Source organism: Pseudochaenichthys georgianus, chromosome 6, assembly GCF_902827115.2.
Source record: "Pseudochaenichthys georgianus chromosome 6, fPseGeo1.2, whole genome shotgun sequence".
Lineage (NCBI taxonomy): Eukaryota > Metazoa > Chordata > Actinopteri > Perciformes > Channichthyidae > Pseudochaenichthys > Pseudochaenichthys georgianus.
Window position 1 is genome coordinate 32,351,045 of NC_047508.1, and position 144,179 is coordinate 32,495,223.

At 41.2% G+C, this 144,179-nt stretch overlaps 2 protein-coding genes, 2 long non-coding RNA genes and 1 pseudogene across 5 annotated transcripts; 2 read left to right on the forward strand and 3 right to left on the reverse strand.

Annotated features, from left to right (window-relative positions):
* Positions 1 to 3,870: 3,870 nt before the first annotated feature.
* LOC117448206 (CD82 antigen-like) lies at positions 3,871 to 26,909 on the reverse strand. Its single transcript, XM_034085390.2, has 9 exons — positions 26,799 to 26,909; positions 21,590 to 21,665; positions 19,501 to 19,573; positions 13,095 to 13,219; positions 11,633 to 11,707; positions 9,710 to 9,808; positions 8,385 to 8,558; positions 6,064 to 6,147; positions 3,871 to 5,614 (listed from the first exon to the last, which is right to left on the reverse strand). Exons 2-9 carry the CDS (start codon positions 21,650 to 21,652, stop codon positions 5,537 to 5,539), a joined length of 771 nt encoding a protein of 256 aa, XP_033941281.1. The 5' UTR covers positions 21,653 to 21,665; positions 26,799 to 26,909; the 3' UTR covers positions 3,871 to 5,536.
* Positions 26,910 to 28,756: 1,847 nt separating this feature from the next.
* Positions 28,757 to 78,546, reverse strand: LOC117448270 (tumor protein p53-inducible protein 11-like). Of its 2 annotated transcripts, XM_034085480.2 has the most exons (8): positions 78,432 to 78,546; positions 73,873 to 73,982; positions 41,748 to 41,887; positions 35,816 to 35,874; positions 35,639 to 35,687; positions 34,791 to 34,887; positions 32,257 to 32,358; positions 28,757 to 31,313 (listed from the first exon to the last, which is right to left on the reverse strand). In XM_034085480.2, the coding sequence occupies exons 3-8, from the start codon at positions 41,874 to 41,876 to the stop codon at positions 31,180 to 31,182; spliced, it is 570 nt and encodes a 189-aa protein (XP_033941371.1). In that variant the 5' UTR covers positions 41,877 to 41,887; positions 73,873 to 73,982; positions 78,432 to 78,546; the 3' UTR covers positions 28,757 to 31,179. The 2 variants fall into 2 exon arrangements, with proteins under 2 accessions (XP_033941371.1, XP_033941372.1); XM_034085481.2 differs by lacking the exon at positions 73,873 to 73,982.
* A 9,449-nt stretch (positions 78,547 to 87,995) lies between these two features.
* On the reverse strand, positions 87,996 to 89,135 carry LOC117447584 (uncharacterized). Its single transcript, XR_004552246.2, has 3 exons — positions 88,841 to 89,135; positions 88,373 to 88,520; positions 87,996 to 88,266 (listed from the first exon to the last, which is right to left on the reverse strand). It is a non-coding gene; the product is annotated as an uncharacterized lncRNA (long non-coding RNA).
* Positions 89,136 to 94,254: 5,119 nt separating this feature from the next.
* Positions 94,255 to 115,271, forward strand: LOC117447502 (uncharacterized). Its single transcript, XR_004552235.2, has 3 exons — positions 94,255 to 94,312; positions 94,638 to 94,694; positions 99,802 to 115,271. It is a non-coding gene; the product is annotated as an uncharacterized lncRNA (long non-coding RNA).
* Positions 115,272 to 135,456: 20,185 nt separating this feature from the next.
* The window catches only part of LOC117448498 (alpha-2-macroglobulin-P-like), a 16,784-nt pseudogene continuing 8,061 nt past the window's right edge, over positions 135,457 to 144,179 (forward strand).

Consider the following 144,179-nt stretch of genomic DNA (forward strand, 5'->3'; position numbering starts at 1 on the left):
GTATTCTCTTTTTTCGGAGTTGCACTTTGCAGACGGTCCCTGAGCACTCGTTTCTTCTCCGGCTGCGAATAGAGAGCAATGTAATGTGTCCAGCTCGGAGGACGGCGCGTATTGACTTTTTTTGATCAAAATTTGATTGTAGTTCGTTGTCAACCTTACCACGGTACTTAGGAGACGTCATTTGTGTCTGAATAACGTTTTGTTCATGAGTTATTGATCTGTGAAATCAGAATCTCCCAATATCGTTCCAACTTTACTGAACTAAGCCAGAAGACCGTCTCATTTCGTAGACCGCTCGGTTTGCTGTTCCTTCACTTTATTTTTATATACATTTATTTTGGACGAAAACTTAGCGTGAGGAAAGGCAAGTGTGGCGTGAGTGCGTGAGATATGGGTTAATTGCGTGACTCTCACGCTCAATGCGTGAGTCTTGGCAGCCCTGTATAAAAATAGCCTCCACAAGTGGAAACTGTGTTTTCTCATATACTCATATTGCTGATGTTCAACAGAGTTTGGCAGTGAGGCTGCAGCAGAGTGATTTCAGAGATCTTTACTTTCCGCAGGCTAAAGAGGCCACATGGTGAGGAGAGCTTGCTCTTATCAGACTGGATTAGCCCACAAGAGGGAAGAAAGTTATAACGAGGAAGCGAGAGAGAGGAAGGTGACTGAGTGTGAGTCAGGGTTCTTCTCCGGTGCTGCAGCCTACAAGCCGCTGGTCAGGAAATGAGGCGGAGGACACCCACTGACCTGCAGCCAATTGCTGCCTCTCCGCCTATCACAGAAACAATTTAACCAGCTAATGGAACTAGGCTGATCGACTTTCCATTTCTGCAGGGGCACTGTGACTCACGGCTCATTTCTGATTAGAGCTCCTCAGGATTAAAAGTAATCTGCACCAGACAGGGGATAGACCAGGCAGTGGTGATGTTATTGAACATTTCTATCAGGCGGATATGTGTGCCCACAGTTTGTTTATGTATGATCCCAGAGAGGGATTTAAAAACAGGAAAGCCAGTGTGGGTCTGTGCAGGAGGAAGGGACCAGGCAGAGGGGGTAATCTGCAGGTGGAGGTGGGGTCCATTGTGGGGTGGCTGGGAGGCATGTGGGGGTGCTGCCTCAACATGTTTATGACACAATGTGAACAGGATGCTGTGAGGAAGAGAGCAGCGGGCAGTGGGACAGCACCAGACCCCCACCATCATCTGTGTTGGCTGAGCACCAATGGAGCGGAGCGTTAACAAGAAAAACACACATTGATAGAGAGACAAATACTTACAGAGGCAAAACATGGCAAACATACATCTCATTTGAATGCATGAGCTCTATGTGGTGTATATTGCATGTATGCTCCATATTGAGAAAATACAATACTTTAGCTGCCCATCACACATTCTCAGGAGACATGTTTTTCGAATCAGCATATTGTTTTCACTCTGGGGTCACTTGGTGGACCTGACATCTTCCATTATTCATCCTCTTATTTCATTCGGTCTCAGAGGGATCATCATCCGTCCCACACTTCCTCTGCCCTGCGCCCACTGACTGACAATCATGTGGAAAAAACAGATGAAGCCTTCCTTCCAGCAGCAGCACACTATCCTTCCTGTTACAAGGCCCACTTAGTTCAGAGCCTGCATACAAAGATATCATGTGCATTATCAATATAGCTGCCAATTTATTTTCTGTCAATGGAACAATCGCTGCTGCTATAATTGATACAAAAAACCCAAGTCACAATTTCACAGAGCCCAGGGTAATTACCCTAACATGCCACAGACAAAAACTAATAAAGCCTTATTTTCAAGGAACTGGAAGAAGCAAATAGTCAACATATTTACTTGGTAAATTCCTAAATGATCTATTGAATATCTTATGGTGAAACAATAATGCAGGAAGACAATAGTTACCTCATGGAGAAACAGTAAGATATTAGCTATATTGAACATAAACTATATAACTGGATATTTAACCATGCTTTTACCATCATATCTCCTCTAAATAACAATAGTATTTACAATAATTTACTGTAACCTTCTTGCAGACATTTCATTCTTTCATATTGTAAGTGTGCCTTAGGGACCCACCGTGACACGGGTGTCACATGAACTTTAAATGTTCTGGAAAGTTCCTTATGCAGCTTTAGCCTTTATTTTATCTCATGAAGTCGCTAAGTGACACACCCTGAACAGTGGTGGGTCATGGTCCAGGACATGTGATTTTGTGTTCCCATAACAATATGTCCATGTGCCAGAATAACACATGTGACAGAACTAGCTGCATTTCAAAAGCTTTTTTGTTTGTTGCTAAAGGTAAAATTCAAGGCATTTAAGAATTAAAATACTTGCATTACATTTAACCTGTTGTGGAAACATTTCTGGATCAAATCGATATGAAACAAATGAGACAAACATCGCTGTGACACTGGTGTCACATCGGGACTTTAACCCTAAACTTTCACAGTAAACCCAAAGTGACATATATGCACAATTAGAAATATTATTATGATCTGCTTAGTTAATTTAGCTGATTCAATTATATGTAGTCAATACATTCTTTATTCTTCAATTCAAAGAATGTTCAAACTAATTTAAACCAAAACAATCATCCTCATTAGTGAAGTTATACATAAGTTATTTTACATTTCAGATATTTGACACTAGGGGCCGGGGGGAAGAGGGGGTTGCTTGTCAGAAATGTGTTGGTCTATTTAGTCTAAATTATGTTCCCCTTAATTTCCCCAAAAGTAGAAATGGGTCCGGGTTCTTATGGGTTAATTTTGGCGTGACCTTTATATCAACAGGATATATTATTATTATATCAACTCTGTTTGCTGTTTACTTAAACCTTGTGTTTTTTCATGTTATCTATTGAGCCTGATACAAATCCTTTTTTAGTTCAAATCATTTTGAAAAATGTAACTACATTTGTTTTACTCGAATCCACTTCCTTTTGAAATGAAAGTGTGATGTTTGGTTCTTGCAGCACTCGGCATTGACACAGCTCCTTGATGAAATGTGGCTCTGTAACTTGAAAAGAGTCCAGAGAGAACACTGTATTCATTATACTGAGGTTAAGAATCTTACACAACATTAGATTGGAGCAGCCAGGTCGGTGCCATGATTTTTTGCTTCAAAAACAGTGCTCTTGAGTCAGTGGTGAGGTATTAGTTTCTGACATGACATCATGAGGCTCCCTTGCCTTGATAAGATTCATTGCACTTAAATCATAAGGGAGGAGCTCTTATTGTAAAAATACTGTTATTGTGAGAAAATGAATAGATGTGGAGCCTTTTGTTCTGTTCAGCCACAGGGTAGTCAACTAACTCATCAAGAAAATACAACACGATTAAATTAAAAATAAATAAATTAGCTGTGAGGTATAGCAACATGATAGATGGTCAAATATGGAGTTACTTTAAAACCTGTTTGAAGGCTATTATAACACCTGCAACTTCTACAAATCAACAATTTGAAACATAATCAATTCATTGATGAATAATCTTTCTTTTTAAACTTCAACACCATAACATACTGTATTCATTTTGCTCATCATGTCCAAGTGCATTTCTGACTGAATCTGCAACACTGTGAATATATACTGCCATCTACTGGATGGACTATGTACAACACCTGACAAATGACCAAGGAAAAGATACATTAGTAACCTGCTTGACAAAATCAGTCTTCATATCAAGTTTTGCTGCATTTTGAGACACACAAAATGAAAGAAATAATCAATGGAGTCAGATTTATTAATAAGTCTCAATAATAAAAAGAAACTTTTTTAACATGGCTTACTGTATTTTTTCTACTAAACAAAACAATGAATGTTTGTAAAAGTGTAAACATATTTTAAACACAAACAAAAAGCCTTCGTAGATAAATTAATGTTTTAATTGGGCAGGTCATAACAAATAACTGACAGTAATTCTGACGGATACAACTATTTTTTAGTTTTTTTTAAATTACACTTTTTGCCCCTCTTGTACACACTGATGAACATGATTTGAAATAACTGGATACAAGTGCAATCTATCCACTACATTAACCATTAATTCAGCAATAATAGTGATTTGAAATTAAGAGGAATAACTGAGATATGGAATCAAGATACTTAAAGCAGCATTATTGTAGAAATATTTTTTTAGCAAAGATAGCATGAGTTGATGAACATGTTCTGTTCATAGCGGCCTATGTAACATGCAATCACTGCACGTTTTAGTTCTGCTCTTGTTACGATAATATAAAAACAGGCCAAACGAAAACAGCAAATCATCCAGGGAAAGCAAAATACTTTCTGGTCGCTGTGTTCTTTTGTTACTACTATGATGTTAAAAATATGATTTTTTTTAAATGACAGCAGGGAGGAGCTTAAATAAAGATGTTCAGGGCAGGCGATATGACAGGATGTCTGTTCACTAACTCATGATATGTTAAAGTAATAAAAACATGGCTTTAAGAGTGATGACAGACTCACTGTAAGGGTTCCAATTTCTCTGATCTAGACCAACATAGTGCTGACGGGCTGCTGTGGCCGCCACATTCTGTACATCATAAACAATAGAGAGGAAACCAAGAACAATAGGACTCTTAAAACAAGAGCATGTGGGTGACAACATTCCCATATAAACCGCTGACCAAGCACTGACGTGCCATAAACCCTTAACACTCATATATATACAGTTGTAAAAAAAACAGAGATGACATGAGAATATAAAATAAGAAATACAAATACTCACTCAACACATCATACAAACGCTTACTTCATGCAAAACTAGCCATTTTGGAAAGCTACTGGTTACCAGTCAGACACACCCGAGAGGAGGCCAGAGGCGTGATTTTGAGACGCTCACAGATGATGGATAGCAGGAGGGAGAAGGAGGCGGTGGCGCTGGATGTAAACGGAGGTTAATATCAGGGCTCATGAGAGAAACTGAAAGCTCCACCACAGCAGCCCTGCCCTGGGCCTCTCCTCCACCCTCCGCACCAAAAATACCAACTGCATGATCACAAAGTGGCATTAATCCTTGAGAGCGTCGACCACGCACCCCCCCACACCCTCCCTCTCATCTCCATGCCCCACAGTCACGGGCCCACTGCTCACCAAGTGTCACTAAAGTGCTCTCTCTACTAACTATGTTAAGCTCTTCACTGAGGTCAGCGAAGAAAAATAAAAACAACACATAGATGAATCTCTGCATAGTATCAAACATGCACAATTCTCAGGCTTCCACCAGAAAAACGTCTCCTTAAAAAACACAAAATAATAAGACAACAATGGTAACTTGTAGACTTCTGTCCAACAAGTGTGTCAAAAATTGATTGAAAGGTGGGTGTGTGTTTGTGGGACATATGGGGCGTGATAAATTTGAACAGCTGTGAAGGCAGGAGAGGCTCAAGTGGTGGAGACAGCTGTCTTAATTTGTGTGTGTGTGTGTGTGTGTGTTCATAAGAAAGTGAGACAAGGAAAGAGAGAGAGAAAGAGTGAGAGGAAGAGAGTCCATGCATCTGCGTGTGAAGCTGGCTCCGACTTCAGATCAGTACTTCGGTACTTTGGTATAATCCTCCTGGACGACACTCTGACACAGACACATGGATAGGATCATCCCGAGGAGCTGGAGAAAAAGGAAGTTGTCGACTTAGTTATCAGAGTTGAAACTGAACAATGGAGCCCTCATTTAAAAATAAAGACAAGAGTTGACAGTTTTCCATCCAAACCTAGGGGAACCATTTAACTGAATTTCAGGCTGGCTCATATTTAACAGAACGACATCAGAGTGGTAAAATCCACATATCTACTTCAACTCTTGGCAAGAAAATCAACACCTGGATTTCCAAAAATTGTATAACTCATTTAGCTTTTAAACAAACATTTCGTGTTTTGGATTGACTATTATCTTTAACAATGTAGTTGCATCAGAGAGGGATTGATTCAGTGCCAGTATGAACGGGGGGAATACTTATAGTGACACTTAGAAAGTATAAAAGATAGAGTACACATGGCATTTGAGTATAGATATTAAGATAGTTTGAAAAATATCTGTTAGGGGAGAAAAATGGATACCTGTATGACTGCCACACCGACACAGATACCCAGAATAACTCCACAGTTGTCAAGCAGCCATTTCTCCACGCTGGCAGCACAGCCCTGAAGGAGAGAACAAGAGAGGGAGAGGTTTAGAAAGACATGGAAAGAGGGGGGTTTCAGGGCGATGAGTGGAGAAGAGATGAATGGCAACGTGATCCCTGCCGGACATGAACAGAGCCTTTTCAAAACACAACTGTTGTCTTTGGACTGGGTCAGTGAGTGGAAGAATAACACGGCTTAGCAGAGTGGAGGAAAGCGGTATGAACAGGGGGAGAAACGTTTTTGAAACACGCAGACCAAACAAGAATAATAGAGCTTTCCTGGTGTTTCCACAACACAAATAACACGCCTCAGCTGTGGGTGTTCACTCTGCTAATTCAGTACGACCATAGTGACACAACACCAGTCACACCGACCTGTGTAATATGTAAAGGAGGATGGTCTATTAGAACGAGGCAGGCTTGCTTTAGCTGGGTTTAGACTGTTAGAATTCACTTTGAAAATGTTTCCATTTATATGAACCAGTAGGCCAGGGTAGCAAACACAGGTTGCCAACCCTTTCATAAAGATTCATCATCAAGGGGAAATGTTAAAGGGGCCCTATTATTCCTTAGCTATCCACTGCCTGTAGTGTGTAATGTATGTTTTGTGCATGTAAATGGTCTGCAAAGGCAAACATCCAAAAGTTCGCCTCCATTGTAGTCCTATATATAAACGTATGCCATAGTGACACCACTACATTCGGCTTCTATTGGCTAGCGTTCCAACACATTCTACGTGATAGACTTAGGGGTGGGACATCTCTAAAAGGTCGACCAATCACAACAGAGCCGTCCAGCTAACCAATCAGAGCAGACCGGGCTCTGGTTTCAGACAGAGGGTGAAAAGAGGTGCTGCAGCACAGGCAGGATGAGAAAAATAAAAAGACCTTTTCGAACATTAAAACATATAAACAAGTCACAGTAGTGGCACACAATACAAATATGTACCAGAAAATGAGCATAACAGTGACCCTTTAAACTAACAAAACAAAGAAACACATTTTAAAATAATCGTATGTTCGCCCTTTGTGGAGATATTGTGAATGAAAGCAAAACATACTAAATTAAGTAATATCTAACACATCCGTATAGTGATTCTACATGATCAACCAACATTTAAACAATGCAAACACAGTAAAACTTTCAGCATGGTGAAGCAGACGGCAGGCTGGAGCTGCAGCTGCTCAACACAGCAGTTTCACACGCTGCCTGAGTGAGAGAGTCCTCTACTTCAGGGGTTCCCAACCTTTTTTCCCAAGAGCCCCCCCAAATGACTCCTGTTGGAAGTTGCGTCAGCGGTAATTAAAGTTTAAAAGTCTCAAAAATGCTACAACTACTGTCACAAACTGGATGAATGTGAAGTATTTTGTTAAAGGAGGATGAAAGCGTAATTAAGGAGCACTATTGGAGTGACTTTGATGGTTGTTGGACTCAGGATTCATTAATTTGGATTCCCGATGAATGAAGAAATTAGAGGACGGCGCGCAAGTGGAAACAATTCACAAAGGGATTAAACTGTTTAAAACACAATACTCAAAGTAAGTCGGATTTTGCCGATGTGTTTATGTGGATTCAAAAGTCGTTAATAATCTACAAAATGGAGGAAACCGTTCTGATGGGAGCAACTGTGACAAATAATTCAACTGAAACCAGCATGGACAATGACTATGTTTTAAACATGCGCTTATCCAGACAAGCCTGGTTTGGACACTTTACGCGCAGAAGAAACATTTCTATTAAAGAAAGAATTATACATTTCTGTCTTTTTATGCCTTTACTAGCTACTAACTTGAATTTTTATTCAAATTTATTAATCAATTATTTTTTATATTTTATTGTAACTTAGAGACAAGGCTTTTAGTGACAATCATGTATTGCGTTACAATTATGTGTGTAAAAAAAAAAATATATAAATATAAATATGATATTTGGCCTCAAATCATCTGAGGCCTGGCCTCATTGTTCACCTGACATTCATGCCAATAAATCATATTGAATTGAATTGAGTGACCCCAGACTTATGAACCGAGACGGCACAGTTGGAAAGATTTAATAACCGATCCCAGAGTTAGTCTACTCCATCACAACAATGTATTCACAAATACTGCCAGAGCAATTATTTCCTGACAGCGTTGATACTTGATACTGAACTGAGACGGGACAATTGGGAAAACAGCTGTTGGCTTCATCAGTAAACTCAAAATGATTTTCAACATTAGAGAAACAGACCAGCGCTGCAGTTTATGGGTTATGTACCGTTTGATAGATGGGTGTTTCTGAGGACAGGTGCTCACACATCCCGACGTCCCTAATTTCGGTGCCAGGCAGGGACTCATTGCGACAGGAACACGGGTAGAGGTTCTCGGAGTTGTCCTTGATCAAAACGTTCTCAGACCAGTTGCCTGGACTAGTCCATCCACAGCACTTCATCTGGGGACATAAAAGAGAGGGAGGATGTGAGTGAAAGATATGGAGATAAAGAAGAGGATTGAATGAAAAGGCACAAAAACAAATAGCAAGCTAAAAAGATGAGAGACGGAAATGATTAGTTAAGTAAATTACATGAAAGCAAAACTAGAAATGGATTGGATCAGTAAAGGAAAATCTCTTTTATGGTGTTTGAGCCTAATCTGTTCTTGGCTGCTGTTTTCAGAAAGATGTGGGCCTTGGCAGGAAAGGGAGTGAAAGAAGGAGGAAGGAGATAGGGAAGAAAATGAATAAACTTTATCAGAGCATAGAACAATCAGCTGACCTGTTTTTATTTGCCATGTACTGATTAGTTAAATGAGTCATTTTATCCCAAGTAAAAAGAAAAGAAATACCCTTTAAGTGTTTGATTGTACAAATAGTTTCAGTTGTATGTGCTGAGATCCTGAGATATCCATTCCTAAATCTTACACTCCCAGCTCGAAACAATACAAAGCAAGTGAAAGGAATTTACTTTGAAACCCACAGAGATCGCAGTAGAAAATAGATTCAGTTAAAAGGGTTCACTTTGAGGTCGGTGGGTTTCAAAGTGAGGGAAAAGGCAATGTGTAGCTGTTGTTCTTGTTGCAGTTGTTACCTGTATGTTTCCAAGGTTTTGAGCACTCTTAACAAAAATCAAATCACCTATAACATATTGTAGTGGAGAACCTTTTTTAAAAGGGTAATTCATAAGTTGGTGCAAAACGTGACACTGGCAGTGACATCTAAATACAATTCTGTACTAAAACTAATACTTGAATAACTTAAATAAAATAGGCAATGCATGGCTTGTTTGTAATTGGTTTTGTTTGTAAAGTATTGCACCAAAACGTAGCTAACTAAGGCCATTTAAATGATGTGGTTTATCATGCAGACAGGTTCCAGTGTAAAGGGACGCTTTCCTTTCATTTCCTTCCGTTATACCTCCCTGCTGCTTTACATGGATCTGTGTGGCATTTATTCTTATAACAGTCATTTGTATGGTCATTGGCTAGGGGTATTGATGGTACAATCTGAACTGTACTACAATATATTTGTCTGATGCATTTAGTTAATTTCTTCTATATTAAGGGTTTCGGTGTTTCGTGTACAATCCAGGCTAGGAGTTAACTCACCGTACTCTGAACGTAGTCCCAGGTGTGCTCTGTGGTCCTGTTCTCGCCGGTATAGTTGATTATCATGTCCTTTAGGATTTTGGCCATCTCATATTTCAACTGGAAATAAACAAGAACAAATACTGGTCACTTGATTATACTCGACACATTTATAGCTGTAGATGAATAGTTTGTGTGTCAGAAGAGTAAACAGATTGTCTACATGGAAATCTATTTGGTGAATGGTAGAGACACAGTGTTAAAGAAAAGAAAACAACACACCCACGCTGAATCTTGTTTCTAAAATGTACTAGCAACATCTGAACTTAATGTTTCTTAGGGCTACACCTCGGGTGGTATTGCCCTGTGAAGTCCTGTGATGGGTTTAGTAGGCGCAGCTCCACTCTGTGTTTATGTGTGTAAGACCACAGAGGGGTGGCAGCGATGCACCTTCAGAGCTACAGGAGACGAGTGAGAGCCTCTCCCTATTCTGGGAAATGGCACCACCCTGTCCTGTGGTAAGCCTTAAACACAGGGAGCGCGTCTCAGGCTGCACACACAAACGCTGAGCGATACACACAAACACACATGGGTGCACATACTGTACATGAGGCTAAAAGCTGAAACTGCCTCTGCCCTCCCAGAGTCCTACAGGTCAGGTGTGAGGCTTATCAAAGCAAAAGCTTTTTTGTCCTGGGAGAGAATGACCAGCTTCAGAGCATGAAACCAGTCCGAGAGGTTGAGTGTTCAAACACAACACTCCCTTCACACAGTGCAAACACACTGCCTGTATTATTTAGGCTGGAGCTATTATTGATTTGATCCCTTGTTTAACAGAGTTCTGTGTAATGGTCACCCACATTTTATGCTGTATTTGGTAACTTAAAAGTGTTTTAATGAACACATGTTTTATATTGTCGCCGTTGATGTGAAATCTCCTTTAGTTTCCGCTTTCAGATTATCTGTTTTGTTTTGCTTTTAAAGATAATCCAGTTGGTTTTTAAATGATTTATCTTAAGAAGTGGAACGTTAAGAACACTTCCGCCGTCTGTTTACATGAAAATTCAAAATTCTTTCATTTTTGGAAGTGAGGTTATCGGGTTTGTCGTGACCCGTTTTCTAATTTTGCTTTTACTTAGTGTTAAACACTAAAGTGTGTCCTGGGATTATTATATATCTATCTGTTTATCAATGTCTGTTTACATTTTGATGGACTTTATTTTTTTCTAAATAGGCTCTCACTCAACTCACGGTGTATTGATTCAACTCTGGTGAGTTGATCATCTCGCCTGTAGGCGGTGCTGTTCCCTCAAAGACTTCAGTTGAAAGTGGTTTCTGGTGCCGGGGTGATAATTACTGTTTTAGGTGAGGCAGCGTTTGACATACCAATTTTATATGTCATCATATGACAGCAGCTTTGTCAACACACACACATTCACCATGAACGTGTTTATCTTCCCCATACAACAGAAGAAACAAAAACACCCAGCAGGGGAACCAAGAAAGACGACGATGGAAAAAATATTCAGTGCAAAGGTCTGTTGATAAGTTCTCTATCATTGTCACGCATGTGCTTCAGTCCAACTGATTTATCTCACTTTCCACCTACATCCAACTTCACATCAGTCACAAACTGACAACACGTCAATTTCCATTGGTTAGGGTACAAACCTGTGTTCCATCAAAGGAAACAGGGGGTGCACAAACAGGTTTGCCTCAGCCCATCCCAGCTGTGTAGGGTGAATACCGATGTGTCACCATGTGTTAGGAAGGGTATTGGGAGGGGGACGGTATGAGAAGTAGGTGTTAACGATCAGAATAGTATCAAATGAGGACAGAGACTGAAATGGGGAAGAAATTAGGAAGACTAAAAGTGGATACTGTAAAGAGAAGGAGAAATTAGAAGTGAAATTGAGAATAGGGGAAGCAAGTAAAGAGTCTTACCGGTTCTCTTTGGAGGTAAATTGAAACTCCAGCAGTGACCTGGGCGATGAGGATGAGCAGGAGGCAGGTGAAGTACTGAGGAGGATAAAGAAAAACCATAAGAACAACTTAAAAAAAGACTGACAATACTGCAAGATATCAGTTATGGAATACTCAATAGAGAAACAACATTTTTTAAGCAGCTATAACAGACTTTATGATTTGCCAATTTCACAAGATGTAATAATGACAAAGGGGTAGCATGTAGTCTTGAACCTACAGACATTCATGGCCCTTCTGCTTAACAGAGCTTTATAGGGAGTTTCAGCTCATCGGCCTTCACCTTTAAGCTTTAGGTTTAATCTCACTGCTCTTATTGTGTTGTTTTAGGCCAAAGCAGGCATCTGTTTTTATTGACAAAGCCCCAAAAACCCATTGCCTAGAAGGAGTCCTTTCCCGTTTTACGTTCATCAGGTGGCCAAAAACTCCAAATTGACAATACTCTTGCTGCGTAACTGCTGAATGTTTGAATAAGCAACTGTTGGCTAATACATTTCCCAAATGTCACAGCCTTCGAGCCAAAAAAAACCAGTCTTACAGGTTTCAGTCTTACGTTATACTGGAAAATAAACAGGCAGTAAAGAAAGCTCCTGGCAGATACCTTACATTTTAAAGTGTTGTTAATCTGTGTAGCATTACTAATCTCTAGAGTCTAAAGCCTTATTTATGAATAAAGACATTACAGATCCTTTAACAGCTTCGTGTGTGTGTGTGTGTGTGTGTGTGTGTGTGTGTGTGTGTGTGTGTGTGTGTGTGTGTGTGTGTGTGTGTGTGTGTGTGTGTGTGTTGCCAGCTGGTCACTATCACTCGGAGAAATAGGTCACAGCAGTTCTTCAGTTAACCCCAAGCAGGGTTAACACTGAAGAGTGCACCCATCCCCACTCATGTTGTACCCCCTGGCTTTATCCCTGTCACCCCCCCCTCCCCTCTGTAAACCCACGCATGCTGCGAGCCCCCAGCCCACACATAAGCACAAGTGCAAAAGGGCTTTACTGTCAGCAGGAATCTGTCATGTGTTCTTAGCCAAGCCTGAGGTCTTAAGCAGGTGCATTTAGGTGAATGTTTCCAAACTCTCTGCAGGATTAGAGGGCCACACACACTACTGGGAGTTTTTAAGTTTTATGGATTTATTTAGATACTTAATTTGGAGAAGAGATAACAGGATACGAGGGGAGACAGAGAGAGATGAGGAAGGACTCCCCTGCCAGAGTTATATAATTTAATATTAAAACAAATTTATTTTCTGTGTCAAAAAACAGGACATGTAGTTCCTGTGTGACAATGACTCATATGTTAGATCTTACATACGTTAAATGGCCTTATCTCGTGGTGGTGGGGGTGTTCACCCTGTTCCTGCTTCTAAGAAAGAAGACCAATCTGAAGCATGTTAGCATTGGAGCTTAAAGTGAATATCATTCCTCACCAAACCCAGCAGACAACGGATTTCGTAGATGGCTCCTATGCAGCCGAAGAAGCCCATGGCCATGGACAAGGAGCCGACAGCGATGAGGATGTAGGACGCCACTTTCACCGTGTCTGATGATTCCTCTGAAGAAACAGGTGTGAACAGACAGGAGGAAGAGGTCAACTTACACAAAACCACTGAAAACGATATATGTGTGCTGCAAACTGAACACCTGCACTACCACAGTGAAGTGTGTAGTTATGTTGAGTTAGCAAAAACAATGAACTACACATTTTGTTCCATGATAGAATAACTGCAGCAGACCTTTGCTCTTGTTTTTCTACTTTGGCCTGCAAACAAATGCAACCGAGAGGAAGGCATGCAAAACCATTGTGATGCTTACAGGAAGCCAACAAATGATTCACTGTGCAACCCTTCTTCTTCTTCTCTCAAGAAGGTTTTTAGTTTTTCTCCCACAAAGATCATTTTAATAGGCCACCAGAGAGAGCTGGACCAATGTGCGGTGAGATTAATTGATTTCCCTCTTTGGTATGTAGAGTGGGAGGGCTTCAGGAGGAGGAGGAGGGGGCACGACTGAAATGGAAGATTGGAGGGCTGGAGAGCAGATAAACTGGAGCCATTATGTGGCTGTGTGTTATCTCCGCTTGAGGAGCTCCAGAGAGTCAGAGCGTCTGCAGATGAAGCCAGAATCGGAGCTCTGTGAAATGGCTCCAGCTCCAAAAGATTCCTGGGCCGAGCACAGCAGTCAGAGCTATCAGATAACTCAGCCCCATCTATTTAGTGAAGAAGCTGACAGACGCAATGACTGTTATGCAATGATGCTTCCCTTATCATCCCATTGGCTGCTGATGCTACATGCAGCAATCATCATGTACAGTATGGCCTATGTACAACGAATATGTATTGTTCCAAAGACTGGGAAAACAACTTACTGTAAATGAACCAAAAGAAAGTCCTGCTTCATGCTCAGGCACCACCTTACTTTGCAGACATGCTCAGTCTTTATAATCCATCACGTACACTCATTATCACAGGATGCAAGCTGTTATTCTTCCAAAGATAAATAAGCAATCTGTTGGGCGGCAGTTCATTTGAAAGCTTTACACTTGACAGCAGACATAAATCAATGAAAACTTATTTATTCTCTGAAACATCTATAGGTGAATATATATTTGCTGCCTTTAGCAGCTCGCCTCATTACCGGATATGTGTTATTCCATAGGTATTTTCTTTTGTATTATGCATTATGTACATCAATTTTGACAGCTTTAATTGAAGCAAGGACAATACAAGTATATTTAAATAAACTCTGTCAAAAGGACACCCACTTATTTACGTTAGCAAGAGTTGAAACTATTTCAATCAGTCCACAAAGAGAATTTCATCAAAAACAACCCTCTACTTCCAACTTCTGTAAAGTGACGACAATGGATTTTCTGGAAATCAGCTGTTTTTGGACTTTAGGTTGGACAACATCTGAGTAGTCATCTTGGGCTTAATTATGATTCTGTTATTATAAATGGTTGGTTGCATATGTTGTACATAGATGGTGTAATGTACTGAGACACTTTAAATAAACATGCTAATTTAAAATTCAGACAAAATATAGATACCGTTACAAAGACGTTATTACATGCATTTACGTCGTTGACATATGTTAACGGAGCAACACATGTTGTGGCGGTACGAGAATAATTGAAAGCTCGAAGAACGTCGGTGAACATACGCAGAGAGTGTATGTGGCTACAGGGTAGCATTTAAAGGGAGGCAGACAAGCACAGAGTATGTTCTATATCCAGCACTCTGTTGAAGCATGTTATTTTAATCTTTCCCATCAAAACATACACAAGCACATGCACACATGCGAGCCCACACACACACACACACACACACACACACACACACACACACACACACACACACACACACACACACACACACACACACACACACACACACACACACACACACACACACACACACACACACACACACACACACACACACACACACACACACACACACACACACACACACACACACACACACACAATATCTAAAGCAGAGATAGGCAAATTAAACATTATAGAGGTGTCACCAGTGGAACTTCATTATATATTTTCACAAGTAGATCACAAGTTATTTAATAAGGGTGATGAACAGTTTGAACTATAAGTGAGAAAGATGTTTTTTGTGTGGTTTCCCTGCAGCCATATGATTAAACAAACACTTTAGTCAAAACATACTCCCTGGAGAAGGAGGAAACGTTGTTCAATTCTAATGCAGTCTCAAACAGTTCTCAGCTGTGACTACTTTCAGTAGACTTTCTTGGCATGTTATGGGAATACATCTAATCTGTGGACCATCTCCTCCCACATCATGTAGAATCAGTAGCTACCGGCTGGCCATGGTAAAAGGTGAGAGCTGTCACATAGCCAGGGTGTGAAAACATGATGAACAGACATGTTTACACCTCATAGGATATGTAACAGACATGATACAAAATATATATTATTTACTCTAACTCAACCCTTTCTGTTTCAATTTTAAAAAGCCCTGTAGTGTTTCTCTGTAGACAGAATGTTCCTATTTTGTATTACATGGCTATTATTCTTGAATATGGACAGGGCAGTTTTGTGGAAAAGGCAAACTTGCACAGCTGCAGCTTTATTTTTATATCTTTATTTTAAAATGAAAAAAATGTTTCCTGTTAGAGCCTCTGTCAAGTACATCAGAGTTGAAGAGCAACAGAGGGTGTACTTTACAACCTTCCTACTGTGCATCTGTGCTTTGTGGTTAGTACACATGCACTTGTTCTAAAGTCAGCATGTATTCCCCTGGTTACTGTGCTGTTCTGCCATTTACCATGGCACATTTCCATGTAGGTCGCTGCTAGTTATTCTGAAATAGTTCCTCTGGTGGTTTCCACAGACCTTTCCATTTAAAGAAGAAACAACGATGGTGCCCTTTAAGAAAGCTGCTGAGGCAGGAAGAGGAGGAGGAGGAGGAGGAGGGACTGTTTGGTATTGCAGGTCCTTCTGTAAACATGACCAGAGCCACACATTCAATTTGTATAAAGCCGAAAAAAGGTAACGGTTGACATTTTGCACAGATAAAAAAAAATGTAAACGTCAGCAGACCAGCTTTGTGCATCATTTCTAGAGTTTAAGTGTCCCAAATAAAGATACTTTTTACAACCAGGTTCTTTGTTCATGACTTTGGAAAGTTTCAGAATGAATCTGCAGCATATTTCCAAACTGCTCTGGCTCCCAGACCTCCTTTCCAGAGCTGACTTTTGTTTAAACATAAGGCAAGCTGTGTTTTGGCAAGTGACAGAAAGATAAACGGAAGGCATCATGTCAATGAGGTAAACTAATAACATCACTGTATTTATATGAAGGGGTGAACACTGAGGGGAAGATGCCCTTTTAACTGAGAAATGGGGGTCCTGAAACCAAAACATTCCCAAAGTTCCCCTCCCTGAAGTCTTTGAGACAGCTGCAGAGTCCTCTATTAATATAATTCATAAAGAATGGAAACTGAAAACACAGAGATCCTGTTTATGGTCAGGCAATGGTAAAACTTCTGAGGGGAACACACAGAGTCAATAAACAGAGATGCCTGCAGCTTTTTTTTTTCCTTTACAGAGTGGTAAGAGATTTCCAGTGAGGTTACAAATTCAAGGATGCAGTTAAGACTTGAAGTTGACCCCCCTGCGGATTTCCACAACAATAATAAATGGAGAAGAGGCTCCATCAAGCCTCACATAGGAAGGGATATCCTCAGGGTATCGGTGAAGCAGGATCTCTGCTATCTCAGGAGGAACAGCTGGATTCTCACAACAATAGGACTGGGGCGGGCAGGAATGATGGATACTGTACAGCCTTTACACTAGTCTGGAGATAAGTAGACTCAGCTCAGTAATAACTCTGGAGTGAGAAGTAAACTCAGGGGCTGAAACATGAGCCAGCTGAAAGCAAGACTCAGTACGACTAGTTTAGGGCACAAGGTCAGTTCTGGTTGGTCTTCGTAATAACTTCAGCCTCTTCACAACTCATCAGTCAAAGCAGCGCAGATTTCCAGACTAAATATAGATTCCTCCACTTCTGCTCAGCCCTCAGAGTTTGGCCTTTATCAGAATAAGACCTCCCAAAGTTATGGATTGTAAACAGAAACTAAAAAAAAGCGACTTCTACTTACAATATAGTAAAGCAGCAAATCCTCACATTTGGCATCTTAAAGATGACAATTAGACAACCGTCAATAATCAAAATAGTTTCTCCTTAATTCAATCAAATCAATCCAGTGTTTTACTCAAATATACAGTGAAAGACCAGGAAGTCTCATAAGTCTTTCAGATTGGCACAGTAGAGATGTTATAAACACATCTGGGGGTTGATCTGAATGGGTTAACACTTATCGTCAGACGTAGTTCTGCGACCCGCGTCATATGCCCATCTCCTATACGAGAAGGGTATCACAGTTTTATTGAAATAAACGCTATATTTGACTTCCAACACATATTAAGTTGCCAGATAATAAATTGAAAGGAATTCTTTTTTATAGACTGATGTTGGGAGAAAAACCTCACTGCTGCTCTCGGCAAAGCTCCATCTGGGATGAATACACTGAAAGCATTTATAACCAGATTTATGGCAACTAAGAGTTTCCATCCGTGGTTCCTTGTTCTTTTTCAGCCTCAACTTTCATTATTTTTTCTCTGGTGTCTTCCTAGCAGATAACTTATTGTTTTCTATGACAAAGCTGACAACTTTGTCTCTTAGCTGAGTGCCGTTCGGAGGCTTGGCTTGTTCTTCACCATGCAGACTTTACCATTACATCTGTGCCAACATCTGTGAAGGTGGGAGAATCTGTGCACTGCTGCCACCTGGGGAGCTGAGAGACTTGGCAAGTTCAAAGTACAACTCTGTGGAAACTGTGGGGGAAATAAAGCTGCTTTTTACTGACATAAGATACATTGACATGTGAGCCATCACCTCCCCTGGATCTTCACATAATGTGTCCATCACTGTGAGTCTACAGAGAAGCCTTTGAATCACTGAAGAAGTCATAAAGTTGCATCTGTCAGTCATATTTGTGGTTTGTTCCGAAAAAATCCCTTCGTGGTTCCTTGGGAACGATTCCTATGGGATAAAATCCACATAAGCTCAGCAGAGCAGGCTCGAGTTTATAGCATTTGACAAGCACATTCTCCAATATCTATCTACCAGCTGAAGTGCTATGGGTCAAAAGTGCTGAATGTTATCACTAAAGGGAGTGGCAGCCTGTGTGTGTGTGTGTGTGTGTGTGTGTGTGTGTGTGTGTGTGTGTGTGTGTGTGTGTGTGTGTGTGTGTGTGTGTGTGTGTTAGGGCTGCTCGATTATGGCAAAAATCTGAATCTCGATTATTTGGGTCAGTAATTGATACCACGATTATTAAAAACGATTATCCATTTACTTTGAAAACTAGAGCCGGGACTCGATTAAAAAAATGTATCTAATTAATTAGAGGCTTTGTAATTAATTAATCGAAATTAATCGCATTTTTAATCAAATATACATATTTGACCTGAGAACAGTGAGAAGCAATTTTCACATGGATTTTACTCCAAGTGGTCTACAGTCGAGTGCAATCCAGTGAGCCAGGGAGTTGGTTATTTTCTCAGACGTGGACTGACTTATCCTGGCCCTGAAACCAGTCATCTGGTTGAGTGTGGGTTGGGTCAGGGTGTGGTTCCTTGCACTCGGAGTCGGGCTAACGTCCACGCTAGCTGCTACATGCTTTGCATTTAGGTGATACTTTAGGCTTGATGTGCTGCGGTGATATGCAAATTCTTTTTTGCATAATTTGCACACAACCGTGCTCTTGTCGACGCTTCCTTCCGTCCGTTTTTTAAAACAAAATGTCCCATCCACGGGGCCGACCAAAGCGGTCTCATCAGCTTGTTCGTTGATGTTTGACTATTGTTCACCGTGGTTTGTTGTTGTTTGAAGTCCCATGCTGAAGTCATGAACGTTAGTTGGTGCTCCAGTATAATCGGTACGCCTGAAACTCATCCAGTGAGAAACGTTCCGCTGTGCAAAAATAAGTGCGATTAAAGTGCGATTAAAATGCGTTAATTTTTTTAACGCGTTAACTTTTGTGTAATTAATTAATCTTAATTAACGCGTTAAAGTCCCGGCCCTATTGAAAACATCAATTTAATTATTATATTTTTATTGACCAGTATGTTTTTAACAGTTGATTACCCTGAACTTTAAGCATAATTCAACTGAAAAACCAATACAAATAAATACATTTATAAAAAAAAAAATCGTTTTATTTAGATAAGCCAAAATCGTAATTGCGATTAAAATACGATTAATTGAGCAGCCCTAGCGTGTGTGTGTGTTACTTCACTTACGTAGAACAGCAATGAAGCTCTGGTTATCAAAGAGGACCCACAGGCCAAAGCCCATGATCAATGCTCCGAAGATCTGTGGAGGGGAAACAGAAAAGAGTCAGGCACCAAAAGTCATCTGAAAGTGAAACACAGAATCTGTGCTAGGGTGTGTTAAACAGAGGGCCATACTTATGCTCCCTCAGTCTGTCACATCTGGAAATAATCAGATCCTAACTCTTCACTTTGCCTTAATGTCTGCTTATCTGTGTTTCTCTAAGCAACATGCAGAGAGGATGTTGAGAGGATCAAGAAACCCACTCTGCTAGTTTTCTCACAATTACCAACCAGCCAGCCACAGATCTACAAATCACCCATATCCTTCTCAGAACAGCAAACGGAACAGAGTTGAGTAAGGATAAAGGGGTCAAGATGATAGGAAAAGAGTAGAGAAGTCCCGATCCGATCACGTGATCGGGGATCGGAGCCGATCACGTGATTTTTAAAAGATCGGAATCGGGAGAAAAAAATCGGGGATCGGGAATTTTTTATTATTATTTTTTAATTATTTTATTTAATGTTACAAAACAAAAATGACCATGTTCATGTCTTAAAGTCATCCTGAGGCCTTAGTTTGGGTTTAAAATTACACAACATCATGTATGTGTTGCTTCTTTTGGGCTTGTTTTCATAGACCTGGTTGCTTATTTCTCTCAAAGCTGGCAACAGAGTGGGCGCAGTGTCTAATAGTAGCAGTAAGCTAACGAGAGGCTACGTTCAGCTGGTGACTCGGGAGTCGGGACAGAGAAAATGTCAGGAGTTTGGAAGTATTATAAAATTGAAAGCGAAGGCAGTGTAACAGCCAGATGCAATGTTTGCAAGGTGGAGGTTCCGCGTGGTGGAAAGAACAGAGCTACGTTCAACACAACCAATCTAATACGCTACCTGAGAAACAAACACCAACAACAACACGACGAGTACACAGCGGCCACTCAGGTAACGGCACTGAAACAACCGACACTTTCAGAGACTTTTAAAAGGTAAGAGAAACTGCCCCAGAACAGTGAAAAGGCCAACACAATAACAGCCAAGATAGCTGAATTCATCGCATTGGATGACCAGCCGTTATCTGTTACCTTTTTTTCTCTTATGCATTGCATAAAGATCGGATCGGGAAAAATCGGTATTGGCAGATTGTCAAAATCAAATGATCGGAATCGGATCGGGAGCAAAAAAAGGTGATCGGGACATCCCTAGAAAAGAGTATAAATATCAGCTCTGGACTTGAGAGTTTTGTCCCTGGCGTCGGAAAGCCTCGGAAAATGTCCCATTATGTAGCCATGTAAGGAGGAAATGAAGTTCTATGTAATTAAGAAGGCCCTTGTTTAGAGGTGGCGGGGCTCTGTACTGGGGGCTAAATGCATAGATGAGAGGTTCTGTTAATTCAGCCACTCCCGCTCCTCCACAACACAACAACAGTCATTAGAGCACTGGTTAGGAGCTGTTCATTTGAGGGACTGTTGAGCTCCCGGCAGTCATCATTAGCCCACCACTTCCTGGCTTCACTAGTCTGATCTGTCCACATGGACAAACACTGACACAAACACACACGCTTCCTATTAGACACCGGTTGAGTGTTCCCATCAAAAGGTCTGCGTCAGGTTTATAGCCGCGGTCTCATTGGAAAGGTCTGGACATCCTCGCAGTTTTAAGAGTCTGGGGTTTTATCTAGCCCTGGACTTAAGTGTGAGAGAGGAGGGAACAAACAGAAACCATCTGCTGTTGTTTAGACCTGGCTGTACTAAAGGTACTCTGTATAGTCTTTCCCTCAAGGCATAGTTTCAGCAACATTTCCCTATGTATCTCTCTCTATTGTTATCTGAACAAGGAGGCTTATTCAAATAACAACTCATTCTGAAAGGCATGAAACTGCTCTGAATGCGTCATGAGTGTTTGATTCAGCTGAAGGAGCATAGCACACCTATCCTTCTATCTTAGGTAAATAAAGCGGATAAAGTGGAAGTCGTGCAACATGTTTCTGAGCGCGCATGCTATGCTTTGCAGTTATTGCAGCACTGCCACAGAACACTGATAAAGACATGTCATGACTTACAAAGAAGAGGAGGTTGAAGAGGAATAGAAAGTACTTGATGACTGTGATGCATCCTTTCCCCATGGTGGCACTCCTTCTGGAAGACAGAAATAGATGGAAAGTATGCGTTAATTTAAACATCAGAGGGTTACATCGCTGTGTAGTGGGGGAAAAGAGAAGCCAGACACAAGATAAAGAAGTATACAATAACAAAACAAAGCTAGCTAGCCTTGAGAAAGTGTCTGAAGCTACAACACAAGGAGTGGACACAGGAAAATCTGCACAGTGGGGTGACTGATTAAACAGCTTTAATCTTCAAAGCCCAATTCATTCAACAGCCCTGTTGACTATTAGCCAGTATTAAACAACCCCACCTGCTCTAGTGTTAAAGACAATTAGCCCATTGTCTGTAAACATTGTAAGAGTATAGTATGCTTTTGAAGGCCAATTTGTTAACATAGTTATAACAAACAAGAGGAACCACCTGGATGAGACAGATTTGAGGAGAAACCACAACAAAGTGGAGAGAGGTGAAGTCATGATGACTGTGTGTATAGAAAAGACTGTATATGGTAAAAACCATGACAGCATGTGGTTAGACAGTCTATTGTCATCACAGGCAGAAGGGAACCAGGCCCATCTACAGCTTTGTTTGCCAGCAGTCAAAAGCCTGGTTACAACCACAAGTTAACACATAATTTTGCAATCACTTTCATTCACTATTTTGAGCCAAATCAGTAGCCTATAAAACCATATCCAGTCATATTTAAAAAGGTCTGACTGATGTCATGCAACCACATGACAAACAACATTTTAATGTTGTGAATCAGACACTTAAAGCAAGTTCAGAACTGTAGCTATCTGACGTTTTAGTTTTGGGCATGTTACACTGAGGTCTGCAGTGTTGTCCTATCAGTTTTCCTCTCATTCGTCCATGTACATGTTTGTTCAGATGTATACGCGATTGCACAAGCCAACACATATGACTGCATTTAGTCACTTCTGTGGGTAACATTTTCCTTAACGCCTGTAGGCCAGCAACATAAACACAGCACAGTAGGGACATGCTATGAAACGCTCTCTCTCCACAAGTAAAATAAAAATATTTACCACAACCAGAGCTTCTCCTTCACTGGGAGCACTGGAAGTATAACCAGCCATTGTGGTTATTTGAGCAGTCTGAAAATAACCTATAGAGACAACTCCCAAGATGACAAGCTGTTCTCTTCTCCATCAAAACCGTAGGTTCTTCTCAATGCCCGGGCCTATAATACTGTGTATTTAGTTCTATTTTGAACAATGTAATGTATACTACTTTTGGAAGCAAAAACCTGATGTTTATAGTGTTTTATTTCTGAATATAGGGTAAAAGAATACTGCTACTCAGCACTGTTTTCCTTTACTAAAGACAAAAAAGTCACTCCAAATGATGGCAAGTGTAGAAAGTGGCTGGAGAAAGGGATTTTGGCATCATGAAACATTGCCATTTTTACTTCACTTATATGTTATATTACCAGTTCAATTATTTTGAGTTACTTTGCATATTCTCTTTGGTGGCATTTAATCACATATGACTGCTTTACTTGTTGTCCTTCAGTTGGTTAGTGTTGTAACTGTTGAAACATGCAAGTGGAAAGGGAAGCAATGATATCCCTGTCACCATTTTCTTTCAACATATGCATCACAACACATTATAAATACACACCTAGAAATGTTACCATAGTGTTTACTTCTGTATTTTAAAACTATAGCCTGCTGATTAAAACCAGTTTTTGTATCACATTTCTACAATTTTACTAACAGAATTACTCATCTAATCTAATCTTCTTAAATAGAGTCATGGGTCAGTACCAGTAGGATGGATACAACACTGAAAGAAATACCATTTGAGATGTTGTTTATCATCAAAAGAGCAGTTTTCTTGTTACTTTAGTTTTGTTATAAAAGTAACCAAAAGCTACATGGGTAAATACAAACTGTATATATTTTTGAATGCACCATGCTTGGCTGGAAAACACAATCTGTACAGCAGGACTGTCAAAAGACAACTGAGGTTAATGGTATTATTACTATTACCACGAATACTAGGCTTTTTAATGTACTCGATAACCTAAATACCAACACAATTCATGTTTACAAAACTAAACAGGGCTCAATGCAAAGCAGATACCCCTGCAAAGTAGATAATCCGTAAAGGAGATTGCTGGTCTTTGTGTCTAGATGGTATGCAGCAATGGGGGTCAAAACTAAAGGCTTAGTTATTGTATGACAAACAAATGTTTGTTGACTGAGCTCCCTCCATCTGAAAACAACTCTAAAGAAATTCCTCAATGCTACTTATTATTTTTCCAACAACAAATTCACAAATAAAAAGGAAAGCATATTTTTTTCTGAAGCAGCCAACTGAACATATTGAGGTTTGCTCCAAAGCCAAACAAAACCACAAACCTATACTTTTACTTCCATGCATGCTTACACATTTAGCAGGTACTGCAGCTGCGGTGCCATTTTATACGTTTATTTTTTGCTGAACCTACCTAGACAAACCCAATCACACTGGACTCCCTCAAAGAGAATGACAAATCTGTTCCAGGGTAAAAAATAAAGCCTGGAAAATGCAATGGAAATTCAAAGCAGAGCCAAACGGCTGTTCCAAGAAACAGTAACCTTGTATAACAGCAAGTATTCCTCACACTCAATTAAAAAGACAATGTGAGAGGAGAAGAAGATGAGTAAGCTGAGGCTTAGTAGTACAAAAACAATATGCAGAAAATAATTGATTCTTTAAGAAAGCTGCAAATGAGTCACCAGAACGTTCCAAACTCTGTGACCCCATGCAGTCATTTTTTCTCCCCTTTGTAGCCCCCATTCTTCTCCATGGGGGTGCACTACATTAATAGGCCAGTACACAAGCATGGTGTAGTGATATGATTATGAAGGCAGCATTAGTGGCAGATGGCATCAACAGTGTCTATAATGGACCCAGCATGGATCAACTACAGACCTGGTGTACACACAAAGCAAGGCAATGTGCCAACCTTCGTCTACCACCTCCTCCCTTTATATTCATATATGACCCATTTAAACATCTGTGAGGCCATCACGCTACATACACTAGTATGATACTAAATCCTTAATACCATGCCAGAATCCTGTTTTAACATCTGCAACAATGTTGTAAGTCCCTGTGTTCAGACAGGATGTAGCTCATTATCTCAGTGCGTTTTCCCGTGACTCAAACATTTGCATTTATGTTTGAGAATAGGAAACAGCTTTGGCACATATAGTACATTTCTGGAAGTTGTCTACTTTCAGTTAAGTGTTTTGTATCTCAGCTTGCAAAAACGTGGATAGAGGCTACAAGTAGTGATCATTTTTATTATCAAAGTATTTGTAGGTCTGTAAAGGTTTTCATTAATCTTTTTTTACGAAATATTACCGATCATCTTTTTAATCACAACAGCCGATAATAAACCGGTGGCCATATGACTATAAACTGGCTTTAGTGATGGTCTTCAGTCCACTATTAACAACAGATTCCATGTTTTAAGTTGTAAAAAAGTAGTATGTTGTCACAAATAGCTGCAAATGATAATATTATCTTGAAATCCAATTTGTGCTGCAAATCAACAATGAGTCTTCTTTATCTAATCGCTTGGGGCTGTGTTGTTCAGCACATCATCAAACAACTCACCTCTATATGTGGCTTTCAAAGATACATGGTGTGGGTAGATGATCTGTTAAAGACTTACCAATCCCGCAGTATATTATAGTTTGTAAACGTGTCACTCAGCGGCTAAAGACATGGCTAACTAATGGGAAAGGTGGCCACAACCCAAAAGCTAACAAATGACCATTTCAAATATTGTCAGTTCATAATAGATTGATCTCAATCTACTTATAATGTCTCTAGTAAAAGTAAATGAAACATAAGACTAGTGGGTGGAACAATAATTTCCACTTCAGTAGGTGTGCCTGCTCAGATATTGATTTATGCTTGTAAACCACAATATTGCTAAAAAAGCTTGCACTAATGCAAGACAGCTGAAAGAGCACTGTTGCAACTGGAAATGTCCTCACAAGAAGTACGGAGGCATCCTTCTTTTCTTCTGTATAGCCAAAGTAAATAATTGTCTCAGAAAAGCTCACAAATGAAGAAGCATTCTTACAGACATACATATCATAAAATAATAACATTACATTGATATAATTATAGATCCATCCTTGAACCCTTCGTTGTAAAGTAATGGGTCTGAGAACAAACTCAAGAGGGATTTTGATTAGGAATGTAACAACAAAGCATCCAAAATAGGGGTTTGTTCATTTTTTTATACTTTGAGTATTTTATGCTACTGTATACTCCTACACCACTAAATTTTAGAGGCAATATTGTACTTTTTACTCTACTACATGTATTTACCACTCATAGTTACTATCTACTTGTAGGCTACTGTAAGTAGCTCTAGCTCCCTTCACTACCTATCATGTATTTGAGAAATTCTCTAAAATTGATTCCAGAATGACAAACCAGAAGATTAAAATGCTTGTACAAGTGATGAAAACAGGATAAAATAATAGGCTTTAAATATACTTTGAAAGAGCTTTTCTGCATAATTTTACTTTTGATACTTTAATTAAATTTGGCTCATAATAATACTGTATGTTACTGTAAGGGGCCATTGCACAGAATGAGTACTTTTACTTGTTGTTCTTTAATTTCATTTTAAGCTTAACGCGTTGTACTTTTACTTAAGTGACATTTTTAATTCACTATGTCTCCTTTAAGACCATACAGGATCTGTTTACTTTATCCACCTCTGGACTAAAATAATTACTTTTCACGATCACTCCATTAAGTGAAGCAAATCCTATAGGTTCCTCATATTCATTTTTGGACCACTTGACAACAGCTTTAACATAATCAGTTTACTTATGTTATGAGGTTCTTTAAAGACACTTCACATAGGCTACATAACACCGGCGTTAACATATGGCAAACAAAGTTGTTAACTGCATACACACACAATTGAGACATGACCACGGCAGGCAGGTTGCCAAGTTAAACGAGGCACCGCCATTTCATTAAGTCATATCAGGGACTTCATATCAGTTCAGGTTAACTCTACTTTCGCTTCACGTTTACGTCAATTATAAACTAACGTGCCTTTAGCGTAAACAGCGTCACTAGCTAAAACAGACACACTCAAACATGATGAACGCCAACACTTACTTTAACTTCTGTAGCAGATGGTTGAGGGTCGACCGTCTCCTTTCGTGCTTGCTTGGTGACTACTAAACTGTCTTTGCTGAGAAACAAGTCGTGTGTGCGTGTGTGTGTGTGTGTGTGTGTGTGTGTGGGAAAGTGTTCACACCCCTCACGCGGAAGACTGGGTTATTAACCCTCTCCTGCCGGTCAAGCAAAAATAACTGCACAGAAGCCTCACAGGTGCATTTTCTTTATAAACCAATAATTAATTTAAACAAGCCTTTACAAAGTTATATTATTATTTGAGTGTTTGACATAGTACATTGACGAAACTACAATATTTAGTTCAAATTATAATCCAATATGATCTACAATATGATTCTGAAATGTGCCATTCTCCATATTGCCGTATTGACTACTGTATGTATATATTGCTGCCTGTTAGTTTTGTAGGCTATACTTTTCATTTGATCATATAATGCAAATGATAACAGAAGATGATAACTGGTTATATTTAGGCTACATGTATGTATGTATGTATGTATGTATGTATGTATGTATGTATGTATGTATGTATCTATGTTGATAAGCTGTTGCAGTTAAACTGCCTTTAAAGGATGTGTAGGAGCCATTTTATGGGTGTTGTTGGTGTGTCAGTTTATTTAAGTTATATGTATAGTGCAATATTATTTTGAACACTTGGTGGCGGGGTTTAGCTGCACCGGGTGTATATAAGTGGTCATAGGTGACGGAAAGGAAAGAAGGAAGAAGGAAATAAACTTGACTCAATACATATTAGAAAGTGAAGTTCATAGATAGGGACACGTGGGAGCTTTTTGCCTAAATAACCTTAGCCACACACACATTTCCTGTGCCACACAACCCCCTTTTCACCCTTTGCCCACAGTGTTTGTAAAGAGAGAGCACGTGGTATGGGGAAGATTAGTTTCCCAGAAATATGTGTCCAACTAAACCAGGTAGATTCACTTAGATTCACTGAGAAGAGCTTCAAGCAGACCTGAGGACCATCATGTTATGACATGTTAAACAACCTCCAAACAGAAAACACTAAACAAAGGGTGAGATTACATACCAGATCTCTGGTGTTATTTGTTAAGACATGTTACTTAGAACCATGTTGTTCTCTCTGTTGTGTGGATTGATGTGTTTTGTTTAACTAGATAGTATATTTTGCTAGATGATCTCCTCTCTAAAGGTTACTGCAGGAAGTTGTAAAGTAACCCGTTTGAGGCTCCCAGCCAGCTATCAATTAGTGTGTGTTTACCCGTGCCAATAATGGGTTCTCAAAGAAAAGCACTCTAACTGCAGGGCATCAATGATGCAACAGGTTTAAAGCACACTCAGGCTCGTTGCAGAGGAAACATGAGTGGAGCACACAGCATGTTTTGATTGAGTGAAAGCTCTCAACATTATGGTTCCTCAGTGTGTAGGTATGTCTAGTATATCTGTATGGTAGATGATTTGTAAACCTTTTTATATTCAATTCAGTACCTTAAAAAAATAAATGAAGTAAAACAATTATAATTCAAGTAGACAACTGAGGTTCTATGTAGCTCAATAAGTAATAACACTTCTGTAAGAAATTAACACATCCTTTCATTGTAAATGAACAAATTACTCTATTTCTGTAATTTAAGTGATTCAAGTACATTTTCAAACAACAATGTTAGACAGTCTGTGCTCCAGCTTCTAAAATGTGAGGATTTAGGGTTTTCTTTGTTCATATACAAGACTAAACTAAATGTATTTGGACAAGAAAAACCATGCACGTTTAAGACACAATTGGGGTTATGTCAAATTCAGCTTTTTTCTGGAAGTGTTTGTCCAGCATTTAACGGGACAGAAAAGTGAGTAGTTGAGAAGACACTATGCAGATTAATCAATAATGAAAATAACTGTTTCTCAGGGCTATTTCTATGAAAAAGACAAGGAACAAAGATGAGTACATCACGTTTCAACTCTTCAAAATAAACAGTAGTGTCCTTTATTTCAAACTAAATAGTGAAAATCCATAACAATTCATTTCTGAGGTACAATATATCACATATATACATAGAAACACAATGCTACAACTTGAAACAATTTGACCTGGGATCCTATTCACAACAGTACATCATATGTTGGATCTACATCAGGGAATGAATAGCCCATTCATTATTCCTCTAAAATGTCAAGGACAAGGTTTAGCAATGCAATATTTGGACTAATTTACGTCAGAGAACCAGGAGGATGAAAGACCCGTTTCTTTGCCTCCCTTCTACTGCCTGTCCCCCCAAAAAACTGCCCATCTCTCCATAAATAACACCCATCACAGACTTTGAACATTTCACAGGGCTGATGATTTGAGGCCTGTAGTATCGACGGAAATGGAATGACATTTTCTGAACTCCATAATTACCATGCTAGTCAGGACGAAGCAGTAGGTTGGGGCACACAATATCACTTGGGAGAGCTACATCTAATTAAACAGTGGAAAAAAGGATAATTACAACTTTTCAGGAGGACGGGAGACCTCACCCATGTTTCATGTTTTGCCTATCTGAACTTGTTGCTCACCCAAGTAACAAATAACATCTGCCTTCATTGCTGGACTCGCAACTGCTAACCCACAATCACTGCAACCTCAGGACCACTCCCTTTGAGGGCAGGGCTGAACGTGGTCATTTGCAACAATATAGACCACCTTTGGAGGAGGCCGACTGTATGTTTCTTGTTTGACTCAAAATGAACGTAGTCAACTATTTGTAAGTGTCCTTTAGGCTCGCCTTTTTGAGTTGCAGAGATCAGAGTTGACAAATGATCAGTGCCGTCTCAGCTCTAAAACCCTGAGCTGGGATGTCGCGTGCCAAGAAGTGGGAGGTAAAAGTATAATTTCAACATTTTGGGTCAATTGATGGGTTAGATCTGTCTCATTTAGTTTACCTGCATCATGAATTAAATGTCTTTTTGAAGCTGTTTTCTGTATTTAACTAATGCATCTATTCACCACCATTAACATCTCTACTGTCTTCATTAATATTTGCGTTATATTTGCTACACAGCTTGAGCTATTTCTTTTGGTGGAATAAATCGCATGCATGTCAGAGAGACAAAAGTCACTTAAATAGGTACAAAATAAGACACACCAAGGGACCTTTGAAACCCATTTAATTAATACTGTTTCCTGTTGAGGTTCATAAGAACAAGAAATAATAGTAAATACTAGTATTTACATATTTAAAAGAAGTAGGGTGCAGTGATGATGACTGTTAAGTAGTTTTAAGGCTAAGGATAAGGTGTATGTAAAAAAAACGGCGCTACATTACTGAAGAGGAACCAGGTTTGTTTGCTCTGCACACATACATGCTGGGCTTGTGGCACTAGCGTTACAGTAAAGAAGAATGTTAAAATACTTTCTGTATATCACTCAGGCTAAAGTCCTGTCTACCAGCGCACAACAAGGAGAGAACTTCACTGCTTTTCTTCTACGAGTCACAAGTCCATCTCTTAACGCAACATGTATTAATCTCAGTAGTTTCAATATTCTGTACAGTTCCCATTTACTTTGGTAGAACTTCTTGACTAATAGCTCAAGGAATTAAAAACAAAACACTTTATCCCTGAAAACTGTTTAAATTCAGCATTTATTTTTGGGTAGTCTGAATCTGATTATGTGTTATAGGCATTCGTGAGAGTAACATAGGACCTTTAGGTAAGTTTCCTCAGTGTGATGAACAAGAAAACTGTCAAAGCATTGCCAATAATCCAGCATTAAGCTTAATTAACACGAATCCCAGTGGATGCTTTTCCCATTCAATGTGTTCAATGAAGAGGTATCAGAAAAGCATGCAAGAGCACAGGTATTCAGGCTTCACTTTAGAATTCAAACAGTATGAAGTAACATCAACAGCATCAAACTAATTAGCGCATGAACTCTTGGTCCTTGAGTGTGATTAAGAAGTCAAGATGTAACTTTAGATAACACAAAATACTGAATCTGGAAATCACGTGGCTGTATATGAACAACATAGTGAGATGTACTGTACAATTCAATCATATAACTAGGTGACACGATGCACTACAAACTGCTAGCTCCTTCCTTGTAATAACAACACTCAGAATGGCACAAAGCAGGAATGTGTGTCAAGAGGGGCTTGACCTCAAAACCCAGTGAAAGAGAAATGTACTTCCACCATGGGGTCTCTCGTTGTTTTGCAGAGTCTGGAATGTGAGACTGTGCTCATCTGTTAAATATTGGGGGTACAATAGGCGAGGTCCCGTGGAAGGGGGGCATTCACTGGCAAAGTAATGCTCCAAGCCCCAATCAAATAATATTCCAAACCTTCTGACCCCTTGTTTGTGATCGGTGCTCAGCTGTCCCCTGCCTGAAAGAATCACAGGGCGCTCAGGTCTTTTTCACCTTGCGGCCCAGGTGGTAGTAGTAACCCATGGTGACCACCAGGAAGAGCACCCGGCTGAGGAGAAGGAGCATGGCGCCGTCGGACAGGATGCCAAGCTCGATTAAAGTGATGGAAGTCACTGAAAACACAGAACAACATGTTGTGCTGTTATAGATTTGACTCTGTGAGCAAATGGTACAATTCAAATGATTTGTAAACATGATTAACTTCTGGAAATGTAATCATTAAGGAGGATTTGTTCATGTTTTGCTGTCTATTTTCGAACAACGTCGCCTGCATGTACATACAAAGAGTAGTTTGCTGTACCAATTGTCAGAGTGTGTTAGCTAAATTCAGTATCATTCAAAAGTAGTTTTTGGGGAAAATACTTCCCTTGACAGAGCGTTAATACACAAAGACAGACTTTAACTTTTGTAGAAACTAACTTGGTTTAATCCAACAGCTGAATCCTGACATTAGCCTTAGTTTCCCTTTAAGTACGAAAGGTGTCCCCTTTCACTCTCACTTCACTTTTACTTAGATTATTTTATTGTAAATAAGGGTTAGTGCACACTAATAAATACAAGTTGTAAACAAATGAAAATCCAGGATGAGGCAAAAATAGTTTTGTTAACAGCATGTTGTTCTGATCTGAAGGTGTCTGCTATAAGTACACCAAAGCAAAAAACTAATAAGGGCATGAAGTTTTAAAGGCTCCAAAATACATCTGATAAAAAACCAAAATAGGGCATCTTTTCACTGTAGCTGCCTAGAAAGAGGTCTCTTCAGGTCAAGCAGCACCAAGGGGAATGGTTTAGGAAACCAAAAACAGTTTGAATATACATATGGGCCTGTGAGTGCTGTTTTAAGATCAACTTGATAACATGTAAACATTCCCTTTTCAGTAATGCACGGCTGTGACTACGCCCTCTGAACACAAGAGGGCACTATCAACACAAAGTAAAACCAATTCTGAACTGCTGTCTTAAGTCACTATAACAGCCAGAAAGTTATTCTAATAATTTTGGAAAAAAGGATATAGCTCAGAAAATAACTGCACAATAATGGAGGAATGTAATCACCTAGAAACTGGACAGCAAAGTAGCACGCTTCACTGAGCAGAGTCCACTGGATGATGATCTTCTCTGCTGTGTAGAGACCATTCCACAAGATGAGGGCCAGGCCTGGAAAAAAGACGTGATAAAAAGGGAATTTATAGGTTGTGGGGCATTGGAAAGAAAACAAAAATAAAGCTCAGGAAAGAAGAAGACTCCTACACGTCCCAGAGCGATTCCATAAACAGAAGTACTATACTGTACATTATATATATCTACTCATCTAGTCCATGTATATACAAAGGCAAATCAATACATAATATGGATTTAAACATTTGTTTACATTCTTCCAGGTACAACCAGTGCTAGTCATCTCTTTTTTCAGAACGCAGCCGCCAGACTTCTCACCCACACTAAATCATGGCACCATATCACCCCGGTCCTCAAAGAACTACACTGGCTTCCCGTTACTCACCGCATCAACTACAAACTCCTGGTCCTTACCTATAAAGCCCTCCACCATCTGGCCCCCCCGTACCTCACTGACCTTCTCATCCCCTACCATCCTCCCCGGACCCTCAGATCCACCTCGGCCGGCCTGCTTTCCACCCCCACTGCCAATCTCCGGAGCTTTGGAGACAGAGCCTTCTCTGTGGCCGCCCCAAAACTCTGGAACTCCCTCCCCCAAGACCTCCGTGAGTCCGAGTCCCTCGGTCTGTTCCAGTCCCGCCTCAAAACCCATCTTTTCACCTCTCTCTATCCGTAAAAACACCCCCCACTCATTTTCGACCTCCTCCTGACTGCCACTGTGTTTTGTTTTGTCGTTTTTGTTGTTTTTTTCTTAGTATGTTGTCTACCTGCCCCAGTCTATCTACCCCCCCCCCCCCTCATATTGTAAAGCGTCTTTGGGTACTATAAAAGCGCTATATAAATCCAATTTATTATTATTATTCTCTACCTTCAGTTCTCCAGCTTTATTGTCTTTGCTCATAGCTAGCTAGTTATGTCAATTTCTGTGTAATTGAGATCTAGCAAAATTAAATACACAGTCAAATGCTCTGTATGTGTACACACACAGGCCAATAAAGATGATTCGGAATCTATGGGAACCGTTTTCTTGCAGCTGTAATCTGTGATGCCGCATGCACACAGTGATAATTGGCCTATTGATTTCTTTGAATGTTCCGACTCATTGACTGCGATAAACGCTTGTGCTCTATCATTTTAATCCCTGACATTCTTCCAGTTCATTTCCCTCTGTTTCAGTCCCACCCACCCACCCACACAAACATGGTGAGGCGATGGGAATGAGTAGGGGCGAGCAGAAAGGTGGGAGGGCTGATGGACCGTCTCCCCTCCCCGCCAGGTTCCATCTGTGTGGCAGATGAGACCCCATCCTTCTACCCTTTATACCGCTCCTCGTCTTGGAAGACATCATCCATTATCTTGGCTAATCCCCACCGCCCTGCTGACATTTAAACGAAGCAGCTCTTTGGCTGGCCTTGTTAGATTGAGAGCTGGTTCATTCATATCTTCCTCCACACAGTCATGTGTTCAAGGTGTTATCTCCTCAGGCAATGCAGTTATCATGCAGAGGATGTTTTCATTATTTGTTAGATTTCATATTGGTTCAGAAGATGTATGTATATATGTGTAACATGTGAGGGAGGAGGAGGAAACATATTAGATATAATCTATATTTTAATAGATATCCCTATAAAGGTGAAATGCTGAAGTTCTGACATATGTTATGGTAAATAAACTGGTTATCGAGTGGATGCTAAGCCTTTTGTCTCACCATTCTGTATTTCCCTGCTTACTTTCCCATTCAAAAACAACCTGTGTGCCTCTCTGCCACTGTCGCATTACGAACTTATCAATATCTGAGTGGCTGACTCACCGACTCGTCTCTAATCCTCCAGACTAAGGAGCCTATTTAAATAAATTGCAAAAAACTGTAATTGCCTGGCATATTTATTTCCACGGATTGACTTCTGTGGCACAGAAGAGCAACAAAAAAACCTCAAATTATTGCTTGATACAGAGAGTGAGCTGCAACAATGTATTGTGGATTAATACACTGCCTCTTCTCTTACTTTCCGGCCAATACGCACACACACATTCCTACAGAACATACACTGTCCTGCCAGCCCTCACTGTGCTCCCACCGGATTTAGATCTGATATATGAGGCCAGCGAGGCGACTGGAGCCCTTTCTGTGAGCATGCTTGAGAATTGGTCTCTGTCAAGTCGTTATTTAGTGAACAAAACATAGAAGGAACTGAATACAATTACATAGCCTTTGTTGTAGCCTTAAGGGATGCCTTGGCAGAAGAAAAAAGCTTTTTGTACTTCATCTGAATGTGCGTGTGTGAACTGTAATGAATGCATTATCACAAAGGACCATGTACAGATTAGCAGAGTACATTTTTGCGAACGTGTACTGTATGTTAAAAGGGTGTGTTAGCATCCTTGTAGCACAGTGAATGAACTCCCACATAAATAACTGTGGTTTAATCACTGTGCTGCAGAAGGGAGCATGAATAGGAGAGAAGACTTACTAAGCAGTGCTCCTCCATAAAGGCGGATGGAGAGGCAAGTTGTGGAGAGCTGCTCCTCAAAAACAACCTCATATAGCTGGTTAGGAAACACCAGGGCCTGTGTAGGAAAACAAAGCACAACACAGTCTGTCTTTTCAACTCAACAGAATTCTGTCTTCCACAAATGCCCCAAAAATGCATTGACAAAGTCTTCCTTTCTGTGAGTTAGACTCTCTTTATGATCCAAACACTGTGGGCATTTAGGTTCAACAAAGATGGAGCTGTTTCTCCAGATGTCCCTCCCTGATACATTGGGAAAGAATCTACAGTAACCCCCCTGCAGGGTTTGCATAATGTGATTTCTCTTATTTTGACAATGAGCTTTTTGTTCTGTAATTACTGTACAACGGGTTTTATTTTAGAAATGAAAGATTATTCACAAATGAGTGAAGATGTTTTGGTATTGAATGTGAAAGAATTCCTTCACTGTGATGATGATTACAGCATGAGGTTCTTCATTGTATTATACTTACGAGAGAGAGAAAGAGAGTATACTATATACTACTACGAATAATTTGATGCAGCATATATTTACTTTTCCCGATCAAAGGGAAATGTTTGAGAAAGATATAAGACATGAATTAAAAATGATAGGAAACACAAATGGCTAATTTTAAGTGTAATTCAATACATGTGAATCCAGCTTATATGTTCATGCAAATGATTAGATAAAAACATAATATATTAACTATTTCAGATTTCAGAAATTCATATATAAATCCTCTAAAAAAAACTATTTTAGATCATGATATTTTAAAATAAGTCAACATAGACACACTTTAAGAATCACAGATTTAAGCAACACTTACCATCAAAGCCATAACTGTGAACCCCACTGCTGAGATGAGGATCCACACCCTTAAAAGAAAGAGAGACATTACTGTCAGAGTTTACAAGATGTTGGACTTTACTGGAAGTGACACCCAGCTGACCTTCCACAGTCCGCTGGGTTAACTGAGAGCTGCTCTGAGCTTTTGAAATCTCACCTCAGGCCGATGGGCTCCCGCACCGCAAACTTCATCTCATTTCCCAGCATCTGACTGATCTGTGAGCGAACAAAGTCAGACAAAAGACAAAGGGAAATTAATCATGAGTAGGGAAATGTAAAAGCAATCATGACATCTCAACAGAAATCTATTATGAAAGCCTTCAACAAAGCACGGCGTAGCGAAGAATAAAGTGCTCAGTATGCAGGTGCTCTTCATGTTGCCAACACATCTACAGGAAGTTAAAGGGAAAAAAATGACTTTAACCAAAGTGATGGGGAGAAAGAAAAGAGGCTGAGTGTCAAGAAGGACATATTAGGATTTTAATTAAAGACTGGGAATGTCTACGTGTCCTTAATCATCCTCCGATGATTCAGAGGATATGTCATAACATCATATTGCAGTACATTCTGGATGAACACCCAAAACCGAGTACAAGCCAGAAGGAAAACGTAATTTGCTATAAATTAACTTATTCCTCACAACACGAACGCCACGCATTAGTCAATTCATAACTCCGAGGGCCTGAAGTAGGAAACTTTTTTGACAAATTAAAAGCAATTGTTTTTTTATGTGAATAGAAATAACTGTTATCTTTAATATTTAATTAAAACCCAAAAATACAGAATAATCAATCATGCAGCAATATTCAAATACTTAGCTAGGACAAGTATCTCACATCACTGATAAGATGCAAGCAGACGCTGGAATGCTGTTAAATGGTGACGTGTTCTCTGCTTCATCAGCCACTAATATATTCATACGAAGGTCTCTGGAAAGTGCAATATGAATGCAAGCACTCTCTGGCTCAATTTCTGTTAAGTCTGATATATTACCACACTTTCTCTTCTAAAACTATCTGATGGCATGATGCATGATGTTGTCATGAAACATTCACGTTATTAATTGATAGACAGAATATGTATCAATGACACGTTTGATAATCAATGAATAACCCATAACAAATCATTTATCAAACTTCCAGCTTCTAAGATTGAAGATCTTCTGATTTTGTGTTTTTTATCAACTTGAAAAAAATCTTCGCTTTTTTTCGATTGGGCTCCGTAAAATTCTCAAGGCAATTTCTCACATTTCTCTCACATTGTTTAGACTAAAAGCAGAAGGTTAGTCGATAATGACAATAATCTCTACATCTCAAGAAACAGAAAAATAAATCAGTGGGCTAAACCTTCATACAGCATGCCATGCACGCTGTATTTCTCTGCAAACTATATCAAGTGGAAAGAGACAATCTATGTGTATCTGTGTGTATATTAATATCAGTATATGAAGAGTAAAAAACACGGTGGCTTGCAGGTCATCATGAGCACTGATTTGTTTTGCATGAAAGGAGGAATTGTTGCTGACAAATTTAGATTTTCTATTTCTGTTTCTATTTATTATTATTTTTTGAGAAAGGGGCAGGTACAGTAATAAAAGATTATTTTCTTCTCCCTGCTCCTTTTCGGGTATGGTGTGTTTATAGAGAAATTTTTTGTAACTAATTGTTATACATTAAGTTGTGCATACCATGAATGGAACAAATAAAAATGAAATGAAATGTTGGTGTTAAATTACACAAGCAAGGGCAAGAAACAAGTCAACCCTGCTTTCCTCCTTTCTCAGAGAGAAAAAACATGGCTGGTTGGCTTTGAAGTTGTGTTCCTTCGACCAAAAATCCTGCAGGTCTTATCACTCCCCCCACATGAAAGAGTTCCCTTCACCATCCAACATCCCTTCCTTAAAACATTTGTTTGTGTTGTAGTGAGACATGGCATCACTGAAACTAAAAATACACCTAACCATGAAACCCATTAAATCTGAGAAGAGGAACCGTTTTCTCTCCAGCAGTGTTTAGAGGGGAGTCACTATGGGAACCTTTTCTTCTGCTTGGCTGTGAAATGAAGTGAATGAAACAACATTGTTTGTGTCTTATTCTAGAAAGATCAAGTCATGGGTTTTGCTTTCTATGATTCCCCACTGTGAACTGTAATTATTACTGAGCACTGCAACAGGAACACAACTGTATTCAATCAAATCACGAGAAATAACTTCATGAATTTAAGGCAGTTTAATGTCTGAAATATCAAATATTACAATGTTTAGGGGAGGGAAATATAACATATATTATAAAGTTGTTGTGATATAAGACTTTATATGGTCTATGTATTTTATTTGTATATTGCTAGACATTTTATTTATTGGGATAAACCCCTTGAGATGCACCATTTTGTTTTCAAGGGGGTCCCGAGCTTCCTGGAACTAACATTTCATGATGTCTAAAATAGAAGAGAGGAAGATATAAAAAGGTTTAATGTGTCTTAGAAGAAATGGAGTAAAAAGGATTCTCTGTGTTCCTGACTTTTTCTTATATAACTCCTTTCGCCCATAGCTGGTGCTGGATTTTCATACCATAGCAGAGCCCTTAAAAAATATATATCCTTGAAGTTAAACTCATAAAACATTGAGATAAAGAGTTGCAGATTACAGCCGTTGCCTCTCTTTTTGCACTGCAGCTGAAGTGTGTGTTCATGAATGTGTGTTCATGTATGTGTTGGTGCCAGCTGTGATCATGTGACCAGGTGAATCAGCCTTCCTGTGCCATGGTTTCAGGGGTGGTTTTTGACAGGAACACATAAATATTCATGACTGGCATGAGAAATACTCAAAGGGAAATGAGCATCGACTCACGGCACAGACTTTGCTTGCCGGGGGGGTTAGAGCGGAAAAGAGTTGGGGAGAGAATGGGGAAAAGGAAGAAATGCACAATGTTGTTGTTGTGATGAGAGACGCTTAATCCCAGCTGCTATGGCCTTGTCGTCAGTCACTCAGTCATTTATATATAAGCACACAAAGGGCAACTCGAGAGATCATGACAAATATTCAGGAGTAGTATAGGAATTATAATCTCTTATTCAACACACTACATGTAGTTTTCCTTCATCTGATGTATGCAGCAGTCACATTAAGTAGATAATATCAACATTTCATACGTCTCTGTGATAATCCTATGGGATAGAAAATAAATACACAAAACGCTGTGGTATGCCTTATCTGTGAAAGCCTGTGCTCAAGCCTGGTTGTTGTTTTTTGACCTGAACACTAAAGTAGTGTACCAGACAGTGCCCTAATACAGCCAAAGGGCAATATAGTTGTACTTTCACATACTCGAGCACAGAAGCCTCTCTCTCACCGAAGAATTCGAAATATGAATAGAATTTTTTCTCTAAGCTGTAAAAGAGGCAGGAAGACACACTCAGCCGACTACAGGAGTCCTTCCCTCCTTTGTTTACACGGACCACAGGGATAACGTGGACTATTTCCCCTCCAACTCCATGGGTCTCTGTACCACCAACACTTGTTGCAAGGACAAATAGAACAACTAAAGAGTAACTAGACAATGCAGCACATTTTAAAAGCAACTATTCTGTTTCTAAATTAGGGTCATTGCCATAGTTAGATAAGGAAGCCTACTACTTAAAACAACAATAGACTAAAAGTATTGTTTTGCTCTATTTAGCATAGACTGTTGCTTGATCACCAACTAATCATTACAGCCGTTATATGACTTTAATAATCCTTTTTAAATCAAATAAGCTTTATGGGCATTGATGTTGAGTCATTTACTGTAGTGTCTCCTTCTCCATCAGAACACTCGGTGAGAGGGATCCAAGTGGCAGATGCCCGGGTTTGCTAAAACATTGAGAGAGAAAACAAACACTCAGAAGGGCTGAGAAATGAGGGCATCTTCTCATCACAAGCTATCAGTCACCAACGTATGCCTGCTCCCTTCTGCTCTGTTCCCTTCGCCCACTTGCCTGATTCATATTTCAGCGAGGAACAGCTTTGCCTATGCTCACCCTAATGCAATCGTATACAAAAAGTAATCTTAGCGATCTTGGTGTAAAATCCCTCTGAAATGGAAGAAAACATCATTGTCAGAATGCGACTGAGTTTGCATGAATATATAGATGTGTTTTTCACGAACCAGCATGGGAGCCGTTGTGTTTTGGTATACACATCACTGTGCATATGAGTGGGTAAATACCAGTGGGGAACCGGCAGGGCCTTCAAGGTATTCAGAGAATACCCTGGAACACTCAGATAAAACAAACAAAAAATCGATTTAATTATATAAAATGAATAAATGAGAATCGTATTTGTGTTGTTGATCTGTAATATTACAGTGTTACGTTGATTTGTTTGTCCTTCTCGGACCATGCACTACGCATTTCAGTGGTTGTGTTGAAAGAAAGCAACCAATCAGATCTTGTAAGCTGCCTTGCCTTGCCTTGCCTTGCCTTGCCTTGCCTTGCCTTGCCTTGCCTTGCCTTGCCTTGCCTTGCCTTGCCTTGCCTTGCCTAGAATATCCTTCAACCAAGGTATTCTACACCCTTAATCGAATGCCCTGGCCGTTGCACTGAATGAGAGTGTACGTTTTGACTGACAGTTTGATCAACCAATCATATAATGATTTATAGTCAATGGGCGTATTCTTTCAGAGTTTCCCTCGGTTCCAGGGTGCTCTAGAAGGCCCGCTAGTTAACTGGCTCGAGACAGAGGATAGATGAATGCAACGAAGCAATTCATGCCGTTTTATTGTTTTTAACGTTGAAATGACAACAGGTGGGGGTGTGTGTCTACAGAAGGTCCAGTTGTGAGTGATAGACACGGTTCGCCACTGGTAAATACATGCGAGGCAGGAATATAATACATGAGATGCATAAGGCAATAAGGCTCTCAGGGGAGCCAGTCACATCTCAGTGGAGCTCATGGGATACGTGATCTAGATTCACTGAGGCATGAGGAGCAAATGCACACAATGGGACACTATGAGAGTGATCAGCCAATTCGCTGCCATTTGTGGTTTTAAAAAGGAATCCATAGCTCTACTCAGGGTTAATGAATGCATCTGTGATCGAGAGCTATTTCTGCAGCAATATCATCCATTCAACTGCAGATGGTTTAAACACATGTGCCTTTTTTTCTTTCAAAGTCAACGTTATTCAAGCCTTTATTTATCCAGGTGTATCCCTTGAGATCATTGATCTATTTTTCAAGGGAGACCTGCTCAAGTAGGTTCCACATGAAACATAAAAACATAAAACAACAAAAAGGACATTTTACAGCATCATTACAGGGATTACAATTTACAATAACTATCCACATGAACAGGTACCAACAGCATCCGATTGAGTAGCATCCAGCCGAGCTTTAAAAACATTTAGTGGCACCAGATTGCTCAGTTTCCATTTCAATTGCAGACTATTCCATGACAGTGGAGCTGCGGATCGAAAAGCTATCTTCCCTAAGACAGTCCTAGCAGTTGGCACATTTAATAAAACTACAGCATGCAATCTCAGGCAGTAGCCACTTACAATTTTCCGTGAGATCAGGGAGCAGATGTAGGATGGAAGTTTCCCTAACATGGCTTTGTATATAAAAATGTACCAGTGACTGAGCCTCCGTACAGTTAGCGAAGGCTAAGATTGACTATAGGTTATTGTCAATCTTCCAGTTTATATGTACAGACAGAGAGATTGAAATACTGTTTCCCACAATCCCGAATATAAAAACAAATGTGTATAAAATTAAAAAATATGTGTGCAACTATGTACCGGTATATATATATATATATATATATATATATATATATATATATATATACACACAGTCAAAGACACATTTGTAATCAATATATACAAAATAACAGTCACTTTAATATTTTGAGAATGTACATTAGTGCAGATTGTCCAGAGAATGTGCATTATTGCAATATTGTCCATAGCAGCTTAAAAAGTGTCTGGTGCTGGATTCAAGTATACCTAAGTTGTTTGTTATGATAATGGGTGCATATGTGCCATTGGTATCTACATTACCGCCCATATTGAATAAAATGACATGAACAAAAAATCCTGTAACTTAATCTGACCTTTGAGCGGTGCACTTCACCGTCATCGTCCTCGCCGCCAACTCCCAGGATCTTCCGACTCTTCAGACGGCTTATCAGGTCCGTCTGACTGTGCTTCTTCATCAGAGGAGGGTGAGGTTTGGACGACATGGTGCAAACACCTGAGCAGAGGGGAAAGAGAGGGTAGAAAGTTGGTGAAATTCAGAAGGCAAGCAGTGTGTGAGGCAGTACTGTGGGAGGAAATACATATTATAAACAAAGAGAGAAGATGCAAAAAATAGGAACATTTTAGGATATTCAACTTTGTCTCTCTGTTATTATTCATTCTTTTGAAGGAGATACCTCTTTACAGCACAGGCAGGAAGAGCTATCTACCAATATCCCCTTTGAGGACTCTACTTATAAAACCCAATTTCATAACACAGGTCTAGCAAATACAGGCAACCTCTTAAACCTTTCAGTCAGATTGGAGGCAGGAGGCAGACATCCTCTGTGACTGCTGGGAGGTCAGCAGTCACAGGTGCCTGCCTACACACGCGCACGCACACACACAGACACGCGCACACACACACACGCGCACGCACACACACACACACATAGTGTGTGTAGAGCTGGGCTTTCTGAGTGTCTCACTGTCAATATTGATCCAGCTCCACTGACAACGTGTGACATTTATGTCGCATTTGAAATGAATACTCCATGGGGTTTATTCCAACTATGATATCATCATCTATTTTCTTTCATTTTCTGTAGTTTGGCACAGCTCCCAGCTTTAAGCTCTCAGCATTACTTTTGTTATCCCCACATGCTGCTGTGATTACAAAACACCAAAGCTTGACTGTTGCACAGCAAGTCAGCTTTAATAGCTTTTTAATTAATATAACATTTGCTTCAGATAAAAACTCTGCTTATCCTTTATAACACAACAATTTTGCTACAGTCTGTAAACCTTACTCAATCAATAAAGCTTTGATTGTTGCAGCTATTTAGAAGTAACAGTTGTCCAGTATAACTTACTTCTTGGGTTTTTATAGGTTGAACGACTATCGCCCATTATTAACAACATTTAAAACATGTTTGATCTATGCATTCAGAGAATCATTTCTTGGATGCATAGAAATTAAACATTTCTGTAAATCACAATCATTAAAATAGATTTTTTTTTTCATGATCTGCCTGCGTCTGCTAACTGGAATATCACAATACACAGATGTGGTCCTACTGTATTGATCAACGTAAATGAATAGTGCATGTGGGTTTAATGGGGAAAAGCAAACATCAATCAAAAAGGTATTATCAACGACTCAATAGTGTAACCTCCACTATGGTTCAACTGGAGGCATAAGCCATGCATATACGTGTACACATGTAAACAATAGGATGGTAACAACTGATGGCTATTCCATGAACTAATTCTCTAGAGCAGGGATTCTCAAACCTTTTTCAATAATGTACCCCCTTTGAATTTTTTTTTGAGTCAAGTACCCCCTGATCAGTGCAAAAAAAAATTGTTAGGGAAAAAAAGCCTATATAGAGGTACAGTACCGCCTTGCGCCATCAGTGTCTGATTTATTAGCACAACAACCTTGTAACTGAGAAACACTTAAATGCTACATTTCCATCCATCCATCCATCCATCTTCTCCCGCTTATCCGTGGTCGGGTCGCGGGGGTAGCAGTTCCAGCAGAGAGCCCCAAACTTTCTTTTCCCTGGCGACATCAACCAGCTCTGACTGGGGGATCCCAAGGCGCTCCCAGGCCAGCGAAGAGATATAATCCCTCCACCTGGTCCTAGGTCTACCCCTTGGTCTCTTCCCAGCTGGACGTGCCTGGAACACCTCCCTAGGGAGGCGCCCAGGTGGCATCCTAACTAGGTGCCCGAACCACCTCAACTGGCTTCTTTCGACGCGAAGGAGGAGCGGCTCAACTCCGAGTCCCTCCCTGATGACCGAACTTCTCACCTTATCTCTAAGGGAGACACCAGCCACCCGGCGGAGGAAACCCATCTCGGCCGCTTGTATCCGCGATCTCGTTCTTTCGGTCATGACCCATCCTTCATGACCATAGGTGAGGGTAGGAACGAAAATGGCCCGGTAGACAGAGAGCTTTGCCTTCTGGCTCAGCTCCCTTTTCGTCACAACAGTGCGGTAAAGCGACTGCAGTACCGCTCCCGCTGCTCCGATTCTCCGGCCCATCTCACGCTCCATTGTTCCCTCACTCGAGAACAAGACCCCGAGATACTTGAACTCCTTCACTTGGGGTAAGGACTCATTCCCTACTTGGAGTGAACAGTCCATCGGTTTCCTGCTGAGAACCATGGCCTCAGATTTGGAGGTGCTGATCCTCATCCCAGCCGCTTCACACTCGGTTGCGAACCGATCCAGTGAGTGCTGAAGGTCGCAGACCGATGAAGCCATCAGAACCACATCATCTGCAAAAAGCAGTGGTGCAATCCTTAGTCCACCGAACTGCAGACCCCCCCCCCACGACTACGCCTCGAAATCCGATCCATGTATATTACAAACAGGATTGGTGACAAAGCGCAGCCCTGGCGGAGGCCAACCCTCACCGGAAATGGGTCCGACTTACTGCCGAGGACCCGGACACAGCTCTCGCTTTGGGAGTACAGATATTGGATGGCCCTGAGTAGAGACCCCCTCACCCCATACTCCCGCAGCACCTCCCACAGTAACTCCCTGGGAACCCGGTCATACGCCTTCTCCAAGTCTACAAAACACATGTAGACCGGATAAGCGTACTCCCAGGCCCCCTCCAGGATCCTTGCGAGAGTAAAAAGCTGATCCGTCGTTCCACGACCAGGACGGAATCCGCATTGTTCCTCCTCAATCTGAGGTTCGACAATCGGCCTGACCCTCCTTTCAAGTACCTTGGAGTAAACTTTCCCGGGGAGGCTGAGTAGTGTGATGCCTCTGTAATTGGCACACACCCTCTGATCCCCCTTTTTGAAAAGGGGGACCACCACCCCGGTCTGCCACTCCTTCGGTACTGTTTCCGACTTCCACGCAACGTTGATGAGACGTGTCAACCATGACAGTCCCTCAACACCCAGAGCCTTCAGCATTTCCGGGCGGATCTCATCCACCCCCGGGGCTTTGCCACTGTGGAGTTGTTTAACGACCTCAGTGACCTCCCACCGGGAGATTGGTGTTGATCCCCCGTCATACTCCAGCTCTGCCTCTAACATAGAGGGCGGAGTTGTCGGGTTCAGGAGTTCCTCAAAGTGTTCCTTCCAACGCTCCAACACTCCATCAGTTGAGGTCAACAACGTCCCATCCTTACTGTACACAGCTTGGATGGTTCCCTGCTTCCCCCTCCTGAGGTGTCGGACAGTTTTCCAGAACAACTTTGGTGCCGCCCGAAAGTCCTTCTCCATGTCTTCTCCAAACTTCTCCCACACCCGCTGCTTTGCCTCGGCCACGGATGAGGCTGCTGCCCTTCGGGCCTGTCGGTACCTTGCAACTGCCTCGGGAGTCCCCCGGGATAACAAATCCCTGAAGGCCTCCTTCTTCAGTCGGACGGCTTCCCTGACCACCGGTGTCCACCAGGAGGTTCGAGGGTTACCGCCCCTTGAGGCACCTAGGACCTTGAGACCACAGCTCCCCACCGTGGCTTCGGCAATAGAGGCTTTGAACACCGACCACTCTGGTTCAATGTCCCCAACCTCCACAGGAATGCCCGAAAAGCTCCGCCGGAGGTGCGAGTTGAAGGCCTCCTGAACTTGGGCCTCCTCCAGACGTTCCCAGTTCACCCGAACTACACGTTTGGGCTTACCAGGTCTATCCAGAGGCTTCCCCCGCCACTCGACCCAACTCACCACCAGATGGTGATCAGTTGACAACTCCGCCCCTCTCTTTACCCGAGTGTCCAAAACATACGGCCTCAGGTCCGATGATACGATAACGAAATCGATCATGGACCTTCTGCCTAGGGTGCTCTGGTACCACGTACACTTATGAGCATCCTTATGTTCGAACATGGTGTTTGTTATGGCCAATCCATGACTAGCACAGAAGTCCAGTAACAAACCACCACTCCGGTTCAGATCAGGGGGGCCGTTCCTCCCAATCACGCCCCTCCAAGTGTCTCCATCATTGCCCACATGTGCGTTGAAGTCTCCCAGCAAGACTAAGGAGTCCCCTTCAGGAGCCCCATACAGGACTCTTTCCAGGGTCTCCAAGAAGGCCGAATACTCTGAACTGCTGTTGGGTGCATAAGCACACACAACAGTCAGAGTTTTCCCCCCCATAACCCGCAGGCGTAGGGAGGCGACCCTCTCGTCCACTGGGGTAAACTCCAACAACGAAGCACCTAACCGGGGACTTGTGAGTATCCCCACACCCGCCCGGCGCCTCACACCTTGAGCAACTCCGGAGAAGAATAGAGTCCAACCCCTATCCAGAAGTAAGGTTCCAGAGCCGACGCTGTGCGTAGAGGTGAGCCCAACCAGATCCAACTGGTACCGCTCCACCTCCCGCACAAGCTCCGGCTCCTTCCCCCCCAGAGAGGTGACGTTCCACGTCCCCAAAGCCAGCTTCTGCCGCCCGGGTCTGGTCCGTCGAGACCCTCCGCTTTCACTGCCACCCTTCTGGCAGCGCACCCGACCCCATCGATGTTTCCCGTAGGTGGTGCTACATTTCCAATATTTACAATCCATCACTAAATGCATGGCCAACCAATTTTAACATCATGCAATAACACTAAGACGACATTAGTTGCATTTAACTGATCTTTTTAATAAGTTGTACTTACAATTTAGTGAGAAACATGGGCTTGTGCTTCACTGAGGATCTTTGTCATTCTGACAGGGAGGCAAGTGCAGTTATTACACTTCGTGTTTTGAAATATGTGTAACTCTAGTCTATTAATATAAAACCCACACTGCTCAAACTCTGTTACTTTTCCTAAAATTGGTATATTTATCTTTTTTTTGTGTGCCATTAACATAACATAAATCTCACGTACCCCCTGCAGTACTCCAATGTACCCCTAGGGGTCCGCGTACCCCCATTTGAGAACCACTGCTCTAGAGGTGTTATTTAAAGACTCAGGAGAAAGGAGAACTCACTGCAAACAGAGTGTTTTATCCCCAGGAAAGGAAAAAAACAAACAATCAGAGCTACCCAGGGGCGCCACCAGGGATTTTGGGCCCCATGAAAAGATATCACATTGGTTACTTAAACATCAGGAAGTGCCATCACAGTGAGAGCCATATAGTAGGCAACTAAGTATGGTTGGTTTATTTACTACACAGCTAGTTTTTAAATAAACAGGTTGAAGATATAAAATGCCAAAGCACTTCAATACAAGAATCCAGTGGCATATTTTTGGCATACTTTCCATTTTAGTGATAGCTCAGTCAGAGAGGAGTTGACAGAATATCAATTGTAATGTCTGAGGCTGCAAATTTAAGCTGAAACAATTAGTCAATTAAGTGAAAATGTTTTAATTGTTCCTATTTTTCCAAAACCATTAATGATTTAAAAAGCATTAGTTTACTACCCAGTAGTATATAAATATATTAAAAAAAGTATGTAAATATATTTAAAGTATCTTAAATGTGATGATTTGCTGTTTCTCTGTCTGTAAGTCAAATATAAGTAAGATTCATTCATAATGTAAATAAACACATGCTGCAGCCATACTTGAAGAGCATTACATTGTAAGGTCTTCCTGTAACTTTGTTCCCCCCCCCCACTTCCTTCTTCGTTACGGTTTTGCTGGAACAAACAGGTGGGAACTAGAAAGTGGGCTAATCCGACTTCATGTCTGTCTGTGATACAAATAGCAAGGCTCAACAACAAGCTTTTGTATTGGTAGTCGTACATAGAACAGGAGCGGTCAGTAAAGGTTACGCAGCATGTGTTCAGGCTGCTGTGTTCAAAGCTTCCTGTTAGTCTCCCACACAGGGCACGGGGCACACTTTCTCTTTACAGGCAATACTGAAGGAAAGAGCAAAGAAAAAAGAGAAACCTATTTCCACGTAATTTAAAAGTTTGCGGTGAAAATACACCAGACACTTGCTAGCTTGTTTTTTTTAAGGCTCACTGAATCGGTGCACTCTCAGACTGAGTACGATGAGTCATTATCAGATAAATAAGACTGTCATCCAATTCAGACACTCAAAAAGCCAACTCTTTGCTATTAGCTTAATTTATTTCATCTTTTTTAATGTGATGATTGCATTTGCATTTGCTATTAAGGATGATAGCCGACCCTTCTTAAGCACTCATTAACCATTAAAAGAAAAGATTAGTGCTTTGCATGCAGGGGACTGAGATCAAAATGCCTCACAAGCTGCAACAGACTGTTTTTATCCATCATTAATCGCCATCTGCGGTGTATGCGCACAACAGGAAACTGGGTCCCCGGTAGACCTGGCCAGGAAAGTTATCAGCCACGATGTTGCACGCATTGCCATGGACACAGGCAGCCACTTTCCCGGTATGTCTCAACCGGATTAATTAAAATAGCTGCTGGGTTGTCAGCTGTGGGCCTGCCTTGCATAACTTCATCCTGTTCCCGCAGGTGTATTGCAACATCACAGTTTATCTGCTGGTGAATAAATGCAACAACTCCTCATAACCCATGCCAAGCTCCCTGTGTCTCTCATGGCCACCTGATGATTAACGCGGAAGAGTCAACCCTGAAGTTTGCAACAGTCCTGGCTCAGGCTCATTAAGGTCGTTTAAGGTGGACAAGCTATTCAACTTAAGTGCCAAGCGCCTCCTCTGAGTTTTAGCCTCAATCGGTCAAATGGATAAGTGGCTGTTAAAGGATAATAATTGCTAATTGCTATACCAAGGATGAAAAATGTTCTTCAGCTCTTCTTCAATAATCTTTCCTTATACCATGCATATAAAAGCAGCTTCTGGTATTATACATCCACAGAGAAATAAACAGGCAAGTTGTTCTCCCAGCTTTCATAGCCACGTTTCAGGGTTTGTCTGATTCGCTAAGAAGAAGCATGCATTGCGTAACCTCACTCTAAATCACATGTGTCAAACTCAAGGCCCGGGGGCCAAATCAGGCCCATGGTGGATTTAATTTTGGCCTGCCGGATAATTTCGAATTACTATTAGATCTGGCCCGCCGGTATATTGCACGCACACCTTCACTCAATCCTGAGGATTTCCTCAGCTCAGAGCCTGACCCCAAACATTGATGAACTTGCACCCAAGTTGAGATGCCAAGTATCTGGCTTGAACTAGCATCACAGAGCAGCAAACTGAGTTTCAATGGATGTTTCCTTCTGCCCTTTTTTTCTTGCGACAACAGGGCAAGTTTGTTTTTTTCTTTGAGGGGAATTGTTTTTTTGCAGCTGTTGTTGGCCTGTGGAAAAATGTAATCATAAGAAATGAAGCTGCAGATAGAGCCATAAGAAATGAATGCAACTGATTATTTAATGTTTAATGTTGTTTTTATAGGCAATAATTTAAGCTTTGTTAGTTCCAGGTTTAATATGTGCAATAAGTTCATTTCAATACGTTTTGCAATAAACATTGAACTAGCCCTCGACTAGTACCCATTTTTTAATGTGTATTTGAGTTTGACACCCCTGTTCTAAATGATGCAAAATTAAAGCATTGGGATTGTGGCCCCCTGAATGTTTATCTGCTCCAACATAATCCGTTATTATGCTATAAATAAGACGGTGGGCAAATTACGCATTTCTCAACACATAAAAGAGCATTGCATGTCTCTCCATTGGAAATATACCACTGCTACGTGACTTGCCAGGGTAATGCTGATGCAGTTGCCTAGCAACGGCCAATGAACCAATTGCTTCCTAATTACCAAAAGCATCTTTCCCGATTGGAACCAATTTTGAGTATGGGGTCTCTGCTGAGAGCCACTAGTGACACCGATGTCATCCTCGCTGCTGTTGTGAGGATATTTTAGGAAAGATGAAGAGACTTTGATCTGTGTTCAGTCAACTAGAGAAGACATGATTTCCTAATTAGTGGCTTCTTGTCAGCATCGAATCTTAAACAGAGGAACAATCTAACCTGGATTATGAATGCAAAGTCAAAGCTGAAGATGAGAATAAGGCATGAAGTGTGTTAAATAATGAATTATTGAGTACGCGGATGAATACAGAGAAGCTGAATTCAAGAGCAGATCAACTGGGACAGCAGTCCATTTTTAGGCAACCCAGAGTTAAAATACAATATTCAAAGAAAAGGAATCAGGGTACTGTTAAAATTGAAAGATAGGTGTGAAAAGGTGGTCTAAATGTTTCTTTCTTTGATGCATTCAATATATCTACCTTGGAACTTAAACTATGTTTATTGTGGTCGGATGTACATTTTTAAAGTCCAAAAACATTGTTAAATTAAGCTGCATCCGTGTTATAGCGCCATGGAAGGGAAAACAGCTATCTACAATTGTGCTAATAGTACCCTCTGCATCTGTGGAACCATTCAACCATTAATTTGTTGCTAAAGAGAATAGAATAATGGCAATAATGGGAGTTGAAATCCTAATTTAAGATCTGCTAATTTGAAAAGTATATAGCAATTAAAACTTCTCCAGCATTCGAAAATACCTCCAGAACAATCTCAGCAAGACAAGAACTCCAACAATATTCAGTGCTAGGGGGTAATTGTATATGTATAATACAAGGGGTAATTTTGTAGAAGACACGGCTATTTCTGGAGTAATTGTTTAAAGAGGAATTGCTATTTATATACTTGGAATTCTAAATGTGAATTTCAATCACCCTGACTACAATCAGAAACGAAATACTATAACAAAAATATCAGAATGGTTTGGAAGACAGTCAAACACGTAAAGACAGTCAAACATGCCTATCACCATCTGGCAAAGGGACTATCGGTGAAAACTAGCCTTTTGGCTAATTCGAGTACATTTACATGTTTTTAATATGTTGATTAATGTACACTGTCCCTTGTTTTAAATAAATCAATTCAAAGAAGATACATTTGCAGATTTTTCAATGCAATGCATGTGTTATAATGACATGCACATAATATACTCAAGAAGCCTCAAGAGTAAAGTGTACTACCAGTGATATATGCTGGACACAAGGCCGGTCCTAGACATTTTGGAGCCCTAGGCGAGATTATGATTTGGTGCCCCCCCGGAAAGATTTGTTTTAACATTTTGAAGTAAAATGCTTCAATCTGGTGCACTTTGAGCAGAATTACTAGGGACTAGATCTAGGGGGTACAACTCTAAACACCCATATGAAAAAGAACGGTTTACATTTTAATAACCAAATAAGTATGTGAACATAACCAATAACCTACCATAACCAATAACAAATAAATGTAATGCATTTTATTTTTGTTGTTAATTTATATCTTATTTTACCAGTTAACATTTATTTATTTATGCATATCTTTTTATCCCTCCAGTTTTAAACAATATTTTTGGTTTACTGTCCTATAGTATACATTGGAATGATTTCAAACCTGTTGTTATTTATCCTAATAATTATAGAGGTGTGCCTTGGAAATATTTGTTTACATAAATGGTGACCAAACCGTTTGAGACCCACTGAGATAACTTAGACTAAAATGAACTATCTAAACACTCAAGAGTCCTTTACCTCACTGAGCTGTACATGTAGTTATCAGCCTCAATCCAACAACAATCCGCGGTACCGATGCGGGCCCTCTCTCTCTCCCTCTCTTGCTCACTCGGAGGCTCGCTCGCACTTTGGCTGTGAGCTGTGGGCGCCTTATAAGTCAACATCCCCCACTTTCATCACTTACAGCGCCGATCGTACAGGGCAAATGAAAAGTATAACCGGGGTGAAAAGGGTATTACCTTGACTTAATTATGAATGTTGTTACATTTGTTACAAAAATGTTTTTTTCCCTCCCAGAACTACCAGCGCAGCGCCCCCCAGATCAGGCGCCCTAGGCGACCGCCTATGTCGCCAGTGCTACGGGCCGGCCCTGGCTGGACAGCCTGCTATTGATTCAGTCTGCAGAGATCTGTGATTGTGCATGTATTTGCAGAATATCGATACATTGACTTCCAAGAGAGAGAGGGAACATCGTCTTAGCACCAAGAACATATCAATTGATCCATGCGAGTGTTGGAAGATATCAGATATGTCTATGTGGAGTTAAGAATGAACCAAAGCCAGCACAATATGAGCAGCCAACAGTATCCTTTTAGTTCCTTTGTCATGGTTTTGTGCCATGACAAAGGTCATGCTAAGCTGCTAAACATAGGAGGAAGATATTGTGGGAAAGGTGTGAACTCCCTGAGAGATTTCAACGAGAGAGATGTTCTGCAAAAAATGATTGTATCAGAAGAACAAAGCAGTGTGTGGGTGTGGAGGAGCAACTGTGAACAAATGTGTTACTCAAACTAAGAAAGCCGTTTCTTCAGCCTGCTCATCTCCTCCTCTTCTCCAAAAATAACGTTAGACACGGTTGCCCAGTAGCCTCTAAATCCCCTCACCGCCATGTTTCGGATATCTTAGCATCATATAGTGCCAGTAGATAGTGGAGTAGATACAAAAACAACAACACTTCTATTCAACAGTCTCCAAAAACAAGTGTGAGCATTTCATGCTCCATGAAACGTCTGTCTCATAAGCCCACTCAATATACTGACCTTTGTAAATGTGTTACTTCTCGTAGTTAGTGTGGTTAATGAAATGATTTCTCATTGCGCTCAGCAACAGTGGAGCTTCAGCACATAGCCTGTTACATTAGGCCTAGGACAGGAAGATCAAGAGTCCTGTGATCTGATTGAATAAAATCATGTCTTTTTGGATTCCGGATGTCATAACAGTGTAAAGAGTTTTTTGTTTGAATCAGAAATCAGAAACGGGTTTATTACCAGGTAGGTTCACACGTACGAGGAATTTGACTAGGTGTCGAAAATAAAAATATGTAAAAAAATAACACAGATAGCTATCTATATTAAGAACACTGTAATACAAATATAAGTGTCGTATACTGGTGCAACAGCAAGATTGGGAATAGCAATGTCCTTCTGTTTGGAAAGTCAGACCACCACTATGGTCGAGACTGAAATATATGTAAATCTACTCCATAGATTCCCATTCACGTGTATACAGATTGAAGGACACCGACTTGTGTGAAAACCTGACTTTTTATCTTGCACATTATCCGGAGTTGCTCAAGGTGTGAGGCGCCGGGCGGGTGTGGGGATACTCACAAGTCCCCGGTTAGGTGCCTCGTTGTTGGAGTTTACCCCAGTGGACGAGAGGGTCGCCTCCCTACACCTGCGGGTTATGGGGGGGAAAACTCTGACTGTTGTGTGTGCTTATGCACCCAACAACAGTTCAGAGTATACGGCCTTCTTGGAGACCCTGGAAAGAGTCCTGTATGGGGCTCCTGAAGGGGACTCTTTAATCTTGCAGTGAGACTTCAACGCACATGTGGGCAATGATGGAGACACTTGGAGGGGCGTGATTGGGAGGAACGGCCCCCCTGATCTGAACCGGAGTGGTGGCTTGTTACTGGACTTCTGTGCTAGTCATGGATTGGCCATAACAAACACCATGTTCAAACATAAGGATGCTCATACGTGTACGTGGTACCAGAGCACCCTAGGCAGAAGGTCCATGATCGATTTCGTTATCGTATCATCGGACCTGAGGCCGTATGTTTTGGACACTCGGGTAAAGAGAAGGGCGGAGTTGTCAACTGATCACCATCTGGTGGTGAGTTGGGTCGAGTGGCGGGGGAAGCCTCTGGATAGACCTGGTAAGCCCAAACGTGTAGTTCGGGTGAACTGGGAACATCTGGAGGAGGCCCAAGTTCAGGAGGCCTTCAACTCACACCTCCGGCGGAGCTTTTCGGGCATTCCTGTGGAGGTTGGGGACATTGAACCAGAGTGGTCGGTGTTCAAAGCCTCTATTGCTGAAGACGCGGCGGGGAGCTGTGGTCTCAAGGTCCTAGGTGCCTCAAGGGGCGGTAACCCTCGAACCTCGTGGTGGACACCGGTGGTCAGGGAAGCTGTCCGACTGAAGAAGGAGGCCTTCAGGGATTTGTTATCCCGGGGGACTCCCGAGGCAGTAGCAAGGTACCGACAGGCCTGAAGGGCAGCAGCCTTATCCGTGGCCGAGGCAAAGCAGCGGGTGTGGGAGAAGTTCGGAGAAGACATGGAGAAGGACTTTCGGGCGGCACCAAAGTTGTTCTGGAAAACTGTCCGACACCTCAGGAGGGGGAAGCAGGGAACCATCCAAGCTGTGTGCAGTAAGGATGGGACGTTGTTGACCTCAACTGATGGAGTGTTAGGGCGTTGGAAGGAACACTTTGAGGAACTCCTGAACCCGACAATTCCGCCCTCTATGTTAGAGGCAGAGCTGGAGTATGACGGGGGATCAACACCAATCTGGTTGACACGTCTCATCAACGTTGTGTGGAAGTCGGAAACAGTACCGAAGGAGTGGCAGACCGGGGTGGTGGTTCCCCTTTAAAAAGGGGGATCAGAGTGTGTGTGCCAATTACAGAGGCATCACACTACTCAGCCTCCCCGGGAAAGTTTACTCTAAGGTACTCGAAAGGAGGGTCAGGCCGATTGTCGAACCTCAGATTGAGGAGGAACAATGGGGATTCCGTCCTGGTCGTGGAACGACGGATCAGCTTTTTACTCCCGCAAGGATCCTGGAGGGGGCCTGGGAGTACGCTTATCCAGTCTACATGTGTTTTGTAGACTTGGGGAAGGCGTATGACCAAGTTCCCAGGGAGTTACTGTGGGAGGTGCTGCGGGAGTATGGGGTGAGGGGGTCTCTACTCAGGGCCATCCAATCTCTGTACTCCCAAAGCGAGAGCTGTGTCCGGGTCCTCGGCAGTAAGTCGGACCCATTTCCGGTGAGGGTTGGCCTCCGGCAGGGCTGCGCTTTGTCACCAATCCTGTTTGTAAAATACATGGATCGGATTTCGAGGCGTAGTCGTGGGGGGGGGGGTCTGCAGTTCGGTGGACTAAGGATTGCATCACTGTTTTTTGCAGATGATGTGGTTCTAATGCAGGGGTGCCCAACCAGTCGATCGCGATCGACCGGTCGATCGCAGCGAGATTCCCAGTCGATCGCGAGGTGTGTCTAAAAATAGAACAACAATATTCTGTTTTATCGTTAATGTCCAAAACATAATCTTCCCGTGCCAGAATAATGCACTTGAACGCACCAAAGCTTTGTGATTGGCCGGCGTGATCCCATGTGTGGGGGCGTAGCTGGTGGGCAGTGGGCACTATTTCGCTGACGTTCTCCGTGTCAACAGGAGTGACAGTCTGCACACAAACAAACCCGCAATTATGGCAGAAGCAAAAAAGCCCAAAATATATAATTTTCACTCTGAGTGGGAGGATGATCATTTTTGTATCTATTCCAATTCAAAGTCCATCTGTCTCATCTGCAATGCGAGCGTGGCTTTATCGAAGAAGGGTCTTTTAGGAGCGGCATTTCAAAACAGTGCACAAACGCTACGAGACGGAATTCCCTCCTAATTCTGCCCTACGCTCCAAAAGGGGAGGGGCCTGAGAGGACGGCTAAAGGGGAGGGGCCTGAGAGGACAGCTAAATGCACAGCAGTCCATTTTCACCAGGCCCAACAACAAGAGCGAGGCTGCTACCAGAGCATCTTAACGTGTCAGTCACGTTCTTGCGAAACACATGAAGTCTTTCAAAGACGGCGAAGTTGTGAAAGAAGCTTTCCTGGAGGCTGCCCACACGCTTTTTGGGGGACAGTAAAAATAACAGTAGCATTTCAACAGGTTTTTGATATAATAAAAACTCAAGTTAGATACCATTATTAATCAGCTGTAAGTTTTAATTTGTTTGAACTTATTCATTATAATTATTGTACCAAATGGTATAAGAATGCAAACTTAAATTGATTATAGTCTATTATCAATTCAGGTTAAGAAACTAGTGTTGATTGCATCCTATTAAAAAAGGCATTTCTTTTTATACTCTACTAAAATGCAACAAAACTAGGGTTTGATTCTATTAATTTTGTCTTTTTTATTGCACGTTGGCAGCAGATTCCTGTGTAGCTTCAGATCTGAGTTGTCTTATTAGTAAGCCTAATTTATACTTTTGTAGCAACACTATTTTTATATAATGGCAAAGAAAGGGTTCAGTCTTTTCTTTTTTCCCTGTGTCATATGTGGCAGCACTGTTCAATGTTTCTTAAACATTACCCACTGTAGTATGTGACGTGTGAATAAACTCCAACTCTGTATCAACAACACTGCTGTGTAACTTCAGTTAAATACTTGTATGTGTGTAGATTAGAAAGAGGTAAAATAAAGGATCTGCAGTATTTTATGGAGTATTAAAGGTCAGTTTTATACAAGTAGTGTGTATTTACCTGGCAGTAGGCTGTCAGTAATGGCTACGCCTCTCTATTTGGACTGGTAGATCTCGGCAGACTGGCAACTTTAAAAGTAGCTCTCGGTTCAAAAAAGGTTGGGCACCCCTGTTCTAATGGCTTCATCGGTCTGCGACCTTCAGCACTCACTGGATTGGTTCGCAACCGAGTGTGAAGCGGCTGGGATGAGGATCAGCACCTCCAAATCTGAGGCCATGGTTCTCAGCAAGAAACTGATGGACTGTCCACTCCAAGTAGGGAATGAGTCCTTACCCCAAGTGAAGGAGTTCAAGTATCTCGGGGTCTTGTTCTCGAGTGAGGGAACAATGGAGCGTGAGATGGGCCGGAGAATCGGAGCAGCGGGAGCGGTACTGCAGTCGCTTTACCGCACCGTTGTGACGAAAAGGGAGCTGAGCCAGAAGGCAAAGCTCTGTCTACCGGGCCATTTTCGTTCCTACCCTCACCTATGGTCATGAAGGATGGGTCATGACCGAAAGAACGAGATCGCGGATACAAGCGGCCGAGATGGGTTTTCTCCGCAGGGTGGCTGGTGTCTCCCTTAGGGATAAGGTGAGAAGTTCGGTCATCCGGGAGGGACTCGGAGTTGAGCCGCTCCTCCTTCGCGTCGAAAGGAGCCAGTTGAGGTGGTTCGGGCACCTAGTTAGGATGCCACCTGGGTGCCTCCCTAGGGAGGTGTTCCAGGCACGTCCAGCTGGGAAGAGACCAAGGGGTAGACCTAGGACCAGGTGGAGGGATTATATCTCTTCGCTGGCCTGGGAGCGCCTTGGGATCCCCCAGTCAGAGCTGGTTGATGTCGCCAGGGAAAAGAAAGTTTGGGGCTCTCTGCTGGAACTGCTACCCCCGCGATCCGACCACGGATAATACATCTTGTGTTTGAGGCAGAGGTCGCGTTAACCGAATATTTTCCGTCTATGACGGATTTTTTTTAACAATGACGGACAAATCTGAAAGCAGTCCGTCATTTTGACAGATTAGAACAAACTCGGAACAGCGCCAAAGTTTCCCCGCAGCGAGGCTCCGGTGTTATGCCGTGTTATGCATGCCCTCCAAAAAGGAAATTATACCTTTTCCAAACCTAACTGTGCCGTACAAATCATTGAAATGTCTGTGAGTTTTGGCTTTATGCTGTGCACGCTCCCACGAGGTGCAGCAGCCATGCATAACACGGCGCATGTGAACTGTCCCCTCCCCCCACCCCCCCCGTTGACAGTTCACAAGCATGCTTCCCCCCCAACCCCCCTCATCAGAGTTGTGTAAAGGCTGACGGGTCATTCTGGATTTTGACGGAAGTTTTACGAGCCTGTCCGTCAAAATGACGGGCAGTGAAAAAGTCTAGCGCAACCTCTGGTTTGAGGTGACATTTCTCAACTATTGAATGGATTTCCATTCACTTTGATATATCCATGGTTCCCAAAGGCTTCATCTCTTCCTCTGGCAACACCATTTTTTGTTCAGTGCTAACATAAGGTGGAAATCTGTGGTTAAGATTTTTATGTTAACATATTAATATGTCCTAACCACCACAGCATCATGCTATTTATCGGCTTTAGTTGTTGTTGATGGGGGAAAGAAGCTGGAAAATAATTGTCATCTCACACAATGCAGCCACTGAGGCACAAGTTTTCCTTGACGCAGTCCAACATAACTGAAAAGTGCCCAAGGGCAAGTGGAGCTTAGAAACTGCAGGACTCCACTTTGAAGTCAGCATTTCCACAACCACCTCGGAAATCTACCCAGCAGTGACCAAATGATGAACTCCCACTTCCTCCAGAACCTGTTCTGCAGCACTATGAGAAATTGTGATCGGAATCGAAGGTGGCAGCCGTGTTTTGAGCAGGAGCAGCATGAAATATGAAATTGGTCTTGTTTACCCAGACCATGTGTTGGGCATTCAAGGTCTGTTCCAAGCTGTGGGCCTACAGCCGAAGTCTTACCTCATTTTGTTTCTTTTATTTCCTCGCAATTCATAACTGAAAAACAAACTGCTCAGAGAATGCTGTGAAGTGCGTTGTGTAATCTCTCTGCATTCAAGTTCTTACTATTTCTGTAACAGACAAAAGCTTTTGTTTTCTGATCCTTAGTGCTGTCTTCTATCAGAGCCGCAATTATTATCACAATGTTGACAACTAACTCAAAACTGATTCACTAAAACTGCTTAACAATATCCAAAGGAATCTTATTTATTACGCAACAAGTTAGCATTTAATGCCTAACATTGGTGACATAATAATCACTCTTTAATTTAAACATCACTCTCAATCCTTCTATATTTGTATACCAATCTCTATTTTACTAATCAGGCTTTTTTAGTGTGCTCGTGTGCATTAACAGTGATCTTGGACCGCTCGCACAAGGTGATGACACCCCTCTTAATGGTGTATCATGGTTTGTACCGTATATTGTGTATTACATCATATATATAATATTGTGTTTTTAGGTTAACGTGTTAATAACGCGCTAACGCAAAAAAAAATTAACGCCACTAATTATTTTTAACGCGATTAACGCATGTGTATTTTTTGTCCTCGGCCGCCCCGTAGTTTAAGAGAGCATCAAGTTTAAAATACAGCGACTGGCCATCGGGAGGACGTGTGTATGTGTGGCACGAGCGAGCGAGGCATACCTTACGTGTATTGCTGTTGTTAGCATCTGGTGCTAGCTAGCTGCGCTAACGGATATAAGGAGCTGTTTCAATGAAAACAGAGGAGCGACATTTCGCCGAGCACTTAATCGCGATTAAATATTTTAAATCGACTGACAGCCCTTATTTATCTACCTGCAAGAGTAGACAAGATTTGAAAGAAACGTCAGAACATAAGCCACACATTTTACGTGAACCCACACACCTTGGACACAATTTGAATAATACTGTTATTACAATCAGCTTGTTAGGGGATTAAATGATTGTGGAAACTATCTGTGTCTGCTTGATAAATTGTAAGATCAGTTCCAAAAACACAGGAGAAAAAACCCTTTGAGCCTTATATTATGCATGAACAGCAAACTACTGACACATGACAAGTCTTAAGTTGTGCCTTTTCTCTTCATGGGGCCTGCGTGATCACACATTTGACACGTTAAGTTGACCGTGACAGTACAGCTCGGTCTAGTGTAGGCACTGGAAACAGCAATCTGAACACGACAGTGCATCGTGCAAGTGGAGGGAATGAATCTGTAGACGTATCCAGACATCCAAATGTGGAAAATCTGAGATCATTTCCTTCAAATCACCTAAAGTAATGGTTTCCCTGCCAAACAGACGCAGGCTCTGATGTGCTGGATAATACAGATGAGGTTTCGCTGTGGCAAAAGGGCAGAGAACACATACAGCAGTGCTTCTGACAGCTGGTGATAAACAAAAGACAATAGAGGAGGTGGTGAATTTCTTTCTTGAGTCAGAACAGGCCAGCAATGCGTACCCTGGAAACTGTACTCCACACAACACAGAGGACATCTGTACACACAGTCAGTATGAGAGAACTGCTCCTCAGTTACCATCAATGGATTATTGTGCTGAGCCAAAGAGATGAATGCTGTTCATCTGGGGACAGCCACTGTGGGATGAACTAGTCCTAATGAGTCCTGGGATTCAGGGTTTCCCTTCCTAATATTCAGTTATTACATCACTGAGCACTGCAGCAAGGGAAATTACCCTCTTGTTGGTCAACTTGCTCCAACTTGATTATGTTCGAGTGTGTTTAATGAAGATCCTCTGGGAGTCACAATAAAATAAGAAGCCAAGTATCCCAGGAGTCATTGTCACTTTAATGAGCTGTTGCTACATCTATTATTTTTAACAATGCAAATCCGTTGACAAACCTATTTTCAAAATTGCCCGAATCATAATTGAATGCTACATAACTACCCTTCTTATTGAATTAGATATTGATTAAGAATGTGCATTTCTAAAGTGTGGTCTTATGAATTCAGCTGTAGGGATAATGACTGAGTTCACATAATAGCGGTTCAGCTGGGTCTCAGTGGAGGGAGGCCGCCGTGGAGGGAGGCCGTCCAAATGTATTCAAATGTAATTTCCAGAAGAAAAAAAAATGCTCATTAATCTGTGTCAATATCTCAATAACAATCCAAAGTAAGGGATTGTTATATGACTTGACACAGCTCTGTACACAAACACACGGTATGATTTAATGCTGTGTAAGAAAGAAGGGCAATTTCTGTTGACCATCTATGGCATTGAGGAGGGGGGAGCTAGTAGTATGAAATCACTGAGCCCTGCCAGTGAGTGTTTGGTTTTTCTATCTATGGAGCCATCTTGACACGGGGGCTCAATGTGAAGCCAAGGCAGACGCAGCATGTGAGGTAAAGCAGAGATGACACTCAGTGCACACGCGCAGCTGGGATGTGAACGTGTCCTCCGAAGAACAACACCATCAGAGCTCAGCAGGGATCCATCATGCAACGAAAACACCAGCAAACTGAGGTCCCGCTTTTTAAATACACACCAACAACAGTGACAAAATGCTTCAAATCACAGTAAGACACTGCGAAACAGACAACCAGTATTTATTACTACTTATTTATAGTAATTATTATTATTTGTTACACAGTGACTTATAATTAGAGTTATTATTGATTTCCTCACCTCACATTGTTGTTGCTTTGATTTTGAATAAATGCTGTTATCCCTATTGCATAGTACACAGACACAGGATGAAGAACTGACAGTGACTGATTTTGGCATCCCTTATTCTTTCTAAATTGTACTCAGTATTTTGCTGTCATTTTAGATTTACAGCAAGATATTAATGAGTTTATATGCAGTAGTGACTTTGTTGTTGTAAATAGTACTGTTGCTGCCCTGGAAACAACATTTATTAGTAGCATTTTGTCTTCGCAATAAAACAACAACAACAACAACAACAATGTAAGCGTACATACTTTCCTCATATCCTGCAGACTTATTGCACAGGTTAGAAAGCAGAAGCAGATGTTTCATTATTGTAGTGAAACAACAAAGCTGCAAAACCTTCACAGATGATTGTTTGTTTGTCTTGCCAAAGCTGAAGAAAGCTATGACACTTTATGATCATACAAATACAACTGTATGGTCTTTCCAGAGGTTATAGAATGGGGTGCTGTTGAACTGTATTGCATTGTGCAGAAAGATGATTGGGGGTGGGGAAAAAAGGAAACACCACAACCTGCCTCCTCCAAAATGAACATAAAGTTGAATCAATTTCTCTCTTTAACGTTTGTAATATTCATGAAAGTAGGATTTATTAGAGGACTTTTGAATTCGACATGATTCGGTTTAACTACTTGTACATATTAAATTGGTAACTGAATGTAAAACATGTTAGTGTTTCTGCAGAGTTAAGCCAGAAGGAATGAAGGAAGTGGAAACCGAGGTAGCAGGAAATACCAGATCAAACACGTGTTGTCCAGGGTAACTGTTGGCCAAGACCAATTAAATGATCCAATGGGGTAGGCTTTAATGACGCACAACAAAAAGATTATTAGTGGATAAAACTCTGTGCACCCAATTATTTTCCCCTCAAGACTGCTGGCATAATTCAGGAGATTTGTAAGTATGTCAAGGGTAACCACCACCCATAGACCCTTCCCCGCACTAAACACCATCACAGTAAAAAGGGTTGTTAATGCGCTTTGTGGATTAAGTGAATTACAATTCACTACAAGATGATTATGAACTAAAGAACTGTTGCCCATTTGGCTTGTGGGTAACAATTGGATCGATCAATTGCTTAAAATTAAAAACACTCAGTGGAGGCTTTTAGAGTGCTGCTGTGAAATTAATTAAGCTTGTGAGAATAACAGAATTATTATAGTGGTTATGGGGTTGTTTTGCATCTAGAAGTCGATGTTGGTAAAGGCAGGGTGAAATTGGGAAGCTGTTTAATAAGCAGACTTCACGGGTGGTGATTAGTAATGGAGTTATTTGGGAAATAAAGCAAGTGGTTCGAGATTAGAGTTGAAATGATGGCGATATAAAAAAAAAGGCACTTTTTAGTTTCATAAAACAAATTAAAGCGTTGTTGTGTAGATCGCCATGGCTCATACATGTTAGAAAAACGGATCCAAATATTTTTTAAAACTAACAAATAATTTGAAGATTGTTCAACTCACAGTTACCCCTAGAGTCAACGTTTTCTTTAAACCCATCTAAGGGATTGTTGAATAAAAACACTATAATAGAAGCACCTACATCTTGGGGCTGCAAAAGTGTACAGAACGTTTAGTTTGAGAGATTAGGGAGAGAACTGCACATTACAATGTATACGTCAGGACGTATGATGTATTAATGATACTCCAATATGATTCAAAGCAGTATATTTTTGTATATGATATGTAAGCAAAACCTCCTTAATCAAGCACTCTATTTATTTTTTTCAACTCTGCCATATTTCTAACCTTTTTACATTCGTCTGCTTTTCTGACCTAGTTGAACATTGTGCTGTAGCGCTAAAAAGGGAGTATGATAATGTGCAATTTGTAAAAGTGGAGCAGACATGTTTCTGGGTACCTAGGGAAACCACAGGGCTGCTGTGGACAATTACTAACTCCATCTGTCAATGAGTGAGTTTTAAAGCAGATTAAATCACCTCCTGGAGCCCCCTGATTGTAAACAGCTAGAGAATGTGAATTAATTTGGAAATAATGCAAAAAATGACTGTGTGAAATACTTTGCTATGAGCTACCAATGCTTTTTTGATAGTCAAACTTGACGTGTCTCATTCACGGGACAGGTTAATTGGAGTGATTATTGATGTCCTAAGTGTCGCACAATAAGACAGCCCTCCACTTGTTCCCTCCTTGCACAGCTTGTCTTGCCTGTTGAAGCGATACCTGGTTGCTAAGCAGCGCTGCTGGATGACGGAGAGCACTAATTTAAAGGGCTCAACCTGCGTCACTAAACAATATCTTCAGGTGGGTGTAATTGTTAGGTAAAGGTCAAAAAGAGATCTTTAAAATATCCTACATGTTTGCTTTGCCATCTAGTAACATGCACTTCATTACACTTCCTCTCCTGAACATGTGGAAGAGTAATCATGTGCTCATCACTCCAGGAAATATAGCGGTGATGGATGATCAAACAGGTATTTTAGATCATAAAGTCACACAGCAGTACACATAAATGATATTGCCCATAAAAACAAATGAGCCAACAAGAGGGTATCACAGTAACAGCCGACATCATCGACGTGTGACAGACAGTGCTGGTCAGCTTTTCCTTTCACTAGACCAAGAGCAACAACTTCCATCTTGTTGTCACACACTTGAAGAAGTGTGGGCAACAATGCGGCCTCACTCTCCACATGATGAGTGACTGTGTATACCTAAGAATCTGCTTTCAAAAAAGAAACGCTGGTAGTTCACATTCTTACTTTTATGGTGATGACATATATACAAACACAGAAAGAGAGGGAGATGTTTTCACGAGCGAGGGATATTGATCCACCAAACACTGACATGTTGTTCCCTTCTTTGTGTGTACGCCATTTCCAACTTCAATTCAATATATTTTTATTCACAAACAGCTTTAGAGTTCGGGCCGAGACACTAACCATAAAGTATTTACAATATATATTATTAACACGTCTAGAATTGGATAGAGTTCATGTATAATACAGAAACAGTACAAGGTAAGAAAACACCCAACACTAACCAAACGCTAAAAAAACTAGACTAATTTATTTATCTATTTGTCTAAATATTGGTATAAATATTATTAAAAAAATTAAATTATAATAAACACACACACATTAGAATATAAAGAATGGTATAAATTAAATGCATTTCAGAGTAGAGTAACTAGTTTCAAAGTTCAGTCACTTGCTTTTTATAGACTGAATTTCAAAGTTGTTTGTTCCAACTAAAAGCAACCAGAATGAATGAAGTTGACATTTTATTTGTCGGTTGGCCAGTGTGACAAATCACCCTTTAAGACAGCTCACACTCAAAGAGCAGTGAAGAAAAGAAAAAAACAAATAGGATAGCAATTATCATAGAAGTGCTATCTTTTTCTGACTTTACCTGCAAAGTAAAGCGAGAAAGGACTTTGGCTGGGTCAACTGAATCTTCTGTGATATTAGAGAGCTTGTACTTCCCTTCAGAGACACAATGTTCCTGAAAAAAACATGCAGTCTTTCTTTTTGTTACAAATACAGAGTCGTGCAGCAATGCCACACACTGCTTTACTGCGTGTTTATATCTCAGCTATATCTTCCATCTCTTAGTTTGGGAAAGTTTTTTTTTAAAAATATTTTAATTACTAAAATATGACTAACGGCTCAGTGAATGTACAACATTACCTAAATAAAGAATAGAGTTGAAAATGTAAATAAGGAAATCTTCTAAAAAGTAAACAAGCCTTGTTTGGGGCCATGTTGAGACAGACACACATAATATTACAAATACAAATATGGTTTGTGATATCTAGTATTCCATTTAGTTACTACCTATTAAATTATCTTGAGTCCTACGTAGAGTAGGACTCAAGATCATTGAATAGGTAGTAACTAGATTGAATACTTTCACATAATGCACAAAACGTCTTGGTGTAGGTCAATGTTAGAACGTCTTCTCCCATGAGTCTATTCTTGTTGTGTCGAATTTCAGCATTACATCTGACTAAAATCAATTCTGCCCCATCAGTAAGCAGAGCACCTTCAACAAACATCGAATACACACAGCTTCATGTAAAACCAACACAGGCACATACCGATCCTGTTACTATTCAGTCGCTATGATTGGTTTGTCCTTCATTCTCCCCCACTGCAGACAGAGTGCAAATAATAAACGGTTCTCTGTGACAGAAAATCAATAGTTGAAACTTTAAATGTTACAACATTTTAACCCTGTTATTGTCTGCGGAAAATATGAGACGTTCAATTAAAATCACAAAGTTCCTCTCACCGTCACGTCCTTCTAGTGCCAATCAGACGACACTGACAGACAACAAAATGTCAGTTATTACATCTCTTCCTAGAAGTGGCGTGTCTTTGTTCAGGAGGTGATATGGGGGCATGCAGCTCACCAGGAGCAGCTGATAGGTCCACTCTACAAGTAGGCAGACAGGCCTCATTATAGTCTTTGTTTGTCAATGGGTAAAGTTTCTTCAAAGCAACTCCCAAACTCTGTCTGCAGTGTGTGTGTATGTGTGGGTGGGTAAGACGTTTAATGTTTTCTCCCCCAAATGCATTCAAGCCTCATTAGTTTACCAGAAAAAGGTCAGACAGCTTGTCACTAAAGTCGTGAGCAGAATTTGCTCAACAGCCCACAGCAGCGATCTGTGAAGTCCTGCAGCTAATTGGATTGCTTTTCGATTCTACACAGGAAAAAAAGTAAGAAAAAGTACAGCTATGGCCAGTGAATATAACTATTGTTGAAAAATGTGTTTTTGTTCATGAACTTGACATTTACTCTGAATAATTCCATAGGTTGATCTTTAAAAAAACTCAACTGACTTCAGTAAAAAAAAGTCGACACATATTTTCACTCATCTTCTCATTTGCCTCTTGATAAATGTGAATACGCCCCCGCAGCTGGCTAATCATGTTTGAACAAAGCACTACAAATGCCATGAGGGCTAAGCTGAGTGTACACAGAAACAAATGAGGGAATGAACCTTAGCCAGTGGCAAATCAATGGCTCCCCAGGATGGCTGATGATCAAGCATGATGAGATAAATATCGAATTGGGGGAAAGGTTGCATTTATCTCCTGTCCCTATTATCTTCAATTTACATTACATTACATTTAGCTGAAGTTTTTATCCAAAGCGACGTACAATAAGTGCATTCGACCAAGAAGATACAAACTAGAAGAAAACAGAATCATATAAGTACATCAGGTTTCATAGAGCCAAAAAATTTCAAGTGCTACTCAACTGGCTTTAGGTAAGCCAGTCCTTTATTAGTATATAGGTGCTTTGTTAATAGTTCTATCGCTCGAAGTGGAGTCGAAAGAGATGAGTTTTCAGTCTGCGCCGGAAGATGTGTAAGCTATCTGCTGTCCTGATGTCAATGGGCTCATTTGGAGCCAGGATAGCAAACCGACGTGTTTTTGCTGATGGGAACTTGGGTCCCCCTCGCAGCGAGGGTGTAGCGAGCCGTTTGGTTGATGCAGAGCGGAGTGCACGTGCTGGGGTGTACGGTTTAACCATGTCCTGGATGTAGGAAGGGCCAGATCCATTCGCAGCATGGTACGCAATTACCATTGTCTTGAAGTGGATTCTAGCAGTTACTGGAATGTATTCCTCCAGCAAGAGCCTGTTTGCAACTGCATGATTATAATCCATTTAGAAGAAAATTAAACTTCTCAAGAGCATGGAAGTTGCTCTCTTCTCTGCCTCATTGACGTCAGAACTCCCTTCAGAATCAGAAATGATCCAACAGCCCTGATCTCAGGCTGCTCCTCGCCTGTCGAATTCCCTCCCAGACCACCTGAGGACTCCACAGACCACTGACGGACTGTGGAGAAAAGGCTTAAAAATCTTTCTTTTAAAAAAAGCTTTTGATTAAACTTTTGTTTGTTTTTATTATGCCTCGAGCACCTTGAGATTGCTGTTAGCAATAAAAGGTGCTATATAAATCGAATTTATTATTATTATTATTATTAAAAAACAGTTTTAAAACTCTATTAAGGCTGGGCCAAATAGCTATGAAAATCACTGTAGGAAATAAATATAAAAAACAAATGCGTGTTTTATTGTATTTTCTTTCCTCGCTGCATTAGATAAGCAAAACAATTGGCTACTTTAATAAAAAAAAATTACTTAATTTAATATTTTAAATTATATTTGATATGCAATTTGCTAAGACTCATTAATTTGCATAATTGCATTTTGTACAATTCTGAAAGATGATCATATTAAGAACAACTATTGTATTGACTTATTACCCAGGCCTAAGGATTTAAGATATAAGAATATGACGAAGTGTGCAGGAAAATCAATCGGCATTTAAATGAAGCAGCAAGAACATCCTATAGCTAAGAATAACCAACACACCAGCACCTTATTGACACCAATTAGGCTGTCATGCAGTGTGATGGATCAATCACACGCTTAGATGAATCCGACAAATTAAATAGACTAATCTCATCTGATTATAAATACCGTAACTAAATAAATAGTCTTCTCTCTCATTAAATACGAGGCTTTTGTGGCTCCTCCCTTATAAAACGCTTTGGGAAACCCTGTAAGACTGTCGCGCATTTTGAACAAAGATCCATCTCACTTGGATCAAGGACAGATGCTACTGAATTTATTTTCCAACCATATTTGACACTTGTGTCTGCTTCTTTGCTGGCCTGTTTGTGGAACATCTGGAAATGGTAATCCATTTATTTGTTTTATCTAATTAAAAATAGTGCCAAAAATCCTCTGGCTTGTTTTCATGTTTTCTTAGTCTAGTATCAAATTGATTATATTTTAACGTTGGGTCTGGGGTAAGAAATTGTTCACTATTTTCTTTTCTAGACAAACCATTACTCAAAAACACATTAAAGTAGTTGCAGCAAGTAAAATTCAACCTTTCTGGGACTGTGTACACTCTGTTATATGCAAGGTATTAGGCTATAGAATCCCTCGAACCTGTTTGGTATTATACCTGGTAGGGATGCTCCGATCGCCAATTTCGGGGCCGATCACCGATCGCCAGAATCAGTATCGGCCGATACCGATCGCCGATCAAGTGGGCGGGGCCTAAAGGGAAGATTTAAACATCACTTTAAATGGAAGATTTAAAGTGATGTTTAAAACTCAGTTAATGGGGCTCATTCACTGGAGCTTCCACACACAACAATCAACTTAATTATTACATTGAAATGATGTACATTATTCAAGTTTACATTCACTTTGGATAATAACACGGGAGAAATGAGCGGAAGCGCTCTCTTTTCCTCTCTCCCTCTCTCTCTCTCTCTCTCCCCCTCCTGACAGCCTGTCAGTATCTCATGCAGCTCACTGATCCAGTAATGAGTGACCCGACAGTGAAGAATAAATATATTTATAATAACTAGTTTAGCTTGTTCCAGAGGTAGATACAATAGCTAAGTATCTAACTCTTGTGTGTTTCGCTCCGCTCACCGGTCCGGAGCTGCAGGACTTCTGCTTCACACACGTTGCATTCCGCTATTTTACTGTCTTTTTCGGACACCTTGAAATACTGCCAGACCGGTGAAGCCATTTTTGCGAGCTTGTTTTGCCGCGCACAGCGAAAAGTGTCATGTATTTTACGTCATGCGATAGGCTCTCGTGATCGGCATGTTTAGAGAGCACCGATCGATCGGTAGAGAGTGAGTATCGGCCGATCTCGATCGGTGACCGATCGATCGGAGCATCCCTAATACCTGGGACATATGGAAGGATCTGTACATGTCGGAGATCAATACCTGATCAAGATCCTCCTAGCTGCTGGAAAGAAGGCTATCACTAAAAACTGGCTAAAGGCGGAAACACCAAGCTACAGACAATGGGTTAATATTATTGGTGATAATGGAGACAATCAAATACAAGTTGAAAGTAATGGAAGACACATTTCTTAAGGGCTGGGAAAAATGGTTAAGGTACATAACAAATGAAATGAGTCAAAAAACCAAGCAATATTTGATAACTATGTAGTTCGTCTCCGTACAGGCACTGTTCTCTCTGAAATGTAATATTTGTTGTGTGTAATTGTACCTTGTGAAAAAATCAATAAAAGAAAGTTTAAAAAAAAAAGGTAGTTGCAGCTTTTTACTTAAAGGGGACCTATCATGCAAAATGCACCTTTGTACGTATTTTATACATGAATATGTGTCCCCGGTATTCCAGGGAACTCACCAAGTGTCAGAAAACACAACCCTCTCTATTTTCCTCCTTCGCCAAATCTCTAAAAAAGGGGCTGCAACGGATCTGAAAAAAATGGATCCAGATTTCAACACTTTTCTACGTCACAGAGAAGTCCTCGGCTTATTGGTCAACTCTCCACCTATCAGGGGAATGAGCCACGGCCACGTGCATTGCCAAACCTCTCATTCGCATATAGGCTATCGGCAGGCTAAATCAACCCACATCTGTGTTTTTGCCTGCTCTTGCCAGGATGTCTAAGATAGTTAAACGTTGTGCTGTTGTTGGCTGCAAGACTCGGGACAGGGGACTGCATGCAATGCCATCAGTGGAAAAAGAAATGAATCTGTGGCTAGACTTCATTTACAAGGGACATGTGCCAGAAGACCACGGCAGATTTCTGTTTATGTGTTCCAAACATTTTACGACGGACATGTTTATGAACTTGTCTCAAGTCCAACACGGATATGCCTCCAAAGTAATGCTAAACCCGGGATCAATACCAACCATCCGGGACCAGGCCAGTGAGGACACATCCAATTTTGAAGCTGTAAGTTTTTATTTAGCGGTGTTTTTCCTGATAAAGCTATCTCTAGCTTGTAGCATGTAGCATGTAGCTTCGCCGTATCAATGTCGCCTCAAACCCAAATAGTAATCGGTTAGGTGTTTATATATTTTTGTAGCATTTTATTTTGTACGCTCCGCAGTCTTTGCTTTGTTTTTTATTTGAATTATCAGGCATTTGCTAACATGTTCAGACATACTGCCGTAATGGCGATCTGTGTGAAGGCTGTAAAGCCACGCCCTAGGCGATAACACAAGTATTTATTCTCCTATTTATTAGTATTTTGTATCCTCTAAAATCATATTGAGTAAGTTATAATAACAAACGTAATCTTCTGTAGGCAAGTGCCGTTTTTTTTCCAGCGTTAGGCCTATATGTAAAAGCTTTTGTGATTGTAGTCTGTAAGAACGATCAGATATCATCAATCTGTAAGCTAAGCTACGCTACGCTAATGAGACATGCCGTTTTTCCAGCGTTATATGTAAAAGCTTTTGTGTGTTTACTTGTTTGCGCACATGAATATAAATGAGGGTGTGTTAGGATACAACACTGTATGTATGCGAGGGGGGACACACACCACGAGTAAAACTGAGCTAAAGCCCCGTTGGTCTGTTGTTGTTGACAAGGCCTTACCTCTAGCAACAGGCTAATTAGTGGCTAGCACTCGTTACAGTCAGTCGACTGAGCTCAGCCCCTCTCCAACACATCATCTGTATTGAGTCAGAAACACAGCATGCACGTTACGGTTCAAAACTAACTCGGATTGGAAAAGGCTATCTTTGCTAAATAGAGAGTTTTAGCCCCATCTTTTGGGATTGCAGACTATATTTATCCAAATAGTATTTTCTCATCCTGAATACTAAATTGAGATGATTTTGTTCTATGTGTTCTTCTTTACAGGCCAGCACCTCACATACTTTGCTATTATTTACATTTTTTTTTATCATGGCGGAAATGAAAGACTGTACCTGGCAGCCCTGCACTACAATGAAAATGCTGAGCGTGCACAAGCCACTACATCCACTGGAAACCCTCTGTATAAACTGCAGTTCCCAAAGGCCAGGAAGGGAGAATCCAGAGCAAAACCAGTAAAGACTGACCCATTCCGTAAGAGTTTAAAATATTTATTATACAACTATTTACAAATATAAAATAAAAAAATTAGAAAGAAGTTTCAGTTTTTTACATGCATATACTAATCTAAACCACATTTTTTGTTGTGCTTTTTTTTTACCATTGCACAGCCCTACGTGGCCAACTTGATGGACCTCATCTTCGACCAAGTCTTTGTGGACTCTGCACCATTATGAGCGACCTGACAGGGAGGAGGTCATCGCCGGGTATGCTACACGGTTCAATTTGGCTGCTGTCTGAACCCAACATCGACATTTCACGGATCAGGAAACTGCGTATCCTGAGGACAACGCAGGCCCGAATCACCACTCTGATCCTGCGTCCAAGGAAGCCCCAGCACCAGCTCACAAAGCTTCTGTAAAAATATTTAGTGTCATTTATACAAAATACAAGTAGGCTACATTTAGTTTTTTTTAACTGTTGATTTTGACAATAAAGTTCGAGTTTATATCAAAATGTGTCGTGATTATTCATGTTTGGATGGGTAAAGAATATTCTGATTTCAAAAGCATAAGGTTGTGTGTGGACCTTTTTGTCTTACACATGGGTGTGTTATGCCATTGCTGTGTAGTATATAATATAATGGTACATGTACAATGACAGAATGAAAGATTGCATAAAGCCATATACACCAGTATTTATTTCCATGAACAATATTAGCATTCGTTTTACAATTTCAGTCAAAACAAACAAACCACTCACTGCTCTATTTGCCTCAACTGTAGTCCACCATGTTCAGCTCTGTAAATATTCAACGCATTCTGCAGGGAGAACACATTTAGGCACACAGGCTCCAATCCAGGATGGTCCACCATACAGGTTACAGAGTCCTCAAGTTACTGCATCCGTCTTGACACATTGTGATAAACATATATTGAATGACATGTGAAACATTTATTTAAACAGACAACTTAGTAAAGCTGTCAAAAATGTTACCTGTGGTATCTCCATGCAGCACACATTCTCCGTTCAGAAGGCATCGTGGCGCAATTTGCACAAAGAAGTCAATAACTGAGCTTTTAAAAACACATGAAACTACACACATTGCTGACAACTGAGGTGTTGTTGGAGTTATACTTTTTATCATCCTAAGTTATTCAACTTTCCAACGGTTGTTGCACGATGTTGGAAGAAAAGGACTGTAAACTATTAATAAACACAATGAGGCCATTGTATATATGCTGAAAATATGAATGTCTCCCTTTATAAATATATATATATATATATATATATCGCTGTTTTTGCGTTACAAACTGTACACATTGCATTCTTGCTAATTAGCCAAAATATGAACGGAATAAGGAGCAAGCATCGTAACAGAGTAAAATAAATAGGGACAACAGCTTGTCAGCTAACCATTCAGAAACGTCCTGCTGCAACCGAGATTTTTGCACCTCCACCAAAACCTCCGCTGCTTCAGGGTCAGTTTCTGGATCAAATTGATGATATGCTTGAACACATGCATTGCTCTGAGATTACATGTTTATTCGACACTCGTAATCACAGCAAGCATGGTAACGTGACTCTCGCCGGCTCATGCCTGCTCTTCTGCAGGGGGGCGTGGTCAGCTGCTGCTCAGAATTTTCAAAGACGGGCTTGGAATAGAGCGAAAATTAGCGAAACGAAGCATGTCTAAAAAATGATCTGTTTGGTATTTTGAAAAATAAAATGTATAAATATACCTTATATAGGTATGGTCATACACTATATCATTTAAATATAGCATGATAGGTCTCCTTTAAATAGTCAAATGTTTTGAAATATAATTGGACATCATCATCATCAGACTTAAATCAGCAATTTTCCAAACCAATCACAGTAAATACTCAAGTGAAGCAACCTGGAGATGAACCCGGCACAGTACAGTATGTGATCGATAATGCAGAATACTAGCAACAGTTGTCAGTTAAGTGGAAACCGAAAACAACAGTTCAGTGATGAGCTGCTGCTGCTAGAAAGCAATCAAAGAGAGAAAGCCAAAAAGAAAAACGCCTGTAGGATAAGGATTAAGCCTGAGTGATGGCTCTGAGGCAATAAACGAGAACCCATGGAGAGATAAACCTGCCTTCTCATCTGTTAATATTTACCATCTGAAATACTTCCATTTCTTTTATCATATTTTGGGAGTTGAGTCTTTCCAGTATAAGGTTTCTCGGAGGTCAGCTAACCATAAACGTGATGCATGAGTGTGGCTGAGGAGAACTGAAGGTTGACTTTGTCCAAATGGCCAGAGGGAAATGTGAAACCACACACACACACACACACACACACACACACACACACACACACACACACACACACACACACACACACACACACACACACACACACACACACACACACACACACACACACACACACACACACACACACACACACACACACACACACACACACACACACACACACACACACACACACACACACACACACACACACACACACACACACACACACACACACACACACACACACACACACACACACACACACAATCAGGGCCTTCAAGGTATTCAATACCCTGGAACACTCAGATAAAACAAATGTATATAAAATGAATAAATGAGAATCGTATCTGTGTTGTTGATCTGTAATATTACAGTGTTACGTTGATTTGTTTGTCCTTCTCGGACCATGCACTACGCATTTCAGTGGTTTTGTGTTGAAAGAAAGCAACCAATCAGATCTTGTTCTGGGTCTCTGGGTAGAATATCCTTCAACCAAGGTATTCTACACCCTTGATCGAATGCCCTGGCCGTTGCACTGAATGAGAGCGTACGTTTGGACTGACAGTTTGATCAACCAATCATATATTGATTTGTAGCCAATGGGCGTATTCTTTCAGAGTTTTCCTCGGTTCCAGGGTACTCAGGCCCGCTAGTTAACTGGCTCGAGACAGAAGATAGATGAATGCGACGAAGCAATTCATGCCGTTTTATTGTTTTTAACGTTGAAATGACAAGTGCAACAGGTGAAGATGAAGTTGTTGCGGAATTGTTACGAGTACCCTTTTCAAGACGACAATTCAGTGAAAAGATGGACATTATAATTCCGCGGAGGGGCAAACTGGACCTTCTACAGAAGGTCCAGTTGTGATAGACACGGTTCACCACTGACACACACACACACACACACACACACACACAGCTCCACTGTGCTTATGAATACAAACATCCAGCCTCGACACAGCTCAGCTCGCCAGGTATAGTCCTCCTTTTCAGGCCAATTACAAATAGAAGTCAGTGAAACAGAAACACAACTTGTACTTACTGAAAGCAGATCTGATACGTTGTGGAGGTTGCACCTTGGTTCTAACCCCAAATGAAGAAGACGATGCTGCTGCTGCTCCGCTCTTCCAAACTTATGTCCTGCAAGGCCACCTTAAGTTTACCCGTCAATTAAAAAGAAAAGCATATGTTTTAAAATTAAACATGTCTCTTCTCTTCTTTAACATGCGTTTATATGATGCAATTAAATCAAACAAAAAATAGCACCCCATGCAGTACAACATTACAATATGAAGTAAAGGGATTATCAAAGATAATGAATCCAAAATGAGAGTTCATGCAGAGAGCTGTAAAAAGCCTGGGGGAAATTACTTGCCAAATATAAACAGTCCACAGTGTTTTGACACCACTCAACAATGCAATTGCTTTTCTATCTTCCCTTCGACGTAATCAATGAGATGAGCAGCTTATCACAGCCATAAAACCACAAAGTATGAAAAGCAACATATGGTCTTAGCTTCTCTAATCTTGTCCATTGGAAATAAACAGAGTCACATCTGCTGTCATCCCATTATTTGAGCCTGTAGCAAACCCACTGTCACACCAGGCAGTAGGAAATTAAAAGCAAAGATGCCAGGAAGAAAGCAATCCTCATTGGCAGAAATATATCACTGGAACACAGGAGTCCCTGGAGACAGACCAGAAGTCGGTGCGGAAAGAGGAAACTAAATATAGCTAACCACCATTTTGTGAGGTAAATCACTTTTATCGCTGTTTTATGAAAACATCTAAGGTGACAATTACCAAGATAACGCTATCTGAAGAGATCCACTTTGAAAGCTGTGACTGTTAAAAATACACACACTTCTCCATTCTCTAGAGTATTGACAATGTAGTATTAAAGACTTACTTTCAAGGCAAATATCCTTCCAACCACTGTTTAGAGAAACATCACTTTGTGCTACTGTATCTGATCCACCAGGAACAAATGCCTCAGGCGGTATAAATACGCTCACAATTTTAATGGCCTGCATGTGTTCATGTGCAGCAAAAACAAACAAAAACAATGTATTATTATTTAATATAACTAGAGATGTCCCGATCCGATCACGTGATCGGGGATCGGAGCCGATCACGTGATTTTCAAAAAATCGGGGATCGGGAGAGAAAAATTGGGGATCGGGATTTTTTTTTATAATTTTTTTTTTTTTAATTTAATGTTACAAAACAAAAATGACCATGTTCACATCTTAAAGTCATCCTGAGGACTTAGTTTTGGTTTAAAATTACACAACATCATGTATGTGTTGCTTTCTTTGGGCTTGTTTTCATAGACCTGGTTGCTTATTTCTCTGAAATCTGGCAACAGAGTGGGCAGGGCGCAGTGTCTAATAGTAGCAGTAAGCTAACGAGAGGCTACGTTCAGCTGGTGACTCGGTAGTCGGGACAGAGAAAATGTCAGGAGTTTGGAAGTATTATAAAATTGAAAGCGAAGGCAGTGTAACAGCCAGATGCAATGTTTGCAAGGCAGAGGTTCCGCGTGGTGGAAAGAACAGAGCTACGTTCAACACGACCAATCTAATACGCTACCTGAGAAACAAACACCAACAACAACACGGCGAGTACACAGCGGCCACTCAGGTAACGGCACTGAAACAACCAACACTTTCAGAGACTTCTAAAAAGGAGAGAGAAACTGCCCCAGAACAGTGAAAAGGCCAACACAATAACAGCCAAGATAGCTGAATTCATCGCGTTGGATGACCAGCCGTTATCTGTTACCTTTTTTTTCTCTTAATGCATTGCATAAAGATCGGATCGGGAAAAATCGGTATCGGCAGATTGTCAAAATCAAATGATCGGAATCGGATCGGGAGCAAAAAAAGGTGATCGGGACATCCCTAAATATAACACTTGTTTTTTCTGTATTGTAGGACTGCACTGGGAAAGGAAGCATTAATTAATTACTCTGGGGTTAAAAAAAAAAAGAGGTCACCATCTGCTTTGGCTACCCAGCATGCAGCATGCCAGGAGTGTGTGGAGGACCTGTGGGACTGCCCAGGGCTATAGTGCGCGCCGCCGCCTCCCTCTGTGCCTCTACACAAAGACTACACACAGAGACACACAACCATGCTGCTCCTCCAAGGATAATTTCCCCTCACATTGAGACAAAGTTAAATCTGTATCCAGTCTGGTAGGGTTCAAGGGACACAGTCAAAACTTGCTGAGAGAAATTATTTCTTAGTTTCACCCGGTTTTGTGGAAAATACTCTTTTAACCAATGAACCCAAGCCTTAGGAAGATGATGATGTCATGCTTTATTTTTACAAGATGCTTTGTTTGTTACAGATCCTAGCTTAAAAAGTAATTACACCGTGATTTGTTAAATAGTTTTCATAAAAAAATGTGAAGGATGATACAAAGATTCCTCCAATTGATGATTGAAATTGTAATTGCATTATCAGTCAAAACAATTGCAATTAGATATTTTTGATCCCAAATCATTCAGCCCTCTTGTGTCCTCTCTCTATGTGACACAGAAAGCTGTGCTGCTGTACTGAAGGGGATTCATTAGTGGGAGAATCTGGCAACTTGAGGGTTGGCTGAGGTGACAATATCCTGCAGTCAAAAGTGTTCATGGAGAAAGGACAACGGTCTTAAAGGTCATCATCAGGCCAGATGTGACCTATTCACCAAATCCACTTCTGAGCACTGAAGGTGGAGTGCTACTAAAGGATGTGCTCAGAGTGAATATATCTAATGGTTTGCTTTCTATGGTTAAAAACTGCTGATGGCTATATTAGCACAGCGACAGTAATGTTCAAAAAGCATCAGCTGCTGCCCACTCCAAGTGCATTGTTTATTTATTCTTGACAACGCAGAAAACATTGTCGCCGTGGCCACATAAAACAGAAAAGGAAGCCCCGTTTTATCTCTTGTGTTTCTTTGCTTGGCCAATTCGATTCTTCCCCCTGCCCACAGAACATGGATGACATCCTGCTAAGATGGCAATTACAGAAAAATAGTACAACTTCCGCCATGGGAATAAAGCCTAATTCATAAAAAAATAACTTTAAAAATGTTGTCTTGCTGAGGGCGAACAACAGCTCTCCTCGTTCCATTTATTCAACATCATTGTCATTTTCAGAAAACAAGGAATGTCAAAGCCACCATGTCACTTCCCTCATGTTATGAGCTTCTGTTTAACCCAAGCCAGCATCTTGGGTCAGTTTTTGTTGTGTGTTCAGATGTTTAAAAGGATTACGAAACCTCGGTCTATGCAGTGTATTTCCTTTGAAGACACTCCACAAATGAAGCAGTTGGATGTATGAACATAAAATGAGCTTGTATTTCAGTCATCCAAAGAAGAATCGTCATAGTAAATAAGAGTGAGACTTTCCCTGCACGAGGCTTAGCTCACTTCACTGCCAGACAACAAGGTAACATGTCAGTGCTGCAGCAATGCTTGAGTTCACTAGGAACAAGTCTTGACACACCAAACAGTAACATGAACTATTTGGTGTCAAGCAGTAACATGAACTATTTGGTGTCAAGCAAACTCTTACACCTAAAGTTTTCTCTCTCCCAAAAAAACAGCAGCTTATTCCAAGACACTCTTGTCAGTCAGGCCAATTAGATAATTTCACCTAATCTCAATTACTATATAAGGAGGAAAGCATACATTCAAACTGTGTAAACTGAGACAACTCCTTTCATCTAAGATAAGATCATAAGATCAGAACAATATTGATCCCCCTCAGGGGAAATCACTTGCTGCAGCAGTGATGAGGAAAAACGTTAAAAATAAAACATGAAACAAGATAAGAAACTAGACGAAAAAAGCAAAATCTATATAAACACCTAACCTCAGTTATGTATAACCTCAACACAGACGTCTCCCTTCTTGTGATCATGTGCTGCTGACCAAATTGGGCCATTTCTACCACTGAAATCCCCAGAGATGTTGGCTCTCACTTGCTCACAGCTCACCACATCGGTTAATCCACTTTCAAATATCAAGGAACTCTGTCAAAATAAGAAAAGCTCAGCCCTGTTGTTTTGAATAATTAATCAGGAGGGGATTTACGAGCAAGCATTAACCTTTGCTGCTAAATAACTTCACAGTAACTGAGTGGGGTGTAGCAACTCAGCCGTAGATACGGATAGCCTACATGTATGGAGCTTAATAAAAGAAAAGAAAGGGGTTTCTCAAACTATTGAATGCAAGTATGTTGCTTCACGTTAAATGCCGGTGAAACAAAAGCAAAGTTGATTTGTATGTCTGCAACGGCTTTATAACAGACCTCTCCACCACGCGTAACTTCACTTTTCCAGCTTTTTTAATGTTACCAACATTTCACATAAACTAATACTACAACAACACAACTTAAAAGCCAGATCAAATCGATATTTCATGCAGAAATACGATAAGCTATTCTACTCACGCAACAAAATGACTTATATTTACGCTAGCAGTCAACTCTCCCAAAACGTTGACAGATAGAAAACATGGCTTGAAAACATCCAAAAAGTGAAATGTAAAGGAAATTCGTGGGCGAGACACCATTACATTTAAAAGCGCAGATAACGTGTTTAACTTACAGTAAGGAAGAGGAGTGGTGTCCAGAGTTCGCTTGAGAGAGTATTTTGCCGTTAGTTCAGTGAGCAGGGCAGATAGTGTAGCAGATCATCGCAGCGCTCCGTGCTTTCTTCACAAACCCGGAGAAGCAAACAATCCACAGTACACACTACCGTAATAACCCGCGCGCACACCACCGCGCACACCGGGTTCTGTCTACCGTAATACACGAGCAAGCGGCAGACCACTTTGACCAATGAAAACCAGTTCCAACAAAAACTCCACATCCAAGGCAGTAAATCAAATGTTTTTACTGAACCAAAAGTAGGAGACCAGGGACAGTTGTAACACGGGACGGTTGTAACCAATATCAATATCTCCAATCACAAACAAGCTAGAGTGATGAAACTCACTCTGCACATGCTCAGTTAGATGGAAAGGTCGCTGTGACAAAAAGGGGCCATGTTTAAATATCTCGCGAAAGATATCAGCAAGTGTGTTTTTGAGGTAAAATATTAACAAAAATGATATGATGTAATTATATGATGTATTTTTTTATATAACTAGCTAAATATATGGGTCAAGCTAGCGATCAGGCAGGTTCACAGGGGGTGAACAATTACTGGTGGTCCTTGTAACATGTATGGAAGCAAACAAGAGACAGAAGTATTTGAATTTTATCAGACACCGAATTTATAGCATTGAAAATAATTACTTTGAAAATCATGTATCTGAATTTTTTGTATAAAATTCGATGTAAAAAATTGCGATGCAGCATTATCCGGGCAGCGGGCTACTCAGACAGGATAAGCAATCGAGCCCGAATGCAATCAAACCGACTTCTGGGGGACAGAGTGCGGTGAAGCCCAATGCTGCAAACTGTAGGCGATGGATGCAGATGGGAGCAATTCCCGTAGACCCTATGTTAAAATGTCCAAGCCTTCTAGCCTGGATCCACAAAAACAAAAACATATTCTGTATATAGTTAGATTCCCCCTTCATGACAACGGGACTGCTGCTCCTAACTCCAATAGTATGAAGCTGCAGCGTCGGAGACAGCAGTTACGGCCCGTCCACACTACAGCGTCGACAGAGTCGAAAACTCCAATCTGCCCATTCACTTTCAATGGGGTGACGTCACGTTGCCTCGCTTTTTCGCCGAACTGAATTGTGGGTAGCAGAGCGGTCCGTCTCCGCCGTCAGAAGTTGAACATTGTTCAACTTCTGACGCCGGAGTAGCCAGCGCCAGCCAATCAAATCCCGTTTCTGAAAATCTGACAGCTGAAGCCGTAGCCAATCAAACCGCGTCTAAGCTGGGAGAGATATCCCGCCGTTCATTTCTATATTTCAAAAAAAGTTGGAGGAGAAACTAACTATCGCCGTAGAAATCACTCGGTTTTGTATGACCAGACCCTCTTCACCTACCGGGATACAAACCGGAGGAACCAGGCATGGAGGGAGGTGGCAGAGACAGTGGGTGAAACTGGTAGGTTTTCGCCTGTTTGGGGAGTTTATATATATATATTGCTCCCATAAAATCCCCGGGGTTTTTTGCTTTTTATGTCGGGGGCGGGAGATTCATGTGATTGGTTGTTGGTCGTGTTGCTTGAATAAAATCCCCAAGCTCCAGACACGCCCAGCTCCAAGCTTTTTTTGAAGCTGTAGTGTGGACGCTCCGTTACAGAACCGCAGTTACAGAACCGCACACACAGGTCCAGCGTCACGTGCTCCGTCACGTGACGGGGTCCAGCGTGACGGCGGCACGTGGCGGAGCACGTGGCGGTCAACGCACGTTCACATGAATGTTTATATATATATTCTGTTAATTTAGTCTTTTATATGTATATTAAACAACACTGTTAATTTAGTTTTGGGTATGTTTATAATTCTCGTTTCATTATTATTCAAAAGAAAACAACACTGTTAAACACTGTTCCTTCTACAGTATCATAATTCTCGTTTCATTATTATTATTAATAAATCAAACGTGTCTTCGAAGAGGTGCTAGATTACTGAAAAACAACTGTTAGTGTGTTCATGCACCAGCCTGCAAAAGATAAACAAGCAGTTTGACCGAGAGGCATTTCAGTTCAGAATACATTTTTATTTATTTTTATTGCGGGGTCTGCTGTTTCTTCACTGGGGGTGAGGCGGGGTCTGCTGTTCCCTCTCGAGGGAGATAACCTGTCGTGGCACTCTGAATATTGGCTGAAGGGTTCCCTCCAGCAAGCTTCTGGCCTCCAGAGTCCAGAAGGCAAACCTTTGGCCATGACTTTGAAACAATAAGAACAAGACGTCATCTAAAGTATTGCATAGGCTAAGGCATTGGTGCACAATTGATATGCATTAATAATCTCAACAATAACTGACAAACACCTCATGCAATATTACAAAACACTGTCTGATAAACGGTAAACAGGCAGTCAGCACAGTAAAGATTATTTACAATGAATTCAAATTGTAATACAATGACTATTAAAGAAGCATTTACACTGAAGACAGAACTTAGGCTACTGCTGATTTAATGTAGTGGACATATTGACATGCTTTTGTCATCCGTTTAATTAATTAGCTGACTATAATTAATCATTAGGGTTGGGAAGTTTACTTTTTTTAAATGTAGTAGGTTACAGATGAGTAATTACCCTGTTAAATTGTAATAAGTAATGTAACTTGACTATGTAACTATTTGTATTGAAATTCTAATGTTAATTATGGTTATTTTATGTTTTTTGTGAGTCACTTTGGATAAAAGCCTCTGTCAAATAACATAACCATAACATACAGTTTCATTAAACAAATAAACAAAATGGTTAACAGTTGGTTTTGCAGCGAGTCATCATAGGCTAACAGATTACATTTAGCACTTGTTGCTTGTATGGCTGTTCAATACAACAGAATAGTGTTACGACTGGAGCACACAAAAACTGATAGGACCCAAATGCACGACTCTAGACAAAAGATGATTCAAAAAAAGGTTTTACTGTGATGATAAAACAAGGTAATCCATTCACAAGGTTCAAAACGATCTGGCACTTGGCACAGGGAACACACAGAATATATACAGAAGCAAGGGACTCCACAGGTGCAAACAATAAGGGCGGGGCAGGTAATCAGGTCCGTGGACAAACAGGCAAGGTAGGAATCGAACTACCTGAAATGAGAAATGACAAAGTAAAACAGGAAATGGCAGACACGGACTTGACAATATAGACTCACAGAGAAATAATACTAACAGATCTGACGAGACACAACAGTACCCCCTCCTCTACGGCCGACTCCGGACGGCCCAGAGTCCTGTGGATTAAGTCTGAAAAAGTCCTTTATCAGTTTCTGATCCACAACAAAACTTGCTGGTACCCACGACCGATGTTCTGGACCGTATCCTTTCCAGTCTACAAGGAACTGTCGGCCGCGTCCTCTCTTCCTGACTGCTAGCAGTTTCTTGACGTCATATATCAGACCGCCGTCTAACATCCGGGGGGGAGGAGGAGGCTTGGATGGAGGAACCAAACGACTCTCCCGAACCGGTTTGACTTTGACAACATGAAAGGTCGGATGGACTCTCAAGGACCTGGGCAGGCGCAGGCGAACAGCCACCGGGTTAACAACTTTCGTTATGGGAAACGGACCCACAAACCTCGGAGCCAGCTTCCTGGAGGCCACACACAGGGGCAGATCTCTTGTAGATAGCCAAACCTTCTGCCCGGGTTTGTAGGCAGGTGCCGGACGACGATGTCGATCTGCTGTCTTTTTCATGCGAGCAGCACTCTTCAGGAGAACCTGGCGAGCTCCTGCCCAGACTCTGTGACACCGCCTCACCAGGGCATGTGCTGACGGTACAGTCACTTCCTTCTCTACTTCCGGAAACAGAGGAGGTTGGTAACCATAGGCGCAGTGAAAAGGGGAGAGACCCGTGGCAGATGTAGGTTGGGTGTTGTGGGCATACTCCACCCATATCAGCTGCTTGCTCCAAGTTGTGGGATTCTGGGACACCAGACACCGTAAACACGTCTCCAGTTCCTGGTTGATCCTCTCTGATTGACCATTAGCCTGTGGGTGGTAACCAGATGTGAGGCTGGGAGTGGCTCCTATCAGGCTGCAGAACTCCTTCCAAAACTGGGAAACGAACTGCGGCCCACGGTCTGACACCACATCTCGAGGAAATCCATGCAGCCTGAAAACATGAGATAAGAGCGCTTCTGCTGTCTCTTTAGCAGAGGGAGATTTGGGCATGGGGATAAAGTGAGTCATTTTGGTAAATCTGTCAACAACAGTGCAAATGGTGGTGTTACCTGCAGAGGGAGGCAGTCTAGTGACAAAATCCAGCGAGATGTCAGACCATGGGCGGCTTGGAATGGACAAAGGTTGCAGTAGACCCATAGGAGACTGGGTAGAGGTCTTATTCCGAGCACAGGTAGTGCAGGCTGCCACATACTCAGTAACCTCCTTCTCCATTTTAGGCCACCAAAACCTTTGCTTTATCATGTACATAGTTCGTCTGATACCTGGATGACATGTTAATACAGATGTGTGAGCCCAGTGAATCACATCAGAACGGACAGATGGGGGAACAAAGAGACGGTTAGGGGGGCCACCACTGGGTACGGTTTTTCCCTCTAAAGCTTGATTTACCTTAGCCTCAATTGGCCATGTCACCCCTCCTATCACCTGAGTGGGCGGTAAAATGGACTCTGTCTCCTTGGAAAGAGCCTCTGGGTCAAAAAGCCTGGATAACGCGTCTGGTTTGGCGTTCTGTGAGCCAGGACGGTAGGAGAGAGTGAAGTTAAACCTATTGAAAAATAAGGTCCATCGTGCCTGTCTGGAGTTTAACCTCTTAGCCTTGCGTATGTACTCCAAATTTTTGTGGTCTGTCCACACAATAAATGGCTGTTTTGCCCCTTCTAGCCAGTGCCTCCACTCATCCAGTGCTACCTTCACGGCTAATAACTCTCTATTGCCTACATCATAGTTCCGTTCAGCCGCAGTCAACTTACGGGAAAGGTAGGCACATGGATGGAGCTTACTGTCTTTCTCTGCCCTCTGTGAGAGGACCGCCCCGATGCCCTCGTTGGAGGCATCCACCTCCACCGTGAACTGCCGTTGGGAATCCGGGATGGTAAGTATTGGAGCTGTAGTGAAAACTTTTTTCAACTTCTGGAAGGCCTGGTCTGCCTGTGGGGTCCACACAAACTGAACAGAAGGAGAGGTGAGTACATGCATAGGAGCGGCAATAGAACTAAAATTCCTAACAAACTTCCTGTAGAAGTTAGCAAATCCAAGGAATTGTTGGACTTTTTTCCTGGAAGAGGGTGTGGGCCATTCAGCCACAGCGCTCACTTTAGCAGGATCCATCATTATCTGGTCAGGACCCAGGATGAAACCCAGAAATGAAGTGGAACTGACGTGGAACTCACATTTTTCAGCCTTAACATAAAGTTGATTGTCCAACAACTTTCTTAATACCTGACGAACATGCGAAACATGTGAACCTTCATCACGGGAAAAAATCAGGATATCATCAAGATAGACAAAAACAAAATGATTCAAAAATTCCCTCAACACATCATTTATGAGAGCCTGAAAAACGGCAGGTGCATTTGTTAGACCAAAAGGCATTACCAGATACTCATAATGTCCGCTTGGAGTGTTGAAACCAGTCTTCCACTCGTCCCCCTCCCGTATCCTCACCAAGTGGTAAGCGTTACGCAGGTCAAGTTTTGAAAAAACTCTAGCTCCTTTCAACAGTTCAAACGCTGAGGTCATAAGCGGGAGGGGGTACCTGTTCTTGATGGTTGTGTCGTTTAGGGGGCTGTAGTCGATGCAAGGTCTTAGGGATCCATCTTTCTTCTCAACGAAGAAAAAACCAGCTCCGGCGGGAGATGACGAGGGACGGATAAGACCCGTTTTGAGAGAGCCGTCTATGTACTCTCTCATAGACTCTCTCTCTGGAGCTGAGAGAGAGTACAGTCTTCCCTTGGGCAAGGGGGACCCAGGCAGGAGATCGATGGCGCAGTCATAGGTGCGATGAGGAGGAAGGGATGTCGCTTTAGTTTTATTGAACACCTCCTTGAGATCTCGGTAGCAGCTGGGTACGTTCGAAAGGTCAGGGAAGTCTGAGTCTTGATTATCTTCATGTTCCCTGTCATTGTCTATAATGGGCTCTCTGACAATTTCAGCAGTCTTGCTCCTGAAACACGAATGAGAGCATTCGCTTCCCCACCCCAAAACCTTACCAGTCCGCCAATCAATGTGAGGGTTATGTTTGCACAACCAGGGATAGCCCAGAATTACTGCATGCTGTGCAGAATTAAACAGATGAAAAGTCATATACTCTGAGTGTTCATGATCAATGGTTATTTTAAGAGGCATGGTTCTATGAGTCACTTTGCACATGAGAGTACCGTCCAGAGCGCTAGCTTCAAGTGTCTGAGTCAATGGCACGGAGGCAATTTTCAAACGTTTAGCTAACCCCCAGTCCATAAGATTAGCATCAGCCCCTGAATCTACAAGTACTTTCAAAGCTATGCTGTGCTCATTATTACTAACCTCAACCTGGGTCATGGATCGTGAAGGGAAATCTGCGGTTGTCAATCGGCTCACCAGCACCCTCCGTCTTACTGGTAAGCCCCGTCTTTTAACGGGCAGGCTCCCAGGAAATGTCCCTGCTTCCCACAGTAGAAACATAAACGCTCCCGGAGGCGCCGCTGCTTTTCCTCTGGAGACAGCCTGGCCCTTCCGAGCTGCATGGGTTCCTCTTCTGTGTTCCCCGAAGCAGGTTTCACGGTAGTAGAGGAATTGTGGGTCCGAAATCCGGGTCGTAGTGGAGATCGTGCAGGAGGTGGCGCTTTCCTGGCTTTCTCCCTCCGTCGCTCTTGCAGCCTAGTGTCTGTGCGTATAGCCAAGGCGATCATACTGTCCAAATCCGGCGGAAGATCAAGAGGAACAAGAAGATCCCGCACAGAGTCACTGAGTCCGCTCAAAAACATATCGTATAGTGCGTCTTCATTCCAACCACTGTCCGTGGCCAAAGTACGAAAATCAATGGCGTAGTCAGACACACTCTGATTCTGCTGGGAGATCTGTGTCAGGGCTCTGGCAGCTTCTCTCCCCGGTGTGGTTCGGTCAAAGATCTTTTTTATAGTCTCAGTGAATAGTTGGAGAGATTTACACACCGGAGACTCCCGTGCCCACTCCGCCGTAGCCCAGGCTTCCGCTCTTCCCGTGAGGTGGGACACAACAAATGCCACCTTGGCTAGATCACTGGGGAAAGCAGCAGGCTGGCAGGTAAAATGTAGGTCACACTGCGTTAGGAATGGACTGCAGTTACCGGACTCGCCCGAAAACTTCGCTGGAGGAGCAAGACGAATCATGGAAGCTGGCATGGAAAAAACAGCTGTAGGCTCTGGGGCCGGGGCAGCCACGTTGGAAGGAGCGGCAGGCACACTATCCAACCGTGTGAGTACATTATGGAGCTGTTCAGCCAGGTGATTAATTTGTGTTGTAACTACGCCACGAAACTCACTCTGGCTGCTAGTCAGGGTCATTACTCCCTGGTTTATGTCCTTCATTTCTTCCTCCTGCTGCCGCAGACGTTGAGCCTGAGAGCAGAGCGCTGCCCTCAGGGTTTGTGAGTCGGCTGAGTCCATTTGTTGGCCAGATCGTAATGTTACGACTGGAGCACACAAAAACTGATAGGACCCAAATGCACGACTCTAGACAAAAGATGATTCAAAAAAAGGTTTTACTGTGATGATAAAACAAGGTAATCCATTCACAAGGTTCAAAACGATCTGGCACTTGGCACAGGGAACACACAGAATATATACAGAAGCAAGGGACTCCACAGGTGCAAACAATAAGGGCGGGGCAGGTAATCAGGTCCGTGGACAAACAGGCAAGGTAGGAATCGAACTACCTGAAATGAGAAATGACAAAGTAAAACAGGAAATGGCAGACACGGACTTGACAATATAGACTCACAGAGAAATAATACTAACAGATCTGACGAGACACAACAAATAGTTGTTAACTTTAAAAAAAACATGATTCACATTACTCACACTCTTACTGTAATTAGTGATTCAATTACTCAACTATGACACCTAGTTGGGCTTGCCAAAATCATGCTAGTTTCATTAAACAAATGATCAAATATGCTAACGAAGCTAATGCTTTTGGTAATGCTTTTGCCGAAAGCTAGCTAACGAATAGTTGTTTTTAGAGACTTTAATACGGTTAGAAGCTATCATAAGAAAACAGATGTTTGTTTGTATTGCCTTAACACTATCATAGTTAATGTTAGCTAATCACACTTCATTTCAAGACACCGGAATTGTTATTAATGTTAAACAAATAAAACTGTAAAAGCACTTCACATTACTGACATTCTCTGCGTTGAACGTGCTCCGTCACGTGCCCCCGTGACGCGGGACCTGTGTGTGCGGTTCTACAAGTGCGGTCCCGTTGTCTCCGACGCTGCAGCTTCATGCTACTCCCTAGCTCCTCTGTCTCACTGCTATCTCCGTTAGCTCCGTGACGCTACAGCGGCTCAGCTCATGAGGAGAACACTACTTGAACTCGGCCGTGTTTGTTGTGTTGGTTCCTGGTGGACTATTCGTCATGAAAATATAGGATTTATCTGCGGTTAAAACGAGAAGCCCCTCACTGCAGTGCGCAGTACCTCAAGCTCCTCCTTCTCAACCTTTGAGGCACGTCACTAACGGCCCCTCCTTCTCAACCTTTGAGGCACGTGACTAACGGCCCCTCCTTCTGTGACAGTGATCTGTCGCCATGGCAACGGCATTTAAAAATGTAAAACTCAAACTACACACATTAACAACCTTCAAAGCATATTTTAATGTCTATTTGCATGTTAATTGCATCAATTATTTCTGTTATGACTTCAATAAAGGGCCTTCATTTGTTTTTTAACTTTTTAATTTTAATTTCAGAGGCAATATTGTATATTTACTCACTTTTTACTGAAAAACATGTGATATAAATGAAATCATATCACATTATTTCCTACCAGTATTTTAAAAAATATATTAAAAAAGTGCCATCGTATTGACAAATTGATAGAATTGACAGGATAATATCAATGGTAATATAATACTGTGAACAGAGCCAAATGCATGTACTTCTACTTTTGATACTTCGAGTACATTTAGCTGATAATACTTATACTCTTTAACTTAAGAAACACTTTGAATTCAGGACTTTCAATTTTATTGAACACAGAGACAGGGACAGGACAACATAAAACACAGACAGATTCTGACAACTATTACATTTTGAGGCATTAGTGAACCTAATACAGATTGTAACAGTTCCCCCCCAGCAGCGCTCACACATGACGCATTCAAATTATGGCCTGCTTCTTTTGTGGAACCTCTTCATCCTGAAATATATTTGACAAAGACAGGTTACATGTTTAACACTCACACTTCATTGTACAGTAAACAAACAATAGCAAAGACTGAACTACATGTACTTCTGCAGTGAGCAGGTGAGATGGTGGGGGGAGCTGGGCAGGTGCTGCAGTGAGCAGGTGAGATGGTGGAGGGAGCTGGGCAGGTGCTGGAGTGAGCAGGTGAGATGGTGGGGGGAGCTGGGCAGGTGCTGGAGTGAGCAGGTGAGATGGTGGGGGGCGCTGGGCAGGTGCTGGAGTGAGCAGGTGAGATGGTGGAGGGAGCTGGGCAGGTGCTGTAAGTCGCCCTACAGTCACAGCGTTTGGCTCATGTGAATAGACATGCCGTAAAAACTGGCCCCTATTAATTATGGTCTGTGAGCAATAAAGACAATGAAAATGGCTTGCTGTTCTGCAGCTTAAGCCACACTTAACAATTGTGAACTCTGAAAACAAGAAACAATAGTAAAGTCAATAAGCTTGAAGACATTAAGCTCTCATTGTAAATAATGTGAAAATACAGACAGCACTAAAAAGAGCAATTTATTATACCTCTGTGCCTCACAGAAGAATGGCTTTTGGCATGTTATTCCACCTGAAGCCTCTGACCCTGGTATTGGCAGAACGGGCAGTGATAACTGCCAGAATTACAAATATACACTTTTGGGCTCCCATCATGGTGTAAGTGTGTGATGTGTTTCTGGTCAAAGAAAATAAACACAAACAAAATGGTTATATACATATACATATACATTTATTTTGTAAAAATCGAATTTAAATATAGTTTATGCATAGTTTTTTCAGGACTTTGCTTATACAGCAATCCTACTATTACATAGTATAGTTATTAGTTGTCAGTAGTGCAAAAATAATATAAAGACTTTCCTAAAGTTTTCAGGACTTTGCTTATACAGCAATCTTACTATTTTGAAGCAACACAAATGTAGTTTTACTTAAAATCAACACATTTTAAACTGCAGCAAAAACAAATAGTTAATTTATTCAGGGATACGACCATACTTGCCAACCTTGAGACCTCAGAAAACGGGAGCATTTCAAGACTTTGAGTTGCGCGCGCTGCTAAAGTGACGTGCTACCATGGAAACCAAACAATGGTGAAGCTCTCCTCTCCCGCGAAAATCGGATGGAAACCAAACAATGGTGTAGCTGTATTAAACAGTCCTCTCCCGCGAAAATAGGATGGACACCAAACAATGGTGTAGCTGTATTAAAGTTTTACTTTCAATCAACACATTTTAAACCGCAGCAAAAACAAATAGTTAATTTATTCAGGGATACTTACCTCCATCGTACTCAGACGCTATGATTAACAGAAACAGGATGTCACGTGCCTCAAAGAAACAGGATGTCACGTGCCTCAAAGGTTGAGAAGGAGGGGCCGTTAGTCACGTGCCTCAAAGGTTGAGAAGGTTGAGAAGGAGGAGCTTGAGGTACTGCGCACTGCAGTGAGGGGTACTACGTTAAAACAGACCGTCCATGAATGCAGTTTCTTCGGTAAGTCAACCCTGCGTACTTTATGTTATGTTACTGGTGTTTTTATTAAGCTAATGTTAATGAATGTTTAGAGTTGGGTTAGCATTTGAGCAATCGTAGCTCCACCTGTGCTAACGATGCTATGCGTAGCATCCAAGAGTGTAAAACATTAAGTGGGATGCTACTGTATACCAAAAGGCTTCTGTGCGAGGTTGCTAAAATAAGGTCATCCTTGTACGTTAGATAGTTAGTTTGCTAGTTAGGTTACTGTATGCATTATTAAGGTTCGTTTAAATTCGCTATGCTCTACTATAGCATAAAATAGACTAGCTAACGTCAACGTATTGTTGAAGAGAGGCTATTAATTCAACGTCACAATGAAATGTGTGTATCTTTAAAATATGAACGTCACATTTCAAGATGGTCCAGAAATAACGCTCCCTTAGATATTGTAATATGGTTTGTTGAACTGGAGTTATTTATTGCAGCTAACCGCCTATCCGACGAACAACCCAAACATTGTTGTTTTTAATATTATTACCAATGCCTCTTTTAATTGTATTATCATCACACTTGAGAAACAGCCTAATTGTGGCTGTAGAACGGAACATGTAACTTAATGCCTGCATTTAAGGACGATGAATAGCGTAGTCCAGGGATCACCAACTACATTTGTCCATGGGCCGAAATGTGGCCTGTGTGGTGACTACCTATTTAACCACTGGGACATAATTCAAACCTGGAACTACAGTTGCGGTTATTGTTCCCACACGGACATGTTATGGGTTACCTATAAATAGGTGTGCCCTCTTGGCTCTGTCTCTGGTCGACCCGGGCTGCGACCCGACAACATGTCCTTTGCAGCTTGTAAATAAATTGCTATTCTTGCACCTTCCTTGCACCGCCTCTGACTCCATATATCTCGGCACTACACTGGTGACCCTGACAAGTCTCGAGAAGTTTCCGGGACAGACCCGAACACGGCAAAAGGAACTCATGTTTCTTTCTCGAAATGCCGGGGATTTTTGGAATCGTCCGTGGCTGCCACCGGCACGCGGACTGAGGCTCGGTGCGCGCCCGGCAGAAGAGCTGGGGACGTTGCTCGCCATTCCCGCATCAGCCTTCCATCCAACAGGGGGTCGATGCACGACCTGCTGGGTCGACCAGCAACTCGATTGCTACCTCGTGGGCTTGTTTCTTCGGGGCGTGCGGCTGCACGTCCTGGCTGCGCTAGCTGACGACGACTAGCGGCTAACCACGAGGGGCTAATAACGGCTAGCAGCTACCAACGACAGCTAACAGCTAACAACGGCTAACAGCTAACGACAACTAGCAGTGGCAGCTAACGGCTAACAACGACAGCTAACAGCTAACAACGGCTAACAGCTAACGACAGCTAACAGCGGCAGCTAACGGCTAGCAACTAACGACGTGTTGACATCTGACTGTTAACAATTTTTTTCCGGTGCCGGAGAGGAGGTTCGACCAGCCGGTTGACCTCATGTGGACAACACTCATTTTTTTCACCACCTCGACGGCGGTTCCAGACGCCACTCACGGTATCATCGACGCCTGGGTGGTGCACTCCTGGACCCCCTCTCGCCTCGACAGTTCCGGACGTCGCCCATGCTCCATCGGCCCATGGGTGGCGCACTCCGGGACCCTGTCTGGCCTCTCCTGCTTCCCGGTGATGCCTCAGCACCTGCTGAGGACTTCATGCCCGCCGCCGCGGCACGTCTGCCTGCGGCACGTCTGCCTGCGGCCGGGTTGTGCTCCTTCCTCCCGGGGGGACTGCTCCTCTCTTCCGGGGATACCTCGACGCCTGCCGAGGACTTCATGCCCGCCGCCGTTGTGCGTCTGCCTGCGGCCGGGTTGCCCTCTTTCCTGCTGGGTTCTCCGCAACACCTAGTGCGGCCCCCTTACGACGGCCCGCCCTCGGTGTTGGTGCCCTCGCCCTCGTTAGGGCCCCTGCCCTCTCCTGCGGCCCCCTTTCGTGGCCCGTTCCATGGCCCGGTCCTCACCTGCGGCCCCACCCTCCTCGGCCCTTGTGGTGCTTCCTCCACGGACGTGGGGATATATATATATTTTTTTTGCCATGTTTGAATTCTGGGGGGGCTTGTGTGGTGACTACCTATTTAACCACTGGGACATAATTCAAACCTGGAACTACAGTTGCGGTTATTGTTCCCACACGGACATGTTATGGGTTACCTATAAATAGGTGTGCCCTCTTGGCTCTGTCTCTGGTCGACCCGGGCTGCGACCCGACAACATGTCCTTTGCAGCTTGTAAATAAATTGCTATTCTTGCACCTTCCTTGCACCGCCTCTGACTCCATATCTCTCGGCACTACACCAGCGATTTTTATATAGCCCAGAATTTTATAAATAGTATTCAGATTACTTTTGGAATACTTTCTTTTTCCATAACAGATGGGTATGTTTTGGTGAACAGGAGACACTCATTTTACTGTTTTCATGGCTTATCAAGAACTCAAACACAACATCTTGGTGTCATTCTGAACAGCTCTCTCATCTGCACCACACATACAAAACATCACCCGGACTGCATTCTTTGTACTGTCTTAAAACCTTTCCTTGGAATATGTTATGAATTGTAAGGTGTCCTTGGGTGCTTTGAAAGGCGCCCCTAAATAGAATGAATTATCATTATTATTTATTATCTGAAACGATGTAATAACTTTTAAAACTTTTTCCAGTCACTTGCCCCATGCATTCAGCAGCAGCAGGCCATTCACTTTGATTTCATCCCGTTATGAAATGTCATCATTTCGACAATAAAGAAATGATACATAAACGTTATCTTGCACATTTTATCCAACAATCTCCGTTTCTAACTTTCAATATATTTTAAAAGAGATCTCTCTCTCATCTGCGTGCGGGGGCGGGGCCTCACAGACACGCTGCATCTCTCTCTCGCTCACAGACAAGCTGCAGCGCTGTGCAGTGTACACACAGTTCTGCCGGTAATGAATATTACATTTTGTGAGGAAACCTTTCCACCAATAATTCCAATAAGTATTCCAAAATGTATTCACTTCAGGTTTACGAAAGTAACTGTAATCAGATTACTCGTTTTTCAAATGTAACGCCAGCTGAATACAGTTAGCCTACTTGATTTTTGTATTCTGATTACGTAACGCTGTTATGTATTCCGTTACAACCCAACCCTGCTTCTAGGCTACTGTCCCGCAGCTCCAGCCTCTCTGTCCCAGCGGGGCTACTGCTGTGGTGCGGAGCGCATTAACCAGACTCTTCACAACGAAAGATCACTTCTTCTTCAGGGGAGGGAAGGTTTCACAGTACGCAGTCTACTGTCCCGCAGCTGCTGCCTCTCTGTTGGACTCCGGTACTGCACCTTACTCACGAGACGTTGTAAACAAAGAAATGGGTGGGGGGCGAACGCAGTAACCACTCCGCCAACGCCACAGTCACCCCCGTCGTGCGGGCCGGATGAGAATGTCTGGCGGGCCGGATGTGGCCCGCGGGCCGCCAGTTAGTGGTCACTGCCGTAGTCAATGCTTTAGTGACAAGGAAATGATTTGTTTAAATATTAGATATGACGTTATCTGTGACTTCAGAAGCTTATCCATTGCATTGCATTTGTTAAATAGGTTTGTGTCTTACCCTTACGTGTGTGATACATATGAATATGGCATATGAAAACAAATTAATTTGACTGACTCATGAAAAACTCATCCAAAGTAACAGTAAAATAAAAAGGACCTACACAATAATACTCAAACTGATACAGTATGAGGACTGTGATATCCAGCCATTTCTTAAGTATAACAATAAGATTATGATCTGTTTTTAAAAGAAGATAAAAAGTTGTTTGCATGTAAAGAAGTCTGTAAGCCATGCATGTAACTTTACATCCGTTTGTTCAAAGTGTCCTTAAGGTGATCCAGACAGGCTGGACCAGAGGAGGAGAGACAGATCTGGACTCCTAACAGCAGAGAACTTCAGCACGGATTCCAAGGTACACCTTTTTCATGCTTTACAAAGAATGCATAAAGTAATGACTCTAATACACTGATACACATGCCATTAAACATGACTGAATACTAGATCACCTACACATCAGTGATGTTGAGTGTACTTTCTTATCAAAAGGTTACATTTACCTTTTACCAAGCAACATCACTTTTTTGTTCAACTTTCACATTTCAATGTATTTAAGGCAAATATTATTGAACATAGTGAGAACTGCGACCCTTTGTCTTTCAGTGAGACAACCGAACAGAGCAAGCTTCTACAGTTGCACTAAGTTTTGATAACAGTTAAATATTATTTTGATAATACATTTATTTCAATGTTGATGAATTTAGAACGGTTTATTCATAATCTGATTATCTTTGTAGTACACTGTTGGATTTAAAAAAATCATTATATGTATAGCCCCTGAAGAAACAAACACACCTCTTTCTTAAATAACACACTTGCTCTGCAATAATATGTTTTTTGATATTTCTGTTAGGAAAGGACATGCCTGAGAGACAGGACTGCTTCACCATTTTCTCTTTCTCTGAGGGTCCAGAAGAACATCCAAGAGGGAGAGGAGAAGCTGATGTTATGAGATTTAAGAGCAGTACAGGACATTCACTAAGAGACACTTACTGTAGGCCCTTTTTCATTTCACTAATTCCCCTCCTCGATTCCTATCCTCGACTCCTATCCTCGAGACTTAGTTCCGCCTAGGGGCGGATCTACCGGGGTGGCAGCTGCCACCCTAAAACACATCCTTGCCACCCCAGCTGCCACCCAAGTTGGCAGCTTTGTTTTGAAATAAAAGTTGTGGCTCATCGGACATTTATGAGAAAAAATCTCTAATGTCCGATTGCAAGTGAATGCACCACAAGAGCGAGCCAGTTACCCCCCTCCCTGGCGCGAGCTGAAATGTGATCGGCGGCGATTTCATTTTGAACGGGACAGAACAAATAGAGAAGCATTCGGTGAAGTAGACGGAAGGAATGAGGTAAGACTGATCAACTACGTCTCCTGTGAAATAAGTGTAGAACAAAGCTAATGTTTTCCAGTTACAGAAAAAAGAGAAGTTAAATATGTCCATGTGAATCATAACGTTAATGCTGATATTGAAATGATACAAATCCGGTTGAGTAACGTTATTATCAGTAACTCTTTACTTACTGTACAGTGTGCGTGGAACGTTAGCTAGGTTTTTGTTTAAAAAAATGTCATGCATGAAATATTTTTATATTATCAATCATTTAGCAAGATGTACGACCTGATCAAGGCTAAACGATTCTGCTCTTCAATAATAACTTTGAATCTTATTTCAGGAATCTGTTTGGATTGCAAGCAAAGATTGGGCCACAAGCTGGAGTTTGAAGCACACAGTAAGTGGGAAAACAACAAGCATTTGCTCAAACAGCATTTTAATTTGAACACCATTATTAATAATGATTACTGGTAATATAAAAGAAAACAACGTAATAAATGGACTTTGAATCTTATAGAAATGAAGAGGAAACGTGGCATTGCAAGTTTTTTCTCACCAAAGAGGATAGAAAGTGAGGCTGAGCAACAGGGAAGTGACAAGGTAAATGACCAGGGACATGAGGAGGTGGAAGGAGATGAAGAACAGCAACAGGAAAGTGTCAGTGATGAGATAGAAGGCAAAAATGAACAGGGACAGGAGGAGGAAAGAGAACACAACAGAGAAGAAGAGACGGAAGAGGGAGAGCATCAAATAGACAAGGTGCAAGAGGGAGAGAGCGAGAGACAACAAGACGGCATGCAGAGCTCAGACAGTGAGGGGGAAAGGAATATTCCTAAGCCCTTGCAACCAACGGCCAGTCGAGTTGGTCCACATGGTATGAAAATTGTTAATACAAAGTATAATGCATCTGAATAAGATGCAAAAATCACACAAAAGGACATTTTGCAAAACCGTTTATTTAAAAGGTAACTCGATTTTGACAGGATAACAACTGGTGACTTCTAGAATTGTGTGAGTAACATTCTGTTTTTAGACTTCTCTGTTTCAGTGGTGTACTCTGTATAAATGCTCTGTAGTTGATCTGACTGAAATTGTGATTTTAAATCTCAAAACCGCTACAGTATCTGTCGGGCAGAAACTTGGGACAAGTAATTTGACTGAAACCTTAAAACTGAACTAACTGACTGCTAGGGTTAACTTTGATTTAAACATTTGTAGAATACTAAGAGCTTTATTGACTAGGTGTAACTGTATTAAGGGTGAAACTCATAACTTTATAACTTAGGGTTTAATGTAATTGTAAAACCATTGGGCCACTGAAAAGACAATAACAACTCAGGAGGGAGCCAGTCTAGATTTCCTTTTGAGGGCCACCAGCTGCAGAGAGTTAACTAATTAAAGGGACGTGGCCCCACAGCTGTGAGAACTCAGCAATCAGGTGTCCATTATAGGTAGCACTTTCCTGGAGCGTCAGCGGAGTCCTGCTGGAGTCACGAGGGTGGCAAAGAGGAGGCAAATCCTACTTTGATTGAGCGAAGTGTTTTATTTTATTTGGTTGTTTAGCCCCTCAGGCTATAATCATGTGTATTTTCTCCATTCCTGTGTATGTGTCTTCTCGCAATTATCACTGGCCCCGTGTATCTCGTAATCGATATAACCGGCCTGCTCTCGTCTATCCCACATGCTCCACTGACATCCAACATCTAGTTTCAGGCGGCCTGTGGAACTGCCAGTCAGCTGTTCCTCAAGGCTGACTTCATCTCTGGCTACGCTTCCCTGCAGTCTCTGGATTTCCTTGCTCTTACTGAGACGTGGATTACTCCATCCAACACATCCACCCCAGCAGCTCTCTCCACAGCATATTCCTTCTCCCATACACCCAGACCCACTGGCAGAGGAGGTGGCACTGGTCTCCTGCTCTCTCCCAAATGGAGCTTTTCCCTCTTCAAGCTACCTAACTTCACTCCTTCCACCTTTGAATTCCATGCCGTCACCAGAGTTGGGTGTAACGCGTATACAGATAGCAGGAGACAGAGGACAGCCATGGTCGGATAGGAAAACATTCAGGAGCTATCTGGATCAGTCTGATGCGACAATGGAAACTGAACTAAAGAGAACATTTGAAACTTTAGCAGTCTGCGTGATCTGCCTGTAGGGAGGGGTGGGTCGGCCCTGTGAGTAAAGTAAAGAGTAAAGTAACGAGCTGAAACTGGCCCTCCCGCTGTACTTCTCGGAGACTTCAACCTCCAGACAGGGAAGATAGACAAACTAACTCTCTGTTAACCGCCTTTGCTTTCTCACTGTCTCCATCCCCACCAACTCATAAAGCTGGCAATGTCCTTGATCTCATATTCCCAAGGAACTGCACTACTTCTAACCTCTCTGTAAACCCGCTCCACACCTCCGATCACTTCTTCATTTCATTCTCTCTACCCCTTTCCAAACATAACAAACTAATCTCTTCTCATCCTGCACCTGTCCGCCGTAACCTTCGTTCCCTCTCCCCCTCTACCTTTGCCTCATCGGTGCTCTCAGCCCTCCCTTCCTCTGACTCGTTCCAACTCCTACTTCCAAACTCTGCTGCAGAAACTCTCCTCTCTACTCTCTAATCCTCTCTGGACTCTCGCTGTCCTCTCACATCTCGGCAGGCTCGTCAGTCCCCTCCTGCTCCCTGGCTAAATGACGCACTGCATGCTAATAGAACCGTCCTTCGGGCAGCAGAGCGGAAACGGTGGAAATCGAAACACCATGACGACCTCCTAACCTATCAGGCTCTCCTCTCCTCTTTCTCAGCTTCGATCTCTCAGGCAAAAAGCACTTTCTTTCAAGATAAGATCCAATCTTCCTATTCCAATCCTAAAAAACTATTTTCCATCTTCTCCACCCTCTTGGACCCCCCCAAAGCCCCTCCCCCTCTCCACTTCTGTCAAGCGACTTTGTTAACCACTTTGAAAAAAAGGTTGATGCTATTCGCTCTTCTTTTTCTGACTCACCTTTACTCACTGCTGGGTCACCAGAACCTCCTTTCACCCACACACTGACCTCCTTTTCCCCTCTCTCTCCAAGTGAGGTTCTTACCCTCATTACCTCTGCCCGCCCTACCACCTGTCCTCTGGACCCCATCCCTTCAAACCTCCTTCAGACTATCGCTCCTGATATTCTACCGTTTCTCACCCATTTCATCAACACTTCTCTAACTTCTGGTCACTTTCCAAACAGTCTCAAGGAGGCAAGAGTAAACCCTCTCCTAAAGAAACCAACTCTCAACCCGTCTGATGTTATAAACTACAGGCCTGTCTCTCTCCTCCCGTTCCTGTCTAAAACACTTGAACGCGCTGTCTTTAAACAACTCTCCTGTTATCTCCATCAGAACAACCTTCTGGATCCGCACCAGTCTGGTTTCAAGGCAGGTCACTCCACAGAAACTGCCCTCCTTGCTGTCACTGAGGAACTGCACACGGCTAAAGCAGCCTCCCTCTCCTCTGTCATCATCCTGTTGGACCTGTCTGCTGCATTCGACACGGTGAACCATCAGATCCTCCTTCACACTCTCCAAGAACTTGGAGTTTCAGGCTCTGCACTTTCCCTCATCACCTCATACCTCAAAGACCGCACCTACAGGGTTACTTGGAGAGGGTCGGAGTCCGACCCTTGTCAATTAACTACAGGGGTCCCTCAGGGCTCTGTTCTTGGTCCCCTCCTCTTCTCCTTGTACACAAACTCGCTCGGATCTGTCATTAGCCCGCATGGTTTTTCATACTACTGCTACGCTGACGACACCCAATTAATTCTGTCCTTACCCCGCTCAGAGACCCAGGTCGTCGCACGCATCTCTGCTTGTCTAGCTGACATCTCTCAGTGGATGTCTGCTCATCACCTCAAGCTCAACCTTGACAAGACTGAACTGCTTTTCCTTCCGGGAAAAGATTGTCCCACTCTTGACCTAACAATCAACATCGACTAAAACAAAGTCTAAGCGCAGAGGGGACCGTGCTTTCTCTGCTGCCGCCCCTAAACTGTGGAACGACCTGCCCTTGCTCATCAGACAGGCTCCCACACTGACTGTTTTTAAATCCCGTCTGAAAACCCACCTCTTCTCCTTGGCATTCAGAAACAAGTAGAGTGTTGCTTTTATTTGCTTTCAGTGGTCTATTGTTTTTATTATATGCCTGTTATTTATTTTTTAATTATTACGTTTATTCTGGTTTGTTTTGTGTTTGTATCTTGTATTTTAAATGTATTTATATTATGTTGTGTACAGCACTTTGGTCTGAAGGTTTTTAAAGTGCTATATAAATAAAGTTGGATTGGATTGGATCGGCACCTCTGTTGGTTCCCCGACTTAGACTGCAAGGAATCTGGGCGTGATCCTAGATAACAACCTGTCCTTCACTGCAAACATCGCTGCTACAACCCGCTGCTGCAGATACACGCTTTACAACATCAGGAGGATGCGTCCCCAGCTGACCCAGAAAGCGACGCAGGTTCTGGTCCAGGCTCTCGTCATCTCACGCCTAGACTACTGCAACTCCCTCCTGGCTGGTCTACCTGCATGTGCCATCCGACCTCTGCAGCTCATCCAGAATGCAGCGGCTCGTCTGGTCTTCAACCTTCCTAAATTCTCCCACACCACGCCGCTCCTCCGCTCCCTCCACTGGCTTCCGGTAACGGCTAGAATCCACTTCAAGACAATGGTACTTGCGTACCATGCTGCGAATGGATCTGGCCCTTCCTACATCCAGGACATGGTTAAACCGTACACCCCAGCACATGCACTCCGCTCTGCATCAACAAAACGGCGCGCTGCACCCTCGCTGCGAAGGGGACCCAAGTTCCCATCAGCAAAAACACGTGGGTTTGCTATCCTGGCTCCAAAATGGTGGAATGAGCTCCCCATTGACATCAGGACAACAGATAGCTTACACACCTTCCGGCGCAGACTGAAAACTCATCTCTTTCGACTCCACTTCGAGCGATAGAACTATTAACAAAGCACTTATATACTAATAAAGGGCTGGCTTACCTAAAGCCAGTTGAATAGCACTTGAAATGTTTTTGCTCTATGAAACCTGATGTACTTATATGATTCTGTTTTCTTCAAGTCTGTATTTTGTTGGTCGAACGCACTTATTGTAAGTCGCTTTGGATAAAAGCGTCAGCTAAATGTAATGTAATTAAGAGACAGGGCTAGCCTCAGTCTAATACATATATTATTAATTCAAAAAAATTATGTTTGCTTTCCTTAGATAGTTTTGAGTATGAGGAAAAGGGTAGATTGTGAGTATTTTGTGTACAATGTATTTTAGACCTATTATAGCAGCTGAGGTTGAAATTCAAACATTTCCCAAAACAATACGCACCCAGGCCAAAATGTTGTCACAGCCAGTAGGTTAAACACATATTGAATACATGACAGCTCCAAACTGTGTTATAATTAGTTTATTATAATGTGTAATCAGTTAAGCTCTATTACAGTTTGAATATGTTTTACTCTCATTTTCTAGACATATCCAAGTCCAGGTGTGAGGAGCCAGCTCAGCCGACACGGGAGAGTTTCCCAAAGACCCTTCAGGGAGGAGCCAGAAGAAGCTTCAGAACGGACTGGTACAAAACTCATTCATTGCTTGAGTACTCACAGTCCAATGATTCAGCGTATTGTTTCCCCTGTAGACATTTCTCTTTACCTGATGCCCCCAAGACCGTTTTCACCTCAATTGACGGGTATCGTAACTGGAAAAAGGCCACAATGAAAGACAGTGGTTTCTGTTCTCATGCCCGATCTGAAAGCCATGTAAATGCAATGTTTGCATGGGGAGAAAACAAGAAAATGAGTGACAGAAATACCTCAATGATGGGAATAATGGATGAGCAAAATAAGAAACAGGTGATTGAAAATCGAAACTACATTAAAACACTAGCTGAGATTCTGATTCTAACTGCCACAGAAAACACAGCCCAGCGGGGTCACAGGGAGAATCCTGACTCAGAAAAAAAAGGTGTTTTTTTAGCTATGTTAGATTTGCTGGGAAACCATGATCCTATGATTACAAAAAGACTTGAAAAGCAAGCTAAAAATGCAACATACACCAGTAAAACTATCCAAAACGAGATACTGGAATGTTTGACTGCAATGGTTAAGGAAGAAATAATTCAAGAGGTTAAAAAGAGCAGGCAGTTTGCAGTTATTGTAGACGAAACTAAAGATCTTCAGAAAAAATAGCACATTTAATTTGTTCTGAGATACTATTACAATGGTGTTGTTCACGAGAGCTTTCTGGAGTTTGACGTGGCAGAAGGCCTAGATGCTGCTGCGTTAAGTGGTAAGATTATTTGTTTTCTTGAGAAACATGAGCTGGAGTATAAAGAAAACCTTGTCGGTCAGGGCTACGATGGCGCTGCAGTGATGAGCGGGGCACATGCTGGTGTTCAAGCGAAAATTAAAGAAGTAGCCAAAAATGCTTTCTATGTGCATTGCAGTGCACACTGCCTAAACTTAGTCATAGTAGACTCTGTCAAAAGTGTAACAGATGCGGGAAACTTCTTCTCATTGATGGAACGATTGTATGTGTTCATATCTGGGTCTTATGTACACAACAAATGGCTGGAAGTGCAGCGGGAGATGTTTGACGGTGCACCAAGGGAACTCCAAAGGCTTAGTGATACACGTTGGGCCTGCAGACATGTAGCATGTCGCAATGTTATGGATAGGTTACCTGCAATACTACAGCTGCTTGAAGAGATTTCCTCTGAGAACCATCCACATAGAGCTGTTGAAGCCAGGGGGATATTGGTTCAGATTGATCTGAATTTTTGTTGGATGCTTTGTACTGTTCCGAAAGGTCTTGAGTGACTCTAAATTGTTGTCAGATATGCTCCAGTCCAAAACATTGGACTTGGCTAAGGCCGTGGAACTAGTTGAAGCACTTAAAGAGACACTGGTACAATATCGCAGTGAAGCCTCCTTTGATGAAGTGTGGAGTGAAGCACTTGTTTTGTGTGAAAGAAGTAGCATTGAAACAACTCAACGAAAGCCAAAGAGGTCAAGACAGACAACAAGGACCCTTCTAGATAGTGTCATCCCTTCCACTTTGGGACAGCATGTAGTTCCAGATGGTAAACACTCTTTTTGCGTCAATGTGTACTATCCAGTTATGGATAACATGATTAGAGAAATAGAAAGATGCTTTTCTCACACAAATTGCAACATAATGCAAGGTGTCCAGGCACTAAATCCATCAAGTGCTACTTTTTTGAGTGAGGAGGCTATTCTTTTATTGGCTAATGCCTATGATTCTAATATTGTGGATCTTAAACACGAATTACATCAGACGAGGAGAGTACTAGAAATAAAGAAGAAGGAAAAGGGGAGTCCTACCACTCTGATGGAGTTTGCTCAATTTTTGGACCCATACAAGGATGTTTTTTACGAGTTGTCCAGATTGTGTAAAATAGCAGTAGTTTTACCGGTGAGCAGTGCATCCTGTGAAAGAAGTTTTTCAACTCTTAGGATCATTAAGAGTTATTTGAGGTCTACAATGACAGAAAAGAGACTGTCAAGTTTGGCTGTACTCAGCATTGAATCCAAACGCAGTAAAGCTTTGGATCTCAATACCTTTGTGAGGCGTTTTGCTGAACAACATGGAAATCGCCGCATTCAGCTGTTATAGCCAACTTGATGCTCTGCTCACGAATGACTCGATGAGCATAGAAAACTGTTAACGTGATAAACTTGTGTTAAGGGAAATGTGTACATTTGTCCTCAGTTGTTAAATATATATATATATTCTGTACTCAAGCGCACAAAGGGATGTCAAAGGGATGTCATGTTATTATTGTACTACTGTGAGGCAATAGGTGTTGTTATTCTAAGTTAGCTCGGCTGAGCGAAAGGATGCACCTGCAGTGCAGAGTAAAATAAACCATGCCTAAGGACTTAACAGTTCATCGTCTCTGTCTCAACTATTTCTCTCGGAGTGCAACGTATGAGGAAGCTGCCATCCTTAACCTCTTTGTGGGGGTCTAACATTGATTGTTAACATTGATTGATATGACTGCGATTAAATCAGCATATACTTCTGCCACCCCTCAAAATCTCCTGCCACCCTCTTGCCACCCCATGAATATTTTTCTAGATCCGCCCCTGGTTCCGCGAACAGGAGATGCGAGCGGAGGACTGGGGAGGGGAAGCAGCAGGCGGTTAGAGAAATGAGAACTCCTCTCCTCTGAGCGGTCATTTTAAAGAGACGTCCATTAATGATGACAGGAGGCACAGCAGCCCTCTGTCTGATGGACAGATGTGTTCATGATGACTTATATATTTACTTTGAATTCATTCACAGTGCGGTATAATGAGACAATAACAGGCTACAGATGCGGACACACATACACACACACACACACACACACACACACACACACACACACACACACACACACACACATATAGCCTATGTATATATTTTATATAAATATATACAATTTCAGAATCAAACGGAACACTCTCATAACAACGTAACACTATCAGAGACTGGATATATCCAAATAAATGTTGCCAATCTTCAGTCAGATGTGAATGTGTAACTTAACATTTTCAGTAAGAATAACGGACAAAAGGAGTGCAAATGCAAATACAATTTATTGAAATGTGAACTAAAAGTTATCAAGCATGAACCATCACAATTTTTTTTAAATGAAATAATATACATAAGTTACACTAAATGTTAATCTGTTAATTGATTAAAGTAAACACATTTTTGTCAAATAAAGTGACAGGCTAGGCCTGTGCAGGGGCCTATACTACGAAGCTGCTTCAACCTAACCTGGATATGTTTGAGTTAGCCGGTTGGCCTAATCCAAAACATACGCGCTCTCGCTAAACTGTACTACGACGCGGGTTATCAAGTGGATCGCTCAAGCCAGCCGTGTCCTATCTAGTTAGGTGCGCGTTCACATGAAAGGGGTGGTATTTGGAGCATTCGACTAATCACAAACATGGAGAAGCGTACTGACAGCGCAGCGTCATACTTCCTGAATGAAAAGTCAACTAAGAAGTTAAACTTTAAACATCCATGACTCGAACACTTTATCCAGGATCAAAGCCACAGAGCTGCACCTGCAAGGTGAATACTGGTAAAAGAAAAAAGTGTTTGAATGCGTACATTAACAGGTTTATGATATCACTGCCCCGTCTAAGACACGAGTGGATCTGACTTTAATTACATTTGACTCGAGTGTTTCGTCAACTTAATGTGTTGCTTAAAATAATACTTCTGCATACAGTATGTGACACTGAGTGTTGCACGGCCAGATACGGCTCAGCTGACTCAGATAAGGAAATATATGATACATTATGAAGTGATATGCCGTGGACTGTACTTAATGTTACTCTGATCCGGTTACTTATGTTGTGGCAGATATTTAAGTAAGCTTTCTTAACGCTAATGTTATAAAAGTCAGATTGCTCTGAAGATGGTAGGTGATATTCTATTAATGTTCTCGTTCACACAGTCGGTGATTTTTGCCGGCCATCTTTCCTGCAACGGAAGTTTTTCTGTATTTCCTTTCTCCTGTAATATGACTTGATCGCTTTAAACTCCGCACACTGATCTCTCATTGGTCAGCAGGCAGTGCTTTCACTGAGTTGATCTCTTAGCCTGCAACCTAGCCTGCAACCTAACCTGCTCCGGGGCAGGTTAGCCACTCAGCATAAGTTACAATGGAGATCTAGCCTTTTAAAAAGAGAACCAGCGTCGTAGGACCGGAAACCCAGAGTTTTCCCTGAAGGTAGCCGGCTAAGAGAAAATCCTGCTTCGTAGTACAGGCCTCAGGTGGTAACAGCTATGCCCAGCATGGGCTAAGTTCTGTAGGTGCAGCTGGTGCAGGTCCTCCTCCCTCAGGCCTGGTCCTCCTCCCTCAGGCCTGGTCCTCCTCGCAGGGAAAGACCCTCAGCCCTCTCTGGCCAAACCAACAGACAGGACGTTCATAAATCTGAGGTCTCCCCCAAAGTCTCTAATCATCCATCCTGTGAATATGAGAGGGGAACAAATATGGACAATAAGAAATATAAAGTTAGGTTCTTAAGACCTTAAGGTAACCTTAAGACAGGGGAAGAAGAAGAAGAAGCTGACTCGGAGCTGTCCGAATTTCAGGCGAGCTTTTTGAGACCTCCCCCAGCTGCGATCGGCTATTCTCGTCTACTTTCGAGGCGAGCCGCAACGTCAAACAAGCCTAATATGACAGAGATTAACGGAGTAAAGTAATATCTACATATAAAGACGGAGAAAGTAAACAATAACATGAGGCACCAGCTCTTACGTTGATATTGGAGATTTCAATAAATTCAATTTGAAAAAAAACGGGGGAAAAACGAATAACGAAATTGAAACCCGAATAGTTCTCCAACGAACAAATATTCGGATATTCGGGTACAGCCCTACTGCTTCCTTAATATCCGCCCTCTAGTTCAACATAAATCCTTTCCTATTATTGCACAGCAGTAACACTTTAACAGGTATATAATTTTCAAAACTCTGTCTTCAGAGCCCACATCGCAGAAACAGGGTTATTTTTCTTTGATTGCTTTTGTAACAGCATCAGGGTTACTCACGTAGGTGCTAATAAAACAAGCTCCTCAGTGTCGAACAGAGGTGCTGAATTAGTGTTGGGGAAAGGACCTATGAGGATTTGCAGGCAGAAGCGAAATGAAAGGTGTTGGAGGCGAAAGGTCCTCAGAGGTTGGCAGGAAGGAGTAGCACAAACACAGGTTGTAACTCACACAGTTCTCTAGAAAAACATCACACAGTGCATTCAAACTGCAGGTTTATAACAAATTCTACTTTCTTCTACCGTGTGATTCTGATCTATTTTGACATCCTGACCTGAAGCAAAAGCACTGAATCTGTAATTTTGTATTCTGATTTAGGTTACTTTCATAAAGTCCTATGTGATATATTGAGGCTGTCAGCATCACATTTCTGATTTATATGAAAGAATTGAGTCTTTGCTCAGAATGAGAACTGATTCATTCGGGCAAACTAACCGATGTTCGTATAAAATCCTGCAAAAAAAGATGGCAAGTACATACAACTGCTAGGCTTGAAAGAAGGTGATCCGAAGCATTAGTGACTTAATGTCTTAAGCATTGTGTTGTTTCTCTGTACAAAAAATTAAAAGTGACTTTTGGCTGCAGATTATGGCCTCGGAAATGTCTAAGGATGTCCACTTGTAGTAATTCATATAAAGTTTCATTTAAACCTTACTTTTTCAACACAACAGATGGGTCTTGTTGTTTATTAAATATCTCTGTCATTCGAATAACCCAATAAAGGGTATTGGAGCAGATCTGAAATCAGGTCTGTTGTCATGTTGAAGTGGCACTTTTCGCCTGCATGCATTTTTATGACATCCACCTTCTTGGGGTTTATAAGGACACCGGACATATAAATGAAATTGGGACATTTGCAGTGGGTGGATTTTACAGAAAGTGGCAGGCAGGGGCAATCTGTGAAATAGAAATGGGTAGGAGGCTGATAGCCTGCTGTGAGAAGACATGTGTGGGCATATTATGAAGGATAAGACATCCATTTATAAAACGTTTTTATATATACTCGTATGGAGTGTCGTCAAATTCACTATCTGTCCTGCATGGATGCCCTCAGAATGAGACACTCCTGCTGTAGAAGAGAGGCAGCAGGACAGATGACCTGTTTTCCTGGTTGTGCTTTTTAAATATATTCTGAACAGTGCAGGTGTCCTAAAAGACAGAAATAGGCCAGATGTATGGTGGAACATGCATACAAATGGTTTCACCAACACCTAGTACCGACAAGATTGGAGAATGAAATCATGTTTGGAAAATGTTTTCACTCATTATTTCCATTTATTATGTTTTTTCAATAACATATTTAGCCTGCAGACACAAACTCATGTGCTGTACGTGATTTGAGCAATGACCATGACAATATGGGCTTTAATAAGGGGGCTGGTATGTGCTTTGTCTACGCCCGCACTCAAACCTGTCAAACAAACCACATTCTTCTTCCACCCCCAACCTGCAGCAAGGAAATGGGTGTTTGATTGTTGAGCATGAAGAAGGGGGAATTTTGCACACTCCCCTTGGTTTGTTAGATAATATATATTGCCAACAAGACGATATGAAAGTGCATCAGCTCCCTTTTGTTCCACTGAAAAAAAGCAAATGTTTCCTTTTCACAGAAGAAAAATCAGGGTTCTGGATCAAGGCCGCTGAAATTAATTACTGATGATAGACTGCCTGTATTTCCTTATCCAGAAAAATACAATACATCTCCTTTTTAATATCCGTGAAGAGGAGCTGCAGATCAACTCGACGTACGCATCACCTCAGTGGACCTTGGGGACGCCAAGGTCTTGTTATCAGCTTCCTCACAGACATCCCACCTCTTCAACTAATTATATATACGGCCCTTTTAGCAGTCTACATTTCTCCAGCTGTGCTTAATCTCACTTCACATCCTAAAATCCCAGGCTGTTTAAAAGTGTTAGATGTCTCTGGCATATGATAATCATATAGCTTTATAAATATATTCACCATCTTATCCTTGCCTCAAGAAGCAGGGTTTTGATGTTTATGCGCAAAAGTGTAATATTTGCTTAATTTGAAGGACTGGATTACTTAGGCTTTTTGCCAGCAGGCTGAGAGAACTGAAAACTGATATCAGAACAGGAAGACTGTGGGAAATGGTGAAGGACATTTACTTCCATGAAAAAAACAAAACAAGAATGTGCCAACACTAACTGCAATCAATAGTGTCAGGTGCATAAAAGCAGTTACCGTAGAGATTAAACGAATAGTAGATTAGTTGTCAATTATTTAATTAGTCTGCAACTATTGACCATCCATAAATCAGTAATTTCTTTGAGCAAAAAGTCAAACATCCTCTCAAATGTGACTATTTTCCAATTTCTTTACTCCCCTAAGACAGTAAATTGATTATATATGGAGTTATAGACCAAACATGACATTTAAATAAGTCATCCTTGGCTTACAAAACACTGTTCAGCATCTTTCACTATTTTCTGACATAAGACATTAATACTGTAAAGTACAGAACAACTATCCCTTTGATTGAAAGAATAGTTGACAGATTAGTAGACAATACAAATAATAGGTATTTCAGCTCTAAACAACAGGAAGAAAAGAGGAAATGTCCAAAGAGGGGTTAGAAAATGGAGGGCAGGTTGAAGGTATTTCACCCAGAGGGTAAAACCTCCATATAATGTACCATATCTGAGTTTGAACTCTTCTGGCTGCCCTTTCTGTCACATGTAAACACAAAGTCAGTCAGCTGTGCTTTGGCTGTTTATTTATCAAGACTCCCATGATGCTCAGCTGTACACCATGCTCTAAGGTGGAATGAGGCAAAGGTCAGGTATTAGTTAAATGCAGTCTCTCTTTCCACTCCACTGTCTCTGTCTGCAGACGAACCGTCATGTCCTCTACCTGACGAGACAAAGGCACAGCCAATTCATACTTTTCTTGACTCATCCTTTACTCTTTGAGATTGATCTTTATTTCTCTGTCTGATCCTGGAGAAAATTAGAGAACCAAATAATCCAATAATATTCAGGGCACAAACTGAATTACCTGTCCACAGAATAACTTCCACATAATATGAATGATTAGACTTCAGAATAAAGAAAACCAGAAGCAGGGGGGGATCTCGTTGTGGTACACAATCACAGTCATTAATTCAAAGGCTCTTTGGAAGTGCGTTTCCTAAACACTCCACACAGACTGCGTAAATGGGTCTAATCAAAAAATATTAAGCAAATGAAAATACTCTTTTGATATGAAGGAGCTTTCAGAGGTGTTGGCACATTGTGAATCTACCTGGGGTCCAACTAAATATTTAGCACTGTAGCTGTTCTTTTCATGCAAAACAAAGCTCTCCCGTCTTTCAAGTATAATTACATTTCCTTTTTGCCTCAGCCAAGAGCTATTTTGAGAAGCTGGAGAAAATCTTCAACCCAAACACAGGCTTACTTCAGATTTGAAAGGCATTTTACCTCCCAGTTTAAAACGCAGAGGCTGATTAGTTCAAGAGAAGCCTAATCATATTTTGTGAAATATAAAATATGAATATTTCACAAGCTGAACAATGTACCAGGTGTTAAGAATTAAAAAAAGGTATAGAAAATGGAAGCTTTTATATATGGTGCAAACAGGTCTCAGCCAGAAGAAAATGCAAATAACTTAATTAAAAAAGATGAATTCTAATGAATTCAGGTTTTAAATTAAAGTAGGTGTTGACTGGCTTCAGCTGAATGCATGAACAAACATGCTTTGAAAACATCAACAGTATTTACACCTTTTATAAAACCAACACATGCGAGTTTAATTGATCCAAACCTCTTGTATAACCCAACATCTATATACGATTTACCAGATGGGATAAATTCAGGACTGTTGGACAGTTTGATCAATGATGACATGTATAGCCGCATGTCATAATTTCAGCGCTGGTTGTCTTGGTGGTGCCCAGCAAATAATGTGGGCTTCGTAAATAATTGGACAGCCTTCTGGGGAAAACCTGGTCTGATTAAGAGAGACGGCATTCATCCTACTTTGGAAGGTGCAAATCTAATTTCGGCAAACATTTCAGGGCTTTGTGGACTTAATCCATGACAAACTGTTGAGACCAGGAGGCGGAGTCGCAGTCTTACACGCTTCTCTGCGCTCTCTCCTAGGCAGTCATCCATAGGAATCTCGAACCCAATAAAATACCCAATATTAGCGGTGTGTGTGTCTGCCCAAGGACAATTTAAGGTAAAACCTAATAGAAGAGTCATACATAATAACCTAATAAAAGTAAATGTAACAACTACTACAGTGCAACAAAACAGGAAGATTAAATGTGGTCTCTTAAACATAAGATCTCTAGCATCTAAAGCAATATTGGTAAATTATTTAATATCAGATTATAATATTGATATATACTGTCTCACTGAAACTTGGTTGATACATGAAGAATATGTCAGCATAAATGAGGCCACTCCACCCAGCCATATCAATACTCATATTGCCCGAGGCACGGGCCGAGGAGGTGGAGTTGCAGCAATCTTTGATTCAAGTTTGCTTATCAATACTAAACCAAAATTAAATTATACCTCCTTTGAAAGCCTCGTTTTTAGTCTTACGCATCCGACCTGGAAAACTTTGCTATTTGTTACAGTGTATCGTGCACCAGGTTCTTATTCAGAATTCTTATCAGAATTCTCTGTTTTTATCAACTTTGGTTCTTAAAACAGACAAAGTAATTATCGTAGGTGACTTTAATATTCATGTTGACGATGATAAAAATAGCCTTACTGTTGCATTTAACTCTATATTAGATTCTGTTGGTTTCTGTCACAGTGTAAATAAACCAACCCACTTCTATAATCACACTCTCGACCTTGTTCTGAGTTATGGTATTGAAATTGAGCAACTATTAGTCGAACCGCATAATCCTGCTTTATCCGACCATTTCTTAGTAACCTTTGAAGTACTGTGACTAGACTACAAAGCATTAGTCAAAAGCTCCTGCAGGAGAAACCTATCTGTTAGTGCTATAGCCAAATTTAAGGAAGAGATTCCACCAATACTTAACTCGATAGCATGTCTGCATGTAAGGGAGGAATCTTATACAAAATGTACACCACCCCAAATTGATCATGTTGTTGATAGTGCTACAGATGCGCTGCGAATAAAATTAGACTCTGTTGCTCCTTTTGAAAAAGAAGAAAAAAAAACAACATGGCATAATGCCGAAACCCGCAAAAATAAAGCAAAAGTCTAGACAACTTGAAAGGATATGGCGTTCCACTAAACTTGAAGAATCTCGTTTAATTTGGCATATTACTCTCAATGAATATAAGAAAGCACTGCGTAAAGCGAGAGCAGCCTACTACTCTTCATTAATAGATGAGAATAAGAATAATGCAAGATTTCTTTTCAGCACTGTAGCCAGGCTGACAGAGAGCCACAGCTCGATTGAGCCTTCTATTCCCATAGCACTCAGTAATGATTTTATGTGCTTTTTTAACGATAAAATTGTTACTCTTAGAAACAAAATGAATGACCTCTTGCCTTTGACCAGTATAGTGTTATCAACAGCTCCCGGAAACGTAAGTTCTAATATTACACTAGAAAGTAAATTAGAATGCTTTTCAGCCATAAACCTTGAACAATTAAATTCAATGATTCTCTCTTTTAAACCATCAATGTGTATCTTAAACCCAATTCCAACTAAGCTGTTGAAGGAAGTTTTTCCATTAAATAGCACTTCTTTATTAAACATTATGAATATGTCTTTATTATCAGGCTATGTTCCACAATCATTCAAAGTAGCAGTGATAAAACCGCTTCTTAAAAAGCACAACCTCGATCCAAGGCAAGGCAAGTTTATTTATATAGCACCTTTCAACACAAGGCAATTCAAGGTGCTTTACAAAAATGAAAGACATTCAGACAAAGGCATTTAAAAACAGTAAAAGATAATAAAAGAAACATTAAAAGAAAAAATATATGAATAAAAAGTACATGAATAAAAAGTTACAGTGCCGTTTAAGATATGAATAGTTCACACAGATGTTCCACTTTACTGATGAACACAACAGCTCAGTTTCAATTAAAAGCAGCGACAAAAAGATAAGTCTCCAGCCTGGATTTAAAAGTAGTAAGAGTTGTAGCGGACCTGCAGGTTTCTGGGAGTTTGTTCCAGATATTTGAAGCATAATAACAACGCTGCTCCAGAGGTTTTACCCAACTATAGACCCATTTCTAATCTTCCGTTCCTCTCAAAAATGCTTGAGAAAGCAGTCGCAAAACAGCTGTGTAATTACTTAAAAAACAATGATTTTATTTGAAGATTTTCAGTCTGGCTTTAGAACACATCATAGCACAGGCTCGATCTCAGTGCTGCATTTGATACTATCGACCATGATATCCTATTGCAAAGACTAGAGCACGTAGTTGGCATACAGGGAACTGCTTTAGGCTGGTTTAGGTCCTATCTATCTGAACGCTCTCAGTTTGTACGTGTCAACGATGAATCTTCTACGCAAACCAAAGTTAGCCATGGAGTGCCACAGGGTTCAGTGCTCGGACCTATTTTGTTCACATTATATATGCTTCCGTTAGGCAATATTATAAGGAATCATTCTGTAAACTTTCATTGTTATGCGGATGATACTCAACTATATTTATCAATCAAGCCTGATGAAATTAATCATCTAAATAAAATTCAAGACTGCCTCAAGGACTTAAAAACGTGGATGACCTTATATTTTTTGATGTTAAACACAACCAAAACTGAAGTTATTGTACTTGGCCCGAAGAATCTACGAAACAAATTATCTAAAGATATCCTCCTGGGACCCGAGGAAAAAAAGTGTCTTCCAATTTCCTTTTTTTTGTGATTTCCTACCTATTTAGGGTTAAAAAAACATCTTGCAATTTAAATGTTCAGTGCATGACATTACGGATTTTGGGAGATGCTAATTTACAGATGGCCCTGAGCCCAATAGAGATTGCCCTGAAAAATGTGCGCGGACTAAATGACGCACGAAGGGTTTGGGGGGCCTCCCCCTAGAACATTTTGATTTTTGCAGGTCTTAGATGCTATCTGGTGCATTCTCTAGCCTGAATTATAAGATGAACACCACAATATTATATTGTACAATTTCAATTTTATTCTTCATTTCACTTGTTTGTCTGTTCTTGTTTGTGTTTGCATGCCCTGCATAGCTATAAGAAACACTTAAGTTGTTGGTCAAGACACTTTCCATCTGATGAAGGCTGGAAAGTGGCCTTCCCAGATGTAAAAAAGAAACATTACATTCAGTTATAACTGCCAAAACAAACATTATTTACACTATTATGGCACCTGTTAAAAATGTTTGTAATGTTATCTACTGTAAATTGGTCGAACGAATGCCTCCTCATCCGGAAGCTGACCGAGCAGACCCGCGAAGCACACGAGAGGAGCCGAGCGCATCCGCGAAGCACACAAAATGGCGACGTCAGAGTTCCCGTTAGCCGGCAAATCTAAATCTCTTCGGTCAAAATAATTTCTGTGGGCGCAGCAGCCATTACCAGCAAAGGTCTAGATAACCTTGGACTAATACTACGGAGGAATAAAAGACGCCACACACTTGCATTGTAGTTCACATGACACTGACTGAGTTCTCCGAGTGAGCCAGCAATGATCCCTTTATTAGAACCAGCTGTGTGATTGACAGATTGACAGATATGACGTCAGCATAAGAGCATTCAAGAGATGAATCGTTCACAACAGTTCAACAATTTCCCTTTAGCGCAATACCGCTTCAGTTGCGCCACTTATGTGACAGACAAGAAGAGTATGTGACAGACAAGAATAGTCAATTATAATGTCTAACACTTAATGTGGAGAAAGAGATGTCCTGTATGGGTTGATTGTGCGTTGATCTGTTGGTAATGCCTCGGGGTTCCGGTGGGCATGTAAATGCATAATGCTGCGCTATACTTTGTGGCCTCACCCAGTTGCATAGCGACACTTATTGTTTAGGTGTCTTTTAATAATCAGGTAGTCATATCATTAGCTGGATCTGATCAATATGGACATAAACGCGAGTGAAGTCTAATCTGACGGGAGAGAGAGATCAGCTGCTGCTGACGAGTCGACACGCAGCTCTGCATGATCACAAAACACACACTTCAGGTTAGAATATCACACATAGCTATTTTAATTACCTCTCAAACTACCTAAACTAGTTATTGATATGTTTAGTTTTACTGTCGATCCGCTATCTGTGGATCCGCGAGCTGCATGATGCTGGCATAATAGATTGCCCGATCGGGCAACCAGCAGGTTAGGCTTCATTGCCCGAGCTAAATACTAGATGGCCCCGGGCCATCGGGCAGTCCTTAATGTCGAGCCCTGATGTTACAGTATGTCCACTGTAGAGGACGTCGGGACCATATTAGTTTGAAAAGACAACCGAAATTAACAGAGACTATGTAACGTATTGTGGTTATAGAGTGATATTAATACAATAATACATTCACCTTTATTTAAAACATAAATAAGTAATTGATCTGAACATTGCTGTTTATTTGGTCAATAAAAACTAGTTTGGTTTTTGGTGAATCTTTCCAGATCTTCAAAGACTTTGTAGTCAATGTAGTGGGAAAAGTACCTCACCGTATCACCTATAAACTCCTTCTTCTGACTTACAAATCCCTCCATGCCCTCGCCCCCCAATACCTGTCTGACCTTCTCCGCTACCACACTCCATCCCGGAAGCTAAGATCATCTGGACAGGATCTCCTCTCCACCCCCCGCACCAGGTTGCGGACTTTTGGTGACGGAGCCTTCAGTGTGGCATCCCCCACTCTCTCCCCCCCGAAATCCGCAGCGCCCCAACCCTGGACATTTTCAAAAAAGCCCTCAAAACGCACCTTTTTACCAAGGCTTTCCCCACTGTATAGTTAGTTTAATAGGTTTATTTTTCCGCTACTTCCCCCCCCCCCCACCCCCTTAACCTGTCTGCCTTTTTTCCCCTACTAAAGAAAGAGGAACTTCCCAGCATGCAATTTTAACCAATGACATATCACTGGAAAGACCAGGATGTCCTCTGTACAGTACATCATGGATTGATAGAGTAGCTCAAAAGAGTAAAAGGAGATGCATTTTAACAAAATGTCCACTACAGTGGGCTGGGTCCCAGATATACTAACTATGGATGGCATTAATTTGGCCTCCAGGGAGACCGTAAGGAATCTTGGTGTTATATTTGATCAGGATTTATCCTTTAACGCCCACATAAAATCAATTTCAAGGACCGCCTACTTCCATCTACGTAACATTGCACAAATCAGGCATATCTTGCCTCAAAACGATGCAGAGAAACTAGTCCATGCATTTGTTACTTCTAGACTGGATTATTGTAATTATTATCAGGGTGTACCAAGAACTCAGTTAAGTCGCTTCAGCTGATTCAAAATGCTGCGGCTCGTGTACTAACCAGAGTTAGGAAAAGGGACCACATTACTCTTGTTCTGGCTGCCTTACACTGGCACCCTATAGAACACAGGATAGAATTTAAAATTCTTCTTCTCGCCTACAAAGCCCTTAATGGGCAGGCGCCATCTTACCTTAAAGAACTCATACTGTCCTACTAGGGCATTGTGTTCCAAGAATGCAGGGTTGTTGGTTGTTCCTTGAGTCTCTAAAAGTACAATGGGAGCCAGAGCCTTTTCTTATCAAGCTCCACATTTGTGGAATCAGCTTCCAGTTTGTGTTCGGGCGGCAGACACCCTATCCGTTTTTAAGAGTGCGCTTAAGACCTTCCTTTTTGATAAAGCTTATAGTTAGGGCTGATTAGATTCAGCCCCTAGTTTTGCTGATATAGGCTTAGTTTGTCTGGGGAAATCTTACTTCTTCCTTCTCTCTGTCTATACCTGTGTACTCTCATGTTCCGACTAACCCAGTTTCCCCAAATTTCTTTCTTTTTGGTGTCTATATACGCCGGGATCCGGAGTCGTGGCTGATCCTGTTGCTGCGGTCCTGTGTCCTGGATCGCGAGCCCTGGATCTTGAGTCGTGGCTGTGGTCCTGGATCATAAGTCCTGGATGGATATCCTCGTGGATTCATCTTCCTATTATACACACATGCATTTCCAAACATTTGGACTACCTATGTTGCAAATGTATTATCTTTTCAATTTACACACGGCATCTATTGCACGTCTGTCCGTCCTGGGAGAGGGATCTCTCCTCTGTTGCTCTCCCTGAGGTTTCACCCATTTTTCCCTTTAAACTGTGGGTTTTCTCCGGAAGTTTTTCCTTGTACGATGTGAGGGTCTAAGGACAGAGGGTGTCATACTGATATTCTCTACACACTGTGAAGTCCACTGAGACAAATGTAACATTTGTGATATTGGGCTATATAAATAAACATTGATTGATTGATATGCACAGAAACTGAACACTACTTAAATATTTTATGAGGACACTTTTGTTTTGCTGGTACAACTAACTCTTGGGGTCTTTAATGAGATATTTATAATGTGTAGTTGTAGTAAATGTCCCAACTGTTATAGAACTGAATGTTTTCACAAGATAACATCAAATCTGCAATGAAACCAAGAAAAAAAGGACAGAATTATTAGCAATTATATAACCAATACCGTGTATATTTATTGCATAATGAAAAGGTTCAGCTTTACAAATGACAGAAGCAAAACGGTGTACTAAAATGCACTTGTACTCACGCTAGTAGTGTGCTGCGGGCAATGGGCATGTAAAAATGCATCTTAGCATTTAGTTCAAAGCACCATCGCTTCAAAGTACAGCTTTACACCATCTTAGCACCTAACTGAAGTGTGAACTGCCTTTTTAGTTTCTACTCTACTCGGCAAAGAACAGGCGGTCTGCGGCTTGACCCAGCCTCACCGAGACTGTTAGACTTGTTACCACTTACTCAAGCACAACATGAATCATTTCACTATCAAACTGCTATTATCTGCTAAAAGGTTGAACTGTCAACAAGCAATTGAGCTTAGAGAGAAATTATGTGCATGAAAATAAAGGAAATACTCTACCTCTCCCTCAGAAATGCAACAGATAGTATTACAAAAGTTGGCAGAGCATTCTTATCAAAACCTAATTTTCACATTAAATGGTGATTTGAACCATTGATATGCCCTGTGAAGGAAGCAAGCAAGCTGTGCTGTCGTAAGCTGCCTTTAACACCAAATCTCATACAAGCAAAGAGGAGATAATCAGCAACATGTAGGGGCTTATATCTCTATAGTATCAGCTTTACCCTGAACCATCATAGACTTAATTGAGGTCCCCTGGTAGTTGCTTGATTGCGAGATACTGCAAGGGCTCAAGATGGTATGAATATGAAAGCACTTACTTTGTCATGTTACCTTGGCGACGACGAAGCATGTTGCGTAGCATTGTGGGATTTGGATTTCAATGTTTTTAAGGCTCTTTTCTCTTTCCTCTTTCCTTGAGTGTAGCAAGTAGCAAGGCATAGGCGCACATCTACCACATCACAGGCTAAATAACCTGCTAACAATGTTTAAAGGTCTCCTATTATGCTATTTGTAGGCATATATTATGGGACTCAGTTATAAACAAATATATAAAAACATGTCGATGATGTGTTTTGCTCAAAATACCAAACAGATCATGCATGTTAGACATCCCTCATATCCCTCTATTCCAGCTCTGTTAGAGAAACGCAGATTTTGGGTCCTTAGCTTGAAAAAAAAAAAGAGGAGGGGGAGCTAATGTCTGCTCAGAATTGTACGAGACACAGCTAAATGCTGCCATGATTAAACGCCATATCATGTTCCAAACCACATCAAGGATTATTTCTGAAACAGTATGGAGCTCAAAGGCTTTTTCTCTTGCGGGTTTACCACAAGGTGAGTTCCTTTTTTTATTTCCTGCTTCTTTACACATACTTTCTCCAGTACAGGTTAGCTCTGAGTGTTAGCGATGCTTGCTAATGTAAACAAAGACCTGTTGCGTCAAACACGTCAGGCATTGTTTCTGATAGCAACTTTCTGATAGTGCGGTGGGTACGCATGTCGGATGTGACGTAATTGACGTCATATCGGATGCAAATCTGGATCAGCTCCGTTGTACCCCCGTTTTTAGAGATTTGGGTATGGAAGAAAAGAGAGGGTTTTCTTTTCTGACACGTTGTGAGTTCCCTGACACACCAGGGACACATATTGACGTATAACAGACATCAAAAAGTTCATTTTGCATGATAAATTCCCTTTCTGGTAATTTCCACTGCAAACCTCGCATGGTCAGCGCTGTGTTTCTGACCACGACACAATATGTTCTTAGATCAATGGCAGCCATCTCCTGGGGGACTATAGGCTGTTTTCAAAATCTATACCTGCTTTTCTCGCAATCATTCTCTACTTTCAGCCGCCCTGCATCATGCCTTCCTGTTCAAAATTGCTTTCTGCCTGGCCCCCTCACGAACAGCTCAATCCCATCTTTCTCCATCTACTTTTTGCGTCCAGTGAGTTTATCTCTTTCTCTCAATGGCTGCTGCTCGACATGTCAGCGCTTGCTTGTGTCTCAAGGTTTATCGTCCTTGAGACTGGCTACACCCTGGCGAGTTATACTTTACTTGCAAAATGTAGAGGACACATTCTTGCCTGTTAAGTAAGATTTGTTGGAGATGAGAGCACATTTTGAAGTTGTTCTTCCATGAATCTAATCCTGCATGCTTGCATGCCCCACAATTGTTTTCCTCTGAATCTCCTCTGCAATCTCTCCTCCAGCCAATTGCTGTTGGTTTGCTCAATTTAGGCTGTACTGTGTGTAGTCCAATGAACAGTACACAACAATGTATCAAATGTACTATTTTGGCAGAATGCATTTGGGACTGGGTAAAATGTATATGATTTATCCATAGGAAACAAATGTGTGATAAATGGATGGAAATGAAAATGGAGGAAGAAGATTAAAAGCTATTGACAATTCACTTATAAATGGCACAAAGAAGATGGAAGACCTGCTTAGGACATGCAAGGATGAAGTCCTTGAGTAACATTTTCTGAAAAGGAATTAAAGCAGGCCAATTTTAGAGCAGATAAATCAGAAGTCACTTTGAGTGTATCAGGCTCATATAATATTCAGCAGTTTAGACCACCTCAGCTCATCAAAAATGTTCTTGTGCGAATGCACACATTGATTTGTCCCGTACCCTGCTGACAGACCGGTAGTTGTATCGATGAGGAGAGAGAGGACTAGGAGTCCTGTCTCTGTCTTTCCTGTCCAGGAGGTGAAATGAGACCCTGGCTGATAATATTGAAGTCTCGCCTGGTGAAAATAAGACTGCTCTCCGGCAAGTAGAATCACATCCTGCCCTCTAATATGTGACATATGTAAATGTGTCCCCCTAAGTAAACCTTTTGAATGACCAGACATGCTTCAGTCACATGTCTTCTAAAACTGGACCTGTAGTTTATTTGTCACTAAACTATGTCGCTATGCGCTGGGTCCTTATTCCCTCTTGGTAATTCTAGTCTGTGTTTTGCAAAATTGTTGATATATAGCTGCTGGTTGAATAGAAATACATGGTGTTAGATCATGTTTACAAAGCAAACTTTTATAGGCTATGAACCTTTTTGATACAAACTGAAGCCAGACTGACCGGTGAGACAATTATTTTAATCAGGAGAATGGCTGTCCTGCTGATTCTTGTTTCTGACAGAAGATTTTTCCCTTGCTCTCTGGGGAGAAAGACGACAGGACCGCCGACTTCTCTTACAGTTACTTTCAGTGCCTTTTCTATGGAGGAGGGAATGGTTTCTTTCCAGAGTTATTTCAGGTCAGCTATGTATTTGTACAAACCTTCACAGAGAGGAATAATTCCAAGTTTCTTTTCAGTAAAAGTTTGCTATTGATCACAAGTACTTTTCTCTGTGACTGAATAGATTTAACAATGTGAAACAGCAGGGAGACAGTGAGTGGATAATTCTGACAACTGTATAAAGAAAAATGGTGGCGTGTACTGTAGTAAAATGCACACTGTGTACTTATATTTACAAGTATTCTGGCTCCAGGGATGGCAATGTTGCTTTGTCATCTGTGGACCACTTCCATGCAGACTGAAATATGTCTGCAACTATTGGATGAATTGCAATGCAATTGTTTGGTACAGGCAATATGTTCTACTACATAAATTGTAGTTACATTGATAAACTCTCAACATCAGCAAAGGCATCATTTCACAATTGTATGTGACCAATTCCTGCGAATGAAGGACATTTCTATCAGCCTCAGATGTGCTTCAGTTTTGTGCTAATAAGCAAATGTTAGCTTAAACTCAAAAATACAGTGTGAATATGGGGAACATTGTATCTGTTGAATACCAGCAGTCATGATACGAATTTCAGCATGCCAATGTTAGCATTAAGCGAAGTACATTCTAGTCTGGCTTTAGTCAGAAACGTATACCACAATGACAGTATGGTGAATGAAACTCTTTAGAATAATAGCTGCTTGTTGCTGTTTTAGACATAGTTTTAATTTTATAACTAAGAGCAGAATCTTTATCTAAAACCAGAATATAAATTAGCTACAGAGTATGTAGCAGCACATAAGAGCGCCCACACTAGAAGATAAAACACTCTAAACACACTTAAGCCTAATGCCTAATTTCGGAGGTAAGTGTTTTGTTTGATAAGTGCAATGTAAAGTATATATATTTTCACTTGCAAAAATGCATTAGCCAATGCATTTTTAAGGCACTTAAAAAGACACTTCAATGGAAAAAATGAAACGTATACCTGCATACTTATCTTGCAACAACGCAGGCTGACTAAACTAAAACAACCTCAAATCATAGAACATTATTAGTTTGATATTGTTATTTGTCTAATCTGTTAGTCAAGAAAAGTATGCAAAGTGTAGGCAGAAATGAAGAGAAGTGTATTCAGGTGTGACCCTCCTGCTGCCCCAGGGACTCATGGGAAGGTATTTACATTTTGCCTTGAGACTCAGTTTGAGCCGGGAATAAATCACTCGAGTCAGCAAAAGCTTGCAGGAGACAAATGGCAAGTGTTAAGGAGAAGATGAAAAGAGGGAACTGTGTGAATATATAATGTGCTGAAATATGTGGCATAATTAGTGTTCATGAAAAAACATATCCTTCATGATCCATTCACAGGCTCAAACTGCCACATACCAATTATCTTGAAAACCGAAAAAGCCACCTTTCTTGCTTAACGATAGAAAACCATTCAACAGGTCCCAGGAGGAAGGCAAGGGAAATGAAATTGTTGGATGATTACACTGAGGATACAATGTCCTACCAAACAGGCCTGATTGCTGTGGGCTGAATTGATGCTCGCTTCATCTCCAGGTCAGAAAACTGCTGCGAGGAGAAATGCCAAGCGTTTCCTGGTTCTCAATAGTTCAGCGCCTGTGCCTCCTCTCCAGGTCAACAGGTCTCCTGGCTGACATTTTCATGATGAGGGTGGAAGATAAACGTGATGAGACATCTCCCAGATTCACAGATCCAGATGTATAATATATGAGTTGTGTGTTGATTGTTTCTACCTTTTTCACTCTCAGCCAGACCAGAGACACAGCTTAGCCTCATAGACATTAAGCTCATTTGATATATGCACACGCAGTAACTTCATGTCCTTCGCTGTCCATTATTGATTTATTAATAGTTTTCTAGCTAAGACATATTAGATGGCCATTCCTTGAAGTATCTGCAAACGTGCTCGGCATATGAGAACAATGACGAGAGGGAAAACAGCTACCATCCAGCATACATTTAAAATGTTAAGTTACATCTGTTTCTTTGGTGATTGTGTGTGCGCTGAGCCACCTCCAACACCAAAACAAGACACTACATCAGAGGTAGAAGCAGAAATCGAAAGCCCCCGACTGTGTCTGTCTGAAAGAGGAAGTTTCAGGATGATTGGAGTCAATTTACTCCTACCGGGGAGTCCCGAAAGACAACTCAAAGGAGCCCGACATTTTGAAATACCCACAAATTGGTAGTCTCTTTTGCTAGCAATTGAAATAGGTGCGTCTGAATTGCCCTCATGGAATAACTTCGATTACATTTAGCACTCCAAAAAATAGTGATCTTTATTTTGTGCCTCTCTGACATTTTCACAAAGAAACTGCCTCTGGAGGGAACTTTTAGACAATTGACATGCACAAAAACGATATAACACTACAGGAAGGGGAAAATCCAAAAGAGCATAATGGGGCTCTTATAAGTCATTATTGTTGAGAGATAAAAGACATTCAATCTGAAAAAACAAGTTTCAAAATGTGCGGGATTATATTAAAAAAAATAAGATTCAATTGTATTCACTGAGATTACAAAAAAGCATCTCTTCTCAAAATATTCTGAATAGTTGGTTGTAATATTGTATGTTTTTGTATTTATTATCGAAAAGAAAAGTTGTGCAATTAGTTTTGTTTTTGCATTTGCACTGCTTCATTCTTAAAGCCTATACACTCACAGTCCAATAAGATCGACCTCCTTATAGACCTCCTTATGAGAAATATCTTCTATAAACTGATTTTCTTTTATTATCTGATGTTTTTATGATTCATCTAACTGTTTACAAAGCTTTAATTCCATTTTATTGTGTAGCTATAAATAAAAGCAGTTATATTAAATACAATTAAACAAATAAACAAGTCACTGAATCCCAGCCACCATGTGAGACCCTGCACTCTGACCCCTTCTGCAGAGGGGCCAAGTGAAGAGACCAGTAGGCAGACACATACATATATACATGAGGCCAGGGACGTGCACAGACATTTTGGGGGGCAGGAGCTCAAGTGAGAAAAAGGGCACTTCCCATAATCATTTATAAAGAAATGTTTTAAAACAAAAAGTTAAATATAGTTGCACATCTCTGACTTACTGACCAATATTTTTAATACCCTCACACTCACGCAATTGTTTAATACTCAACAGAATTCTACAAAATAATCAGTTAACATAGAGACAATGGTCTTCTTTCACTAAGCACAGAGCAGACAACAAACTAGTACAATTAATAGTTATTAAATGAGCAGCCAACAATCAAAATTATGAAGTTACTGTTTAAGGACATTACAGGCAAAAAGATCGTTTTTTCATGCAGGCTACTATTTTGCTTCCATGTTCTCTTCAACTCTAATTGAAAGAAAACATAAAAAAAACACATATAAATGGTGTTCGTGTTACTACCCTGTCTGAATTCATCTATAGATATAAAGCTAATCTGCATTCAAACATAACATTTCCGGGGAAAATACTGACTTGACGTAAGTAACTATCTGGGGAAGTTGTGAGGTGCTATGTTTTTATTTTGTGTATCCTTTTCACCTGCAATGCCTTGGTAACTGCATGCAAATTAGCGCATTTTAATTAGGCCTAGTGAACGCCTAATTTGCATATCAATGTGGCGATTGTGATGACGTTACTAGATACACATTTTACTGTATTCACCTTTAGTGTCTCTCCTTAAGTACAGTACATTAGCCTGCATGCCCATGATAACTTGCCTTAGCTACCTTGAGCTAATTTATCCATTAGCTCAGTGGTTTTCAAACTGTGGTGCGCGACCCCTGGTGGGTCGCGGAGGTACTGCAGGGGGGTCGCGGGAAGATTTTTTTATTTGATTATGTTCTCCTTTTAGCTTTGTGAAGCACCTTGAGATGACGTTTTTTTTAAAGTGCACCTATATAAATCAAATGTATTATTATTATTCAATTGTAAACAAACACTGCTCGAAAATATCTCATTGGTCAGAGAGCTGTGGGCATAATGCTGCCTTTTGTAACATCCTACTTGTGTGAGATAGGCTTTTTCTGCTGTTGCAACCATCAAAACGAAATACAGATCAAAGCTGAACATTGAGAATGAACTGAGAGTGGCAGTCTCAAAACAACAGCCCCGGTTTGAGAAGATCTGCAAGGGAAAGCAAGCACACACAAGTCATTGATAGGCTATGTGTGGAATAGGAATGGTAAAGTGATGTGATCGTTTGCAACCTGCAGTAGAAATAGTAATTCATTACTATATTTTCCTTAAAGAAATGTGAATTTAAAAATCTACTACTCAGGGTAGAAGGCCAACCAGTTTTAATTAGGCCAAATTAATTCACAGTATCTATTACAAGCACTTTTGTTCATGTGTAATCCATAATAAAATATAAAATGATAGTTGTATCTTCTTATTATTAGCAGAGAAAATGTAATGTTTTTACAACAATATCCAATTAATCCTACCAATATAAATGGGAACCGGGTTGGGGGGTCCCGAAAATATTTCCAATACCCAAGGGGGTCCCGACTGAAAAAGTTTGGGAACCACTGCATTAGCTAGTAGCCTACCTTGGTTAACTATATTTGTTTTTGTATTTTGGCTAATTAGATGTAAACTCGAGGCACTGGCAGCTTAGTCATTTGTTCATCACCACTCACCTTCAAACAAGCCAAGAAAAGCTGGCATAACATGGTAAAGTGGGAGGTGCTGCTAGCTGTCTGTCTGAAGTGACTGCCGAGGTCCGCACTGCTGTGCGTGAGACGTGGAGGGAGGGAGGGTGACATGATTATTTTTATTTTGTATTAAATCAATATATTTTTGGAAAGGGAAACTGTGCGCAAACAGCATAGATATATATTCATTTATTTAAAAAGGGAAAAAAGGGCACTTTCTCTGGACGAAGAAAAAGGGCAGGGACTCAAGCCCACTTTGATGTCTATGTGTGCACGTGCCTGCATGAGGCAACAAAATGCAGAGGATAGAGGGGTGGGTGGGGGTACAGTATTTGGGATAAAGGAGAAGGAGGAGACAGGCAGGCACCATACAGCTGCCAATAGTGACTTTGAAATAGAATCTGCTGCTATTTCTTCCTGCTGTTAATGTGCTGACATGTTAATAGTTGAAGGGCAACACCACTAAATAACAGATAATTACACATAGTGATATATATTTATGTCATTCAAGTGATTAAAGTTTGCTGTGCATGATCAGGGTGGTGCAAGCTTTTTAACTTTAATGATAACATTCAATTAAAATGGGATTGAGTGTAAGTGCAGACAGATGTGAGATTTGGATTCAATCAAATTGGATTTGATCTAATCAGCGCCGGTTGACTGAACGACAGCATAGATAGTCGCTCATGAAAGTCATGAGGACGTTTATTTTTTTATTTCTGTGAAGTCTAGAGTAAATTGATTTGCCTGGCGAGAGGTGAAGGGAAAGAATAGGGATGTCACTCAGCAATAGGCCCCACACTTCTCAGATTTCCATGAACCTTGCCAAGCCTGGCAGGTGACCGGGTGAGACATGCGAGACTCCCCGCTCACCTGAACTCACCCACTGTTTCCATGCCAACAGGAGATGTGGCTACAAGGCATGAAGTGTGTGTGTGTGTGTGTGTGTGTGTGTGTGTGTGTGTGTGTGTGTGTGTGTGTGTGTGTGTGTGTGTGTGTGTGTGTGTGTGTGTGTGTGTGTGTGTGTGTGTGTGTGTGTGTGTGTGTGTGTGTGTGTGTGTGTGTGTGTGTGTGTGTGTGTGTGTGTGTGTGTGTGTGTATACCAACATATGGTATACTCTGACAGGCAGTGTGGTTATAGTGTCACTCTGTGTTTCACAAAACAGACTGTAGAAAAAGACACATAAATACAGAGTAGAGTTGTTCTTAAACTAAAGTGAGTAAAATATTTCCTCAGCATCTCCAATGTGAAATACATGCAAAGTTATAGCTGTAGGCAGGGGCACTTGCCCTGACATATCTTACCTGATTATAGGAGTATTTCATTTTTAAGTGATCCAACCATATCTATTCTTAGCAGTAAAATAAGATACAACTAATAGTGGTTTCAGCCCTGAACAATATAAATTTCATTTTTAAATGAATAAATTAGGTGTTTTTTATCATTCAAAAGGAGCACAGACATGTTTTAGGGTCTATGATTGAGTCTTCAGTGAAATTATGTCACCTAAAATCGGCCTTTTATGTGTAGGCTTGAGAGGTAAAATACACAGTTTATAGAGGAAAAATTCAACTCCAAATATAAGAATGTGTTTTCTTCATGTGTTAAGCTTTTCTGCATGTGCTATGTCAAGTTTTGGCTACACAAACAGTCCTTAATTCCTAACTACTATACTTCAAACAGTATTTAAGATGCAAAAGGATAAGTAAGCCTGATTCTTTAACAGTCTCAATCTTGGATGGATAAAAGAAACATGGAGCAGAGAGCATCCTGTCCTCTTTTTCACAGGGCTTTGAATATTAATCCAAGTTTAAGACTGCAGTATCAATAAAAAAGGCTTCTAACCACCTCCATCTTCTCAAGTAAGATGGTGGGTATTGAAAAGGTGTTATACATGAGCCGTGACATCTCTGAAGCCTTGTGTTGAGAAGCTGTTGAAGTGGATACGTGCTGATTTCTGCCCTCTCTGGAGGAAGATGTTGTCCCACTGCTAATGAGTATATGCCTGCTGATAAACAGAAACCTTAATTAGCATATGTCCAATTACTTCATATAGCCAAGGTTCCAGGCTCTATTACTATCGCTCTGGAAAGGCTCCAGCAGACCGTGTAGAGGGAGATTTTAGCTGTAAAAGATCCTCTCATTGAGATCATCAAGCACCAGTTAATTTAACTTTAATATGATATATTTGTAGGGATGCAGGATGAACATATTGTTTTAATAAATAATTCATCAGCCAGAGATCGGGAGCCAGATTTAACGAGCCCCTCCCTGGATTGAAGACGAGAGACATGAAACAAACAGTGTGCTCTCAGCCTGAATGTCTGCTGCCCTCTCCTGCCTGCTGCTGTGAACGCACGCACACACAAACAGTCACACACATTCATTTTTTAAAAACACGATATAATCCACAAAAGCTAAATCAGACTCATTTAAAACATTATGTTATAATTGCTATCAGTACCAAGTTCCAGGAAGTACTATACAAATGCAGTTCCCAAAATCCAAAATGTATTTTATTATCTTTCTGCTAATATTTGTGCGCGTACATGATACATATATACTGCTTTTTTAATTTCAGTTAAATGTAATGACATTACGGCAAACTAGATGTAAAAAAAACTGTGGCCTGGTACTACTACTGTTTGCCATGCAGGGTACATACACAGGCTCCAGGGGGCCCGACAAACATAACATGTGCATCATGTCATGGTGAATGTATGTTTAGGTTCACATACACTATGACAGTGTTCAGTAGCTGCCAATATACTTACACACAGTATCACTAACAACTGTGTACAGTAAGTTAAGTACAGACACCTACCAATAGGTGTTTATATGCTTCATTCACCTCCATAAATCACACTGAAATACTTTCATGTTGGCAGCTACTGGGCAGCATGTTTCTCTCACAACACACTGGGAATTGAATGCAGATCATGTGATGCCTGCACACCATGGCCATCTTTTATTGAAAGCAATACTACATAGTATCCTTTAGGGCTGTAAAAAGACATTCTGGAATACGTGACATACTGTAAAAGTAAGGGATAAATGTGCATTGAGACGGTCATTAATGGAAAAAGAACACTGTCATGGTCAACCGGCGTCTCGACGTGAATACTAAATAAACCAATGACTTGACTCATAATATTGATTCAAAATAATTATATTGGTTTAGAAATTGACGTAGTCCGTTCCACTGCAGACCAACGGCTGGAACTGTGGCGACAACAACTTAACTTAAAATGAGGGCAGCACTGTTTTACAAAGCTATGTTCTCTGGTTTAAATAATCATACCAGTATTTAAACAATGGGGTCAAGAGCCTTCAGCCACTCTGCCCCCGTCTCTGGAACTCTCTCCCACAAGACATCCGCAATATGGACTCACTCTCAATCTTCAAATCCTGCCTGAAAACCCACCTTTTTAAACTGGCGTATTCAATATCATAATTCCTCTAAACTGGTTTTTAGTCTTTGTTTTTTAAGTCTCAAATTACTGTTTGACCTTCTGTGTTGCTTGTTTTTAATTATGCTCTGTAAGGTGTCCTTGAGAGCTTTGAAAGGCGCCCATAAATAAAATGCATTATTATTATTAATGTATGCTGGTCACCTGGAATCCTTGTAAAGTTCGAGCATGGTATATTTAATACTATTATTATCATAAGCTGGTGATAGATGGATGCTGGTGACCAGCCCAGCATACCAGCATACTATGCTGGTCGATGCTGTTTATTTTAGCTGGCCAGGATGGCTGTTTTATCTGGTGGCTGTTTTAGCTGTTTTAGCTGGTTTAGCTGGTGCAGTTGGACACAAGATCTGTGCAACTGTATTTAGTATCCTATTCATTTGAACATGATGTAAGCGGGGGGTGGACCTAACATCCTCTAGGGAGGTCTGGGGGCATGCTCCCCCAGGAAGATTTTTTTTTTTTTATATTGAAGTTAAAAGCATCAATCTGGTGCACTTTGAGAGCAAAATTAAGAGATCTATGGATACATCTCAACACCCATATGAAACAGAACTGTAAGCAGATTTTCTTTTTCTTTATGGATATTTTACAAATCACTCCCCTTTTAAACTGTATTCTTGTTTATTAATAACAACTTTTTTGTACTGTCATATGGTATTTTATACCTGTTTTTCATCTGTTTTCTTATTTATTTTTATAACTATAATGATCATATAAAGGCGTGCCTTTACCTCACTGAGCTGAGGTTATCAGAGCCTCTCAGTCTTTCAGGAGAGAGCTCTCTAAAGCTCTCCCCCCCCCCCCCCCCCCCCCCCCGCGGCCGCTTACACAGTAAATTCCAATGTTCATAAAAGCACACAGAAGCTGCATACGTTTTTTGGGAGTTCGATTTATTTTAAATGAACACAAATACAAAATTAAAATCTGTAATTGCACACTAAAACCATTATTTCAAAAAAAGAACTATTTCACATAAACCTCTGTTTTTTACTGGGGCTGGGGCAGTTCAACTTGATTTTTTGCAAATCTATTTAGGAACCTATTCATGTGAACATATTTTAAGTGGAGGTGGACCTGAAATCCTCTAGGGGGGTCCGGGGTCATGCTCCCCCGGTAAGATTTTTTTTTTTTATATGTTGGACTTAAATGCATCAATCTGGTGCATTTTGAGGGGGAAATAAAGAGACTACACCCATATGAAACAGAACTGTATACATTTAAATAATCATAAAATCATAAGAACATGGCCATAACCAATATGAAAAAACATTGAAACTTGTCTATTTGTTTTTGGTTCATTTATAGTTGTGAGTGTGTCTGGGCTCCTGAACCAGCCTCACCCATCTCCTCCTCTCACCCCTGCTCCTCTTTGAGGCAGCAGCAAAGACTAGTTTTAGCTCTCAATACGTTTTTAAAGTTTATCTTACCTTTTTTCACCTAGTTCACTTTTTTTTTTTATTATTCATGCATATTTGACTAATCACTCCCCCTTCAAATGGAAATATGCGTTTACATAAATGGTGACCGAACCGTTTGAGACCCACAGAGAACTTAAACTAAGTTAACTATCTAAACACTCAAGAGTCCTTTACCTCACCTGAGCTGTAGTTATCAATCTCTCAGTCTGACAGGAGAGGACTCTCCTCCACCTTGTCGACAGCTCAGTTAGCGCAGCTAGCTAGCACCAGACGCTAACAACAAAACTACACGTAACCGGTGCGTGCGCTTTCTCGCTCGCTCGCGCCACACATACACATACCCTCCCGAGCTTGAATGACACACAGAGACCAATCGAGGGCATTAGTGTATGATCTGTATGAAAGTGGCCATGTCGGCAGGCCACATCATGTAGACAGCCAGTCACCCTCTGTGAGGCAGAGTCAGACCCACATTTGCGCAGCGTTGCGTTCACAATACATACATACAACAAAAATTCCTCAGGCCAGCAGGCCACTTAACAGGCCAGGCCATCGGGAAACCTCCCGGTCCTCCCGATGGCCAGTCCGGGCCCGTTGACAGTTAAGAAGGGTCTAATTTGTTTAAAATGTTGCAAATTGAATAGTATTTGATACTTTCTTAATGTGTTTCTTAAAAGTCAAGTTCAACTCCATTATGACTCCACGATACTTGAAGTTGGAGACTAGTTCTATTTCTGCTCCATTTAAAAACACGTTGGATCCTTCGATTTTGACTGGTCGTTTACTGTACATCATGCATACTGTTTTTTTTACGTTTTACTGCAAGCAAATGTTGTTCAGCCAGTGTTGAACCTTGTCTAAAGCATTTGAGAGACAAGATGAGATAATTTCAGTGTTTTTCCCGTGTATAAAGATGACCGCATCATCGGCATACATTTGCACATTCAACTCAGGAAATACATTAGGCAAGTCATTAATGTACAGTGAAAAGGTAACGGTCCAAGAATGGAACCTTGTGGAACCCCAACAGGGTTGACAAGGTAGGGGGATTTGGCAGCATTGACCAAAACACACTGTTTTCTGTTCGATAAGTAAGACTTAAACCAATGTATCGAAACTGCTGAAAAATTGAAATGAGTCAGCTTTGTAAGGAGCACTTAGTGGTCAACAGTGTCAAAAGCCGTCCTGAGATCAAGGAAGACAGCACCTACATATGGGCTCGTGTCCAACATACATGTAACCTTTTCCACAAAGACACAGTTAGCTGTCTCAGTGGAGTGGTGAGCACGAAAACCAAACTGCATTGGGTGGAGTGGAGCAACACTTTTGTCTAAATGTTTGGTGATAAGTTTTGACACCCATTTCTCAGCTATCTTAGAGACACAGGGGAGGATGCTGATAGGTCTATAATTGGACATCATTGCCTTATCCCCAGATTTAAAGTGCGGTGTCACCGTGGCCACCTTCCAGGATGATGGAACTTCCCTCGTGCTGATAGATTGATTCACTAGCATAGTAATTGGTTTTATTAGACCGTCGATATGTGTCTTTATAAAGTTGGTGTCGAAATCATATGCATCCCTAGCCTTAGAACCTCTTAACCCTGAGATTATATGTTTTACCTCAACCTCTGTGATTTCCTCCAGGTCAAAAACGGGTGTGTATCCACAGTCGGGCTAGGTGAGACCTCAGATTGCGGGAAGAGCTTTGTAATGTCCAAAGCACTATTTATGAAATATTCATTGAGAGAGTTGGCCAACACGGCAGGGTCTTTTATCAGGGCATCATTGATTTTTAATTCTAGAACATTATTTTCCTGTTTGGTATGTTTACCTAATAGTTTATTTAAGATTTGCCAAACGTTTTTTCCATTACCTTTCGCACCTTCAATTGTATTGATGAAAAAGTTAGCTTTGGCCTGTCTTATTGTTTGTGTTACCTTGTTACGAGCATGAGTGAATTTCTGTCTATCAGTGGATAGTCTGGATTTCAAGATCTGCTTCAATAGTTGGTCTCTAGATTTCATTAGATTCCTACATTGTAGATTCAGCCAGGGAAGATGATGTTCCTTCCTATCCTTAAGGCACCCACCATACTTGCCAACCTTGAGACCTCAGAAATCGGGAGCATTTCCAAAACCACCGTGGGGGGGGGGGTCGCCGGAGCAGGGTTCGCCGGAGCTGTATTAGATTAACATTAACATGCTTATTGTAGTTGTAAGTGCACTGTCTTGCGGCTTGTAGCACCATCCTTGATGGCGCATATGTGTGGGCAGGAAAGGAGTGAGCAGAGGAGAGTTGTTGATTCTTGTTCTGTTTTCTGTGACTATCTTCCTCACCCTAGACTTTCAGTTGCGCGCGCTACTAATGAGACGCGCTACCATAGAAACCAAACAATGGTGTAGCTGTATTAAAGTCCGAGTGGAAACAGTCCTGAGTAAATCTGATTTTGTCAGAAATCGGGAGAAATATGACCCCGGGAGGAAACCGGGAGAGGGCAATGAAATCGGGAGTCTCCCGCGAAAATCGGGAGGGTTGGCAAGTATGGCACCCACCCATTGAGAAGGAAGACATTGTATCATAAATATTAGATATAAGCAGATCACTGTTTTCACCAATATCTTCAGAGGACAGAGTGTCCCCCCAATCAATCATTTTCACTGCATCCATAAAACGTTGTTGCAGATTGTTGGGAATGAAGCAAGAACCGAAGACAGGGGTTAGATGAACTTTTTTTTGGTGAGTCTCCTGGTAAAAAGAATAAGATTATGGTCAGAAAGACCAGTCAGTAAGTTGTAGGTTTTAACTATTATGTCAGCTTTGTTTGTAAATAATAAATCTATAATAGTCTTGGAGGTTTTGGTTATTCTAGTCAGTTGATCCATTAGTTGTATTAAGTTGTGTTTATCCATGATCCGTTTTAATTTCTTTCTATTTTGTTTCTCATTCCAGTTTATGTTAAAGTCTCCTACAATAATTAGCTCTTAGTTGGAGTCACAGGAATTCAGCATGAGTTTGACCTGATCATAGAAATCCACCTTAGCGGTGGGTTGTCGATACAGGCAAATAATATTGAGGGACATTTCCTCAGTGTGATTTCCACACCAACACAATCAAACTCAATATTAACTGGGAGGTCAATCAAACCACAAGTAATGGTATTCCTCACATAAAGCAACACACCCCCTCCTTTTCCCTTCAGTCTGTCCTTCCTAAACACATTATATCCTGACATATATACAAGAGCGGATGGTGACGACTGTTTTAGCCAAAATTCCGATATTCCCAAACAGTCAATATTGGACTCAAGGAGGAGATGTTCTAGCTGTTCATGTTTATTACAGATGCTGCATAAATGTACAGTAAATGTCCACTGAATAGTCCCTTCAGCTTGCACAGAGGATCCCACACTATTTTTGCTTGATTCACTGTTTGAAATTTTTTTGTGTAACGGTGTTTTTTTAAATACTGATTTCTAGGCTTTACCTCTGTGCTTTACCTTACTTTCATGTTGGCAGCTAGTGGGCAGCATGTTTCTCTCACAACATAACACACTGGGAATTGAATGCAGCTCATGTGATGCCTGCACACCATGGCCATCTTTTATTGAAAGCAATAGTACATCTTATCCTTTAGGGCTGTAAAAAGACATTCTGGAATACGTGACATACTGTATAAGTAAGGGATAGTGTGCATTGAGACGGTCATTAATGAAAAAAGAACACTGTCATGGTCAACCGGCGTCTCGACGCGAATACTAAATAAACCAACGACTCACAATATTGATTCAAAATAATTATATTGGTTTAGAAATTGACGTAGTCCGTTCCACTGCAGACCAACGGCTGGAACTGTGGCGACAACAACTTAACTTAAAATGAGGGCAGCACTGTTTTACAAAGCTATGTTCTCTGGTTTAAATAATCACATCAGTATTTAAACAATGGGGTCAAGAGCCTTCAGCCACTCTGCCCCCGTCTCTGGAACTCTCTCCCACAAGACATCCGCAATATGGACTCACTCTCAATCTTCAAATCCTGCCTGAATTCAATATCATAATTCCTCTAAACTGATTGTTGTTTTTAATTCTTTATTTTTTAAGTCTCGAATTATTGTTTGACTTTCTGATATGCTCTGTAATGTGTCCTTGAGAGCTTTGAAGGGTGCCCATAAATAAAATGTATTAATATTATTAATGTATGCTGGTCACCTGGAATCCTTGTAAAGTTCGAGCATGGTATATTTAATACTATTATTATCATAAGCTGGTGATAGATGGATGCTGGTGACCAGCCCAGCATACCAGCATACTATGCTGGTCGATGCTGTTTTTTTTTAGCTGGCCAGGATGGCTGTTTTAGCTGGTGGCTGTTTTAGCTGGTTTAGCTGGTTTAGCTGGTGCACCAGCTAAACCAGCTAAACCAGCCATCCTGGTCAGCTAAAGTGTCCAAAACCCAGGGCCTGCCCTGACCAATTTGCTGCCCTAGGCAAGATTTTAGATTTTCCCCAAATGGCCAGTCCGGGCCCGTTGACAGTTAAGAAGGGTCTAATTTGTTTAAAATGTTGCAAATTGAATAGTATTTGATACTTTCTTAATGTGTTTCTTAAAAGTCAAGTTCAACTCCATTATGACTCCACGATACTTGAAGTTGGAGACTAGTTCTATTTCTGCTCCATTTAAAAACACGTTGGATCCTTCGATTTTGACTGGTCGTTTACTGTACATCATGCATACTGTTTATTTTACGTTTTACTGCAAGCAAATGTTGTTCAGCCAGTGTTGAACCTTGTCCAAAGCATTTGAGAGACAAGATGAGATAATTTCAGTGTTTTTCCCGTGTATAAAGATGACCGCATCATCGGCATACATTTGCACATTCAACTCAGGAAATACATTAGGCAAGTCATTAATGTACAGTGAAAAGGTAACGGTCCAAGAATGGAACCTTGTGGAACCCCAACAGGGTTGACAAGGTAGGGGGATTTGGCAGCATTGACCAAAACACACTGTTTTCTGTTCGATAAGTAAGACTTAAACCAATGTATCGAAACTGCTGAAAAATTGAAATGAGTCAGCTTTGTAAGGAGCACTTAGTGGTCAACAGTGTCAAAAGCCTTCCTGAGATCAAGGAAGACAGCACCTACATATGGGCTCGTGTCCAACATACATTTAACCTTTTCCACAAAGACACAGTTAGCTGTCTCAGTGGAGTGGTGAGCACGAAAACCAAACTGCATTGGGTGGAGTGGAGCAACACTTTTGTCTAAATGTTAAGGTGCACCAGCTAAACCAGCTAAACCAGCCATCCTGGTCAGCTAAAGTGTCCAAAACCCAGGGCCTGCCCTGACCAATTTGCTGCCCGAGGCAAGATTTTAGATTTTCCCCAAATGCAGACACTCACTATGACTCGCGCATGCACGGTTGTGGCATGACCACCAAAACAGAAAGATATGGACACAAGATGCGTGCAACTGTATTTAGTATCCTATTCATTTGAACATGATTTAAGCGGGGGGTGGACCTAACATCCTCTAGGGAGGTCTGGGGGCATGCCCAGGAAGATTTTTTTTTTTTATATTGAAGTTAAAAGCATCAATCTGGTGCACTTTGAGAGCAAAATTAAGAGATCTATGGATACATCTCAACACCCATATGAAACGGAACTGTAAGCAGATTTTCTTTTTCTTTATGGATATTTTACAAATCACTCCCCTTTTAAACTGTATTCTTGTTTATTAATAACAACTTTTTTATATTGTCATATGGTATTTTATACCTGTTTTTCATCTGTTTTCTTATTTATTTTTATAACTATAATGATCATATAAAGGCGTGCCTTTACCTCACTGAGCTGAGGTTATCAGAGCCTCGCTCTCTAAAGCTCTCCCCCCCCCGCGGCCGCTTACACAGTAAATTCCAATGTTCATAAAAGCACACAGAAGCTGTATACGTTTTTTGGGAGTTCGATTTATTTTAAATGAACACAAATACAAAATTAAAATCTATAATTGCACACTAAAACCATTATTTCAAAAAAAGAACTATTTCACATAAACCTCTGTTTTTTTACTGGGGCTGGGGCAGTTCAACTTGATTTTTGGGTGGGGGGGTGCCATAGTTTATGGGCGCTGTACGCAATATAGGCGTAGTTCTGTTAGTATAAGACAATAAGATGTACTTTGTTGATACAAAATCTGGAAATTGTGTTTATGAAATAAAAAAATTCCTTTTATTTTCTCCCCAATTTTCAGCGCCCCCCGATGGGTTGATGCACCCTTAGCATTCGCCAAGGGCCGGCCCTGACAAAACCCCTCTAAACCAGCCAACCATTCCAGCCTAATATCTACTGGCTGTTTTTTTCAGCACGGTGCCATGGTAAATGCATGTTTAGGTTCACATAGACTATGACAGTGTTCAGTAGCTGCCAATATACTTACACACAGTATCACTAACAACTGTGTACAGTAAGTTAAGTACAGCCTGCTTGAATGTACTTCGACAGTGAATTGATATTATGAAGTCATCAAACTGTCAGTTTTAAAAGATTCTTTTTTTCCTGAATAACTACCAATAGGTGTTTATATTCTTCATTAATTTACATAAATCACACTGAAATACTTAATATTTAAATCGTTTATTTAGCAGGGACAATGCACATCAATGAACACTTAAAAGAATAAAATGTGTCAAGCGTAAATATGCCATATTTAGCTTTGAGCTCATTTCCATCACATAAAACATTTAAGAACATTTCATTTTACAAACATAGCAAAAACAAATACATGATATGCAAAAAGAGTAAGAGCAGTATACAAGTATTTATCACATGGTAATACAAGCGGCAAGAGAAGATACAAGAGATACATAAAGTGTGAGAGAAGATACCCCTGTATTAAATTGCATTTAGCGGTGATTGCACAGATGTTTGTTTCTCAACCATTCTTTCAGTTGACCTTTGAAGCTATTGAGTGGGACAATCCCGTATCTCAGTTGGGAGCTGGTCAGGGTGCCTGACCAGCCTGACCAGCCTGACCAGCTTGACCAGCCTGACCAGCCTGACCAGCCTGACCAGCTAAATTGGTCTAAGCTGGGTTTTTTCCAGCCGGGTAGGGAGGAGGCTTCCGAGCTCCAACGGATTTGTGGGGGAGTGACTCCAGAGGGAGGGGTGGCGTTGGTTTGGAGTTAAAAAGCCAACCACTGCCTCCATCCCCACAACGTTTGAGCAACCTGCCCTGCACATCACTGTCCGCTCTCTCTGCACACGGCCTGCAGTCAGTTGGTCTGGAAGTTCGGGCTCCTCCGGTGCACTCTGCTCAACTTGCCCCGCTGCAAAGCTCTGTCTCCGGTGTGCAGACATGGCACCGCCACCTGTGCTGCTAATGCTCGCGGTCGTCATGGCATCAGCGCTCGTGCAATCTGCATTCCTCGATGGAATGTGAGTACAATGTTTTTTTTCCCCAAAACTGTCCCAACTCGTGTTATTGTTTGCAAAAGTTTGCTATGTGCGTCCCGTCACGCAGTGTTTGACAGTTGAGATGAAGTTGGCTAAAAGTTAAATTCAATGTGGTGAATGTTTGGCATCACTAAAGGACTTAAAATCCAGCATTGTGTCTTGGAGAGGCAAAAAGTTTTGTTGGCCTCAGGATACTGTAATGCAATATATAGTGGTGTTTGTGTGTGTGTATGTCTCAGAGAGTACCCCCCATCTGCTAGCAATAACCACCATTTGAATTTTAAGCTGCCAACAGGTGTAATTTAACTCAATTTAAGTAATGTACCTAAGTACAATTTTGAGGTAATTGACTCGAGCATATTCATTTAAAGGTGGGGTAGGTACGTTTGAGAAACCGGTTCGAGATAGAATTTTTGTTATATTCCATGGAATGCTCTTAACATCCGATAGCAATGAATATCTTAAGTGCTTTGACAACAAATCCATAAAAGAATTTCATCTGTGGAAGCCGTAGTACTGTAAAAAGCACGACCGGCCTGGCTAAAATAACTGGATGGCCTACCTGCCTGTCAGCCTTCCATCTGTGCACAAACTTATCTCGTGCCCTCATTGGTCATGTGCGCGTTCGTGTGTTGGAGGAGGGGCTCTGAAAGGAAGTAGCAGATTTCTTCCGGCTGTGTATTTTCAAATTCTAGCGCACTCAAGCTGGTTTCTCCAAAATTACCTGCCCCACCTTTTAATGCTACTAATGCAATTCAGAAGTAAATCGTGTACTGTATTTCTACTCCACTACATGTATTTATCTTAGGTTACTCTGCATATTTAGATTAATGATACATTCACAATCTACCCTGCAGCGTACAAAGTAATTACAATTTGTTAAACCTTTACCAGCTTTGATAATACTTGAATGCAGCAATACTCATCAAAACATTGTATTATTCTAAAATGGGCCAATCTGCATAATGAGTACTTGTACTTTTGATACTTTCAGTATATTTTAAGGCCAATACTCTTACTTGAGTAACATTTTGTTTGCAGGACTGTTACTTGTAACCAAGGGTGTAACTTTGGTTTGAGAAGTGGGTGGGGGACACAAAATAGGGGGTCCTCCGCAATGAAACATTGTTCTCGATTTAATTCCATTCCCTGCCTTTCTACAAATATATTAGGGACTATGGTGTTACATGTAAGTAATCCAAGAAAAATGTGTAGTGTATATAATGAGTGCGCAAACTTATCTAGTATCCTATTCATGTGAGCCTGTTTTATTTGATACTCCAAACCATTAGAATATGCTCACAACCAATAACAAATAATTGATATACTCCTCTCTCCTATCTTTATCTTACCTAGTCTGCATTCTTTCTTTTTATTTATGCATATTTTACTAATCACTCCCCTTTTAAACTGTGTTTTTTATTTTTTACTGGGCATTGGAATAATTTAACTTATTTTGAACAACTATATTAAATAGATGGAAATATTTGTTTACAAAGATGACCAAACCGTTTGAGACCCACTGAGATAATTTAGACTAAAGTTTACAATCTAATCGCTCAGCGAGTCCTTTACCTCACCTAAACTGACGTTATCTCAGTCTCATGTTCATGTTGTGTTTGGTGAACACCTGCACAGCGTGGGACTGTGTAGTGTTGTCTCGAATCGCTTATGGCTGCTATGCCTTAACTGGAAGTAATGATAGACCCTCAGCTAGCTAGTTAGCTAGCGACTTCATCTTTCGTGGTAGCAAATCATTACATACTTCTCAATTTACCCAATAAAATGAACAGTGGCTGCTTTTATCACCAGTGGAGTGGAAAGTGTATCAAATATAGAAAAACAGTCACATGTATAACTTTAATTTAAATAGTGCCGTGTTGACTTGGGCTGTCGCAATTGGGCCTGGAAGCCTGTTCTGATGTGAAGCACACCATGTCCTTTTTTTTAACTAATGTAATGTCCTCTTTCTGGCTGCAGTATTTTTGCAGTGACTGTGAGCTCCCGGGTGAGAGGAGGGCAACAGGAGACCCTGTGTGCTCACATCGACGGCCCAACGATGCCCGTCAAAATGACCATCACCCTCGAGATGGGCCCCGGCAAAACCACCATACTCGAGCAGACTGTTGACAAGGACTTCTATCGCTGCTTAAACTTCCAGGTCTGACTCAGCATGTGTACACCCACATTTTGGCAATTTGCAAAGTGTCTTCTCAAATTTCAGTCAAAACAAATAAAATGTACAACTGCTCTTAGTCATTTGCCAAAGTAGAGTATGGAATATCGGGAAGTTGTTGTTAGTGGTTAGATGCATTCATGAGCTTTCAAGGCACGTTCCTCTCGCCCCTAATCAGTCAGCTGGCTCCATGACTGAGGCTTTCAACACCCACATTTTGGAAGTAGTCCGTTATATAATCGCAGTTCCATTAGCAAGTAAAAACACATGACGACATTTCCTGATTAACCATGTCTGTTCTTTTATTTCTCCAAACAGTTATTGTATACAATTATAGGTACAATCTACATTGAAAATACCCCAGTTCTTACCTTACATGGTCCCCTGTTTTGCTTTATGGGGTTTTCCCTTTCTTGTAGTGTTATATAGGTTTGTGTGCATGTAAATGGTCTGCAAAGGGTAAAATCACAAAGTTCCCTCCAGAGGGAGTTTCTCTCCCACCCAGCGCTCCAACACAACACATTGTACATGATAGGCTAAGGGGAGGGACATTTTCGTCATCTCTAAAAGGTTGAACAATCACAACAGAGCTGGCCAGCTAACCAATCAGAGCAGACTGGGCTCTGGTTTCAGACGGAGGGTGAAAAGAGGTGCTGCAGCACAGGCACTATGGGGAAAAATAAAGGCCCTGTTTAACATTAAAGCATGTAAACATGTCACAGTAGAGGCACAAAATACAAATATGAACCTGAAAATCAAGTAACATGTCCTAAGCAGCGGACAGATTATGCTCATTTTCAGTTTGCTCTGATTAGTAAACTGGCTAGCTTCGTTGTGATAGGTCAACCGCTTACAGATTAGCGCTAGTAAATAGAAGCACACGTGTTACAAAGTGATGTCACTTTGTCGCAGAAGTAAATAAAGGAGTCCAAAGGAGGCGTTTTAATGCACAAAAACGTATGCAACCCACTACAGGAAAGACACAACCCCAAAAAGAATAATATGGGCCATGTCACATACCCTCTCTGAAAGATGTATGTTTTCTTCTTCTACAGGTCCCCACAGTGCATCACAGAACTGTGGCATCCATTAATGTCACTATTACGGGTGAGGGTGACTCGTTGAGCAAGAACACCAAAATCCTGATTGAGCGTCCTGCTTTCATCCACATCATCCAGACTGATAAACCCATCTACAAACCTGGACAGAAAGGTTAGTATCACATGTTGTGGTACTTCAGTTTTAGGGTTTCCTGCTGTGTGGTAAAATGACTGCTCTGCTGCAGTCGTACTGTTCATACAGCCCACATTCTCCCCTCTGCAATGCTTACCGATTCAGCTGCACTTGCACAATTTTGGACTACATAATGCTGAGCCACTAGTTGACAACTTTAGGAATTATATCTAAATTCAGCATACAGAAAGATGGTGGTTGAGTTCTTGGTGGAGGTTTAACAAAATCACCAATTAAACGCAGTAAAACCCCACCTAACTTTTAAATGTGCATTAATGTAATGTTATTTTTGTAATCACCACGTTATTGCTAAATTAATATTACCTTGGTATATTTGCTATAAGAAGACGAGACGGGTGTCCTAATATGATACTACTAGTATCTACTGATACAAAAGCCCAAAACACTAAAATTAGGAGAAAAACACTGCACTTTAAAAAATGATGCAAATGACTGACTAAAGTACCCGCATAAACAAAACCCTACAAACTGAAAACGCTGCAAATATAAAAACGCTGCAAGAAGCTCAAATGAAAACAAGGACACTAAAAATGGATGCACAGCTGGAAGAAGAGTGCTTGTTGACGTTAGTCTGTTCCATAATTAAGTGTCATCAGTATATTTGAAATGACTAGGTTGGATACGTTCCCTATAGCTTTCAGCAGATTTACAATAACATTGGAAGGAATCGTGCGACAAAAAAACAACCTAAAGAAACGTTTCTATGGTGACCTCCCCTGCTAGCTTCATTCAGCTTTCATCTGATTGGTTGTGTGTCGAAAGGTCAGTGGTAAAGAAGGTCTTTGTCATCTTTACCATAAAATCCTCTATGATTAGAGCGACCCTACCCACTCCATGGCTCTGGAGGAGCTTCAATAAAACGACTAGTTCAGTGATGTCATCAGGGTTATTTTGTCTTGTGTTTGGGGATTTTTCATGAAAAGCTAGTATTACATACAGGGGTTTTCCAGGCACCAGGGGTATCACTAAAGAATCACTAATTCTACAGAGTAGCATTAAAAAATATACAGTATCCAGTGTTTTGGACCTTTTGTCGCTTACTACTTCAGAGATTCTGCTGATCTAATATTGACTGGTTTTCTTTTAAAATAATTCCCCTAACTTGACAAAGAGGCAGATATTAATTGCTGCAGTGCCTTTTTTAAACATTGTTTCTCATAAACCCTAGACTGTGGCTGACTAGCACTTCCCCGTCTACAGTGTAACGCAATAGGAAAACTTCAGAAATATGCTTTTTAAAATAGCTTCACACAGTCCGCTATCACTAGAAACTTTATCTAAGTTAGGCCTTTAAGAATAGTGCCTTTGTACCATGCAAGTTATCCATCAATGTCCCTCCTCCCACTGGCTGTACTGTAGGGTCTTATTTAATTGATTCTCTGTTTCCCTTACCGATGTTATGTATTGCTGTTTGTGTTTTATGTTCAGAGAAAACATTAATGCTATTTTCTTTTTTGTTTCCTGCTTTTTATTTACAGTCCAATTCCGAATTGCCTCGATGGATTCCAATTTCATTCCTGTAGCCCGACTGGTATGTATATTTATTTGTTATCGCCTTTCAAAATAATTCTATATCGCATGATATATTTAGTTATTCCAACCAGGGAACTTTGCAATCTGGTGCGATTTCTACCAAGCAGTCAATGAATCTGAGGAGCGAGGTCTATTTTGGTTCAGGAGAGTGGGAGGTAAAAGGAGAGCTGTTTGTTGATTTAGAAGACAGCGTGGGCGTGAATCGCCTTGTGGAGTAGTGTGATAAATATGCCGTCAGAGTTCATTTGGCATACACTGGCCGTTTCTCAATGTCGAGTAAACCTGCTGCAGAGCCACTATTTCAAGTATACTACGTCATCGAGTGGAGCTGAAAGACTGTTTAAATCAATCAATCAATCAATCAATCAATCAATCAATCAATCAATCAATCAATCAATCAATGTTTATTTATATAGCCCAATATCACAAATGTTACATTTGTCTCAGTGGTCTTCACAGTGTGTACAGAATGCATGTTAAATGCCCTGCATTCGGCGCCACTTGATGATGTAGTATACTCGACATTGAGAAACGGCCACTGCATCTGACCCAAACATCTGAATCAATACAGGTGAAATAAATTCAAATGTATCGTATCAGGCCGGTAGGAAGCTAAAAGTAGTTAATTTAGCTGTGATATTGTAAACCATTTCAAATGCTCTGAATGCTATCAAACTGCATCCAAAACTATGACTGTTTTAATTTAAGGGAATGAAAGTGTCTTTTTTTAAATGTTGATATTCTGTATTTTGCACTTTGGTGTCTGTTCAACCAGGTAAATCTTGCCAATTACCCAGTACTCCTCCTGTTTGTGGATTGTTAATTTTTGCTATTGAAAAAGCTAATGATTTATATTCCGTGAATTTGCTTTACAGTTGTATTCTTCTTGCATATAATGTACAAATTCTACATGCAACTGAAAATGTTCTTTTCTTTTTCAGTACAAAGTGGTGGAGCTCCAGGTAAGAATGAAACAAAGTTATAGTATGAGAAGCTGTCTCTAATGCTTGCTGTATAAGACCCTTATACACATTGCGTGCTAATTCTATAATTCTATACTAATAGAGTACATAAATGCAGTGTTTTATTTTGAGAACATTTTAAAGGCCCTGTTGGCAGGATTTAAACATTGTTTCTGGCTTTTCATTTGATCATGGCGACCCCTAGTTGTAGTGCCAAACATACAATCCAATCATCAAACATTGACATGAACTTACACTAACTTTCACAAGTATTATAATGTCTTTATACAAACTTCCATCCGAATATTTTAAAAGATGTAACTATTACAGGAAAAATGGAAAATCCATAAGGTTTTTGTTGCCTTATTATAGATAGATTGTAGATACCATGAGACACCGCAGTTCACAGTTCTAAACTCAACCTCAAATGTGCCTCTGCCTTCATGTAGGATCCCAATTCAAATCGCATTGCTCAGTGGTTGGATAGGAACCTTGTTAGCGGTATCCTTGATATTTCCCACCCCATGATTCCTGAGGCGGTTCAGGGAAGCTACGTGATCACTGCCACAACGGACCAAGGAGAGCAAATATTTCACAGCTTTGACATCAAGGAATACGGTCTGCTGCAGTTATTTGCTGAATATTACCAAAATGATTGATATGTTTGATCTATGTTCCTTTTCAGCAGTTCAATTTTTAAATCATTTTCCTCTCCTTCAGTTTTGCCAAAATATGAGGTAAAGGTTGAACTGCCCAATGTGATCTCCATCCTGGACAAGGAGGCAACGCTAAAGATTTGTGGAAAGTGAGTGTCTCACATCAAGGACCTGACAGTGGTTAGCAATGGCAATGAAGTTTAGCACAGTGGCTATTTTATTAAAAAGATATGTAATTCTCCTCAATTTTGGTATAACGAAAAGGAAAGCTCTACTGGTACTGCTGCATTTTTTTGCAAGAGTATAAAACTGTTTTAGGCAATGGTGTCTGAGTGTGCGTTTCACACAGAAAACCGTTCTCTGGTATCTGAAGGCCAACACCCCAATAGTCCAAAACATGTCCCACTGGACCGAAAGCTCATTCGTCCTATGGCCCATTGCTTCACAAATACACATTCTTAACGACACAAACAGCAGCGTATAGCTATTACAAACCACATAGCAACAAACCTTAATTATTGTAAAGTTATTTGGGGATTTTTGGGCTTTTTTCAATGTTTGCCCAAATATGAGAGGCTTGAGGGCAAGAGAGGACGCATAGACGGCTCTTTCCTATTTGTTTGTATTTATTTCTCTTTTCAACAGTTGACTTATGTAGATCTATATAGTAATTTTCCAGGTAGAAAACCTTAAAAACAATAGAAAAACACAAATGTAGTAACATGTTAGATAATAGAGAATGCCATACAAACAAACAAACTGAGCATAAACAATTCAGCCATCTGAATCGAATTAGATTTTAAATGTTGTCTTAACAATAAAAGTGTTTCCTACTATAGCAAAAAATTAGGAATGCCGTTTGAGATTTATTATAGGTCAGGTACAAATATCACGGATGGGGTGAAAATATTAAGGTGAGTCAATCGGAGGCTGAGTAGGGACTTTCATGTCTTAATCATGGATGGAAGGAAAATAAAAGTGTACGTATTTTTGGAGCAATGGTCGTTTTTCTTTGGTAAAGAAATTAGCAGTTTGTGTGTACTGTTAAGTGCGATTCTTAATAAATAAGAGCTTTCGGAGCTTAATGAACATTAACGTATTGTACTGCAATAAATACACATTTTAAATGTCCATTTATCCATTCCTGAAGAGCATTCCTCAATCTGTGTGCCCCCTCCTGCAGATACACCTATGGGAAACCAGTTGTCGGTTCAGTCAAGGCAGTTTTTTGCAAATTGCTACCCAAATGTCCTGGTTTGTAAGGGAGGAGGAAATAGATATCTGCAAAACTTATGAACTGCAGGTGAGTACCCCAGATTAATAAAAGACATGCTGTTATTTCACTCTTTAATTCTATTTGGTTTGAAATTGACTTGTGCTATTATCTTCCAGACTGACAAAGCTGGCTGTGCTACACAAACTGTGAACTTGGCAGTGTTTCAACTCAACTGGAGCATGAACTATGTCAGCTTTGAGTTGAATGCAGAATTGGAGGAGTACGGCACAGGTAGCTTGGCTGTTTACACAGCAGCATTGACTGTTCATTGAGAAATCACCATTATTTCCTGATGAGCTGTGATCTGTATGTTTTCTACCATTTAGGAGTCATTCTTACAGGCACTGGGCGCACCAGCTTCAGCGCTATTGTCAGAACTGTTACATTCGAGGACGTACCTGAAGCATACATGCCTGGCATCTTGTTCGAGGGAAAGGTATTTAGTCTCGAGAGAGACCACTGGGAGCTACCATATAGATGCCCGTCACCACACCACATGATACATATTTATTCATATCCATGCTAGACTAGTGGATAGTTAGCGATACCACAGTTTGGGAAATTATCCACAAACAGTTAGGAGGGTATCTTTGAAAAAATGCATTGCGTTACATTGACCTGTAAAGAAAAATAAATGTAATTAGTAACCTAATCTGAGTATCTAAATATAAA

What these genes read in the sequence shown, in the direction of transcription:
- LOC117448206 (XM_034085390.2), bottom strand. Translation starts at nt 21,652, where the DNA reads ATGGGGAAAGGATGCATCACAGTCATCAAGTACTTTCTATTCCTCTTC. An exon ending in GAGCTTCATTGCTGTTCTAC is followed by an intron (nt 13,220 to 19,500) that starts GTAAGTGAAGTA and finishes CTGTTTCTTCAG; the next exon opens with AGGAATCATCAGACACGGTG. An exon ending in GGGACTACGTTCAGAGTACG is followed by an intron (nt 8,559 to 9,709) that starts GTGAGTTAACTC and finishes TTATGTCCCCAG; the next exon opens with ATGAAGTGCTGTGGATGGAC.
- LOC117448270 (XM_034085481.2), bottom strand. Translation starts at nt 41,876, where the DNA reads ATGTCGTCCAAACCTCACCCTCCTCTGATGAAGAAGCACAGTCAGACG. An exon ending in CGGGAGCCCATCGGCCTGAG is followed by an intron (nt 35,688 to 35,815) that starts GTGAGATTTCAA and finishes CTTTCTTTTAAG; the next exon opens with GGTGTGGATCCTCATCTCAG. An exon ending in TCACAGTTATGGCTTTGATG is followed by an intron (nt 34,888 to 35,638) that starts GTAAGTGTTGCT and finishes TTTCCTACACAG; the next exon opens with GCCCTGGTGTTTCCTAACCA.